We start from the raw sequence: 144,179 nt of genomic DNA, 5'->3' as shown, positions 1-144,179 counted from the left end.
GGAAACACACAATGCCTCTTCTTAAGGCCGAGGTTCAGAATTAGCACGTCACTTTTTCCCGTAGTCCATTGATTGTCAAAGGAAAATCACGTGGTCAAGTCCAACATCAATGGATTAGAGTAGTGTCCTCCCTCCATGTAAGTTAGAGGAGGACATGAATATTTGCTGAGCAATAATATAATCTACCACATCAAACAAAACTACTATCTCAGTGTGCCACCATATATACCAAAGGACACATTCAATTTGGCTCAAAAGAAAAAGAAAATTGGATAGGAGAGGTAGTCACAAAACAAAATTCATTTCAGACTGAAGGTAGATTAAATAGTGCTACAACTATTCATTCTTGGATGTGTAGTAAAGAGTCTTACCTGATTTTTGATATTTGACCGCTATCAGTTTTTAAACCACACCTTCTCCTCTTCCCCTTCTGCCCCACATCTGAGCAAGCTGATCAGAAAGCCCAGGCACTCCATGCTTTGGTGCCAGTGAAAAGTTAAGACCCTTACTCCAGTCCTTCTGCTTCACCACCACAAAAACCCTCGGCCAGTTCCCTTTCCCTGCTCTCTGAAGCCATTTGTTTTGTTTTGTTTTGTTTTGTGAGGAAGATCTCTGAGCTAACATCCATGCTAATCCTCCTCTTTTTGCTGAAGAAGACCGGCTCTGAGCTAACTTCTATTGCCAATCCTCCTCCTTTTTTTCCCCAAAATCCCAATAGATAGTTGTATGTCATAGGTGCACATCCTTCTAGTTGCTGTATGTGGGATGCAGCCTCAGCGGCCTCAGCATGGCCAGAGAAGCAGGGCATCGGTGTGCGCCCGGGATCCGAACCCCAGCTGCCAGCAGCGGAGCGCGCGCACTTAACTGTCTGAAGCCATTTTTGAATCAGCTTGGGAAACCTGTCCTGCTTTCCCCAGAAAGCCTCATTACGGTATTCTTATATCCTCTTGGTGCATCTGTGGCATCATTAGTCTTAACACCCAAACCAAATTTTAGATGGGAGTCTATCCTGTCTCAATGGGTTTTAACAGCTGGTTTCTCGAAGTATAGCTCAAGAACCATTTAGAGATTTCATAAAAATTCATATTATTGAACCCCACTTCCAAACCCAGTGAAAGTACTCTGAACTCTGGATTATAAAAAAAGCACCATGAATAATTTTAATACAAAATAAAGTTAGAAAAATATTGTTGAAATACTACCTTAGTATATACCTTATCTGTCTTCTGTTGTTCATTTTCCACATCTTTTCCCTCATTCAGAGTAGGGTATAGTCAATGTCCTTGTGTTGATGAGTGATACAAATCTCCTTCAAGTTTCAGCACATAGTTTACTTCCTGAGGGTGGCTAAGCCTGGCTATCAAGGTATGCCATCATACTACCCTACCTTACTTCTCTGTATTGTAGTATTACCTTCTCATATTTTTCTTGCATACTTATTTGTTTGCTTTCCATCTCATCCCATGAATACGTGTTTTAAGAGAGCAGAGGCTTCCATCTAATTTATTTCTCTATCCCAGCTCCCAGACAATGCCTAGAACATGGTAAGCCCTCAGTTAATATTGACATTGAATGAATGAATAAATAACGAAAAAACCCAAATTTTTATTTTATTATTTCAGAGTAGATTCTTGAAACCCGTACAAAGAAACATAAGCTTGAAGGGAATTTATAAAGGCTAAATTATTTGAACAAGTGCTTTAGAGTTCCAAATAGGCTAAGAAACTAAATGAACTCAAAACATGAAGTTAATTATAAAGCCCAAGTTGATGAAAATGCACAATAAACTAAGTTTTTTAATTCTATAATAAAATAAAATTCAATCAGTCGGAAAGAGGAGAAAACTATCAAGTGGAACATGACCAGATAATAGATCGTTAGAGCCCTGCATCTTAGGGCTGACTCTGGAGGGACCAGCATCAGTATCAGAGACCAAGCAGTCTTCAACAAAAAGAATAGTATCAATAGTTGAATGGGAGCAGAATTAGCACCTACAGAAAATCCAGTCCTCATTCAAAGGGACACCATATTCAAACCTAGGCATCTACAGCAGCCAATACCTCATTCATATAAAGATCATCCAGTGTATTTATCTGCAGCAGTGACACCTATCTGTGCCCCAAAATATTGTTTAGCTCCATCCAAAATTTCCATTTCAACCTCCGCTCTTTCATTGACCGAGACAAACATACATTCCTGGATACTGAAGTTGGAATTTAGATATCTACTTAGCGTGGGGGGTCTTTGTGTTATGAATAGGGACTTAATGAAACTACTTTAAGATCTTCACCAAAGCTTTGAAAACAGTGAAACGCTACTTCTACCCATCATGCATGTGTATCATAATTAGAGAAATAACATCGAAATAGATCCAATCTATTATATTAAAGAGTTTTACACTCTACTTCTAGATGCTTAATATTTGAGCACATGTGAGTCCAAAGAATCAAGTCTTGGATTGTGGCTTTGTTGGTAAAAACTAGTGGAGCAAATGCATATAAACTTGCCGAGACGTAATGACTTACTTGAAATTCAGTATAATAAACAGCACCTAAGGGAAGAATGTGTGACTTGAGGAATCGATGATGGAAACAGGAAAGGAATAAGTAGCAAACAAACAAAAAAACAGAAGAATTCAGAACTTCACAGGCACGTCTAATGTTTACTCATGTAAAGGAATAAACATACCATAATGTTGATCTTGCTAAGAGCAGTGTCATATAACTCAGATTGTTATAGTTATGGATTTGAAAATACTTTTATGGCAATAAGGGACTATTTTATTGCAAACTTGCTTATCCTATACCATTAATTATACTGTCATCTAATATGAAGAAGTTTTTTTGTGTTAGTGATGATAGGAGTGAATTTAAAAAAAAAAAAGGAGTAAATCTTAAGTAGTACAGCTTCACTCAAAAACAATATTGGTGGTAAGCAATTGATTATCCTACCTCTACCCTGAACTTATAAGTATGTTGATGGGTCTATCCTGTCACATTAAACCAATCAATATGTAGGCCTTAAGCAAAATTGTGCTATACTTTTGACATTCTTGGGTTAAAAACTTTATCAGCAAAAGACAATTTAATCTTAACAAAGCCAAGCAATTCTTTTAGAAATATTAGCATGTTTTTCAAATATTAAATTTTATAAATGGAATTAAATCTAGATGGATGCATTCCTATTTATTCTGATATAAATCCAAAACTGGATATTTGGGAACATCTCAGATATATTGTTATAAGCTTTCCTGGTATATGGAGGTCACAATGAATTATTTTAAAGAATCACTAATCTTATCACTTAGAATTGCTGACGACTACCTCTGTGATCCAACTTATGGTCCACAGAAAACTCAAATGCAAGAAATATAAGAAAATATTGAGCATCCTTTGTTTAAATTACTCAGCAAATCTGATTAAGCAATTCTCAATTTCCACAAGGTTAGAGAATTTAACTGCACCCATAGAAAGTTTTAATCTCAGCACAGATCAAGTAGTTCATTGTAGGCACATGTTGGTTTCCCTGTAGCGATAAGAGGCAACAATTCAAGCCTAAGGCTCAGGTTTACTTTCTCTCAGTTGCCTCTACCTCTATTCAGCAACAACGGCACATATCTCTACCCCATTTAATTCCCATTTTTATTGCCAATACTTAGGTTCGTATTTAACTTTTTTATTTAATTACTTCCTGTCTTATTCCAATAACAAGACTTGAAAAATATTTACAACAGCAGTGACTTACGTTTCAAATATATTGGAACACAAATTATTATGTTTCTCAAAATGCATACAGAAATCAATCTGCATATAATGGAATATTGCATAAGGGAATTCATGATTAGAAAATGATTTCTGTGTTTAAGAAGAATTTCTAGGACAGTGCATAAGCAGAGACTTACAATAAGAGGTCTGAAACTAGAACGCAGCATCCCACATCAATCCACCATATTATAAATAAATATATGTGATAGTGAAGAGGATTCTTAGAACCTGGGGAAAAGGAAATAAATACTCAGCCAGATAACAGATTATCTTTTTAGCTATCCTAAGTGTTTATACAAATTACTTAGATATGAAGATTGAGTGATTCACATAAAAACCCTAATATAGTCCTTATAGTTGCTAAATGTATTTATACTAAACTGCATAGGAAAATATTATATCTGTACAGTTGGTTCAGTCATTTTCAACTAATTTTTATTGGTAGGATATGTCAAGTTCCAACATAAAATATATAGTTTTCTCCCATTATTATAGATGCATTTATGGACTAAAAAGATCTTACCTGATTAATGCAATCGAGTGTACAATACCCAGGATAACGAAACTTGGATAATAAGTTTCCAATAAGTTTATTATCCTATTAAACTAGGATAATAAACTGCTCCCTATGAATGATGATGTTTTAATAAGGTCCATATAAGTCCATGTAAGTGTGCTAATGTTCAAAAGCATTTTCTAAAGTATAAATAGACTACTTAAAAGCTACAATAACCTATCTACAAGGTTTTTTTTCCCCAGGAGATGGTGAGCCATTTTATGCAAAGATTGATCTGAGTTGATGTGTTTATGTCCTTGACACCTACAATAGTACCTACTATGTGATTATGCTCCCTATATTTTTGATGAAGGAATGAATAAATGAATAAAAATGTATAGTTCCTCAACTGCCAAGCAGCTTTAACATTAAAGACAGTCAGAACCAAACAAGACAAATTTTGATGCTCAGTAAAATAAGATTTCTGTTAGCTTTTGATTTGCTTGAGTAGCACATAAATTGATTGACATTTAAAGGGAAAAACAATAGTTTCAAATTGTGAGTCTCTAGAGAAACTGATTTACAGAATTCTAGCCAGGTAGAGTTCTGAAGTAATGAGTTGAAATATCTCAATTGTAGAAATACAGTTAAAAACTGGTATCATACCTTTTGTGTTTAACATACCTTAGGGAACTCTGAGCAATAAGAACATCAAGGATAAATAAGACTTAACATCCATCCATATTAGAGACTATAATCAATGTTCTAAAAAGAAAAGAAAAAGTATTAGCCTCTGATAATTTATACAAATAATTTATACAACTTATTTTATATTTCAGATTATAAAAATATGAAAAACAAATGAAAAAAGTTCTGTGCAATATTTGTATCTTATTGTAAATAAATAGATCCCTGGTGCTTGAATACTCACCTTTTATATTGGGTGAATTACTTCAGCATCAGCATGGCAAATATATTGTATTTTCAAATCCAGAAAGCTATTGATTGACGAAAGACTTTAGGAGGCCTCGTTTACATTTTTAATGACATTTTGTTTAACAGCTGATTCAGAATGTGACAGAATCTATGGAATTAATTCAGGGTCAGAAATGTCTAATAGATATGGTGATCAGAGTGACTACCAGATCATGCCTGATCTCAATTCTCTGTCAAATTTATTCTGAATTAAAAGTGTGTTTAGAATGACACTTGAGATTAATAGTTTTTGTTATGTTAAATCCATTATTACATTAGATATCCATTTTGAGTTCTGTGCAGACCAAATTACATTTTAATTGCAAAAAGAAAGTTTTTTAAAATAATATGCTCTTAAAGTTCAACAACAAGCCCACAAACAAGCCAATAAAAATGGACGAAAGATTTGAATAGTCACCTCACACAACATGATACACAAATGACTAATAAGCATGTGAAAGGATGCTCAATATTATTAGTTTTCAGGGAAACATAAATAAAAACCACAATGAAGTACTGTTAGAAACCTATTAGAATGGCTAATACTAAAACAACTAACAATATTATGTGTTGGCAACTTGCAAAACAACTGGAACTCTCATATATTGCTGCTATAAATTTAAAATAGCATTACCATTTTGAAAAGTAGTGTGGTAGTGTTTTATAAAAGTAAAGATAATCTTACAACTTAGCAATACCAGTTTTCAGTATTTTCCCCAGGAGAAATAAAAACATATGTTCACACAATGATATGTACTATACTAGTGTGGATAGCAGCTTTACTTCCAATAACAAAAACTGGAAACAACTGAAATTTCCATCAACAGTTGAATAGATTTTTAAAAACCATGGTATATTCATACAATAGAATACTATTCAGCAACACAAAGGAATGTACTACTGCTACATGTGGTTTCAAACACCTTATGCTGAGAGACAACAGCTAGTCACAACAGAAGGTATAATGTATGAGTCCCATAGGAAAGCAAAGATTAATCTCTTATGGCAGCAAATCAGAGGTTTCCTGGAGCTGGATGGGTGATAGGGAAGGGAATTTCTTGGTATGACGGAAATGTTCTACAATGTGTAATTGTAGTGGCAGTTCCACTGGTACATACATTTCTCAAAACTCAGGAAAATGTACACTTAAAAATGAATGTAGGGACTGGCCCGATGGTGTAGTGAAGTTCGTGGGCACCACTTCAGTAGCCTGGGGTTCACAGGTTTGGATCTTGGGTGTCAATCAACGCACCACTCACCAAGCCATGTGTGGCAGGCATCCCACATATAAAATAGAGGAAGATGGGCACGATGTTAGCTCAGAGCTAATCTTTCTCAGCAAAAAGAGGAAGATTGGCAACAGATATTAGCTCAGGGCCAATCTTCCTCACACACACAAAAGAATGAATGTATTTTATTGTACATAAATTATGGCTCAATAAAATTGATTAAAAATTATGCCAATCTTTGATAAAATAATAGGTGTAACTGTAATAGTATACTTTGCCCAAGAATGTAGATGAAAATATACATTTAGGTAAAAATGATAATTTGAAATCAAAATGATAATTATACTAAGAACATTTTTGAAAACGTACAATGAAAAGTATAGTAACAACATTTTGGAGTGCTTATTATACAAAATACTTTACATGTATTAGCACTTTTAACTTTGACCTGATAAGAAACCTGAAAAACGAAAAGTTTATAACTGAGGAATGAGAATTTTATTAATCTTCTCATGTTCACAGAAATATTCAATAGTGCATCAGGATATAAAATCCAGACCTCTTTGAATTCAAATACCAAAAAACATAAAACCTGAAACTAAACATCCTAGAAGAAAACATACAGGAAAATCTCCTTGACATGGGTCTCTGCAATGATTTTTTGGATATGACACCAAAAGCACGAGAAACAAAAGAAAAACTAACAAATAGGACTACATCAAACTAAAATGCTTCTGCACAGCAAAAGAAACAATCAACAAAATGAAAAGGCAACCTACAGAATAGGAAAAAATATTTGCAAACCATATAACTAATAAGGGGTTAATATTCAAAATACATAAGGAACTCTTACAACTCAAGAGCAAAAAACCCCAAAAATGCAGTTAAAAAATGGGCAAAGTGGGGGGCCAGCCCCATGGCCTACTGGTTAAGGTCAGCATGCTCTGCTTCAGTGGCCTGGGTTTGGTTCCCCGACACAGCCACTTGTCAGTGGCCAGGCTGTGGCAGCGACCCACATACAAAATAGGGGAAGATTGGCACACACGTTAGCTGAGGGACAATCTTCCTCAGCAGACAAACAAACAAACAAAAAAAAAATGGGTAAAGGACTTGAATAGACCTTTTTCCAAAGAAAAACGTACAAATGCTCAACAGATTTATGAAAAGATGTTCAACATTATTAATTATTAGGGAAATGCAAATCAAAACCACAATGAAATAACCTGACTGGTTAGAATGGCTACTATCAAAAAGATAAGAGATAACGAGTGCTGACAAGGATATAGAGAAAAGGGAACACTTGTACACTGCTGGTGGGGATGTAAATTGGTACAGCCATTATGGAAAACAGTATGGTGGTTCCTTAAAAGTTAAAAATAGAGCTATCATGGGGCCAGCCCAGTGGCATAGCGGTTAAGTGCACATGACCCCTTCAGTGGCCTGGGGTTCACAAGTTTGGATCCTGGGTGCACACCGATGCACCACTTGTCAAGCCATGCTGTGGCGGCGTCCCATATAAAGTAGAAGATGGGCACAGATGTTAGCCTAGGGTCAATCTTCCTCAGCTAAAAGAGGAGGATTGGCATCAGATGTTAGCTCAGAGCTAATCTTCCTCACACACACACACAAAAAATAGAGCTATGGTATGATCCAGCAACCCCACTTCCGGGAATACATCCAAAGTTAATAAAATCACTATCGAAGAGGTATCTGCACTCCCATGTTCATTGCAGTATTTATTCACAATAACCAAGGCATGGAAACAAAGTGTCCATCAACAAATGAATGGATAAAGAAAATGTGATATATACACATATGTATATATAGTGGCATATTGTTCATCCATACAAAGGAAAGAAATTCTGCCATTTGTGAAAACATAGATGAACCCGGAGGGTACAATGCTAAGTGAAAGAAGCCTGACAGAGAAAGATAAATATGTACTGTATGGTATCACTTATATGTGGAACCTAAAAAAAAATTTTTTAAAGTTGAACTCACAGAAACAGAGAGTAGAATGGTAGTTGCCATGGGCTGAGGGAGTGGAGACAATGAGGAGAAACTGGTCAAAGGGCACAAATTTTCAGTTATAAGATGAATAAGTTTTGAGGATCTGATATACAGTATGGTGACTATAGTTAATAATATCATATTGTATACTTGAAATTGCTAAGAAAGTAGACCTTAAATGTTCTCACCAGAAAAATTTAAAAAAGAACTATGTGACATAATGAATGTGTTAATTAATTTGATTTTGAAAATCATTTCAGAATGTTTACATATATCAAATCATCTCGTCCTCCCTAAGGGGATGTGACACTTGAGTTTCTGCCAATTATAAGGTTCCATCTTGCATATTGTAAAATAGACTTGGTTTTTTTTTTTTTTTTAAGTCATTCCCTTTTTACCTTGATTTTTAAAGATATGCTTTCCAAAAAAATTCATTCTGTTTTAGCTGTACTAAAGAAAACAAAATACAAGGATCCAATTTTTGATTAATTCACCTGCCATATGGTACAAGCTAGAAATTTAGGGGGTGAGTAGAGTATCACAGGATTTAGAGAGTTGGGGAGCACTGGAAATCATTATGAGAGCACTTTAGGGAGGAGACTGATGAAAAATCCTTGCTGCCGTGCAGTTTTCCCTTTTTATAGGCAACACATTTTCTGTGGCATTTCTCTACTTAAATTTAAACCTGGTATTTTGTTTCAGTAAAGGTCAGGAATCCGTTACAAGGGATGTCATGAGCATCAATTTATGAACATTTACACAGATCTGGATGATGTTTTGACTTCAGAGCAAAGATGAGTTTTCCAAAGCTGGGCATGAAGGCAGTGATTAAGACATTTTTTTTTTTTGGATGCTATTGTAAATGGGTGACAGGCAACTTTTAAAGATGGAAAGAGGCATAAAATGTTGAAATAATTTGTACAGGGGCACAAAAAATGGTAAGTGGTGGAGAGTTTCCATCTGATTTTAGAATCTGTGCTTGTAACCAGTATAAAGCACCACCTGGCAACTTAATTTTGAACATTATACTTTATATGTCACAAATATAGTAATGTTTAGAGTCATTTGTATTTACTAAATGATTTGGATTGCTTTGCATCATGTCCTTGGGTTAAATTGCTCTTGTTATGTGTGTATGTTTCTCCCCTTATATGCCATCATTAGGCCAGAAATCAGTCTTATATGTTTGTTGCAACATTTAACCCATTTTAATTTGCTTCTTTGTATCTATTCGAACAAAAAAAAATTTTAGACAGCAAAAATTATCCACCTTAACAGAAACTAATAATGGACAAATGAAAACAAGTTCTAACAGGTTTTATCCTTCATTTGTATATAGATATACATATTTTTTTAGAGAAATCATTCAGCAAAGGTTTACAAGAGAGCAGTCCAGTAGTGGGCTCTCTTTCTTTCTTCTCCAGCTTCATTGAAATATAATTGACATATAACATTGTGTAAGTTTAAGGAGTACAACATAGTGATTTCACACACATATATATCGTGACATGATTACCACATAATGTTGGTTAACACATCTATCATCTCACATAGTTACCTTCTGTGTGTGTGTAGTGAGAATTTTTAAGATGTGCTCTCTTAGCAGCTTTCAGATATTCAATAGAATATTGCTAACAACAGTTAACAAGTTGTACAGTTCATCCCCAGATCATATTCTTATTACTGGAAGTCTGTACACTTTGATCACCAACACCCATTTCCTCCAAGGAGGGACGTCTTTTTCAGCCATCTTGCTGACATCACTCTATCTTTCCTGTGTTTATTCAATTAAACATTTGACATCTTTCAGCAAATTTGAGAATTATGTCTAGGAAAGAACATTAAATATCGTTAATGTGACGTGAAACAGATTTGAAACTAATAATAATAAGAAGAAGAATTTTATTAAGTTTTTGAGAATTTTATTATCAAAAAAACCATGAGCCAAAACAAAGTTGTTACTAATCTTCACTTGAAATAATCTTTGGGTCACTGAGTTTACATGAGCAGTAAAATGGCTTTTAAGCTAAGATCCCCCAAGAAGGGCATAATTTCTAACACTCACTTTAGAAGGGTCATGGAGGACAATGAACAAAGAACTATTCCCCAGAAGACAGTAAGGGAACACAGAGAACAAGAGAAAAATGAATTCCTCCCAGAGATAATGACTGCTCTACAGGAGTCCAGGATCACTACGGACCAGTGATTTGGGGTGTCTTCCATTCTTCCCATTTACAAATGAAGTTCTTATTTCAGTTTCCTCCTCCCATTACACTGTTGTGAATTCAGTGCTGGGTGGGAGAATTGCAAAAACTTGGAAACTTAACTTATTAGAAATAGGATACCTTCCCTAACAATATCTATAAGAGAAACCTCTTTGGAAATTATTTTTTCAAATAGGAATATGATGTGCTGATTTTTCCTGATAAAATACTCAATAATTCAGCAAATAAAATATATTGAGAATCCACATGGTGGTCAATCACTGTATTATGCATCAACATTTTCAGTCTTAGGTTCTTATGTTTTCCTTTAATGTTCTTCAATTTAATTCCTTGACCTCACAATGCCTGGCACCTCTGGATTCTCTGCTACTCTTGGGCAGTCAGACTTATCGATGACTCAATCCAGATCTATTTCATTTGATTCTCTTATCAAAGCCAATACTAAGATCAACTGAAACCTCAAATGAGACTTTACCAAAACTATAAGAAAAAAGAAAACTTACATGAAATCGTATGATATATTGGCTAGTTTACTTGAAAGAACTAAAACATCTCAGCTCTGGGGACGCATTATCCTTATTTGCTGTCTACACCTAATATTGGATATTTTCTATTGGTTAACATCCTGGTATTAAGTGCCTAGTATTATGTCACCACATGAATCACTTAGAATTGATGCGAGTATTCTTTAAACTAGCTCCCGAGAGCCATCTGCAACAAGAAGGGAGTGTTATAGCCACCGGCCCAGTACTTGTAGCAATTGGAGGTATTATTGTGTGTCACTGAAATTATATCAGTCAATAGAGTCAATATCCTGAGGCATTAGAAAGAGGAAATTTACTCATTGTCTGCAGTGTAAGCGGACAGTGCAAAGACAAAATGAGCAATAAAGCAAGTGAGTGCAGTGGGCTAAACAATAGTATTAACTCAAACAACCAAACAAAAATAGACATATGTAAGGAAACATCAATTTTCATGGATTATGATCTTCCGTTCCTAAAAAGCAAAGTAAAGTAACATTAAAATATTGTAGGAATTTTAAGAATACATATAGAAAACTTTTAAAATGTGCATATTCTATGGTCATTCCTGGAATATAGCCAAAGAACATAATCAGAAAAATGCATCAAGGTTTTTGTACATAGAAGCTCATTGCAGATAAGTTTTCCTGGCTTAAAAACTGGAGCACACACAAAGAGGTGATTGTTTAAAGAAAATCACCCGTAACTTAGGGTAGTGTACAAGTATTATCATTTTATAAAAGTAAATTTAATATTTATTATTGATGACATGTAACATTCTTAAAAGCTTTGAAACAATATTTCTGTATGAAATCAGATTTAATTGCTTTCTGTTTTCCCTTCTTTGAGTTAATCTAAAACCATGGTCTAATACTACACTGTGGAACTGCATAAATTAAATAACAGTGCTTGTTAAGCACTCTTACTTGTTGGCGACAGAATAGAAACCAGTTACGGATAAATGAAAACACTAGCAAAATTGGTTTTATCCTTTCTGTGTATTTTCAATAAAACAGATGTTGTCCTGAGATAACAATGTCATCTGGCCTTTGTTACTAAATCTTTCTTTTCGCAGATCTAGCATCCAATAGTTTTCTGTTGCATGTGGAACACTGAGAATCTTTTAAGGAAGCAGGCATAAGCTTAGAAAAACACTTTTTATTATCTACCTAAATTTTCAGTGTTGTTTCATATATTCAGCCTATGAACTGTGACATTATCACATAAAAGATTCATTAGAGAACTTTCAACATTGTTCTTAGAATAAAGATGCAATTATAAATTCACTTGTGTCTATGATGTTCTTTAAAGTAAAACTTAGCAAAAATTATAGTCTGGTACCAGGTAAGAAGAAGTTATCCAATAAAGATAAAGAATATGTACACTTTCACTGAGTCTTCTAGGAGTCCATCATCATAAATATTATTTGAAATAATGAAGAATATTTAGCCTAAGCAAATAGAGCAACAAGACAGAAAACCAAGTGCACTCTAATTCAGAGTGTTAGTGGTACAGAAATAATAGTTATTATTGAAACTTCTGCAGATGAGTCAAAGGGCACTGACAAGAAGAGGTAATAATAAGCTAATTTTCTACTCAATGATCATTCTCTGCTTTAGGATTTCATGTACAAATTCTTTTTACAGAAATGCAGCTTTTGAGCTCTGCTTAGGAAGTCACGAAGCCGTGAATTTTAAACTCAACCTTCCTCAGAGAAGAGAGAGATGAAAACAAGTATGCTGGCACTGGAATTCTTTTCCATGAAAAGCGTCAGAGCCAACATGGTTACAGATGCCCCATCGGTAATACATCCCATCCCACGTAGATCTGCACCTGGTCACACTGCTTGATAATCATAGCATAAGCACGTATTGTAAGAAAAGTTTGACACAATTTAAAATAAGAAGCAAGGAGGCATAGAAGACATTTTAGAAATATTGCTATCAAAATGGAATTCTTTAAGGCCTGAAATGTAAAGAGTTAAACATAACTAACCGGTATGTCAAGTTGTTTTTGATGTTTGTTAGCACAAGATTGATTGAATGTTTTATAATGGGTCTCTTATATTTCATATTCTGAATCTGAATACTTTGGTTTACAGGTTGAATATATAAAGGAAGATTGAAAGTTGAGGCAAAAGATAAATTAATTTTCCAACATTATGTCTGCTTCTTAAAATTGTCTTGGGGTTTCGTATACAACAATATGGAGGAGAGAAAAGGCAAAGAGATTTGGAGAATCTAACAAAATCTCTGGAATGTAAGAAATTGTAGCTTTTAATAATATCAATTTGGGAAAGTCTAATAATCAGAATTAGTTATTCTTCAGATATTGCAGGTTGATAAGGTTTAATGCCTATAATTATGATAAATCTGCCTTTTTAAAAACATACTATACATCTTATGTAGCAACATATTTGCAGCTGTATTGTTTCTCTGAACAAATGTCCGTTTTTGTCATTGGTGGTCAGAACACAGAGAGTAGAAAACAAAACAGCAAATTGTATGTTTGTCTATATCTTAGAGCAAAATTTTAAAGGTCAGATATTCATTTTCGTTATGTCATAAACTGCTGACCTAAGACTAAAGCAATGATTACTTGTATCAGATAGGATTGAGTTGCAGAAACCATGCTAGATGGTTTTCCCCGAAAGAATTTACAATACTTCACATATCTGACAGCACTGATATAAGACACATCATTATTTCGTGTCCTACTAAGAAAGATAAACACACTGCCAGTTAAAAGTGGGAAAATCTATTTAGCATTGATAGACTACAGATCCCAATATAACACATTGCTTACAAATGGGCTGCAAGCGCCATAGGAGCGCCAGGAAACCATTAAGCCCTCAAAGCATCCTGTCCCTGCCCAGGAAAACTATAGTTACCAAATCAGAAAATTGGTAAACATAGCACCGCACTGCCACTGCCATAATTCGGTAAATGCCGCCCTGACTGTAGAAAGCGGCCAAATCATGGAAGTGGTGAATGCAGACCTATGAATTCCTCTGCCACATCATGCACCAGAAAAATGTCCTTTCTTTCCCTATTTCCCTCATTTTGGAATTCAAGTCTCCCTGCAGTGCATCTGATTTTCAGACTTAAATCACATCTGGAAAACTAGCTGCAAATGAACTTGGGATATACAGTTCTAGCTGCCCAGCTTCTATAAAACAAAAGGAAACACATAGAAGGTTGGAGATTAGAATGCACATTGGGTGAGCCATATTCCACACCTCCATTCCATTTTTACTATCAAGTATGTAGCTGACTTTGGAATAGAATATATGAAGTGTGGTAAGTAGAATAATACCCCCCTGTCCTCCAGAGAGGCTCACATGCTAATCCCTGGAATGGGTGAATATGTTACATGGTAAAGTTAAATTAAGGTTGCAGAGGAAATTAAAGTTGCTAATCAGAGGACCTTAAAATAGGGAGATTATCCCAGATACTCAGGGGCGCCCAAAGTAACTACGAGAGTCCTTAAAAGTAGAACAGGGAAGCAGAAGAAGAAACTAGAAGGAGATGAGTATAAACACTGGCCTAAGATGCATATGACTTTGAAGATAGAGGAAGGGGCCATGAGCCAAGGAATATGAGTGGCCTCTAGAAGATGGAAAAAGCAAAGACATGGATTCTTCCCTAGATCCTCCAGAAAGAATGCAGCCCTGTTGACCTCTTGATTTTAGCCCAGTGAGATCCACATTTGACTTCTGACCTACAGAACTTAAGATAATAAATTTGCATTGTTCTAAATCACTAAGTAGTGGTAATTTGTTACAGTTGCATAGAAAACTGACAGGAAATAAACAGTATGAGCCTCTGCTTAGTCAGCCTGTATTTGTCAAATGGTTACTCTGTACCAAGTGGCATTCTAGTTCCTTTGGGAAAACATGGCTGAGTTGGAAAATAGTCTGTGTTCTCAAGGACCTCAGCCTAATGAAGAATAGGGACAAGTAAAAAGAACATTACAATATACTGTGATTAATGTCATAATAGGAAAAGTATAGACATGGATGGTCAAGGAAGTTTATGAAAAAGTCATATCTCGGGCCAGTGTGGTGGCTTAGTGGTTAAGTTCACGCACTCTGCTTCGACGGCCTGGAGTTCACGGGTTCGGATCTCAGGTGTGAACCTACGCACTTCTCACCAAGCCATGTTGGAGTGGCGACCCATGTACAAAATAGAGGAAGATGGGCACATATGTCAGCTTAGGGCTAATCTTCCTCAGCAAAGAGGAAGATTGGCAACAGATGTTAGCTTAGGGCCAATCTTCCTCACTGAAAAAAAACAAAAAAAGAAAAAGTCATATCTCTATGCATAGGATATATTGCTGGTACTTTCTGAGTTCTTGTGGAGGTAAGGGTAAGAGATAGGGTTGAGTTCTACTATGAGAAGCTGAAAAAAAATGTCAGTTTCATATCTGTAATAAGCTTTCAGATATTGAGTTAAATGACCTGAGAGTAATAATATCTTATACATGTTACGGGCTTTATAACTTCTATTGCATTCATGCTCTAGCAAATCAGGGAACATTTCCTCAGGTTTTTTAAAAGTGCTGAATGATTTGCTACATCATTTAAAAGACAGTGATAGACACTCTTACATAATTAGAAGCGCCTGTGATGTGCCTAAACTTGTCCTTCTGGGCCAATGCTTTATAAGGGACAATATTTTAGTCAGTGTTAATACTTTAGGATTCTTTCCTAGTACAAACCATTTCAAAAAATTTTAGAGTCTGTAATTGCTACGTTACAGTACTGTCATTAAAGCCCCCACAAAGAGGCCTCCCACCTCAATTTTCATCAGTGGGAGAATCTGCATGAGAAGGGAGATGTAGAATCAAATAGGGAGAGGAAATCCACTGTGAAGATAAAGCTACCAGCAAAGAAGTTCTCCAACGGAATCTTTTTTAACTTCTTTTGTTCCTGCCTCTTGCTGAAAACTCAAATGAATCTTCTGAATTTGATAAGAGGTTATTATTCTTGCTGGATTTTCATATGGCTTCTCATGAGTATATTTGTTTATAATAGTTTCATAAAATGTGCCAGAAACCATAATTATTTACCATAAACTCATAAAATGTAGATTAATGGCACTTTTTTTGTATCTGTTTTTAGCAATGGTCTCCCAAGTCTTACGAGCAAAGACAGTCAAAACTGGAAAGTTGGCCCCTCATAGTTGTTAAGAACGCGGGCTGCGGGCCCAGGCTGGATCTGAATCCTGGCCCAGCCCCTTTGTCCCTGAGTGACCTTGGGCAAACTTGCACTTGCTTCAATTTCTTTGTGTTTTGGGAGTTAATAACAGTGCTTTCCCCAAAGAGATGTTTGAGGATAAAATAAGCAAATGCTGAATTTTACTTAGAATTGTGCCTGATACATAATAAGTGCTAACTATTTATTTGTTAAATAAATAAAATAGAAGATGAATTCAAATCACCTTGATTTCATATAAGGTGTTAAAATTCCACAGCATTTATATTCTACCGTTCTATGTTTAAACACATTTGGGATATTTTCTTACATGTCTTCAGTCATTCATTTAATGTGATGAGCTAGATAAATAGCAGCACATAAAATTGATGCAAAAAAGTCCAAACCTCATAGAACTTACAGCTTAGTGGCAGATACAGATTTTACACACAGGATTACAAGAGTAATGAGTGCTGTGAACAGGAAAGCACAAAGGGCATGGTTGGCAGGTACAAGATATGGTTGAATGAAATATATTTTAAGGTAAAAGGTAAAAAATTCAGCCAGTCTTCCAGAACTTTATCAAAATTCAAACATTGGATATTCTCTGAGGACTAAATCATGCTGTGTGCACGACATGACATTAAGGTAGGGACCATGCCAAAACAGCCTTTCTGCCAAGAAGTCCTCGTTATATTTAAACCCAAATGTCTCTTCCATTGCATTGAGTTCATTTTCTCTAGTATAGATTTGAGATGCAGAATAGGATGTTAGCACTGTCAAAATAAAAGGAAACCACGATTCAACTTTATTTCCCAAGGACTGTGATAATCCATCCTTTTTAAAGCAATTTGGGGGGTTTTATGAAACCAAACTTTTAAAGTAGTATCTAGGGGAAAAAAAAAAGAAAATTAATTTGCCTACAGGAAAAATAACCATGGGCAAATGGGCAATTTAACCTATACATTTTAATTATGAAAAAGGTCGTTAAATTTGGAAATTCCTGGTGACTCTATAACTGGCAATAACACAAGCTCTATGGGTCATCAGTGAGATTTTCAATTTTTTAATAGGGATTTAAGTTTAAGAACAAACTATCCTCTTCCCTTTCGCCAAGTAGATTTGAGAACAAATGCCCTTTAGGTATAAATATAATTAGATCCACACTGTAAGGAGTCATTTTCAAACCTCTCACATTGAAAGAAAAAAGGTGTCAGTAAGGAATAGAATTGTTCCATTCATATCCAAAGGGTCTGAGAGGTTTAAGAAAGCAACTAAAATTATTGTTCTGTACAGTAGTGTGACTCTTCCTCCCCAGAAATGGAGAAGATCAGGAAAGATAAAGAAGTACTACCAAGCCAGAGGAGATGGTTTACAGAATCACCAGGAGTGCTGAAAAAACAGAATCATGACTGTGCTTCTCAGGAAAGACTTCCAAAGCCACCACAGAGAATGAGCCACCAAAGGAACCACCTCTTCTATGATCAGGAAGCCACCTGTTGAATTGAGAAGCTATCCTTGGAGCTGTTTTCTGTCAATCCACACACCACGCCTGTAATTAGAAAACCCCTTTCATGACTGAGAAGCTGCTACTGCTGCTATCAGCTTCAGAACCATGCCATGATGGTCAGGATCAAAACAGATGTCTCACTCAGTCCTCTTGATGCCTGTGATGCTACTGACTGGACACTGGTACCTCTGGTAATTGTCCTGCAAAATAAATAAATACATTATTAAATAAGAAAATAAATAAGTCTCCACAATACTGCTTACCAGCAAAATCCTCAAAAGCAGCAAATATCCAGCTTCAGCCTTACTTTCTACTTTCCAAAATGCACCCAAATATTTCCAAATCAGTCTGGAATCTTAACCTGCAAAGGAATCTAAGAACTGTGGTTTTCAGTTTTCTAGCCTCTGCAATTCAGGAAATTTCACTAGAAAGAAGTAGGAAAGGACATAAACCAATTCACAACATCTTTCCACGTTATGAATTTTGATGGAAATATCTTTAATAATTAATATTTATTCTCTGATGCTTCTGAGGAGGCTGACGTGTTCAGTCCATTAGATCTAATCTCTAGGCAAACTGATCCATTTACAGTTCATGCTTGTGAGAAACTATGAAGGAGAGAACTAGCCCTATCTCAAAAATTTTATCCAAATCTATTCATTTTCTCAATACAGATAGTGAGGATTTAGATAAGGGAGAAATGCCTAGAGATACTTGATTGGCAATATAGCTTGTTACAAACCACGAGAGATTATTTTTTCTTTCTCAATTTCTGGGAAGAATACTGTGGTAAGCAGAATTCTAAGATGATGCCCAGATTCCCATCCCCTGCAGTATGCACACTGTTTAATCCCCTCCTCTTGAGTGTGGGTGAGATATGGATATTATAGATTTCACTCCCATTATTAGAGTACATTATATGGCAAAGGTGAAGGCATTCTGCAGATGGAATTAAGATCCTAAATTTGTTGACTTTGAGTTAATAAAAATGAACATTATCCTGGGTAAGTATGAGTTAATCTGAGAAAGCTTTTAAAGAGAGACTGAACCATTTGCGGAAAGAGCTTCTCCTGCTGGCCTTCAAGAAGTAAGCTGCCATGTTTTGAGAGACCACATGTCAAGGACCAGAGGATGGCCTCTAGGAGCTGAAACTGGTCCTGGTCTACAGCTAACAAGAAAACAGGAATCTCAGTCATATAACGGCAAGGAACTTTATGTTTCCAACAACTAGTGAGGTTGGAAAAAGACTTCAGATGAGCCTCAGATAAGTTTTCAGCCGCAGTCAACCCTTTGATTTCAGCTTTGTGAGATCCTGAGCAGAGAACCCAGCTAGACTAGGCCCAAATTCCTGACCCACAGAAACTGTGAGGTAATAGATGGCTATGTTTTAAGCCACTAACGTTGTGGTAATTTGTTATGCAACAATAGAAAACTAATACATACACGAAAAAGATTTTACAAAGACATGTATTTGTAAATACATACATAAAATATGTATTATTTACATGTTTTTCTTAACTTGGAGGCACTTTATTAAAGTCAATAAGAAGGAATTAGGAAAACTAAAGTATTTATTAATTTTAATACACCTCTACCAGTGTCATATTTTAATGAAAGATTTTTAATCTCTTTATGCACTTTAAATATATTAATATAAAAGCTATGGAGCTACAAATTTAGATTATTCAATTTGCAGAAAATGTAAAATACATAACCTAATTGGCAAACTCAAGTCTCATTGTCCAGTAAATTAACCTAATCAGACTTACTCTCCATCAAAAAAAAAAAAAAAAAAAAGTCCAATATCGTTTTTCAATTGAAGTGTAGATCTTAAAATATGACCCCTTGGCGATTAACTCTTTTATGAATTCCAGTTCTTAGATAAACATGTAGCTAGCTAGAGCAAGGAGTCTTGCCATGAGTTTGTTTTATGGATGAATTAATGGACATGGTTTGCAACAATTTCTTTCTGATGCTCCTTCTGCTTTCCTTTAATGAGCCTTTCCCTCAGAAAAAATTAAATTATTTGACAGTGTGAGAAGATGGAAGGGAACATGCCATTAAATAAAAATTATCATCACTTGCATTGCCTAACTCTATAATATACCTGATTTAAGAACATCCTCATATGGTTTTAAACACAGTGTTTTCCTATGAAGTTCTTTACCTTTAAAAGAAATACATAAAAAGAAGCATTGACTAAAAGAAGGTACCTGAATCAATTTATGGAATTGTGTACTTGTTTGATACCTCCATAAATTTTTACATCCCAATAATGTACCATAGTAAGATACAGAACGGGAGAGAGCTATGCCTTTCTTCTGTAAAGGGAAATAACAGTTTTAAGAGCATGCCTATGACCTGTTCTCAGATTAATTTTATATATGGGTTTAATAAATTTTGAAGATACGGAATTTTATTCCTGTTAAACTATTTATATCTAGACACCCAAGTTTGATGTCTATTGGAAAGAAAAAGTGAAGCAGTCCAATACACTAATATGGGTTTAATATATACATTGTAATGGTAACCATTTTACGCCATATATATTCTGCCTCAATGTTCTATGGAAATAAAGTTCACATTGTGGCAATAATCTTTGTATCATTTTTTCTTCTATATGATTCATAATCCATAATAATATCCTGAAAGAATTTCAAACAAATTTACCTTGTACGATTGGTTATTTTAGTCAATGTATCACCGTTGACCCATACTTTTGGGTATACAAATCTGAAATCCCATCCCTCTTCCATCATTTATATTTTTCCCTAGTTCAGAGATAACAGCCATTCACCTAATTTGTCTTATTCTCAGTTTAGTTCATGTAAATGTGTACCCACCAACATTCCCACTGCAGCTAATTACTGTAAGAATACTGTCAAAATCCAAAGAATTTTTCTCTCACATGTGCATGCTATTATACATACACAGGAGTAAAATGCTACTAGGCGCTTTCAGAGGATGCTGTTTGTCTTTCCACGTCTTCATCTTCATAATACCATAGTGAGATTATTTCCAGGAATAATGAGATGGTGAAATTCTTAACTGTCTTGTTTTCTTTGTTTTAGTTTTATTTTTTTTATAACCGACCTGCTAATGTTATTTTTTTCACTCAGATAATTTTCAGTTACGCTTCCCAGTCTATTACATTCTTGTTTCATAAGTTTCTCTGCAAAACTGCAGTGAGTAATCTTAGCTCAGTATTTAGTTATTTCAATATATGGCTTTATTTTTCACACTTTTTCTCATTTAATTAGCAGAAATTAAACTATATGTCAAATCTCAGTATATGTGACTCCATATGTAAACTTGGGCAACCTAGTTTGATATCAACCTATTTAGGCCTTTCTTTTTCCTTCTATAAAATAAAGTAATAGGATGATCTCAAAACCCCTTAGAGCTCTGATATTTCTAACTTAATACATAATATTCTCTAATACATCAATTTCAAAAACCTTTCCTGGAACTTATTGTGCAGACAAGTAGACTTCCATTTATATTATGCACAAGTATCAAAATCCTACATTTTTTAATGCAGAAAATAGAGCATAGGGCATGAAGCTTGGGAGATATTCATATTTTTGTTTCTTTTTCTCTGAAATTCCCTTGTGCCCGGACTTCCCTAGTTAAGAGTTCGTAACACTGAGATCTGAAATTTGATTTCATTGCAGAATCAGAACATCTTCAATCTGCAGTGTTTGTTTACCCTTCTCTAACCCAATCTTTCCTCTGCAGTAGATAAGAACTTCCTATGGAGAAAAATCCGCTGCTCCAGGAGGGAGCCCAAATGATTTCAGACTTGCAACTTCGAGTGTGCTGCATGTGAATATTGTTTCTGTCTCGCTCTCTCCCCATGGCCATAGCTTGTTTGGGGTGCCCTTGCCGACTCGGTTTCCATGAATAAACCATAAAGTTTTGCTCATTCTACCAGTACTTTCTACATTTCCCAAAGCATGTGAAGAAATTTCCAATATAATTTCAAAAAAGGCTGAACGGTGCATGGTCAATTAAAAAAAATAATCTAGAACTAGAATGAATGTAAAAGTGTAGAGAGTAAGATTGGCACAAAGATAAAGGCTACTTAGGGAAAGACTTCAAAGAAAAGAGTCAAATATCTTCAGGGTTGATTCTTACTTGTCCCACGTCAAGAACCAGTTCTTCCCACTAGGCTGCATAAAAAAAGGTTTGCTGCCAGCTTGGTGCTTAATGACCTCAGAGCTGGGAGCTCAGCAGGAGAGCAGCAGAGCAGTTACTGTACCATAACAAAAAAATCCTTTCCCTTTTGAAAGGCAGCCTTGTTACAGAATGTATATTCATGATATATTTTTAAGTAATAGAGATATTTTTGGTATATAACAGTCATGTCCATTTAAGGCTGTGATGAAAACATTCTGCTTTCTGAATTAAAAAAAGGAATTATCCACTCTTTCCCAAAAAATATAATCTTATACCCCAAACTGTTTCTGGACTTCCAACATTAGTAAAAGACGCATTATCTTTTTATCTTTACCCCATGCAGGCAGTGAAATCGTAATTTTAATTCTGACAGGAAAAGATTTGCGAAGATCCGCATATGGGCCTACATGTTGAAATACAATTTTATAAAATCATTTGAGAATTCTTAAATTATATTTAGAAACAGCTCCCAAAAAGAGTATTTTATAGGACTACGAATAAAAATATGGACAAAGAGAAAAGAAGTGGTGGTGGGGGGGTTGTTATCTAGTCTACCTCTCTCATCTTACAGACAGGAGAAAGCCAGAGAGGTGAAGTGATTTGTTCAAAGTAACACAGCAATATGAGAGAGAGAGCAGACAATTCTCTTATATTACAGCTCTTTCTCAACTGCAGGTGTGAGTAAATTGTAGAGTCTGCAATGATACATTGCATGGTAAGTGGATATGTTGTGATGGCAAATTCATCTAGCGAAAAAACCTTCTTTCCTGGAATTCACAATATCTTCTCTCCACATTCCTCTAGTATTCAACTCATCTGTCCTCTCTCTAGCTGACTGCCATTATTATATGTTAAATATGTTCCCAGGTTGTGCGATCTCCACAGTTACCAAGTTGAGAGCTGAGAGTCTTTAGGTATTAGGGAAACTGGTAGAATTTCAAACATAAAGTTGGTGGTAAACAAGAACAGCAACATATATTTGAGCACAGAGTGCAATATATAATTTTTGAAAATCTGGGAATTCTGTGCAATCAATTTGGAGAACAATCTTTATTTCCCCCCTCTTTACATCTCCCCTCATTGGATGTCGAGATGTTGAGGTACAATGTTCATGCTTTTGCATGTGGCAGCAACTGCTAGCAGCTCATTACCCCTATTTCATCATTTTTCTGGGCAAACGGCTAGACGATATCCCCAGCCTCCTTTGCATTTGAGGATGGGGATGGGGTAGGTATGAGCTCGAGTTCAAGCCAATAGAATATGAATAGTAATAATGAGCTTTACTTACAGGTCTTGCCCATAAAAATACCACCCCATGTAAGTTTCTGTGCTTCCCCTCCCCCACCACCTTTTTTTTCCCTGGCTTGATGTAAATGAATGCAATGGTCCACAAGATAATGGTAGAACCACAAGATAAAAGGAGGCTGAACATCTGGAACATCACCTGGAGGAAAACCACCTGTCATATGGAACACCCATTTGAGACTTTGAGTGAGTTCTAATTTTTGAGACATTATACCCTTTGGAGTGTTTGTTACAGTTGCTAGCATTATATTAACTAATATGCTTTCTAACTATTGAGAATTATTTTTTAACTCCCCCTTCCCACCTTGCGTTGCCAGATAAAGTCCATAAAAAATAAACAACTCCTCCCTAAAATTTAATTGTAGTTTATATGAACGATACAGGTTAAGTGGAATGATTCCCCACCTGGGACATCTGCCTCTCTGGGATAGGGGCCGCTCTCCTTTGCCTCAGCCTACACTTGAGAATTACTGCTTTAAATGACCAATGGCCCAGATGACACTGTGTTATGCTGTGAAAAACATCCAGCAATGGTAAGAAATACCAACTAATGTCTCATATCTTTCATGATATTGTTAGCATTTATCAGATCTTTTCAACATCTTAATCCAAAGGAATTTTTTTCTTTTAAATGTGGGGATTCCAGTCACTATGTCAGGCAGTGGTAATGGGACGAAAAGAAGGAATGCCATCTTTTCTAGTAGGAAGATTGGTAGTGAAGGGGGAGTGTCAGCCTTTAAAGCCTTTCTCAATGGGTGGATACTGACACCAATTCTACATCAAGTCAGTGCAATCTGGGACAGTACAAATATGCCATTAATTTTTTTTTCCTACTGTTTAAAAATGCCCCCAGGTATATCTTATTGAACTCTGCATTATATTTTGGGATTTTTTTTCCACTTAATATAGGTTTTCATACTATCAATTGTCTATTACCTGAATATCCGCCCTTTGAACCCTTGGAATTTGAGGTCTGTCAAAGTGATTATTAAATGATACACCATATACTTAGTTAAAGGCAAAATTTAACAGCTGGACAATCAATCAATCAATAATTAAGACTCACTGAGTCTTAATAATTAAGTCTCAAAACTACTTAATTTACTCATATTTCTACCCACAGCATAGACATTCTACTGGGGCTGAGAGCGGAGTTGGCAAGCATTTCAAGCCTTTCCCTGGGACATAATTCTCATGACCTACCCTGATTCTGTCTAGTGAACCTCTAAATCAATTAAACAACATCCGAAGTCTGGGTAAGCCAAAAATAGTTTCACCTTAGGAAAGAGTCTGTGTTCGCAGATTTAGAGAAAATCTGTGAAAATTTTATGTGCATACTAGTATTTTTTAAAAAAAAATTTGAATTGATAGAATTTTTTCAATTTTTATTTTGATACTTTGATGCTAATCTCTTGCTTTTAACATTTTTTATTTTTAGGGATATCTTTATAGTAATGCTTCTCCACTTGAAATTAAATGTGTTGTAAGGAGTGAAATAAGAATTACCATCTACTATTATGTGTTTTAGTAATTATAAAGGAATAAAAATTTTCATCCTAATTGAGAAATGTTCTGGAACTATCTAAATCAGGACAAATAACTTGAGGAGACTATAGGATGTAATTAAATGGACATTGTTTTCAGAAATAATTAAATGCATATTGGAATCTTGACACTTGTTGTGAGGAATGAGGTGGTAAATCAACTTGTCAGTGTGAATACTAATGGAAATAAAACATGGTTAAAAGGCTCCCTTTAAAAATTAGATAATCAGATCAATAACATCAATTTCTGAGTTCAAATGCCTCTGCAAAAGGGTTTATCTGAATCATTAAACTACCATGTTCACCAACTATGAGGAAAATCTGCTGTGTGGCCAGGTTAATACTGAAAATAGTATAAACAAAATGTGATATAGGTAGTGGGTATGTGTAATTTATTATTTCTAATATGAGAGGGCATTTCAAAGTAATTTCCTTGGAGCATATGTACAACATACAGCAACTGGATTTGGCCATGGAGGTTTTGATATTATCAAAGAGACCTGGGTCTCTATCTTATAGTGATAACTTTGTTATTTAGCAGAGGTGTTCTGAAAAAAAATGAAAAGACTACAAATCAGTGAAAACAAAACAGATAATCTGATTTGGTGGGCCTTGGACAGAGATTAGTGTTTACAGTTTCAGAGCAAAGACTTCATCACGTTTCTCTGAATTGTGGTTCTGGTGAACATTCTGTGCACTGACATACAGCACAATCTGAGGGCTTCAGAGCAGCAGAGGCAGAATAAACCAACCTACAAGCTCTATCATATTTTCCTCAAATCTAGTGTTCTTCAAACACTTATGAGAATGTTTTCTCTGAGCCTCATTGAGAGTAATTCTGTGTGGATTGCTAAACATTTCTCCAGGCAATTGGGGTAATGTGTGTCTGGGGATGATGCAGAAGGACTCTATTAGGTCTCTTAAAAGAAGCTAATTATACTCTTATGAGATGATAATTACTGACAATCTCTAAGATTTGATGGTATTTTGAGCATTCAAGGAGTCTATATCCTTTCTGATTCATGAATCTCTTCAGGTACAGGGAAATTAGTACTACTTAGGAGAGTGTAACATGCCTAGAGACAGTTGTGAAGTAAGAACATCATTCCTTATATTGTGCTTATAATCATTTCTCTTTAGTCTTGGAGCATAAACTGCCTGGTACATGGTTCCTAAACCAGACTCAACACATTAGTCCTTAATGGAAGCAGCAATAATCTTAAGTAAATTTCTTTGCTGAACCCAAACTTGTCTTTTAAACAATTATTTGTCATTCCTTTTGTATAGACTTAAATGCAAATAATAAGTTTGTCTGTTGAAAACGGCAGATGATTCCAACAGATAGCAATCACCTTATATCATATCTCTGCAAACCCCACAACAACTATTGATGAGCACTTAAGGAATTTTCAAGAACAATTTTTTAGTTAAATGATTTTGAACTTACAGGACAACCATTTAACATAACTTTTCGTGAAGTTAGATTTAACTCTATAACTCTAAATGTCATCTGACATGTGCAGAGAAGAACAGAAATGCAAATCCCTTTCTAAACTTTACATTGTGTCTGCATCAGTCACAGTTCTCCAGAGAAACAGAACCAATAGGAGATATATATAGATTCATATACGCAAATATAATTAATATTTATATGTAATAGTATATAATCACATATATATGACTTCTAGAATGAGATCTAAAATGAGATTTTTAGACTTATTATAAGGAATTGGCTCATGCAATTATGGATGCCAAAAGTCCCATGATCTACCTTTGCCGTCTGCAAGATGGAGACCCAGGAAAGAAAGTGATGTAAATTCCAATCCAAGTCCAAAGTCCTGAGAACCAGGAGTGCTGACGGTGTAAGTCCCACTTCAAGGGCAGGAGGAGACCAATGTCTCAGCTCAAGAGAGAGGTCTCAGTCAGAGAGAGAGAATTCAATCTTCCTCTGCTTTTTTTTTCTATTTAGGCCTTCCAGGGATTGGACAATTGGACAATGCTCACCTGCATGAGGAAGGCAATCTGCTTTATTCAGTTCACCAATTCAAATACTAATCACTTCCACAAACACCCTTACAAACACACCCAGAAATAATGTTTAACCAAATATCTGGACATTTTGTTCCCCAGTCAAGTTGATACATAAAATTAACCATCAGAGTATCCCTAGTTCAAATTAACTTGTTGGTTACCACAACAATCACTGACTCATACATATCCCACTATTGATAAAAACTCATCCTTTTTTTTTAATATGTGCAGCCACTAAGTAACATTTTATAAAGAAACTCAGGATTTTATATGTTCCCCATTCCACTCGATTTTATCATGCTACATTGGGTCACTACTCCAATCTGAGTTAATATTTTAAGGTTGTAATAGTCTTACAAAATATTTACTGTTCTCCTATTGTATCATCCATACATTTGATATGTACCACATTCTGTGTCTTTGTCTATAGTAATGAGATAAAAAAGGGAAAGAAAGAGGGCTATGGGAAGAATCTAACATCACACAATAAACATAAAATCAAGTTGACCTTGATTTACTATTAAACACATTCAATTACAATTATTCAATTTGAGAGTGATGCATCTTATTGCTGCTGCCTGCAATCCATATGTCTCCACTTGATACATGAAACTAATCTGAGAGTGCTTGGAAAATACCTCAGATACACTGCTGAAAGAAAGATCCTGTTTTTATAGGATAATTGAAACAAAGAAGTAAATGAGTTACTGTGAAAGGCCATGTTATAAGTAAATGTGTGTTGGCCCCCCATGATCACTACTTTCTTATCAATGCCCAAATAATCTCTTCTAATAATTCCCAGTAAAACTTAGCTTGTGATGCCATTAAGGTAATCTATATTTTATGAAATACTCATGTACCCATTTTTTAAAACAGAATGTCTTTTGCCCACCTTACTTTTGGTTATTATTTCAACTACTCATTGTTGTCTAACAAACAATCATAAAACTTGGTTGCTTCAAACAAAAGTTCACAATTTGGAATTTGGGCTGTGCTCTGTAGGATGAGTCTTGCCTAAGATTGCTCATATGGCTGACTAGGCCTATCTGTCCAAAGGGACATCACTCACATGTCTGGCAGTTCATTGGTGCTATCATCTGAAAAGCCCTGGTTCCTCTCCACTTGGCTTCTCTAGTAGGATAAATCAGGTTTCTTTCACAGCAGTGGTGTCGTTTCAATTTGGCAAGCCCTAATTCACTATCTCTTGCCATGTTTCTAGAAAGTCAATGTGGGAGAGGACTATACAAGGGTGTGGATATGAGGAGGCTTAGTTTATTGGAGGCCTTTGATGTAATAGTCTACCCAGTTACATTTCCTGTTCTCCACATTTCTTCAGAAATAACTGGCAACCATTTTACAATGCCATTTGTAGAATAACCAGATTCCTAAGGTATAATTAAACTCAGCAAAAGTCTTGAGTACTAAAAATATCATGATCTCTTTACCCACCAAGGGTTTTAAAGTTGATTTGAGAAGAATGGCAAGGATGGAAATCTAAATTTAAGAGTAAAGCCAAGAATGCCAGAGATAGGGCTCTGATCCAAAAGAAAATCAGGCAATGGCTATCTCCTGCAAAGGCCAGTGAGCAGACCCAGGGGACAGATTACGGTTGCCCCAAATGAAGACTACTTTTGGACTTAGGCATAAATGTATATGTTTAGTTTCAGAGAATTGTTATAGAAGCAAAGGAAGAAGCCAAATGGAATATAATTGAACCAGGAAGATCAACTGCAATAGATGGCTGCACCTACGAGAGGCATATTTCTAGAATGGGTAATAGTTTTACTAAGGTGGGAATTGGCATAGTCAAAGAGATGAGGAATAAAGCAGCAAGACAGAGATACATTTTTCCCAAGGCCAGGCTGGATATTCCCTAACAAGGAAATTCCTACAGTGATTATTTTAATCTGATTCACTCTCCCTTTAGGGTGCTCCATAGTTACTTCCTAAAGAAATTCCACTTTCCCTTAGTAAGGTTTTCTTTTTCAAGTCCAAATATTAGTCTTTTTGGCAGAGAAAGCAGAAACGATTAGCAATTGAGCAATTCTTCAAGGAATTGTGTAGAAAAGCTTCCAAATCATGAATGTATAGTTCTATTTTGTTCACGAGATTTTTAACTCACACAATTCATTTGTATAAAAATGATCTTTACTTAGATATTTAACAAATCTCTTTATACAGATGACAAGAGAGCTACAAAAAGTATACACACACACACATAGTTTACCATCATTTTCTAGATTACCCAGAGGTCATTATTAATTAAAACATAGTAGATCATTTTTTCTAAGACCAAAAAAAAAAAATGCCTAGACTCTCCCTCTTCCACTGTCATAGCAATGGGGAAGAATAAGAAAAGAGAAGTGAGGGAAGTTGGTGCTCAGAAATATTAACCACCATTTACATGGAATGTCCAAGGGAATATTTGTGAGAGAATCTTAAGGCCATATGAGGCTAAAATACCAGTTATTCAGCTACATTTTCTAAAACAGGAAGAAGAAAACAAACTGAGAGCCCAAAGGCAAAGTCTGATGCAGATGAACATGTTAAATGAAGACATTAAAGCAAAAACTGGGCGAAAATGAAGGGGAGTTAGAAAATGAGAGTAGGCAGTTGCATGCAGAGTGGGCTGAGGTGGAATTACACCTGATGCAGATAATGGCTGATGGAGAAAAACTCAAACAATTGTGTCTATATAATTATGTCCATGGGATATATCTGAATTTCATCAAGGTAAATGAATAACCTACCTCATTCCAGCCAATTGCATAGAGGATTATTCATAAAACTTTATAACTTTGTGAGGCATTATAGGACACCAAAGGTAATGACTTGGCATTTCAAATGCCTCAATTTGTCTGAGAGACTATCTTTCACTCTTCACCCTCTCTGAATAGGCAATAAGATGGCCAAGAAGTCTTGTATATCTAGTCAGGTAGGACAATAACATTGTCCATGACTCATCATTGCCTTGAGTCCATCCTCAGGCAAATCTGGAGATTTTCTCATTCTTCCTCTTTATGAAAATGGAGAAAACTCATAAGAGATGATAATGGACAGATGACTTTGCCCAATCACAGGTTGTGGGGTATTAATTCCCAAATCACCAGACCTTTAGTTCTGAAAGTACAAAAATGTTTTAGGATCTTCATAGATGACTGAGAAACTCATGGTTTCAAAAAAGGTGATAGTAGTTGGAAAGTAACTAACATACCCAATCTGACTTATAGGACCAAAACATTTAATTTTTAGTAATGTCAAAATGCTTAAAATTCTTCTCTCTCATTTTCTGGAGAGAGGTGCGTGTACAAACCTATACCTACCCCTTGGATTTCTGGAAAAGGGAAAGGGCTACTTAACACAAGTAATATTTTGACTTCTGAAAAGTTGTGTCAGTATACAGTGCCTGAAACATTGTTCTACACAAAGAAGGTGAATAATTTCCTTGAAGTTTGTTTTCAACTATAGTGGCCAAAAATGTCCCATACTTAGCAGAAAATCTTATACAGTTTTATATAAGATATGCTGTCTAATGTTATGGAAGAGAATTATTCATCCTTAATATTGCATCTTCAATGAACCTTAGAGAACTTTAGCCTGTGGCATGATTTAATCTAAATAAATTTAAAATACCTTGGATTACAGAGAGGTGGTCTTGCTTATCGAGAATACCACACATAGTTGAAGTACTGGCATCCCTTCATAGACATGCGTTTTATAAACAGAAAACGTCTTTTGCTTTCTGGACAAAAGTGCATGAAGTGTCATGTACTATTAAGCTGAAATCGTGAGTTACAAAACAAGTCAAAATCAAAGGAGCTCTGGAAATTTTGCGAGGACAGCCAATCCCTCAGATTCAGAAAAGAAGAAAACATTCCTTCATTACATAGTCTGTTTTCAAGTTCTTGTCTCCTCACTGAATTTGACTATAAACTGTCATTTCTGTTGAACTTTCTGTTCTTTCAGGTAGTGTTGACTAATATAAATTATTCTTTTAATTTACGAAACAGGTTATTTTTCCTTTCTCCATTAAGTTTTTTTTCTTTTCAGTAGCAACTTAAAAACAAACAAGACCGTCAAGGGTCAAGAGAACTTCTCAACTCTATGCTCCATAACTGTGAAAATACATTCTCTTCTTCTTTATAAAAGCACTGCTGCAAACGACTACAAAAATTCTTTCTCCTAGAGTACATAATTGGTGGTCTAGTGGTTAAGATTTGGCGTTCTCACCACTGTGGGTTCATTTCCCGGTCAGGGAACCACACCACCCATCTGTCGGCTGTCATACTGTGGCAGCTGCATGTTCCTGTGATGCTAAAAGCTGTGTCACAGGTATTTCAAATACCAGCAGGGTCACACATGGTGGACAGGTTTCAGCAGAGCTTCCAGACTAATACAGACTAGGAAGAAGGACCCGGCCACCCACTTTTGAAAAAAATTTGCCATGAAAACTCTGTGAATAGCAGAGAAGCATTGTCTGATACAGCGCCTAAAGGTGAGAGAATGGTGCAGAAAGACTGGGCAGGGTCCTGCTCTGCTGTACACTGGGGCACTAGGAGTCAGAATTGACTGGATGGCACTAACAACAAACAGTACATCATATATTCATATTCATGCAGAATGGGAATAGGTTAACAGGTATTATTAATGCCTAAAATTTTTAAGTCAGTGTAACATAGTGTTATGAATCAGGGTCGTGGATGAGACTTTTACCTGGCTTTAGCAATTGTGAGCAAGTTATTGATTCTTAGGTTCCTTATATTTAAAATTGAGAAAAGAAAATGAATAGAGTGGCTTTCACAGAAAGAGACAAAATTTTGCAACATATTTTTCAGTAATTTCAAAAGAAGTAGTGTCACATATGTGAAATGGGTTGATGGCTTAAGACCAAGTAAAATGCCTGAATTAACCACTTTTTTAAATTGATGACATTGGCCTAAGAGTATCACTCAAGATGAATTATAAAAAACAGCTATACTTAAAGACAGAGACATATATGCAAATATTATAGGACAGACAAGTGGATATATCTTTCTATGTCTCCTTATGTATTCAAAAACATGAAAACTAAATGGATGACAATGCGTATGTATTTAGACTCCAAACAATTTTCATTTTATAACCTTCAGTGTTGGAGCTACTTTGTATGAATAATTTTCCTTAATTTTCACACTATGCATATCAAACAGGTATTATTATTATTATTACCATTGAACAGATGAGAAAACAGAATCTCAGAGAGATTTTATCACTCACTCCAGTTATATAGAAAAGAAAGGAGAAAGATCACGGTATGAACCCAAACAAATCTAAACTGAATAGAATGTTTCCGCTGTACCTCAACTCATTATCTAATATTCATTTAAGATCAATTGAAGAAAGAGACTTGCAAATATAATACTTTAACTATATCCAATCTCCTACTTGAAATCTCCTGGATATCTAACAGAAATCTAAACTTAGTATGTCTAAAATCAAGCCGCCTGCCAAACACACCCTCACTGAAATGATAAAGCAAAACAAAAGTCCCTGAATAGTTTTTCTCTTCTCAATAAACGGCACCACCATGTGCTTGTGCAACTCGTGCCTCAAACCTAGAAGTCAACCCAGATTTCTTCCCATCACGCTCTGCATCCCAAAATCTTCATTTCCCTCTTTTTCTACTGTTAACTCTAGTCAAAGCCACCCCATCTCTCCTTTAGAATATGACATGTTTCAACTCTGCCTCTCTGCTCCCCTACATGTCAACTCTTTCCTCAGTGATTTATTTTCATGATAGTCAGAGTGATGGTGTGAAAAAAGCACACAAGATCTTAACTCTTCACTCCCCACATAGTGCTTTGATTCCTTGATTGGCTTTCCATTGCAGAAAAAACAGAAAAAGCCAACTCCTTTATGATGACGTAGATCCAGGCTTGATATTTTCCAGTCTACCTCTCCAACCACACTTCATATCATTCCTTTCTTTACTTATTGTCTTAGACAGTTTAGATTGCTATAACAAATTACCCTAAATTGAGTGGCTTAAAAAACAGAAATTTATTTTTCATAGTTCCAGAGGCTGGGAAGTCTGGAATCAGAATGCCAGCATGGTTGTGCGCTGGTGAGAACCCCCTTCCTCATTTGCAGATGGTCGTCTTCTCATTGTGTCCTCACATGGTGGAGAGAGCAGAGAGAAAGCAACCTCTCTTGTGTTTTTTCTTATAAGGACACTAATCTCATTCATGAGGGCTCCACCTTCATGACCTAATTACCTCTCAAAGTCCCCATCTCCTAATACCATCACATTGGGGGTTAGGATTTCAACATATGAATTTTGGGGGGACAAAAAGACTTAGTCCATAATACTTCAAACTTTCTCAATGACTTCCCCAATCTTTGGATATGCCAACCCCTTTTCTGCTTCTAGGATTGTATGCTTGTTGTTCTCTCTTTCTAGAATGATCTTTCTCTGGTCCTTTGTATATTTATATTGTTCTTTCTTTGAAATCTCAGCTGAAAAGTTTCCTGACACACCTTAATTAATGAAAATTGCTTCCCTGGTTACCAGTTATTTCCACACTTTGTTTATTTCCCTCATAATGTTCAATTTTATTTTCTATTTGTTTGTTTTCTTGTTTATTTTATCTCCCTCAGGTCAAGATCATATTCAAATCTGTATCTTCAGCTCTTATCAAAATGCTAGGTGACTACATACCTATTATAGCAGCTAAAATAAAAAATAGTGACAACACTAAATGCTGGCAGGAATGCAGAAACTGCATCATTCATACATTGCTGATGAAAATATAAAATGGTACAAGACTGGAAAATAGTTTGGCAGTTTCTTAAAAAACTAAATGTATACTACCATATGACCCAACAATTGCACTTCTGGGATCTCAGAGAAGTGAAAATCTATACACAATCTTTCATAGCAGCTTTATTTTTAAACACTGAAAATTGGAAACAACCAAAATGTTGGATATGTGAATGGTTAAACAAACTGTAGTACATCTATATGATAGAATACTACCCAGCAATATAATGGAATAAACTATTCCCCCCTGCAATAAGTTGAATGGATCTCAAAGTAGTATGCTGAGAGAAAAAAAAAAAATCTCAAAAGGTCATATAGTATATGATTTTATGTATGTAACTTTCTGAAAATGACATAGAGATGGAAAACAGATTAGTGATTTCCCCGGGTTAGGGATGGTTGCTGACTGTAAATCATGAGGGAGAGCTCTGTGGTGATGGACTAGTTCTGTATCTTGTTTGCAGTGGAGGTTACATCCACTTAACGCATATGAATAAATGTGCCAATGTCAAATTCCTGGGATTTATATTGTACTGTAGGTATTTAAGGTGAAACTACTGGAGGAAACTGGGTGAAGAGTACATGAGTCCTCTCTGTACTATATTTGAAATTTCCTGTGAATCCACAATTATTCCCAAATAAAAATATAAAAAATTCTAGGTGTTCAATAAATAAAAATAGGAATAGCTAAATTTATACACTGCTTACTATATGCAAATGCTTTATATACATTAACTCATGTAATTTAATCAATAACAGGATCATATATTTTTTCTTTTAATATCCTTTTTTTCCAGTGTTATTGAAAATAATTGGTATATATCACTGTATAATTTTAAGGTCTACAGCATGAGGGTTTGATTTACATAATTGTGAAATTATTACAATAGGTTTAGTTAACATCCAACATCTCATATAGATACAATAAAAAGAAAAAAAATTTCTCCTTGTGATGAAAACGCTTAGGATCTACTCTCTTAACTTTATTATACATCATACAGCAATGTTAGCTATAGTCATCATGTTGTACATTACATCCCTAGTACTTATTTATCTTATAACTGGAAGTTTGTACCTTTTTGACTACCTTTCTCCAATCCCACTCCCCTACCTTTCATCTCTGGTAACCACAAATCTGATCTCTTTTTCTATGAGTTTGGTGTTTTGTTTTGTTTTGTTTTAGACTCCACACATAACTGAGATCATACAGCATTTGTATTTCTCCCTCTGACTTATTTCACTTGGCATAACACCTTCAAGGTCCATCCATTTGGTCACAGATGGTAGGATTTCCTCATTTTTTATGGCTGAATAATATTCCATTGTGTATGTATACTACCACATCTCTATCCATTCATCCATCAATGGACGCTTAGTTGTTTCCATGTCTTGGCTATTATAAATAATTCTGTTATAAACATAGGGATGCAGATATTTTTTTGAGTTTTTGTTTCCTTTAGATATATTCCTAGAAGTGGAATTGCTGCAAACATGATAATATTGATACTATTATTATCCCTAATTTATAGCCTAGTGGCTTGCCCATGATCACACAGCTAGTGTGGGAGGGGCCTTGATTTCAATCCAAGCAGTCTGGCTCCACAGGGTGTGCTCCTAATCATCATACTGCAATGCTTCTCAAAAATAATTCTTGAATAAATGAATGGATGAATATGATACAAAACTACGTGTGTTTACTCAAGGGAGAAGATATCATACACCCTTTTGGACAATCACAGGTTGACGTTTCACCTCTTGTCTCCATTCAGGTTGAGTCTTATTCAGGTTGACAAAGGAGAAAAGCCAAGCTAAGGAAATTAATGCTATATCTATTCTGCTGTTAAATTCTGAGTTCTCTGAGTAAACATTTCTAGAGACAGAAATTTTGCACACTTTTGGAAAGCTTATTTTAGTTGCAATGTTTCTTGGGATATAATCACCATAATGAGAGTAAGTAGTCATGTACCACTTGACAGACATCAGCACAGATGACAGGAAGAACATGGTAAAGGCAAAGGGGCTGATTCTGTTATGTCCACCATCCAATCACCCCAGCTCTATCGTCTTTAACCACCACATTACGTAGCCTAACCAAATTTTGTGTATTTCCTAGAACTCTCCACATTAATCAGATTGATTTATTCACATTTTTTTCCCCTCAAAATGCTAGGTACATTCCTTCCTGAATCACCTAGTCGATTACTGTCTGTATTCCCCAGGGATGAACTATGTTCATCAGTTACCACTCTCAGGAGGAACTTCATGGAGCAATTTCAGTTTCACCAATTGTTACATGCTGGGCATTACCTGAAAATGTACAATTTTGGCATTTAGCAGGTTCTGCTTTTATACTCAGGCAATTATGTGTAAAATAATTGCACAAAGATTCCAAATCTCCAGATGTTTTAAACACTTATAGTATGCTTATACCCCTTATCCTTCTCTCCAGCTTTCTAAATAATATCCATAATTTAAAGACAAGTTAAATGTTATAGTGATATTCACAGCATAGATTCTCTGAAAATATTGGTTAAATTAATGAAGAGAATACTTAGCCAATGTCTTCAAGACCTCAAATTCTAGTGGAAAGGACAAAAACAAAAAGGGAATGTCAATACAACATGATGAAGATTTTTGATTATTCTTTCTTTTTTTTCAGCTGTATGGGAAAAAATTGAGATATAATTGACATAACATTGTGTAAGTTTAAGGTGTACAATGTGAATTTGATACACATATACATTGTGAAATTATTACCACATATGGTTAGTCAACACATCCATCACCTCACATGATTACAGTATTTTTTTGTGGTGAGACATTTAAGATCTACTCTCTTAGCACATTCAAGTACATAATACAGTATTGCTAACTGTAGTCACCATGCTGAATATTAGCTACCCAGAGCTTATTCATCTTATACCTGGAAGTCTGTACCCTTTAACTAACTTATCCTCATTTCCTGCAACACCCAGCCCCTAGCAACCAGCATTCATTTCTGTTCCTATGAGTTTGGCTTTTTCTCAGATTCCTCCTATAAGTGAGATCCCACAGTGATGCCTTTCTCTGTGTGACTTATTTCACTTGACATGATGCACACAAGATCCAACCATATTTTCACCAATGGCAGGATTTCCTTCTTTTGATGGCTAATATTCCATTGTGTCCATTGTGTGTGTATGTGTATATATATACACACACATATATACATATGTATATATACATACATATACATATATACACACACATACACATACCACATTCACATTTTCTTTATCCATTCATCCATCCATGGACACTTAGGCTGTTTCCATGTCTTGACTATTGTGAATAATTCTGCAATGAACATGGGAGTGCAAATATCTCTTTGAGACAGTGATTTCATTTCCTTCAGGTATATTGCCAGAAGTGGGGTTGCTGGATCATATGACAGCTCTATTTTTAATTTTTTAAGGAACCATCATACTGTTTTCCATAATAGCTGTACCAATTTACATTCCCACTAACAGTGCACAAGGGTTCCCTTTTCTCTACATCCTTACCAGTACTTGATATCTATTGTCTTTTTGATAACAGTCATTCTAACAAGTGTGAGGTGATATCTCATTGTGGTTTGACTTGCATTTCCCTGATGATTAATCATGTTGAGCATCTTTTCACATACCTGTTGGTCATTTGTACGTCTTCTTTGCAAAGAGAAATTTCTATTTATGCCCTACCCATTTTCTTTGGCAGGGAAAGAATCTCCCTGAGCTAACATCTGCTGCCAATCTTCCTTTTTTTTTTTTCCTTCCCAAAGCCCCAGTGCATAGTTGTATATCCTAGTTCTTCTATGTGAGCCACTTCCACAGCATGGCAACTGACAGACAGGTGGTGTGGTTCAAAAGACTGGGAAACGCACCCAGGCCACTGAAGTGGTGAGAACACCGAACATTAACCACTAGACCACCAGAGCTGGCTTTCCTCTGCTCCTTTTTTAATCAGATTATTTGGGATTTTTGTTATTTCGTATGAGTTCCTTTTACATTTTGGATATTAATCTCTTATTTGTTGTATGGTTTGCAAATATTTTCTCCCATTGAAATATTGCCTTTTCGTTCTGTTGATGGTTTTCTTTGCTGTGCAGAAGCTTTTCAGTTTGATGTAGCCCCAAATGTTTATTTTTCCTTTTGTTGCTTGTGCTTTTGGTGTCATATCCAAAAGAATCATTGTTAAGACCAATGTCAAGGAGCTTTCCCTATGTTTTCTTCTAAGAGTTTTATGGTTTCAGGTCTTACATTTCAAGTCTTTAATATATTTCAAGTTAATTTTTGTGAGTGTTATAAAATAGGTGTGTAGTTTCATTATCTTGCATGTTAATAGCCAGTTCTCCAAACACCATTTCTTGAAGAGACTATCCTTTCCCTATTAAGTTTTCTTTGCCCTCTTGTCAAATATTACTTGGACGTATGTGGAAGTTTATTTCTGGGCCCTTTATTCTCTTCCATTGGTCTATGTGTCTGTTTTTATGCCAGTACCATACCGGTTTGATTACAATAGTTTAGTAGTATAGTTTGAAATCAAGAACTGTGATGCCTCCAGCTTTGTTCTTCTTGCTTAGGATTGCTTTGGCTATTTGGGATCTTTTGCAGTTCCATACAAATTTTAGGATTTTTTTCTATTTCAGTGAAAAATGCCATTGGAATTTTGATAGGGATTAGATTGAATCTGTAGATTGCTCTGGGTAGTATGGACAAATTAACAATAGTAATTCTTCCAATCCATGAACACAGGATATCTTTCCATTTATTTGTGTCTTCTTCAATTTCTTTCATCACTGTCTTATAGTTTCTAGTGTACAACCTTTTATCTCTGGTTAAATTTATCCCTAGTATTTTTCTGTTTTTGATGCCAGGGCGAATGGGATTAGTTTCTTTATTTCTTTTTCAGAAGTTTTGTTATTAATCTATACAAATGTAACTACAGAAATGTAACAACATATATTTTCTGTATGTTGATTGTGTATTCTGCAACTTTACTGAATTCATCTGTTGGTTCTAAGAGGTTTTTGATGGAGTCTTTTAGGGTTTTCTATATATAAGATCATGTTGTCTGCAAACAGATTATTTTGCTCCTTCCTTTCCAATTTGGATGCCTTTCATTTCTTTTTATTGCCTAATTGCTCTAGCTAGGAATTCCAGTTCAATATTGAATAGAAGTAAGAGTGGACGCCCTTGTCTTATTCCTGACCTTAAAAGAAAAGCTTTCAGCTTTTTACTGTTGAGTATAATATTAGCTGTGTGTTAGTCATACATGGTCTTTAGTACGTTAAGTTTTGTTCCTTCTGTATCCAATTCATTGAAAGCTTTTTTCATGAAAGGGTGTAGAATTTTGTAAAATTCTTTTTCTGCACCTATTGTGAAGATCATATATTGTATCTTTCATTCTATCAATGTGGTGTATCACATTTATTGATTTGTGTGTGTTGAACCGTCCTTGCATCCCAGGGATAAATCCCACTTGATCATGGTGTATGATCCTTTGAATGTGCTATTGAATTTGATTTGCTAGAATTTTATTGAGAATTTTTGTACCTATATTCATCAGGGTTATTGGCCTGTAGTTTTCTCTTCTTGTAGTATCCTTATCTGGCTTTGGTATCAGAGTGATGCTGCCCTCATAAAATGAGTTTGAAAGTATTCCTTCTTCAATTTTGGGGGGAGTTGGAGAAGGATTGGCATTAATTCTTCTCTAAATGTCTGGTAGAATTCACCAGTGAAAACATCTGGTCCTGAGTTTTTCTTTTTTGGGAGGTTTTCAATTTCTGCTTCAATCTCCTTATTCATTATTTGTCTTTTCAGATTTTTTATTTCTTCATGATCCAGTCTTCACATGTTGTATTTCTAGGAATGTATCCATTTCTTCTAGGTTATCCAATTTGTTGGCATATAATTATTTATAGTAGTCTCCTATGATTCTTTGTATTTCTGTGGTGTCAGTTGTAATGTGCCCTTTTTCATTTTTAATTTTGTCAATTTCAGTCCTCTTTCTTTTCTTGGTTATTCTAGCTGAAGATTTGTCAATTTTGTTTATTCTTTCAAAAAACCAACTCTTAGTTTCATTGATTTTTTTCTAGTGTCTTTCTAGTCTCTATTTCATTTATCCCTGATATAATATTATTTCCTTCTGCTAATTTTGGCTCAGTTTGTTCTTTTTCTAGTTCCTTTAGGTGTGAAGTTAGGTTGTTTATTTGAGATCTTTCTATTTTCTTGATGTATGCATTTATAGCTATAAACTTCTTAGAACTGCTTTTGCTACATCCCTTACTTTTTAGTATGTTGTGTTTTGTTTTGTCTCAAGATACTTTACCCTTTTGATTTCTTCTTTGACCCTTTGGTTGTTCAAGAGTGTGTTGTTTAATTTCCATGTATTTGTGCATTTTTCAGTTTTCTTCTTATTACTGATTTCTAGTTTTTCATACCATTTTGGTTGGAAAGATACTAGGTATGATTTCAATATTCTTAAGTTTGTTAAGTCTGCTTTGCAGCCCAACATATGCTCTATCATGGAGAATCTTCTGCATGCATTTGAGAAGATGTATTCTAGTGCAGTTGGATAAATGTTCTGTGTATGTCTGTTATATTCATTTGGTCTATAGTTTATTCATGTCTACTATTTCTTTATTCATTGTCTCTCTGGATAATCTATCCACTGTTGAAAGTGGGTTATTGAAGTCCTCTACTATTATTGTATTGTTGTCTGTATGTCCCTTCAGTTATGTTAATATTTGCTTTAAATATATAGGTCCTCCAATATTGGGATGCACATGTATTTTGAATTGTCGTATCTTCTTAATAAGTTGGCCCTTCAATTATTATTTCTGTCTTTCATGAATTTCCATTACTGCTTGAACATTCAGGAGAATTATACTCTTTCCCCAACAAATGTATAAATAAACTTAAGAATGAATAGAGGTTTCATTCCCCCTCCAAATTTAACATATCACTATATGTATTGTTTATGTAAAATGTAAGAGGGTTGAATAAAAATTAATTTTCATAATTGCTTTCAATATAGAAAATGGTTAAAGTAGGTGAAAATGCAGCCAAATGGAAATGGATATCATTAAAAATTACCTTCTTAATTAAATCAGTAAGAAAAGTAAAATTATTATGCTGTATCAGCTACATTATTTTCAAATTATTCATATTGAAATATATTCTACCTGTCAGTTAAGTTCAAGAAAAAGAGACAATAAAGGAATTGTACCATACACAAAGAAATATAACTCACATCTTTAGCCTAACAACAAAGAGTGATTACAGAACTTGTTATAGCTTATTCTGCATTACAAAACATCGTGAGGGGTTTTTTTTACCTTCAAATCAAAATTCAAATTAGAATAAGAAATGAACTGATGGTCTTATTTCAGCAATGAATACCTAAGTGAAATGACTTGATTTTTCTGAAGACTGTATTTTTTAATATTCATCCGGGTATAACACTTTAAGAATCATTTCAGTCTTTAAATAATATTCAATTTGTGAATGTATAACACACCTTTTTCAGCTCCACTTATTATTCTGCAGAAGGACACTTCCATATCAAGGATTAACACAATATGCACCATGGGTTCAAAAATTTCAATTTGCAGCTATCCTTAGCAAATAATGAGAACCATCTGGACTGACTGATGTGGAGATTGAAAGTAATTGATCCTGCAATTGAGAAGCTTTCATGAAACATGAAATTAAACAAGATGATATTAAGCATTCTAAAGTTAATCAGAATGACACATCAAATGTGTTACTAGCTGTTCATTTTCCTTCATATTTATATAAAGAAGCTTGACTGGCAGAATGCAACAGAAATAGAAGCTAAAAAATCTAGATATCAATGTATCAATCAAAGGTCCACAGCTGGTTTATTTGTTACAATAAACATTCTGTGTGGTACATGAAGTCTTTGCTTTCTTGCCAAATGTCATCTGTAGGTAAGAAATTAGGAATGGAATTATAATTATTAATATGCATAGATCACCCTTAAAAAGAGCAAACCATGTAGAAGGGAATTAGCAATAATTTTACCTTTGAACAAAAGTTTACATTATTTCAGATCATTTTCTTATTATCTCCCTCTTGGAAAAAGGAGTGCTGCACGAGGCCAGTTAAATGTTACCTGATTTTCACAGCAAACTTCATGGTAAGCAGACCCATTTTAAGGACAAAAAGCTAAATCTGCCATAGGTTATATCATTTGCTTAAGGCTGGGTAAGTGGTAGACTGAGCCAAGACCCCAAGTTTTTATTTGTTTTTAATTTATAGCCTAAAATATTTCCATTATACCATACTGCTTTTTGATAAGGAAATACAGACAACTAAAAGCATAAACATTGCTTTATTAAAAAGTTTTTTTCAATATTTCATATTACTTACAACTCTTTGCTCATTTCCCTGTACCAAAAGACATTGATTCATGAGAAATCTTCCACACGTGCATGGCATTCGACTATATCACTAACTCAGGCACTATTCACACGTCTCTGGCATCAAAAAGACATTTGACAACAGTAGTCAATGTGACTCCCAATTGAATCAGAAGGCAGGCATTTTGTAAGAAAGACACTTGGGAATTTATGAATGTCCAGAATGCAGTATAAAAGAAAAACAAAGTCCTGAGCCTAGTAAAAAGCAGTACTACTCTTTCCAGAAATGCTTCAGGCTACAACAAGAATCTTCTCAAAGTCTGGGCATAAGGCCCAGCAATAGCATCCTCTAATATAATCTTAGACATATTTCTCAGTAAGGAGCATCATAAAATGTGTCAAATTTTAAAATGTGACCAACTAAGAAGCTAATAACTCTGTTATCTATCTCAATGCTGAAAGTAAAACAATCTAGCCTGACACAGAGAAATATCATTACTTGTATTCAGAAAAATGAACAAATATTTATATTTAAAACAAATCATGGAATATATAGTTGTGGAATTATGCCTATTGACATAAGAAAGTAATATATTCCTTTTGTTTCTATAAAGCTGCTGGAGAGATTTCATGAAGAAAATGAGATTTCATAAATAACTTTAGGAAAAAAGACATCTTGAGAAAGTGTAGAGAAAAGGGCATATTTCAGAAATAAAACATAGCTCAGGGGCAAGAAGTAATGCATCGATGGTGGGTGTAAATGAACCATTTAGACCGTTAAGATTGTCCACCCAAGCAGTGAGTCTACCCTATCCTGTTTTATCTTTCTAGACAAGTGATACCAAAACCTGTGTGGGGCCACATGACATTGGATGTTTCCCTAATGTGGGCATCTCTACAGGAGCTGGGGTTAAGTAAACTGACTAAAGATGCTCATCAACCAAAAAGCAAATTAGAATAAACTGTCATACATTCTTATCCTCATCTCTTTGCTGAATTAACTGAGCAAATCTGTCTCTCAAACTATGTAGGAAAAAATTTTAGTACTTGAGTAAAGCGGTGAAATTAATAACCTACTTGAAACTGTCTGAGAAAAGGAAACTGTAAGTTCCTCTTTCTTCAAAGACATGCACATTGCATTCCTCCTTATAGGGTAGATTTACCCTTGGTCATAAGAGTTAGAAACAAACAAACAGAAACTCAAGAAAATTCTAACCTCCACTTCTTCCCCCCAAAAATCTTGTTTTTTATTTTTTTAGCTTTCTTAGAAGATATCTCTAATTTTATCAAAATTAAGTAAATGTTATAACTGCTATCATATATTGGTTGTATCATATATGCCCAATATATTCTAAATGCTTTTGATATTTTTTATACATTATTAACATTCACGTTGTTGTGGTTACAATTGTCAAGACATATCAGCTGCATATCAGTTTTGGAGGTAGATGCTATTATTAATTTCAATATTACATGTGAGGAAATTCAGAAACAGAGAAGTTGAGAAACTTTCCAAGATTTTCAAGCCATTGAGTGGCAGACCAGTCTTCGACACAACTTATCTTCACAGACTCATCTATTAACCTCCCCATTATATTTGCTATTAGACTTTCAGTTCCTTATACATCAGAAAGAAGGTATGAGAAGCATTTGACAATGTACTAGCCGATAAGCAAACTACTATAACAAATAAACTCCAAAACGTATAATAATTCTCACATAATGTGAACATTGTTCTATAATAGTCCAAGGTTGGTTTTCTAATCAGCAGGTTTCCTTTCTTCAGGAAATGATTCAGGGCACCAAGATCCTGGACCCCCATTTTATGGCGCTGCTGTCCTTTTCTAGGACCTTGCTACCATCTTCATCCAGTCCGTGGAATGAGGAGAAAAGAGTGGAAAGGTGGCATATCTGCATCACAAAAGCTTTGGCCTAGAAGTGGTACATATCATTTCCATATACACACCATTGACAAGAACTTGTCACATAGTCACACCTAATTGGGAAATGTACTCTAACTGTGTGCAGAGAGAGAAAAGCAAAGTGATTTTGAGGAGAATTAACAGCCTCTGCCATAAATTATCTACGAAAAGATCCAATAATTGGTCCAATCGGTTAAAAAAGTTTAGTGAAGCTGATAAACAATACCATTATAGCCACCTACGGAAAATCTATAGTAAATATTTAATATTAACAATTATTTTAAATCACCATGCATGTGCTTTAAGCTTTCTGTATTAAAATTATTAATTATGTCTTGGGGAAATGCTAGTGGATATTTAATATTGCGGGGCTCCACTGAGGATAAGTTGAGCCTGTTGACGTACCCTGATGAGCTCTGATTTCCTCTGAATTTGATTAGGTGAGTTTGATTTTGTTTGGAATTCTCAGTTAAATGTGAAATTGAAACAATTTCTTCTCATACATAGAGACTTAATTAAATAAAGGTTGTGAGTAAATCTTTAAAATACATGGTATAAAGCATACTTTTCCACCTAGAGGCATTCAGATGTAAAAGCAAAAAAAATCAGCTCTATAACTCCATAGGTTGGCTTACAAAACATTGTTTGATTTCTTTCTGAGAAGCACTAGAACAGGCAACAGAGTGAGCATTTTCAATGTGACACTGAAATATTATTGTTATGGGTCAGTGTGAGAAGCACAGGTGTGACCTCTAAACCTCAGCTTAGTGGATCCCAGACATGTGGCCTTGGTCAAGTTTCTTTCTCAATTCTTTGATTCTCATTTTAATTATTAATAAAAATAAAACAAAATACCTGCTTTACAAGTTTGTTGTGAGGACTGAGAGATCTTATAAGAAGATATCAGTCCTTGACTGAGTGGTCCATCAGTAACGTTAGTTTTCTTGCCAAACTTTCATCCCCTTGTTCTTCCCCACACCTCATTCCCAATTCTCCCCACACTGCCTGTCTATTTACTCAGAGTGAATATTCTCTCCCTCACTTCACTTTTACTGGCAGAAGAAATCTGAGTTTTAAAAATACAACTAGAGAGTAAATAAGGGATTTCATTCTTGGTTTTTAATTATGTCAATGTAATACATTTATCTGATGTTGAATAGCTTACACACACAGTACAATTGTTCATCTTGATTTATTTAATCCACACACAAGCTGATATATGTCCTATTATCACTAGTATTAATTACTTCCAGTGCTGATAGTAATTAGTATTGTATACATTAAGATTAGCGGAAACAAAGCATGATTTTACTTGTGACTAATAACTGAAAGAGCTTCCAATGGCCAAAACTGGGAAAATTTGAGCAACAAAATAAGTAAACTCAGATTATAACCCAAAATATAAAATTAGTATCTATGAATCCATACTGATAACAAATGATTGAACAAATTAATACATAAAGAAGAGACAAGTCTCTCATGCAGAAGAATTCCAAATAATTTATGTAGATATTTTCCCTCAAGGAGGGAAAGCATAAACCCCGACTCCAAAAATGTGGGCTGCTTATAGTGACTCTTCCAAAGAGTACAATGTGGAAAGGTGGGGCAAAGAGTAACTTTACAGGGGAGAAATCTGACAAACACTGCCTCAGCCAGGCTTATCATCAACAGTCAGGAGTCACGCTGCTAGTATATACCTTTCATATGATGTGGTGAAAATAGCACTTTATGTCTGTAATCTTCCTCCCCAAAACCTCTAACCCAAATCTAAGCATGAGAAGAACATCTGAAAAATTCCAATAGAGGAGAATCCTACAAAATACCTCACCAGTACTTTTATAACTATCAAAATGACCAGAAACAAGGAAAGTCTGAGAAGCTGTCATGGCCTATAGGAGCCTAAAAACACATGACAATTAAATGCAATATAGTATACTGGATGGGATTCTGGAACAGAAAGAGGCCATTAGGTAAAAACTTAGCAAATCTGAACAAATTATGGATTTTAGTTAATAATAATGTATCAATATTGGTTCATTAATTACAGTAAATGTACCATGTTAATATAAGATGTTAATAATAGGGGATACTGGGTGTTGGGTATATGGGAATGCTCTTTATTATCTTCTCGATTTTTCTGTAAGTCTAACACTGTTCTAAAAAATAAAGTCTATTAAAAATGCATTATAATAATTGGAAGCATTTTCTCTAAGACCTTGGTTAGTCATTCCAGATGATAGCAAATTACATGAAAAGAGCTTTAATATTAGATTGATGCAGTTTAATTCCACCTTTGCTACTTTGTAGATGCATAAATCAGCACAATTTCTTACATCTTAAGAAATGTTCTCTTTTATGTGTACAATGAGGATAAAAATAACAACCTCAGGAAGTAGCAATGAGGAATAAATGAAATCAAATATATGGACGCTCAAAACAATACTGGTCACAGAAAGCTTAAATGCACTGCCCAAGGATATAAAATTGGCATAGAGAGCGTCGGGATTTGGATCTGGGTTTGTCAGATCCCACTGTCCACAATCTTGCCATTATGCTACACTGGTTGTAATTTAAAAATCAGAATTCATTCATTAGAGCAGACCAGTTTGGCACAGTTATTTGCTTGTATAGCCCCTCAGCTGGGCTATATATCTTTTAGCAGTGACAATGTTAGCTTGGAGCCCCAGTATAATATTCATTGTGAGTCCCTCCCCTGTGATCTGGCACAAATGCTGACAGTAGGTGATTGCATAAAGACTGTTGGAAGTAACGAAGACATGGAGATGAGGAACAATAGCAAAAAGGGATATAAAACACGGGAAGGGAGGCAGAGGATTAAAAACTATGTCTACCTTGTCTCCAGCTGAATTGTCTGTATTCCTGGCTTTCTGAAACTAGGTTGCTAAATTCGATTAAATTCAACACTGATTAGGTATCCATCATTGCACATTTCAGGGTGAGTGTGACACATGTTCTGGCATGTAAATTTTATTCAACATCATATAATTTAAAGCAATCCTCTTTTTTTTCATTCAAGTAAGCAGCTTATGCATTTATGGTAAGGAATCCAAGCCCAAATGAATTTCCAAAACAAAAGACTTCACAGGAGCATTGTGGTAGTAGCAGATCTCTACGAACTACATCTTTAGCTCCCCCTGGCCACACATTCAGTCTTCTCTGCCATGAGGTTTCAGAGAGTACGTGTCCAGCATTACAAAAGGCACTGAGGGCAACACAAGACTGAATATGGCATGACTGCTCTCTTCTAGGTGTTCAAACAAAGACAGACAGACAAGGCAAACACACAAATGGGTAATTATAGGCCAACACATTTTCTGTATGGAGAGTCTGAAAGTATAGAGATGAGAGTCATTAGTTGAGCTCTTTCTAAACCCCCAGCCAGTTGATTAAATCTGCACATATCATCAGATCAATCTAATACCTCAAGTTCATAGCTATTGCTCTACGTTAGCAACTACTGATACAGCAAGCAAAATCTAGTGATTAACAACTACTGATAACAGTAAGCCTTCTGGAAAACAAAGACAAATTCACAGTTGCATTTTTTTAAATATTTGCTTTTAAATCAAAAGATGTCATCCTAGTTAAAAGGGGAGACAAAAGCTAAAGAACAAGGTTATATAAGGAAAAATTTAGGATATTTTAAAGATGAGTTCCCAAAAGTATTAGAAACTGTTGTGTGTGTGAGTGCAAAAAATTACAAAGATAGATCTTGAGTTATGAGCTATAAATATATAAGCCATAGTCATATATATGAAGTTTGAAATACATAATTTTTCGGCAAGGTTACTCCTAAAAATGTTACTAGGACTTGTAGCACTTTATGAAGATATGTGTGTCAGAACTCATTAGGAATTTAGTATAATTTCCTCCCACTGTGAATTATGGAGTTACTCTCACTGTTTTTTTTCTGCCTCTGAACTGCATCAACTGTTTCTGAGAAACAGAGGTTGAAAAGCACTAGGGAAGAATCTCACGTACAGAACAATCTATTTTTAGACTTGAGCTCATTCTGACGTGAATGCAAGATCCACTGCAGCTACAATACCTGGGAATTTCCTGTACTTAGTAAACAAGGTCAATATACAGCAATCACTGTATCTGGAGCTGTAAAATTCACCACATATTTGACATAGGATTTAATGTAGGATTGAAAAAGGCTTGAAAATTTCTCAAATTGCCAAATCGGGTCATTGTAACGAACAAAGAGAAGCTTAAGTGGAAAATGCTTTAAGTATTCAACAAAGCAAGCAAGGAAAAGAGGAAAGGATGAGGAGAGGGAGAAGGAAGGTGTCTTAGTCTGCAACCTTCTATGTTGGAAGGGGCAAGGGAGCTGTCTAGGGTCTCTTTACAAGAGCACTAATCCCATTCATGAGGGCCCCATACTCATGACCTCCTAAAGGCCCCATCTCCTAATACCAGCACACTGGGCATTAAGTTTCAACATATAGATTTTGAGTGGACACAAACTTTCAGAATATAGCAGAGAAGAAGACAGGGAGGAGCTGAAACTGACAGCCTGCCATGTGCAATGTCTGCACTATTTTCATATGCATCATCTCCTTTCATTTTCATATACGTTTCTGTCACTTAGAACTTCTTGGAGCCTCAGTTCCCTCATTACTTAAAACTTGAAAAATCACTGTAAAGATTAACAATATATATTCCTAACCTAGTGCCTGGTATTTAGGAGATACTCAATAAATTGCTGGTATCAGTGTGAACTGCCATCACCTATACAGTTTTTCCCAGAAAAGCCTTCTGGGAACACTTTCTCCCCTTCACAATAGGGAAAAAAAACAAAAAAACAGTTTTGTTATTACCCTCCTTCAGAAAAGGGAGATTCAGGGTCATCAGGCATCACCTGGCCTCTGAGTGAACTATTACCAGGAAGTAAAAACTAGAGAGGATGAGCACTTTCAGACCATTAGGATAGTCACCACTCACAGGACTGCTGCACACAGCATGTCTGTCAAGCAAGAAATAACGCCCCTCAAAGACTCAAACATGGTTGAGAATAGCAGGAGATAGCCAAGCCCCAGGACACAAGGCTACAACATATCAAGGCCACTGCAGAGTTTACCCCCAGGGTCATCTCTGTACTGGTATTTCCACATTGCTTTTGCAAATTCAGAGAAACATATTCACAATTCACACACTGCAAACTCAGTAAATACAGTAAGAATTAATAACATGCTCCACACCCTTTAAAACTACCTATAATTCTACAACAGAATTCCCTCTTTAATTTCTAGATTTTACCACTAAATTTGTTTACTCCTCTGCTCATGTTTCAGGGATTCATTTTCCCTTTACTAACTGAAGTCATTTTTGTGGTGTCAATAAATGTCATAGATACGTCCTAAATTGTTCAAGGGATTAGACCTTGTACTGCTTGAGAAATGAAGCCAATTTTAGAGATGAGAATATAAATGCTCTTTCTAAAGAAGATTTTTAGCATAGCATTTGTTTTACTTACATGTGTATCCGACTCCTCGCTACTAGATTTTATAGAATTTTTTTAAACTTAAAATTATAGCTCCAGAATCAGGCTCTTTTTTCCCATCTCTCAGTTCTGCCATACTCTCTATTAGCTTTATTCTTATATTCTATATTCTTATTTCTTCATATGTGAGCAAAGATAGATGCCCAAAGAGCATCAGGATTATGTGGTTTGTAAGGTTCAGGATCACAGAAAGAGAAGAACCCCATCTTCCATGGTGTCTATATCAATTCTTGATAAGGAACATTTTTTGCCCTTGCTACATTCATGAGCCCACATGTAGATTAATCATTGTTTTTAGGTGACACAGATCTTAAGATTGCTTGTCCTTGAGGTGAGGAAGGAAGGGCCGAGTATTTAACAATACTAAGTGGTACAAGAGGGGGTGAGGTGCAGCCCTCAAAAACACAGGTACTAAGGAAACAAACATAAAACTATACATATCCACTTTACTTAATTTCAATCTTACCATTTGTAAAATGTGGATAATAGCACAATCTCACTGATCCGCTGGGAAGATTGAATGCGAGAACACATGTGAACCTCCTGGCACATGGGATGCACCCAATAAACATTAATTCCTCTCTTCCCAACTGTAACTGCGGAAACTGGTGATTGGATCTAAGAATATATGATCAGTTATAATCATCTTTGATATGTTTATAAATAGTATGCCAGCAGTAGTAAAGACATGTAAGTAAACACAAGTCCCTTTCCAAATTTTAGTTCAAGAGTTAGAGGAAAATTGTAAGTTGTTAAATGACTGGAAATTGCAAATTTGTGCAGCAATTTGTTTGTACCTGACTAACCTATTACACTTCAAGGTCCCTCATTATTCCAAAACAATCTCATCGCTAATGAAAATGAAATTCCAATGCAACATAGCCTCACGAAGTTACTAGATGATTTCCCAATTTTTACACTCCGTAGGTTAATCATGAATTTTGTTCTCATTTCAGATATTCTCTAATGCCAATCTTACTATTCATGTTACAGTGAGCATTAACATGCAGAACTTTCATTTAGAGATACACAACTAATGACACTCTAGTCTTGACAAAATGCTATTTGATGTCCCAAATAAACTGACAACTATTAAAAGAACTGTCTCAATCTTTCAGATTGAATGTTCATAAAATAATTAGCAATAAAAATTTCCACATTCTTTCCAATTGAAAGGCCAGTGTCTGTATATTTTATTGTGTCCTATTCCTTACACATCTTCTCTCTCAATTCAGCATTTTCACATCCTGAGCATCCATAAAAGCTTAAATGCGATATCTCCACATCTATGAAGTCTCCTTAAATTCTCTCTCATCCCCAGTTGAATCATGGAAGTGATCCTCTACTCCAGCAGAAATAAATGCTATCGAGGTACTTTGTTAATATTTCTCCTAGAAAACAATTTAAATATTATTCCTTACAGTATAGACATTCTAATCTAGGACCTTCCTGTTAACACTATTGTACTCCAGAGAGTTTCTAGAAAAAGAAGGACAAAGACAACAGATCCAGTCCATAGTAATTTGGAACACATCACTTTCCTAGCGAATAGAGTCAAAAGAAGTCTTTCAGAAAACAATAGATCTGTAGCTCATCTCAAAGCAGTATATTTTAATCCAAGAATATATAGATCAAAATATGTAGTAGATAGAAAAATGTGACTTCTATCTTTTCCAAAATTATATTTTTTATGGAATTCAAGGAAAATAACTTCACTGAAAGAAAATTTCCAACCAACTCAGACTTTCTGCAGCAGAAAACGAGACTTTGTTTTTGAAAAGCCCTAGACATCTAACTTTTACAAAGAAAAATATAGTTCCCTCTAAGGAACATAAAGGATTTTGGCAAGATGGTTATGGAACACTAGCAAGAACAGTGTAGAAAAAAGTCAGTCAGTCAAAAAGAAAACCCGAAAGAGATAACATATGCAGAGTTTGGGTATTCAAAAGATTTTTACCTAAAGTAACTGTAAAAACTCCTGACAGGGGCTGATGGATGAAACAAAATTGTAACGTGTGTTCGGGATTTGCTTCATTTTTTTAAATATTGAGCTTTTAAATTTTGATAATTTAACAATTATCTTTAAACTTCAATCCCTGGTATTACATTGGAAGTTGCAAAAGAGCTTAAATGTGTCTTATTTTAATCTTCTACAGCAATTAACACAGTTGTAGGGGAACAAACATTAGTTAAATAAATTAAAGTATATATTTTACATGTTAGTTGGTGATAACCCTTCATGCTAAATATTATAAAATTATAATGCAATACTTTGAGATAAACTTAACACTATGTATCATTAGAACATGTACTATTATCTATCAAAGATAAAATTTAAACTAATTTTGTCTAAACAAAAAGACAAAAAAATACCTCTATAAATCATAATCCTTAGGGGTGAAAGTCTAATACTGTAAGGAGAAATTCTGTGCCCTGAAAATTTAAGATTGACCAGAATTTTTGCTTATATTCTGGAGGTTGTAAGGAATTGTTGATGCTGACTTAAGGACACAGCAAGGCCAAACATGCAATTTTGATTCCCAGATCAATGCCTTCCTTGTGAATGTAAACTGCCTCAACCATCATAAAAGAATAAGCATATCTGAATTTGCAATGCAGTGTAGACAGCCGTCATTATACAGAAAAAATCATCTGTTTAACGGATATTCTTTTCTTAGAAACAGAAGGACCAACCTGAAAAACATGTAGTTACTGGAATAATTATTGAAGACCATTTTCTATGGCCATAGATGATTAAATCAGAGATTCCTAGTGGGGAGCATGAGAATTAATCACATAAGGAAAATAAATTTGAAATCATGGTTCATTGTAAGCACAGTATTTTATAATTACTATTTTAGTGTCCTTTTTTTTTTTTTTTTTTATATTTCCTGAGGGCTATAGATGATTTTAAAATCTGTGGTGCATCTGAACAAGAACTCAGACATTACTGTTTCTAAGAAATTGAAAATGGAATAGGTGGCAAGAATGTCACCCAACATAAGATGGAGATAATGGTCTCCTGTGTAGTATAGCACACTTCAAGCATAAATCACCACTGTTAGTGACGTGCAAGAATTGACAAAAGTGAAATCTCCACTGTATCTATAAAAATATAGGCTGCATCCATATAAAATTACTAGGCTTATTGCTTTGACAGAAATAGTTTAACCATTCAAACATTCGCTCAGGTTTTGACTATCAATTTTGCTGACTTTTCTCTAAACTGAAATGTTTTTGACTGAAGTAATTGAACTAGCCAATTGCTTTGGTTTCCTGTAGTTACATCTATGAAGATGATGGCCAAATAAATAGAGTCTCTGAACTGAAATGCTCTTTTATATAATATTTGCATAACATAGAATTTTCAAAATCAAATATTTACAGAAACCAGCCAAGTAAGGTAAAAATTAGTGAATTATCCTTTTGTAACCAACTGGAGAGTTCATGAGACATCTAGAAAGGACAACTGAACAAGTACTAGAAACACATTAGCCACTCTTGTCTACCACTGATGCCATGCCGGCATATAGAAATACTATAATGTTTAGGTTCAGAAATAGGATTACCAGATCTTCTGGTTTTTCCAGAAAATCAAAAATCCAGATTTTTATGTGAAATCTTGCTATTTTTGAATGCTGGAAGCCAATTCAAATACTTTAAAAAGTGGAGGTTGGGGCTGGCCCTGTGGCCTGCTGGTTAAGTTTGGCATGCTACACTTCAAGGGCCTGGGTTTGGTTCCCAGACACGGACCTACACCACTCGTCAGTGGCCATGCTGTGGCAGTGACCCACATACAGAATAGAGGAAGACTGGCACAGACGTTAGCTCAGGGTGACTCTTCCTCAGCAAAAAAAAAAAAAAAAAAAAAAAAATTGGAGGTCAAGGTTGACTTCCTCTCTTTATATATAGACGTGTTTGTATATGTGAGTATGTATGTATATACATTACATATATATACACATATGTATATACTATATCTGTATAAATATATAAATATGCATGCATCATATATATATATATATACCTGCTGGGCCACATCTATCCTAGACTTTGTTGCCTTGACCTTCAGTGTAATGCAATATTTACTTCTCTATCCTTTTTGCAAGGAAGATGTGAAAGGTAATTTTTATCTCTTTTAGTACATTTATAGACATGTAATATATATTAGTTAAATGAAATAAATATACAGTAGACATGTGTTGATAAATGTGACCTGGTCAAGATCACACTGTAGTCACATAGGAAGATAATCGGTATAGTTCTCTTATACTCCCAATTAATGTCCCAGTTACCTTTGTAATGTAGTATCTAAGAGCCCATGACAGAATCCATTTCCTAAAACACGTTGACTTCAGAAGGAGAAAATAAATGTCACATAATCTCTCTCCTCTAAATCCAAATCTTACTTCTGAGGAGAGAGAAATCACCTCTGTCAGCTTCAGAGAAAATGGAGCCAGTGTTCTTATTGTTCATGAGTTCAGGCACACTTTAAGTGCTCTGGAGAAAATGAATGACCATGATCTTCCATAGAGAGGACCATGGTGAGGGAAAATGCCATAAATAGGTCATCCTTTGCTTATATGGTGGTGTGGTAAATGATTTAAATATAAGTTTTTGAATTAAAATAAGCATTAGGGAAATGATTAGAATAAAATATGAAAGCATCATGTGACAGAATTGGTATGCGGCCATTACAAAATGCGTCTTTTTTGAATACTTAATGGTATGGGAAATGTTTTAACATAATAAGTCAAATAGGTTACAAATCTATAGCCTACAAACACCTACGAAAGTATCAACAAAATATTTATAAAAATCTACAGGTTACAAATCTATTTTAGAAATTTATCTTCATTTAGTCTGGATCTCTATTTCTATATATATTGATATCTGTATTTTTGCAATATTGCTATTAAAAATTCTGATTCTGCAATAAGCAAGTTTGTACATAAATATTCTCTGTATTGACTTTTATCAGAAGTCCTCTTCCTCTGCCTCCTTTCTCTATACTACATACATAGTATATATATACAAAATCGATATCTATACCCGTATATTTATACATTCCCAAGGGAAATATCTGGAAGTTATCTTCAACTTCTCCTTTCTTGGCCCTCATATCCAATCAGTCACTAATTCCTATAAGTCTACCTCCTTTACAGCTTTCTAATCTCTCTCCTTTTTTCCATTCCTCCTCTCATTGCTCTTGTATCAGTCCCTCAAAATTTCTCATCTGGATAACTGAAACTATAATCTAATAATCTATTTTTATTTCTGCATTCCATCTTTCCACCTCAACATTGCCTGGTTATTACAATTCATCTTTTAAAACTTCACTGCTACAGAGAAATCTTCCCCCAAGTTCCTAACACCCCAGTTCTAAGATAGGATAACCTTCTCTCTGAGACTGCGTTGTTTGTGCCTCTGTCATAATACATATTTCTATAGTATTATGCGTATCTGTTTATGTCTTGCATCAGGACAAAAGAGCATGTTTTTTGGTCTTGTATCTCAATTCTTGTCGCAAAGTGCCTAACTTATAAAAGGAACTCAATAAATGGTTGCTTAATAACTTTAATTTTAGAGTAAGATAAGACAATCATAGATTGGAGTAACAATCACAGAGCAATCTTTCTCCATCTACTATATGAAGACAAATAAATTTTAAAAAAGAGTTAGCTCAAAGCCATTACAGACAATAAATTTTCAGAGTAAAGCTCGTTGACCTCTGTCCCTCATCTTGAGCATCCCTACCAAGTAAAAGCTTTCAAAGATTTTCAAACTGACTTGTAGATGCTTTGCAGCACTGCTCTCTCTACCTGAAGACAGATACAGAACTCCAGGATAAAGAAGCCTTTAAGAAGTCTAATGCTAATATTTGTTTCACTATAACTTTGGGAGATTATTATGTGTGGCCATTCAAAGAATTGGGTTTGACAGATTAAAGAATCCCCGATAAACTTAGATTCTCCTTCTCCCTTGTTTGAGTGATGGCCACAATTATGCACTCCTCCCAGTATCCATATCTCATTATGGATGTGACTTTGAATCACCTCCTATTAAGTATGGGGTTTAACGCGTCAGCCCTTGAATCTCGGCTGGCTCTGTGACTGGCTTTAACTGACAGAATGTGGTGGAATTGGAGTTGTGCCACTTCCAAATTTAGGCTTTGCTCTCGTTCACTCTACCGAGCTGGCATGTGAACAAGCCTAGGATGGCCTGCTGGATGGTGAGAGACACATGACCCAGTCACCATTGTCACCCCAGCCAACTTCTACTCAATGCCAGAAGCAGAGCCCCCTAAAATAGCTATATTTGATCTGATACACATCTAACCACAGAAACATAATGGTGCCCAGCCATGACAGAAGAACTGCCAATTGAGCCCAGACCAATTTGCCGACCCACAGACCCATGAACTAAATAAATGGTTTTTTTATAAGGTACTAAGTATTGAGGTAATCTGTTATACAACAGAAACTAATTGATATAACCTCTTTGTGCTTTAGTTTCCTCATCTCTAAAATGGGGATAACAATATTACCTATCTCACATGGGTAATCTGAGCACCAAATGAGCAAAGATATTAAAGTGATTTGAAAGGTGCCCGACACACTGTAAGAACTAATAATGTTAACTGTTATTTCCATTTAACACATCTCTGCTTGAAACATGTTACTCAAAGACTCTCACTTCTGACTTCTCGTACTTCAAATGCGATTTACAAGTATACTGTCTAGAAAACAAAGTGAGAAAAACATGATTACGTGAAAAATGTAATATCCCCATCATACTTTAGAGATAGCATGACCCTAACAGTAGTGTTTACCCAAGAATTGCTAACTTCAACTTACATCCTTGCAAATACTGATTGCATTGGTGGGTAAACTACCTTTCTGTGAAAGGGTAGAGGGGCACTCTGGATGTGCGTTAAATAAGAGTTTGTAGAATATCCAGGTGTTTTGGTAAAAGTATATGAAGGCACTGCATCAATATTTTAACCAGCACTTAATGAGTACTTACTGTGTGCTAGGCACTGTGCAAAGCACTCTATTATTAAATCATTTTAGAGTATTAAATCATAATATCTTCACAATAACCTATGAAGTAGGTTCCAAATGAATAATTAAAGGCTGTATGTGTCTAGGAAGGAGATGAAAACACTGCGTCTCAAAGAAAAGGTCAGGATTGTGAATTCAGACACAGATAAAATTTTGAAATCATAGGCATAAAGGTATGGATAACAACATTCAGTGAGAGAGCAATACATGCTTATGCTCATAGCTCTTAAATGAGGGTGGTGATTGATATCTAAATGATGAGGAGAATTTTCACATTATGCCCCTCTGCTTTTACTCCTTCCTGTTCTGTTATTCCTCTCTCAATGGAGTTGATATATATAACTGTGCATGCTATTCCGTGCCCTTTTCCCAAACTTGCCAGGATGGAAAGGGAAATATACTATTTAGGAATGTATAATTTGGAATAATTCTAAAGGATATTAATAATGTCCTTCTCTTACTCTTCACCACATTGATTAAACAGGCCTACATAAAACTGATACAAAGTTTTAATCTAGAAATTCAAAAATGCATTTCTTATGGGTTTTTTTGACAACACAAAGAACTAAATTTCCAAAGATATCAACAAATTAGCATTGATGTTTAGGTTAACATTAGGTTGGAGAGAAAGTGACAAAGAAAAGCTAAAGTAATTGTTGGGTAGAGAAAAATCCACCTGCCCTTTTCTAAATTCTCCTATGTGATTTAGGAATTAAATTGACATGAGACAGAGTAACAGGAGAAAATCAGATTTAATTATGTACATATGGGAACCCCAAAGACATGAAGTTCCCAGACATTCAGGCAACTGAGGCTTATATGCAGTCCTGAGTTAAGGAGAAGGGAGGTAGGGGTCTGGGACTTCAAAGAGGGGGAAGACAATTTACAGGAATATGGGAAAAGCAAATGTTTGGTAAACAAATGTTTGCCATGACATGCAGACACAATGGGACACAGAGAGGACTTTGATCAAACAGGCCTTGCTAGGTTCTCCCCAGTCTACCACACCTAGTTCACATTCTTTGCAGATCTCGCTGGTGATAGCTCTTCTTCCTGGAATAGGCCCTTTATCTAAATCCTTTTAGGCAGTTAAGGGGGAGGGAAAAGCTCTTCCTGAGTCTTTTGTTTCTCAAAAATAATCAGTCTAAAATAATCCTCATGCCAAAGAGACACATTTTGGGGTGGCAAATTCTGCTCCCCTACTTAGTAATAAGTTAGGCAACTATAGAATTGCCTCATTAAAACTAAGGACTCAATGACAGTGTCAGCTGATAGCACCTATATGCTCTAAAATCAGTAACCAGTATATGGTGCTCTTTCTTCCTTAGTCAGGAATCTTGAAGCTGGGAATCAAAAGTTAGAAGTGGGATTGGGCCTCTGCTAGTATCCTTAGTGACTGACTAGAAACATAGTTTTTCTCTTTACAACTTTGCTGGTTTTAGAGATTCAAGTTCTCAAAAGAAACATTTTTCTACTAGGGGGTTAAAGAAGAGTTCCTTTGAACTGGGAGCTGAAATTTCCACTAGGCCACTTTGGACTCCTCATGCCACCGAATCTACAGGCAAATAAAGAGTCACTGTTCTGTGTGGGTTACTGTACCTGGTCATCAAGAAGAAATAACCTAGGTATATATGCAGCCAAGGATATTATTGAAAGCACCACTTAGCACTTCTGTGTTCAGTGGTAAAAAGTAATGAAAAGCTGTGGCAATGCAATATATTCAGAATAATAAATGCCACAAACATTTCAATAGATAAGGTTTGGATACTGCCTGGTAAAGAACCATGACCTGCTGAGGTAATAGCTGATAGCAAAGAAAACAATAGTCAAAGAAAGAAGTCATAAATGTGAACTACAGCTGTGTGACTGTAGAACAATAGCAGCTATGTATATTTTAATTTTGGCCACGACATGTTCATATTTGTATATATTAACTGATTTGGTATTTTTCTTTTTACCTTTCCTTTCTATTGAATATTTGGTGTATTAATAAGAGCTAATCTTGTAATTCAGTACTTAAGTAATAATATCACCAAATGGAAAGTGAGTTAAAAAAGCAATGACCATAATCTCGAGGTGGATAAGTGACATACAGGACTTTGCATAGGCCTGTTTGTGTAAGAGGAGTTGCTTTATGGTAGGCAGAATGTGGTGGTTATTGTCGTTATTTGGGGGTTAAATATAGGTTAAATGCCACTTATGGATGCTGAATTGAACAAAGAGGTGGGCTGTGTCGGATGGTCTGTTGACAAATCACTATCACCACAGCCTCATTCTAAGGTTACGCTTCAAGACAAAAGTCAGGAATTGCCTTTCCCCAAATTCTTTTTCCAATGGTTCACGGTTAGAGTTTTCCAGCGAGAGGCACTCACTTGAGATTTGGAGACGGAAGAAAGGAAAGATCATAGTCTCTGGAGGCAATTATAGCAGACACGTTGTCAGGTGTGTGACTCACAGCCGCTTCCCAGTGAGCTCTACGAACAACTTTGCTGCTGCTGACAGAGATAATTGGTGGGAGCTTTCCAGAGAGTCTTCATAATTTTAGCATCTCTCCAGCAAACTCTTTAGAACCAATCAATTTCTTACTTCAAGCTAAGAAAATCACTGGTAATTTCCCTGACTTTTCCTTCCCCTTCTCTTCCTATTATTGGGTAAGCTCCTAATTCTCTATATTAATTTATTCAAAGCCTGGAAGAAATAGAATGGCTTCTGTTTACCAACTAATACATTTCCACTAAGAACACTTGCAAGAAGTTGCTCACATCACTTTGGCCAGAACTTAGTGCGATGAAAGATGAGAAATATTGTCCTTTTCAGGATGGTCATGAGCCAACTTAAAATTAATGGTTTTCTTACTAAAAGAGTGGATATCAATGGCAACTAACACTCTGCCTCAAATACTATAATCTATTTTTTTGTTATTATTGTTGTTCTCTCTTCCTCGTTCTAAGAATCTACTTTAAGCTATTTTTCATAGCACTATATTAGGAGGGCAGAAGTCTCAAGCTGAAAAAAATAAACACCAGACATTTTTATGAGAGAAATTTCTTGAATACTATGCTCTTGATCCCAAACGGATTTTTTCAGGTTGATTCCCCCTATTGTTTTATTCAAGATGCTATTTTGGACCTCATCAAATTACACATGCACAAACATTACCTTACACCTCCCTGAGCCTCAGTTTTCTTCAATTATTAAATAGAAATAATAACACTTTTGCCCTGCTTACTTCTCAAGGATATTTTAGTAGTAAAATGAAATGATGAATGTAAAAATATTTTGTGACCGACAGAGCCCTATGCAAATATAAAGGATTAAATTTAGTCTTCCTTTTGTGGCTGTACCAAAGTGTTCTATTGATTCTTTTCACAAAAATTATTGTCTCAGGAGGAGAGAAGATCTATATATGGCTCTGGCAGTACCATGAAATGGATAAAGTTGTCTTTTTTTTGCAATTTCTTCTGGCATCTTTAAGAAACCAGAGCCAAGAGGTCAGCTGAGTCATATTTCCCACAACACGATGACCCCAGCAAGTGTGTTTTTGCCACTGGCAATGCTGCTTGTGCATCTTAACATTCATGGTCAGTGCTTATGGGTTGACAGCTGGGATTTAAAATACTTGTAGCTAAATTATAAGAGCAGCTGAAAGCACAGGCCATCTGCTGCAGGTGTGCACTAAAATACCCTCAAATTCATCGAATCCACGGTACACCCATCAACAAAACAGTTAGCAGTGCAAGTAGTCTGGTTTGGGGTTAGCTCCAGAACGTATGACTAAGCTGTGTCTTATTCACAGGAAACAGTCACTGCCCCTAGCCAAGCATATTCTGACAGAGTGCTGTTCACATGGTGACATCAATCAGTCCCTGTAGAAGCTGGTGACCTGGCACATCTTGGCTTTGCACCTCATCTGTCTGGACTGGACATTTATTGAATAGGTGCTTGCACTGCAGACAGAATTTTATCTATCTCATTACAATCCATTGCATTGACTTCATCAGCCACAAAAATAGCCAGAATGCACAATAAGCCCTGGGCTCAAATTTCCAGGAAGCTGAAGTTTACATTTGCAGTTTATTTTTGCTCTATGTAAGTGCACATATCTGCCTCGTGTGTCACGCTATTTTGACTGTCATATGTCTCATGTGCTCATGATGCTCACGGACCATCCATGTCCCCACCGTGTTCTATACTGGCTTAACCTTTCATGAATGCTCCAGGTATACCATAAAAACACGCAGCTAGAAATTTCAATTATTTTTTATTAGTAAATAATTGGAATAATCTATTTTGTAATAAGTCCTAAATGATCTTCCATAAGTTCTTATATTTTAATAGAAGATGCTTTATAATTAAGAAGTGGTCTGCAGAGCCTCTATAGCCTAATATGCATCCTTCTCCAATGGATTATGTTCAAATGTAGGTTTATCTGCTTCCTACTACTCTCTCTTCCTCCATTTTGACAAAATATTAACAACAATAATGTACAAATCTATATACTTATGGCTTAGGAAGCCCTGAAAAATCCTCCCAAAATGGATTTCCTAGTAAAAGTTTTGTGGAAAATATAGGTAAAGCCAGGAGACCTAAGTCTAGAGCTCTGCTGTAGCCACTTGTTATCTGTGGTTATTTAGCACTCCCAATGTGGCTACTGCAACTCAAGATCTAAATTTTTAATTTAATTTGTTTGAATTTGCATTTAGAAACTGAAATGGTATACAGTACTTTTCCATTAAAGGTAATTCTAAACACACTTTAACCATTAAAATTTATTGTCCAAATTGAGATGTGCTATTAGTTAAAGTAAACACCAGATTTGAAGACTTATGATGAAAAAGAGAATGTAAAATATTAACATAAAAAAAGATTGTAAAATAATTTCTCATTAATAATTTTAATATTAATTACATGTTGAAATGATAATGTTTTGGATATAGTGGGTTAAATAAAATGAATTATTAAAATTAATATCACCTGCTTTTTACTTTTCCTTAATGTTGCCACTATCAAATTTAAATGGACATACTACTTGCATTATATTTTTATTGGACAGTGTTGTAAAAATGACAAAGTCAACAATTTTTCTCTCTTGATGTCTGCCTTTACTTTCAGTAAAGTTTACACTCCCATCTCTTGCCCCATCCAAGATTCCTAATCCTTCCATCTCTACATTTTCCTGACTATGTTCAGGCATCTGCTCCAGATAATAGTAATAATCAAAATTGTGTTTCAGCAGGGAGAGATCCTGATATCACTGAAAAAAAAAAAAAAAGCAAAGTGAATGCAGGGAAATATGACCCTCTCCCATAGCAATGAATTCGTGTGTGGAGATGGTGAGGGGTTAAGGAAGATAGGACATGGTTTCTGGACATCCTGAATTTTATTTGAGACCATTTCCCAACAAAATATCTTTACAAAAAGGTTATGATGTTGAGTCTTTTTAGTATCAAATCACATATTTCACATACATCATAGCCTCTCTATCAATTGTCTAAGGGACTCAACCCTTAATATTGTTTAAATGGGACCATACATTCTGAGTGCTAATGAGCCAATTACTAACAATATTCTAGCATGATTAATAAAAACAATCTGTATTTCAATAAGTAACAATCCTGGGAGCAATTTTGAAAATTTTTTATCTCTGAATTAAGGTTAGATTTGGATTTTTTTTGTTAATATTTAGGGGAGGAAGACATTTTCTTATACCCTTCTAGGTTCTTCTGGCTAGTCTAACATGAGACATGAGACAGATTAACAGGAGAAAAACAAACAGAAGTTAATAACATGTATACATGGGAGAGTCCCAGGAAAACTGAGTAACTCACCAAAATGGCTGAAACCCTCACATAAACACCATCTTTAGCTAAAGACAAAGGAGGATGTTGCGGATAGTGGTTTGGGACTTTAAAGGGGAGGAAGGCAATTCACATGGAGATGGAAAAGTAAATGTGGGGTAAACAAATGTTTGCCATGCCATGCAGAGACAGTGGGACATGGAGAGGACTCTGGTCTCTAGGCCGTGCCATCTTCCCCACCACGTTTAGCCCATATTATTTATATATATCTCTGATGATAGCTCTGTTCCTGTTACAGGCCATTTTTCTAAATTTAGGTTGTTAAAGGGGAAGTAAAAGAAAAACTTTCTGAATCTCCTGTTTCTTAAAAATAATCAACCTAAAATAATCAATATCCCAAAGAAGCATTTGTCAAAGTGGCAAACTCTGTTCCCCTTCAATATCAAAATTACAATTAAGGAAAGACCTTAAACATTTGGAATTAAATAGTAGCTATCTGAGACAATATCATATCATTGCATAATACAAAATAACCAAAGTCATGATTTTCAAATTTTGCTCCATATAAACCTTTGGGTTCTCCCCAGGATGACAAAAATGCCTCTTGTGAGAAAAGATCACAGAGGGCATGCATCTTCTGACTCTCAGTTATAGCTTAATCTAGAGGAGCTCCTCTGTTATTGGAGAGGAACTCAGACAGTGGTTGAAAGCGCAGGCTTTTAAATCAAATGAATTGAGTCTATATCCAGCTTTGCCACTTAGTGGATGGATGTGGGATCTAAGGCAATTTCCTCACAGGAAAAACATGGATGAGAACATTTACCTCACAGCGGTTTCTGAAAGTTATTTCAGACAACAAATGTAATGTGTGTAAAGCACTTGCCCAGCACCAGGCAAAGATTATCCACTCAGCCAAAAATAACTATTACAATTTATCTGTTTTATAAATTTGGGTCTTTGATAAGATTTCATTTGATTTTAAGAATTCTAAGATGAAATCTGTTATAACCTCTAATTTGGACTTTCTCTATCCTTGTTTTAGAGACTATGCTTGAGAAAAATTGCATGCTTAGATAAAGTAGAAGGCCTAAACAAGGCATTCTTTCAACAGCGTGGATGAGTGTGATAAGAACTGATCAGTCTACAAGCCATGTAGTATTGGTATTGGTTCACATTTATTGTGAGACCACAACCTATCTCAACACCCCTAACCAATACTACTAGCCAAGCTATGAGCTGAACATAGACAATCAACCCAGTGAAAGTGCTCTTGTTCCTTTCTTTCTACCTCACCTGTGGTTTGGGTCTCAAAATAGAGAACAGAAAAAAATTATAAACAATATCACAAATTTTAATCTAAGTATTTACCAGCCTTTCTTCTTGTGGATTTCTGCTGAAATTCATCTGAGATTTTTAAAGGCAACTTGGAAACCTGAAGTTTCCTTCATTTATTCTTTCCCTGCAAAAATCGGTTTCTTTTTGCTCCCAGACCATTATCCCATCACTTAACCATTATGCCTGCCCCACTCTTTGAAAATGCTGTGATTCTCACCTGAATACCCACTTTTAATTATCTTCCGTTTATTAAAACTCCTTATTCTTCAAGACTTCTTCAAGTTCTTCAAGACAACTGAAACCTTCAGTCATCTATAAAGGCCTCTTTGATGGCTGTAGCTAATTGTCTCTCCTCTTTCCATGAATTGTTCTCACAATTTGAGTCAATGATACAAATTCAGCCCTTAATTTTTTTCTCCTTGTCTTGTGCATATTCATTTTGCTTCCCAACTGGGTTGCAGATTCCTTAAGAGCACCATTATAAACATATGCTAAATATAGGATAAATGCTTGTCAATTGATTTCTCAGCAAAGGCTTCAAGCCAACCATTAATTTAAGGAGCAAATTTGACACCAATAAAAGGCTCTTGTACTAATAGGCTGTAGACATAAAACCAGTATGGTTTAAACCAGTGTGCTGCAAAGCCTATTTAAAAATCTTAGTATACTCAAATGTAATCACAACAAAAAGCTTGCCATTTGCTATTATAATCTCCAGTATCATATATCCATCTTAAATTTTACCCTAGTGAGTTGGACTCAACCTAAAGGTATATTGGGAAGGCGTGTCATCATAAAATATAAAATAGGGGTATATTTTCCCCAAAACCTTTCTGTTCTTTGGACTACGTTTTAATCTCAATACTTTTACCAGTGTCTGATGCCAATCAATGTAACAGCAGAAACAGTGCTAATAGCTGGCTTGGCCACCCTCATTCTTCCTTCCTGGCAATTGGTGAAATAATTGTATCACCTGCTTATATAGACTTACTGGCAAGGGATCTTCTGGAGTTCTGAGTTGCCAATTCTAAGGAAAAAATAAAAATAAAAACTTCTCCCCAATTCCCACTCAAAATTTTTGAAAGTTAAGGAGTATAGTTCCACTTGTCACCTGGACATCAGGACACAATCCTTCTATTCTGCTTTTGGCCATACCCCAGGGTGCCATGCTGGACTTGTTGTGTCGCAATGGTCAAGGAGTAGAGAACTCCATAAATCCCTGTATTCTACTGAGATCACAAGTTGGGACCCTATTTTTTGTGATGTACGGTCATGTGTCACTTAACGACAGGGATATACTCTGAGAAATGCATCATTAGGCGATTTCACCATGAGAACATCAGAGAGTGCACAGAAGGGGAACAAAATTTGTCACCCTAAAATGTATCTCTTTAACATGAGGATTATTTTGGGCTGATTATTTTTAAGAAACAAAAGACTCAGAAAGTTTTTGTTACCACCTCCTTAACTACCTAAAAGAATTCAGATAAAAAAACCTGCCTCAGGAAGTGAGCTATCATTTTAGCATAACATGAACTAGGTGGTAGACAGAGAGGAATCTAGTAAAGCCTGTTTGTTGGGCTCCCCTCCGTGTTCTTCTGTTTCTGTGTGGCCAAACACTTGTTTTCCAAATGTTTACTCCTTTTCACCTACCTGTGAATTGTCTTCTTTTCCTTTGAAGTCCCTGACTCTCCCCAGCCCCAACATCTTCTTTTGTCTTTAGCTGAGGATGGTATCAGGTGAATTCTTTGGCAATTTTGATGAGTTACTCGGTTTTCCTGGATTTCTCCCATGTATGCATGTTATTAAACTTCTGTTTGTTTTTCTCCTGCTAATCTGTCTTGTGTCAATTTAATTCTTAGACCAGCCAGAAGAACCTATAGGATAGAGGAAAATTTCTTCATCCCCTACAGTACTTACACAAACCTAGATGGTATAGCCTATGCTACACCTAGGCTATATGGTACTAATCTTATGAGAGTGCTGTCATATATGTGGTCTGTCATTGACCAAAACATTGTCAATTGCCATGTGATTGTGTGTGACATTCCTGTCGAAATAACTGGGCTTGTAGTAAAATTAAGTGAATCTCTTCATGTTTAAATTATAGTCATAAAGTGTGTTTTTTTTGTTTGTTTGTTTTGAATAAATCCATAAGGAGGAAAAGTTATTTCACAGGGTTTAGAAGGGGAGGAATAAGTGAAATAATAGTTGGACCCAAGCTGGGTAGAAGAAAAGAAAGGAAATCTTTGCTATTTATCAGAGCCCAGTCTAGGGACTACCAACCAACAGAAGGAGTAAGAAACTGCACTTGTAATTACATGTTTGGTGAAATTTATAAATGAGGCTGGGGTGAGGGAGACGATATTTCTTTACCCTGGACTGATTCTGTTTTACATACAGTGCATTGTGTATTCTCCCAAGACCTTTATTAGATTATACATTTCTTTAACAAAGAACTCTTTTTCCTTCATTACATTTGTGGAGTTCCAGTATGTGCCAGGAATCATTCCAATTAAATCATATCACCTATATTAATTTACACATTTTAGGCTCTCAGTAATATTTTATATTTAAAATGTTGCAATGCTATAGGATTATCCTCTCGAATATCACTTCTTATTTTACAGTACTAGTAAAGAACTGATAAGAAATCAGATGATTTCTGCAGGGCTAATAAAATAGACCCTACAAATTATTTGATATCAACTTTTTTTTTTTTAATTTTTTGTTTATTGCAGTAACGTTGGTTTATAACATTGTAAAAATTTCAGGTGTACATCATTGTACTTCTATTTCTGCATAGATTACATCATGTTCACCACCAAAATACTAATTACAACCCATCACCACACATATGTACCGAATTATCCCTTTCACCCTCCTCCCTCCCCCCTTCCCCTCTGGTAACCACCAATCCAATCTCTGTCCCTATGTGCTTGTTTATTGTTGTTATTATCTACTACTTAATGAAGGAAATCATACAGTATTTGACCTTCTCCCTCTGACTTATTTCACTTTGCATTATACCCTCAATGTCCATCCACGTTGTCACAAATGGCTGGATTTCATCGTTTCTTATGGCTGAGTAGTATTCCATTGTGTATATATACCACATCTTCTTTATCCATTCATCCCTTGATGGGCACTTAGGTTGCTTCCAAGTCTTGGCTATTGTGAATAATGCTGCAATGAACACAGGGGTGCATGTACCTTTGCAAATTGGTGTTTTCAAGTTCTTTGGATAAATACCCAACAGTGGAATAGCTGGATCATATGGTAGTTCTATCCTTGCTTTTTTGAGGAATCTCCATACTGTTTTCCATAGTGGCTGCACCAGTTTGCACTCCCACCAGCAGTGTATGAGAGTTCCCTTCTCTCCACATCCTCTCCAACACAAGTTGTTTCCTGTCTTGTTAATTATAGCCATTCTGACGGGCGTGAGTAATATCTGATATCAACTTTTTTTTTTTTTTTTTTTTTTTTTAAAGATTTTATTTATTTATTTTTCCCCCAAAGCCCCAGTACATAGTTGTCTGTCATAGCTGCACATCCTTCTAGTTGCTGTATGTGGGACGCGGCCTCAGCATGGCTGGAGGAGTGGTGCCTCGGTGCGCACCCGGGATCTGAACCCGGGCCGCCGGCAGCGGAGTGCACGCACTTAACCGCTAAGCCACGGGGCCGGCCCTGATATCAACTTTTTAATGTCATCTATCCCTCTTTCATAAAAGTAGAGGGCAGGGCTGGCCCCGTGGCTTAGCAGTTAAGTGTGCCTGCTCTGCTACTGGCGGCCCAGTTCGGATCCCGGGCGCCCACCGACGCACTTGTCTGGCCATGCTGAGGCCGTGTCCCACATACAGAAACCAGAAGGATGTGCAACTATGATGTATAACTATGTACTGGGGCTTTGGGGAGAAAAAGGGGAAAAAAAGGAGGAGGATTGTCAATAGATGTTAGCTCAGGGCTGGTCTTCCTCAGCAAAAAGAGGAAGATTGGCATGGATTTTAGCTCAGGGCTGATCTTCCTCACAAAAAAAAAAAAAATCAGAGGGCAAAAGTTGCACATATATTTGCCATTTCACATTATTTGGATTCTGGATGAGAAAATGAACATTTTATAAATATAAAACAATATAATAAAATAATATAATACCTTCCTTTACTCGTAGAAAATATTTCCACTTCTAGTGCCATTTATGTGTTTTCCAGTGTACTACTTATAAAACATAGCTATTCACCTAGATATAATATTATTCTTTGATATCCATAGACCTTCTGCTTTTATAATCAGAACTGATCCTTGTCTGAAAGAGAGAATAAGTAATACCTTGCTTAAATAAAAGATGAGTAACAAACAACTTGTCTAAAGCAGTAGGTTCAGAGATACTGCTTAAGGAGCATGTTATAATAAAATGTTAATAACTGTGAGGGGTTTTCCAGGAATCAGTGTGCAAGTCTTGCTACTGAGCATGATTCATCTTGTGTGTCCTAGGACATCTCAGGTAGAGGCAAGAAGTATCAAACATCACAAATGGCAACTTCAACTAAGATAAGACTCCACATAAGATGTGTTTATGATCATCTGGAGTTCTAACAGTATTTTTATGGGCAAGGAACAAGTTTGGGTTTGAATATATACCCTCCTTCCTACCCCTAAATATCAAACATAACATAAAATATCTCCTCCTATGTTTTGCTAAGCTTTTATTTTACCACTCAAACTTCCACCAGAAACTCTGTTTAATGTTTAGCTGAAGTATCAGATATAATCCTTTTTGCCTTCCTATTAGGATAGTTTCCAGAGAGTTCTTTCTGTGAAGGAGAGTTATGACATTTCTAGTCATTCATAAGACAATGTAAATTATGTTAATCATCTTCGTTTTCTCCTATACCGTATAATTTTTTCATACAAACTAGGAAAAAATTTAGAGTGACAAAAGGAGTTAACAGCTATTCTAGAACAATAGGTGTAACTGGGACTGTTCAAGGAAAACTAGGAGGTATAATTACTTTACCCGTAGTTCTGGCTGAGCAAAATTGAGTTAAGAAAAGTTTTTTATGGGTGAAATTAAAACCAGGGAACAGTGCAAACTTAAGTATTTGAGGAATCCACTAGCTCCTCCCTAAAATTAGAGGGATAAATCTGATATTTATGACTATGTGGCAGTCCTGGGAGTAAAAGTTTTTAAGAAACAAAGTGTGGGAAGAAGGTTAAAAAAAGAAAAAGGAAGATAGTAAAAAACTAAAACACAGGAACCAGAGTGAGATTATGATGGTACGAGGTGGCAATAAGGTCAAGGAGAAAAAGGATTATGGGACTTGCATCAAACCATAGAACCCCAACCCATGAAGTTCCCAAAAGATTTTTGTGTGTGTGTGTGTGAGGAGATCAGCCCTGTGCTAACATCCGCCAATCCTCCTCTTTTTTTGCTGAGGAAGATGGCCCTGGGCTAACATCCGTGCCCATCTTCCTCCACTCCATATGGGACGCCGCCACAGCATGGCTTGCCAAGCAGTGCGTCGGTGCGCGCCCGGATCCGAACCAGCGAACCCTGGGCCGCCACAGCGGAGCGCGCTCACCCAACCGCTTGCGCCACCGGGCCGGCCCCCCAAAAGATATTTTGCCAAAGAAAATGTAGTAGCATTTTACCGTTATCTGAATGTGCCTTTGAAAACCAAATGCAGACCTTCCAGGCAATCTGGACTGAATCATAGGGCAGAGTTCTTTTCTAAATTTCTTCCCAAACAGGTTCATGAAAAAGATAACTATAATCCTCTCCACCAAAACACGCATAAGCAGAGATACAGACAGCAAAGGAGCGGTCCTTTACCTGCCAACACATACCAGTGGTGTGTAGGAGAGCAGACCCATCTAGCACACAGCTAGAACGGTGACTACACTTTTAGCTACCCTATGAGAGAAGAAAAAGCAAGGAGATGATGGCCAAGCCTGCCTTGGGTTCACTTACAATTAAGCAGATGAAAGAAAAAAGCTAGAGGAACAAGCACCGGATAAGAGTCATTTCCATGTTCGTGACATTTTAACATACAGTGTCTTCACTGTGGCATACACATGGACTTATTCATTTACTTAAGTAAAGCATAAATTGGCAATTCCTACTTCACTCTCTTTGTTCAGTTAGTCAATATTATAATCATCCATAATGAAAGTGGCATCAAAATAAGTTATACAAATTATGATTTCTCCATAACTCAACATTTCTGTCTTCTGCACCTAATAAGCTAGTAGTATATGCACATTACAAATAATACACATTTAAAAGACATCCTAACTACAATCTGCTCACATCATATATACCTCCATTTAAATAGGTAGTTTTAAACTTTTCCCACTCTACTAGAGTTGGTTTGACCTTGTCAATACCAATGGAATTGTATTGCTTAGAGTGAAGCAAGAATCACTGTTCTATTTTATAAACTAGAAAACAGAGGTTTATAATCATAATTTTCCAAAGTCAAGGAGGCAATAGATGGTGACATTGGAACTCAAGACACATCATTTGATTATTATAATAGCATATACTTCCCACATTTCCAAAATGCCATTCTAGATATAACTTATTATAAGAATAGCTAGAGCTCAAGATACTTTAGGTGAAGAATAAAATTATTTTGAAACCAGAAGCAAGGCATTCTATTTTGGAATTATAGGATAGCTAATTTAAGCACATGAAGCTTGCACTCTCTGATTTGTCACTCTGTGTCTATTTTTGTTTCTTTTCATGTATGGCTAACTCTTTGTGTGTGTGTGTGTGTATGTGTGTGTGTGTGTAAAGGTAGTCGTTACCAAGTAGGTAATTGATCCTTTTATTTAAAACACGATATGTTTCCATTTTTCTATATCCTTTCTCTTTTAAAAAAATGTATTCTTCCTTTAATTTGCCAAATATATTTTAACTTTTCTTAAATGAGTTGTGGTTATAACATATCCCTCAAGTATGCTGTAATTTACTTCCTTGAAACTTCACTATTTCCTCCTAATATTCATAAAGTTTTTTCAACTTGAATCATTTGAAAATCTAATCTCTATTACTGGTTGGATTTTGCATTGTAAACACAATAAAAGAAATGCCATAACAGAATTAGTCTTGAAGGAAGAGAAGTTAACTTAGTAGTCTAGTTCAAGCTCTTCATTTTTCCAGCGAAGTAACTGATAGAGATGATTTTCCCAAGTAAAAGTGCTTTATCCATTAAAAAGACTACTATTAAATGATTGTGGTTACTGCTACCCCAAGTACATTTCATGACAATATCAAACTATGAGGTTTATTTTGTTCTAGACAAAAGAACAAATGGAATTTTCTTGAAGAGGGAAAAAAAGACAGATCTAGAGAAGACAGAGATTTAGATATATATCATGACCATCATTTTCTATTATTTAAAATTCTTATGTTATTCATTCTCTTTATATTAATCTAAATTTGGCCAATTCACATAATTCTGAGTTTTTTAATAAAATTTTTAAATGAAAATCACTATAACTTGAACTTCATAGATCTAGAAAACATGATTTGTGTTCCTTTTAAAAGAGAGATAAAAAGACTTTTATTAGGTTAGTCAGGATCAAAAGTCATTTTTCTTCACCATTGTCTCTAAAGCTGGCCTGCCATTACTTTGTTCAGGAAGGATCAGCAAGCACAAGATTCTTTCCATGGAGTATACTGTTGCCTCCTGCCGCACCAATCTTTGAGCTCCAATGACCGTGTGCCACAGCCACTGTTGCCTTCGCCCATAGCTCTCATTTTATATTACATTATGATTTTAACTACAAAAGTAAAATAATGTCACAGCAAGTTTAGAAAACAGAGAGGGGAAAGATCCATTTTTCCACCTAAACACTTTTCTTCCATTTTCTCACCCAGCCTTGTTTCATCAACCTATTTTGTATAGTTGTAATAATATAGCATGTATTAGTTATGACCTATATTCTAGCATCTGAGAATTGCAAGAAGTAACTGATATGGTATGTGCCAGGAGTTATTTTTGAACACCTCAATTTCCCCTAATAATTGCCTGACCTTTCGTAAATGTATAATCTATTTGTATGTCCAAGAGACATAACAACCTATCCTCATTCTATGAGAAAAAGACCAGTTATTATTCTTTCTTTCCCTCTCTGCCTCATCACCACTATAAAAACTTTAATTTCCTCTGCAAGCTTTTAAAAGAACCTTGTCTAATCTTCAGGACTGAGACCTAGTATCTAGAACATGAACGAGATAATATTTTACTGGGTACAAATATATTTAAACACAAACAAGAGTGGGCTTTCTGAAAGCTGCAACATTTAGTACAGATTGTTCTGCCATGCTTGCCCAGAAAAATAATGTTGACCCTTCTAAATAGGAGATTACAGTGGAAATGTCAAACAAGTCTATTGTTCTCTTTTTTCCATTTGAACATTTTTGTTATTTTACTGACATCAATTGAGTCATACAGAAAAACTCCAGTTCTAAAAAGCCAACAGAAAATAACGTGTAACAAAAGAATGGTGCATTTAGGCAAAAGCAATATCCAGACTGGTATTTATCACATTTAATGGAAAAAAATTTGGTCTGTATTTATCTTACATAAGAACATATCTTCTCACAAATAAGTCTATGAGTAGGCTATAAACAGAATACAATGTTCTAGCTTTTATTTTTGATCCATAATTACCCACATTCTATCATCTTCCTATTGCATAAAATTGTTATTCTATTTTTCAATTTGCATCCTTTGCATCCCTACATTTTATTAGTAATTCAGTCAACAAATATTAATTGAATGCCTTCTGTGTGCCACGCACTGTTCTACTGGGTTGGAGTGCAATGGTGAACATAGATCCCTCTATTTGAAAAGCTCTCTTTTGAGTGAGGAAAGGCAGACAGTAAGCAATAAACCCAATAAATATAGATGCTAGAAGGAGATGAATGCTATGGAAAAACAAGTAGTGCAGAGTAAGGGGGATCAGGAATGCTGTGGGGAGGATGGTTTGTAGTATTAAATAGGGTGATTTGGGTAGCTTCTAAGCAGAAAGAGCAGTCAGAACAAAGGTTCTAAAGTGCTAGTGTCTGACCGGTTAGGAAACAATAAGCAGAGTGAAGGAGAGCGCAGTAAGAGCCAAAGTCAGACAGTCAGAGAAGCCTCCCATGTAGGATCTTGTTGACCAGAGCAAGGAGTTTGCTTTCATTCTCAGAAAATGGGAACCCATTTGCCAGATTTGGCAAATAAATAGACAGACATCCATTTAAATATCAGTTTCAGATATAATGAATAAATTTTAGTATAAGTATGTCCTCTGCAATATTTGAGATGTACTTATACTAAAAAATTATCTGAACAATTTTAGTATAAGTATACTATATATGATATTTGGGACATACTTATTTTTAAAATATTATCTTGTTTATATGAAATTCAAAATTAACTAGGTGTTCCATATTTTGTCTGGCAACTCTAAACCACGGGGGAGTTTTAAGCAGAGGAATTATATGACCTGACTTACTTAAAATGATCACTCTGCCTAGAAAATTATTTTAAATGACCTATTTAAATAATGACTTCTTTAAAATGATCACTGCTTCCTAAAGAATGGACTGTAATGGGGCAAGGACAAAAAACAGGGAAATATTCAGGGTGGATTTTGCAGTGGCCCACATGAGAGATCATGGTGTCTGAAACTATGATAGATAGCGGTAGATAGAAAGTGATGAGAAAGGTAGAGTTAGAAAAGAAAAAAGCAAGACATTTTACTTATTTATTGCTATATGTATAAACAGATAAGTTGATATGTATAAGTTTATTTAATTTCAACTAATTGGTTATACAATCACTTCTTTTGAAAATGAAAAAGCAAAAAAGAAAAAAGAGAGAAGGGCTTCATTGCAGACCTGAATAAAAAGGTAGAAATGCAAAGGAGGACTCTGGATTAGAAATCAAAACACCTGAGTTCTTTGTCACTTGTAAGTGACTTAAGATAAATTACAACCTTTCAGAGCTGTAGTTTTCTCTTTTGTAAGTTTGGAGATAAATTTCTACCTTCTTTACCTCACCAGATTATTGTGAAGATCGGTTGAGCCTAGATAACTTACGCTTGTCTGTAATATGTCGTATAAGTACTAGTTGCTATAAGTACTGAGGTTACAGATAAATTATATGGATAAAATTATGCAAGTGGGAAAACAAAGGATTTGGTAGCTGAAGAAATGTTATATTTCTTATTTCATGGCAATAGAACTAAAAAACATTTTTCTTCCGGTAACAAATCAAAAATACCAAGAATCCATAATGGTCTTTGGAAAATCCTGTGCATGTCTCAGTGATACCTTTCTTCTCTCCACTTCATCTTTCTTCTTTCTCAGAAGTAAGCAGACAGCATATCATTAGCACACATTCTTTTCAGTGTAATGGGCTTTTCCACGGAAAGAAGAAAAGTAAACTTCATGAACACTCAGTTGTTCTTTAACTCAGAAAATTATTTATGAATCACAGTGAAATACAGTCAAGGTGATTAGTGAGAACAGAATCAAAGATTCTACTGTAGCCCCAAGAAGAATAGATTTGCCAGTGTTGGCATCAGCGTGTGAAATGAAGTGAAGAACTGGAAAAGAAATATGGCCAGTCTCCATCTATTGACCTACCAATCCATTTATTTAATAATTACTTCTTGAGCACTCATGAATAAAAGTCTATGGGACACTCAAAATTAAGTAAAATAGAACCACTACTCTCAAAACAAATATACATCAATAACCACAATATTAGGTAGAATGTGATAAGTACTACAGGAGAAACATAGATAACATGATATCGTGGTACAGAGGGAAAAACAGGCATAGCAAGAGTTGGTCGGAAAAGGCTACGGATACAGCAGCAATCGTCCGATGGTGGCCTACCCGACAGAATAAAGGCATAATCCACTGTGGTTACAATGTAGGGCAAATGGAAGGAATGGAGAAAGCTAAGATATGCAAGGTAGCTTAATCCAACATTATGGAAAATATTAAGTGTCAGATGAAGGCAGATGGTTTTATTATGTCGGCAAAAGTGAGCTATTGAAGGCTTTTGACCTGACAGCGCTACCAGAACCAAGATTAAGAAAAATCAATGTGGTAGCATGTATAGGAAGAACTGGATGCAGGGAGACAAACTAGAAAACTATTACAATTGTCCAGTGAAAAGATGGCAATGTAATGAAGAAGATTTATTTGTGAAGTGTGTATCAGTTAGGATTGGAATTAAGTGAGTGTAACAGGTAATCTAAAATAAGACTGGCTCATGCATGATAGAAGGTCATCTGTCTCTCACTTAAAAGAAGACCATTAGTAACACTAAAGAACAATATAGTGACTTCATGGAGTCTTCAGAGGACCCTAACTTTCTATACTATTATTCTTTTATGGCTCCCATCCTCTTGTTCCTCAAGATGGTAGCTGGATCTCCATCATTCCATCCGCATTGCAGGCCTGGATAAGAGAGTAGGAGAACAAAAAAGGACCTCCTCCCTTCTGAGTTAGCTCGCTTTAAGCAGCCTTTTGGAAGTCATCCAAAACTTCTGGTGACTTCTCTTCAGGTGTGAACTTAGTCATGTGGCCACCCTTAGCTGCAGGGAAAGCTGAGAATTATAGTCCTGTGAATGCAGGCAGAAACTAAAATTGGGGGTTTTAATGTGTATCAGGTTATGTGATTAGTAATTTCTGCCACAAACTGAGACATATATGATTTGATAGCCAGTTTAATAGGGAAGATGGGTTAAGTAAAGGCAAGAAAATTAGACATGTCATCAAAGTTGTAAGACAGTGTTTGAGATAATGTCTGTGACTGTAAGAAATACTAAAATCATTAGAAAGCTAAGTTTGAAGAAGAGAGGAAGAAAATTGGATCAGGCTGAGATATCCACAAGCACAAAATAATGTTCTCATTACAGATATTTTAAAATACTGGAATTTATCGTATTTTCACTATAACTTAAAAAAAATCTGGCATAAGTAATGCCAAACTGATTGATTGATTGATTTGATTATTTATTTATTTATTGGAAAGATGTTACCTGTCCAGTGGATTGTTTTGAGGGGGTTGGCTTTGCTAGCCCTATTGTACAATTCAGAGGTGCTGTGCTACTGTGAAATCATTTTACCATCATTGCTTTCCTATCACTATCCTGTTTGAAAACTCTTGGAAAACTGACGGACTTTACTTGAACCTGAATGCACAGTATTGTAATTACAATCAAAGGACAATGGAGATATTAAATTCTTTTATCCATTCATTCAACAAATATTTATGAGCACCTATCATATGCTAGGCACTGTTCTAAGTACTGAAGATAAGGCAGTAAGTAAAATAGACAAGGTATTTGCCCTTAGAAGCTTACATTCTAGAGGGAGTGTGGTAGGGATTGGGGAGGTCGGATAATTAACAAATCTATATATATATGGAGAAAGCAGAAAATGGAGCTGAGAAATAGAGTAGAGAAAGCAGGATAGTGAGACAGAGAACAATCAGGGACAGAAGGGAGATAAGCCATGTGTACAGCTGGGCAAAAAGCCCTGAAAGTAGAGACAAGAGCAGATGCAAGGTAAAAAGACAGAAGGAATGAGAAATGGTAGCAGGAGTGACATCATACAGTTACTTGTAACACATGGAAAGGATCTTATTTTAAAATATATTTTTATGAATCAAGTGAATGAATGGAAGGATGCATTTAAGAAAGGAAGAAAGATCAGATGGACTACAGAATCACATGAAATATTTCAAACTGGTTGGAAGAGATTATAGGTTTGTAGATAATGACTTTGCCTTAGGAGAGAAATCAACCCTCTTTTCAAATTTACTTACTTGAAATAATTCTGTAACTGTTCAATTTGTCTTGCTTTTGTTTTGTACTAATTTTAAATAGAGTTGACCTAAAGCACTAAATATCAGAAGTCAATCTAAAGTGTGTGAATCTGCAATACCTTGAGTGTGCATTGTCTAACACTTCCCTCCCTACAGGCTGAACTGTGACTTCTGTGATCTTCCCAGAGCTATTTTCTTCTGATATGGAGCACACAAGTGAAAGTCCTAAACCCATGGTAGGTCTCCATGGTTACAAGAGGACAAGCTGCCCAGAAGAGCTGGAATTATTTTCTCTTGAAAATGAATGGCATCCAGGCTGCATTTTCAGAATGATATCAATAGTGAGTGACATGTTTTTATTCCAATGTAAACAGAATGCATTTAAATCACATTAGGAGATGAAGAGCATTAATGTAGACACTTATTATTCTAGTCCACACTGACTCATGTTCAAGAACACGAACCCAAGAGGTTAACTGTGCAATTATGAATTCACTGAACACTACACTCAGAGTGGAAATCTCTTCCTAGAATTAGAGAAGGAAGTAAGCTGAAATCAACCAATAATTGATGGGATGCAATATCTATTTTGCTGAAATAATATAAATTATATATATATAAATGAAATTTGTGCATTTTCCACATTTAGATTCTATTTCTTAAATATACCTATGAATTCTCCAAGTTAGATAAGAAATTCTACATGTATCCACTTTATTTATTTATTTTTTTTCACACTGAACATAAACATATCTCTTTACTTTTTTGGCTTAACATTGTTTTTACAATTTATCCTTGTTGATATAAGTAGTTCTAACTTTTTCATTTTAACTGCTACTTAGTATTTGGTTAAATGAATATAACAATATCTATTTACCTAGTCTTCTGATGATGAGCATTTATTTTTATATTTATTTATTTTTTTGTGGCAAAATAAGCCCCAAATGTTTATTATCTAGCTTTTTACAGAAAAAAAGTTTGACAACCCTTGAATTAAAGCATTGTTATTCGATCATCAGAATACTGAAAAGAAAATAGCTTCATTTAAAGTGGATACAGAAAAATGAATCTATTTTCTTTTCAGTATTCTGATGATCGAATAACAATGCTTTAATTCAGAAGTTTCTTTTCCATTATATGAAAAGATTACACTAAAATGATTTTGTCAATTTCGAATGTAGCTACAATTTTTGAAACCCTTCACATTCTATGTGGTTTGAAATGGAGCTATTTCATAGATGCTCAGCCTAAGGATAGGCGTCTGCATCTATTTGCAGACTGTGACCTACTGGAGCAAGTCAGGGCATAGTGCTTTGCCTGACCAACAGGTATTTCCACATGTAAGGAAAGGGAAACAAAATAAAAAAACAGGACAGTGCAGTGAACAATAGATGAATCACAGAAGTATGAGATTACAGAAAAAGGACAAAAACAAAATACAAGGGACAATAGGATTTGACTTTCATTTTATAGTTTTAAAAAAGGCACTGTGGTCGTGGATGTATGATAGTTATCAGCCAGACTGAAAATAGAACAGATACTTAAAAAGTAAACATTTCTAACAATGTACAAAAAGAATTATACTCCACAACCAAGTGGGATTTATCCCAGGTAAGAAAGGTTGGTTCAGCATTTGAAAATCAATGTAATCTATCACATCAACAGACTAAAAAAAGAATAATGACATGATCATATGAATGAATGCAGAAAAACCATTTGACAGAATCTAACACTCATTCGAGATAAAACCTCTCAGGAAATAAGAATAGAGGGGACCTTCCTCAACTTGTTAAAGACTACCTACAAAAAATCGATAGCTAACATACTTAATGATGAGAAACTAGCAGCTTTCCCACTAAGATCAGGTTCAATGCAAGGATATCCCCTTTCACCACTCCTTTTCAACATATTATTGGAAATCCTTGCTGATGCAATAAATCAAGGAAATGAAATAAAAGGTCTACGAATTGGGAAGGAAGACATAAAATGGTCTTTGTTTGAAAATGACATGATTGTCTACGTAGAATATTCAAAAGAATGGACAAAAATAACCTCCTAGAACTATTAAGAAATTACAGCAAGCAGGATACAAGGTTAATATACACAAGTCAATCGCTTTGTTATATACCAACAATGAACAAGTAGAATTTGAAATTAAAAACACAATATCATTTATATTAGCATTCTCCCAAAAATGAAATACTTAGGTATAAATCTAGCAGAATATGTACAAGACCTAAATGTACAAAGCTCTGAAGAACAAAATCAAAAAAGGAATAAATAAATGGAGAAATATTTCATGCCCATGGATAGAAAGACTCAATATTGTCAAGATGTAGTTCTTCCCAACTTGATCCATCTGGGATCAACACAATCCCAATCAAAATCCGAGTATTGTTATTTTATGAATATCTACAAACTGATTCTAAATTTTATATGGAGAGGCAAAAGACGCAGAATAGGCAAGACAATATCGAAGCAAGAGATCAAAGTTGGAGGACTGACACCACCCAACTTTAAGATTTACTATAAAGCTACCATTATCAAGACAGTGTGGTATTGGTGAATGAAGAGACACATGGAATAATGGAACAGGATAGAGAGCCTGGAAGTAAATACAGTCAACTAATCTTTGACAAAGGAGCAAAGCCAATACAATGAAGCAAAGATAGCCTCTTCAACAATGGTGCTGGAACAACTAAACATCCACACGCAAAAAGTGAATCTAGACACAGACATTACACCCTTCACAAATAGTAACTGAAAATGAATCATAGGCCTAAATGGAAACTGTAAAACTCCTAGAAGATAATAGGAGAAAACCTAGATGAACTTGACTATGATGATGCCTTTTAAGATACAACACCAAAGACATGATCCATAAAGAAATAATTGATAAACTGGACTTCATTAAAATTAAAAACTTCTACTCTGTGAAAGACAATATCAAGAGGTTAGAAGACAAGCCATAGACTAGAAGAAAATATTTGTAAAAGACATATCTGATAAAGGACTGCTATCCAAAATATACAAAGAACTATCAAAACTCAACAATAAGAAAACAAACAATTCAATTAAAAAATGGGCTTTAGTAGACACCTCTCCAAAGAAGGTATACAGATGGTAAATAGCATATAAAAAGATGCTCCACCTCATAAATAACCATGGAAATGCAAATTAAAACAACAATGAGGTACCACTACACACCTATTAGAATGGCCAAAATCTGGAACACTGACAACACCAAATGTTGGTGAGTGTGTGGAACAAGAGACACTCTTATACATTGTTGATGAGAATGCAAAATTGTACAACTACTTTGGAAGACAGTTTGGCTTTTTTTTTTTTTTTTGAGGAAGATCGGCCTTGAGCTAACATCTGCCAATCCTCCTCTAGCATGGCTTGGCAAGCGGTGCGTCGGTGCGCACCCAGGATCCGAACCGGTGAACCCCGGGCTGCCGCAGCGGAGTGCGCGCACTTAACTGCTTGCACCACCGGGCCAGCCCCCAGTTTGGCTTTTGTTTAAATAAAATTAAACATACTCTTGCCATATGATTTAGAAATTGTGTTCCTTGATATTTACCCAAAGGAGCTGAAAACTTATATCCACACAAAAACTACATACACATCTATAGCCACTTTATTCATAATTGCCAAACTTGGAAGCAACCAACATGTCCCTCAGTAGGTGAAAGGATAAATAAACTGTGGTACACCCAGACAATGGAATATTATTAAGAAGATTACTAAAAATAAATGAGCTATCAATCCATGGGTTAGAGGAATTTTAAATGCATATTACTAAATGAAAGAAAGCAATCTATAATGGCTACATATTGTATGATTCCAAATATATGACATTCCGGAAAGGGCAAAACTATAGAGACAATAGAAAGATCAGTGGTAGCCAGAGGTGGGAGGGAGGAGAGAGATGAACAGATAGAGTACAGAGGATTTTTAGGTACAGAAAATATGTTATTTTAATGATGAATGTATATCATTATACTTTTGTCCAAACCCACAGAATGTACACCATGAGTGAAGCTTTAGGTAAACTATGAATTTCGGGTGACTATGATGTGTCAGTATAGGTCCATCCTTGGTAAGAATGTACCATTCTGGTGAGTGATGTTAGTAATAGAGGAGGCTATGCATATGGGGGGTAGCATTATATGGCAAATCTCTATAGCTTCCTCTCAATTTTGTTGTAAACCTAAAATTGCTCTAAAAAAATAAAGTCTTTAAAACAAATATAGTTAAACAGCAGATGTGAAACATACCTTAGCAATAATTATATAATACACAAATGGATTAAACACTAGAATTAAAAGGCAGAGACAGGCCAAATGAACTAAAAAAAAAAACTACTTAACTATACATTATTTACAGTACATATTTTAAATTTGAAATACAAATAGTTTGAAAGTAAAACAATGAAAAATCATACCCATGCAAACAGTAATCAAAAGAGAGCTGGAGTACCTATACTGATATCAGACAAATAGACTTTAACCAAAATTGTTATTAGAGAACAGGAAAGATATTTTATATGATGAAAGGATCAATCCATCAAGAAGACATAAGAATTATATACATATATATACACCTATGAATAAAGGTCCAAAATTTATAAAGCTAAAACTGACAGAACTGAAGAGAGAAGTGAATCATTCAAAGTAGTTGGAGCTTCAAAATACTATTTTCAATAAGAATAGAACAACTAGGCAGAAGAAGATCAGCAAGGAAACAGAAGACTTAAACAACATGAAATCCAACTAAACCTGACAGACATCTATAGAACACTCCACTCAACAACAGCAAAATACACATTCTTCTCAAGTGCACACAGAACAGTCTCCAGGATAGACCCTATGTCAGGCCATAAAACAAGTCTCAATAAATGTAAAAGGATGTAAATCATATAAAGTATATTATCTGGCCAAGTTAGAAATAATGAGGGAAATTTGGTAAATTGACAAATATGTAGAAAGCAAACACTTTCCTCAATAAATCGGTCGAATAAGAAATCACAGAGGAAATTAGAGAATATTTTGAGATGAAAACAAAAAAAAAACATGCCAAAATGTATGGGTTGCAGCTAAAACAGTGCTTAGGAGAAATTTTATAGCCAAAAATGCCTATATTCTAAAAAGTATAAAAATATCACAACAATGTGCTAACCTACCCCCTTAAGAAAGTAGAAGAAAACTCAACACAAAGAAAGGAAATGTAAAGAAATAATGGATACTACAGTGAATACAAATGAGATAGAAAATAAAACAATAAAGAAAATCACTGAAACTGAAAGTTGGTTTATGAAAAAGCTAAACAAAATTTACTAACCTTTAGCTAGTCTGACGAAGAAAAAACAAAAGATTCAAACTGCTAAAATCAGGAATAAAGGATGGAATAGTACTACCAATCTTACAGAAATAAAAAGGATTAGAAGTCTGTACCATGAAAGATCATGCCAATAAATTAGATAACCTACATGAAATAGACATATTCTTAGAAATACACAAACTAATATACCTTGATTCAAGAAGAGTAGAAAATATTAACAGCTCTATAAAAGTAGAGAAACTGAGCTAATCATCAAAAAAATACCCATAAAGAAATGCCCAAGAACAGATGGCTTGTCTGTTGAATTCCATCAAATATTTAAGGAGCTAGTACCAATCCTTCATAAAAACTCTTCCAAAGAAAAAAAAAACTGAAAAGGAGTAAACACTTAGCCAAACCTATGAGACCAGTATTACCCAACTCTATGAGACTAACATTCTATGAGACCAGTGTGACCAAAATGAGGCAAAGACATGACAACTAGTAAAAACTTCAGACCAATATCCATTATGAATAGAGATTCCAAAATTCTCAACAAAATACTAGCAAACTATGGTTGACAAAATACTAGCACCCTAAAGATGTCCATGTTCTAACTCCTGGAACCTGTAGGTGTGACAAAGAGGAATTAAGGTAGCACTGGAATATGGTTGTTAATCACGTGAAGTTAAAATAGGAAAATTATCCTGGATGATCTGAGCGGGTCCAACATAATCACAAGTGTCCTTATAAGTGGAACAGGAAGAGAAAGGCAGGGGAGAGAGAGAGAGATTTGAAGAGGCTATGCTGCTGCTGGCTCTGAAGATGAAGGAGGATCCCATGGGCCAAGGATGCAAGCAGCCTCTTAAGGCTGAAAAAGGCAAGGATACAGGTTCCTTCCCTTCCATCCCCTGCAGCCTCTAGAAAGAAGGCAGCCCTGCCAATATATTGATTTTAGCACAATAAGACCCATTTGGACTTCAGACTTCCACAACTGAAAGACAATGATTTCGTGTTGTTTTAAGCCACTATTTGTGGTAATTTCTCATAGCAGTAGTAGGAAACTATTATATCAACCTAATCTAGCATCATATAAAAAGGATATATACCATGACCAAATGGAATTTATACTAGGAAAGCAAGGTTGGTTCAACACGCAAAATTCAATCAAAGAAATATACCATATTAAGAGAATAAAGGACAAAAATAAATGATCATCTCAACAAGCAAAAAAAATGTATTTGACAACCTCCAACACATTTTCATGATAAAAATACTAAAACTTTGGAATAAAAAGGAACTTCCTCAATATGATAGAGGGCAAATATAAAAAACCCACAGATAACATTATAATTAATGGTGAAAAATTGAAGCCTTTCCCCTAAAATCAGGAAAAATACAAGGATGTCCTTTTTCACCACTTCTATTCAATATTATATTAAAGGCTCTGCCAAGTGCAATTATATAAGAAATATAAATAAAAGACACCCAGATTGGAGATAAGAAATAAAACTATTTCTATTTGTAGATCATATGATCTTCTATAGACAGAAAATCCTAAAGAATCCATAATAAAATTGGTAGGGTTAAAAAGTGAGTTTAGAAAGTTTGCAGGATGCAAGACTAATACACAAAAATCGATTATATTTCTATATCCTAACAATGAACAATCTGAAAATAAAATTAAGAAATAAAGTCTATTTTAAAAGATCACCAAAAAGAATAAAATATTTCAGAATAAATTTAGTGAAAAATTGCAAAACTTGTACACTAAAAATATCATTGCAATAAATTAAAGAAGACTAAATAAATGAAAAAACATCCAGTATTCATGGATTGGAAGATTTAATACTAATAAGATATTTATCCCCAAATCTATCTACAGATGAAATGCAATTCCTATCAAAATCCCAGCTGTCTTTTTTATTGCAAAAATTGACAAGATGATCCTATAATTCATACGAAAATTCAAGGAGTTTAGAATAGCTAAAATAATCTTGAAAAAGAACAAAGTTCATGAAATCACACTTATATTTCAAAATAATAGAAAGCTACAGTAATCAACTGTGTGGTACATAAGGATAGACCTATAGATCAATGGAGTAGAATCATAGTCCATGAATAAACTTAGATAGTTATCAATAATTAATTTTTGACGGGTAGCAAGACAGTTCGACAGAAAAAGTAGTCTTTTCAAGAAATGGTTCTGTGACAACTGGATTACCACGTGCAAATGACCCCTACCTCACAACATATACTAAAATTAACTCAAAATAAATAAAAAAGTACATGCTATACTATAAAACTCTTAGAAGAAAAATAGGTGTACATCTTTAAGCCCTTGAGCAATGGTTTCTCAGATATGACAACTAATATAAGCAACCAAAGAAAACATTAATAAATTGAACTTCATCAAAATTTTTAAAAATTATGTTTTAAAAGATACTATAAGAAGTAAAAAGACAACTCACAGAATGGGAAAGTACTTGCAAATCATATATTTTATAAGGGTCTAATATTCAGAATATATAAAGAACCATTACAACTTAACAATAAAAAGACAACCCAATTAAAAAGAGAACAAGAGGTTGAATAGACATTTCTCCAAAGAAGATATACAAATGGTCAATAAGCACATGAAAAGATGCTCAACATTATTAGTCACTAGAGAAATGCAAATCAAAACCACAATGAGATACCACTTTAAACCCACTAGTATGGCTATGATAAAAATAGATATATGAAAATCAATACATGTTGATGAGGATGTGGAGAAATTGGAACCCTCATCAATACATGTTGATGAGGATGTGGAGAAATTGGAACCCTCATATATTGTTGATCAGAATGCAACATGGTACAGCTGCTTTAAAAAGCAGGATAGCAGTTCTTCAAAAAATTACACGTGGAGTTACTATGTTACCCAGGAATTCCATTCCTAGATATATGACCAAGTGAATTGAAAGCATATGCTCACAGAAAAACTTGTACATGAATATTCATATCAACATTATTCATAATAGCCAAAAAATAGGAAAAAAACAAATGTCCATACTGATGAATGGATAGACAAAAGTAGTATATCTATACAATGAAATATTATTCAGCCATAAAAAGGAATAAAGTATTGATTGATGCTACCACATGGATGAACCTTAAAAACATTTGCTAAGTGAAGGAAACCAGACACGAAAAGCCACATACTGTATGATTCTATTTACATGAAATGTCCAGAATAGGCAAATCCATAGAGATAGAGAGTAGAATAGTGGTTGCCAGGGTCTGTGGGGAGGGGAAAATGTGGAGTGACTGCCAACGGGTATGGGGTTTCTTTTGGGGGTTATGAAATTTTCTGGAATTAGATAGTGGAGATGATTAGACAACTTCGTGAACATACTGAAAAGCACTGAATTTTACATTTTAGAAACATAAATATTATATATGAATTACCTCTCACTGAAAAAAAATTCAGTGGGAGCAGTAGGTGTATAATTACTATTGACATACTACCTCACATAATCAGAACATTTCTTTAGCAAGATTGTGCTGGCTAGTACAAAATTTTCTTTGATTCATGACACATTTTAAACCAAAAGAGACTTATTGCCTAGTTCTAATGTTTTTATCATAGATTTTGCTTTTCTCTTCCTACAGAAAAAAACAGAAATATTCTGCAATGGAAAATCCCTCTATCTGAACCAAAATCTTCCCTATCTTTTCTAAACCAGTTTCCAAGTTCAGATAACCTTGAATAGAATTTTAAGAACTGTTCTATTCTTTAAGTTCACATTTTTTTTTAAATTGAAGCTTAAATGAATAAGGATGTATAATGTAATTTGTAAAACACAATACAAATGCTGTTTCTTACTAAATATCCCCAAATACTGTAGGCTTACATACAACTGCAATAACAAGATATACCCTACTTTTCTATTAATACTATTCAAATATATTAACAAAAAAGTGCTAGTAAAAAATGTGAAATATAAGATAAAATATTAAAGATCAAATTTTAATTTCTTACCCGTTATAATGGACAAAAATACTAGAGCTAATTAGTTGGTATTATTGAAAAGTATTCATACACATTTACATACTTATATTTAAATTGATATGAATCTTGGTAATCTGTACAGAGCATCTGTAAATATTTTTTTTAATATAAATTTTTAAAAAACCTCTGTGGTTATACATCATCTACCTACGATTTATTCTTTCAAATAAATTTCTCTAAAATGACCAGATTTTTGCTATAACTATTAAGAAGTCAGGGCTTATTGTTTAATTTGTAACCTACTGACTAATAGTACCTTCATGGCTGTCTCTGAGATATGACAAGGTCAAAACATACAAGCATTTAACTTTCAAAACGCAAAAATATGTTTCCTTGGCATGGGGTCCACATGAATTGAATTATTCTTCAGCTTGTCATTATAACCACTGAGAATCTAATGCCAACAGGAAATAGATGCAATCAAATAAAAGGAACTTATGATCAACATTAAATCAGAGCTCCTTAAAAAGATAGCTAATTTATGACTAGAGCAGAAATTATACAAGATGAGCCCGGAGCATCTTGTAGTGCCAGAATGTAAGGAAGTGCTCAAACGCACACACACAATGATGGGGATATGTTAAAGATGACAAAGGGACACAAGAACCAACTGAAAGAGCTCCCAATGGCCAAAGCTAGAACAATTTGAGCAACAAAATATATAAAATGAATTTGATTATAACCCAAAGTACAAAAAAAATCCATAGGCCAACTAATATAAATAAATGTCTGAATAAATATATAAATGGGAGAGAATAGACAAATCTCCCATGCAGAAGAATTCCAAATAATTTGTGTAGATACTCTGACTCAAGAAAGTAGAGCATAATTTTCCACTCCTTAAGTGTGGGCTCCATAATTGAATAAAGTATGAACTTCAGTTATAATGATGTATCAATGTTGGTTTTTAATTGTGACAAATGTACCATATTAATGCCAAGTGTTAATGGTGTTCGGCATATAGGAACTTTGTAGTGTCTTTACAACTTTTCTACATATCTAAAAGTAATCTAAAATAAAGAATTTATATTTTAAAAATAGAGTCTGTGCAGGTTGATGTAAACTCAAGGAGACGAGAATAGAAGACTTGAACATTTTTCTCCCACCACACACAGGGAAGTGAATGACATCTTTCAAGCCACCTAGAAGTGTGTGTGTGTGGAGGGGGTGTCCTTAAATAGCAAAGAGAGAAAAAATGAGGAAATTATTCAAACAAGAATCAGAAGAAAACAAATATATAGGATGAGGATGAAGGCAATAGAAAGGATAACGCAATGAGTTGTTCCAAACAAGAAATATTTTCATATCAAACACTGTGTATTGTGATACAGTTTTCCATATCTATTAATATTACAGGCTAGTACATTAAAAACTGTATATACTGTACTTCTTAGGAAATTAAAGGGATTTTTCAAAGGCATTTTTTTTTTTAATTTTCTCCTAGTTCACTGATATTGAACTTTTCTCCTACTTAATTCTTTCCTCACAAGATTTAGGCCAATGACTCAAAATTTAGCATTCGTGCAATTTTCTAGAAACAGGAATTATATGGGAAGGATGCAGCTTGTTTAAAATTCAGATTGCAGGGCCAGCCTGGTGGTGCAAGCAGTTAAGTGCACGCACTCTGCTGTGGTGGCCTGGGGTTCACCGGTTCGGATCCCAGGCGTGCACTGACACACCGTTTGTCAAGCCATGCTGTGGCGGCGTCCCATATAAAGTGGAGGAAGATGGGCATGGATGTTAGCCCAGGGCCAGTCTGCCTCATCAAAAAGAGCAGGATTGGCAGATGTTAGCTCAGGGCCAATCTTCCTCACAAAAAAATAAATAAATAAAATAAAATAAAATTCAGATTGCAGTCTACTCTCACCACTGATTCTAACTGGGTTGATCTCTGGTACAATTGTGCTGGAAGAAGTTCATGCTGATTATCTTCAGAGTTCAACTTTGGAAATAGGAATTTATTAAAATCACCATGAAAACCTTATTTGTTTTATCTCATAAAAATCTAGTTTTATGCACATACAGTTCTGCTTTTCAGGAAATGAAGAAATGGAGAATAATGGACAGATTTTAATCCCTTAAAGCACAGTATTTGTATTTTTAATTGGACCTTCTAGGAATCCCATATTTTTATTTAATTTGATAACACATTGAAGTTAATGAGAGAGATATTTGAAAGAAAGAATAAGTTTTCAATTTTAAATATGTTACCAAGGGTCTGAAAATATACCTGTAGAGTTCTAGAAGTCTAAAAAAAGATCAGTTATGCAAGATGAGTAAGTTCTAGAGATCTGTTGTACAACATCATGCCTACAGTTACCAATACTGTATTGCGCACGTAGAGGAGGAAGAACTATTCCTCTACCCTCTAGGTTCTTCTGGCTGGCCTAAGAATTAAATTGACATGAGACAAAATAACAGGAGAAAATCAAACAAAGTTTAGTAACATATATGCATGGGAGAAACCCAGGAAAACTGAGTAACTTGTCAAAATGGCTGAAGCCACCACCTTAAATATCATCTTTAGCTAAAGACAATGGAGGAGGTTGCCAGTAATGGTTTGGGACTTCAAAGAGGAGGAAGGCAATTCATAAGGAAATGGAAAAGAAAATGTTTAGTAAACAAATGTTTGCTGGGCCATCTAGAGACAATGTGACCCAAGAGAGAACTCTGAAAAAAATGGGCCTAGCAAGGTTCCTCCCGGTCTACCACACCTAGAGTTATCTAGTGTGATAGCTCCTTCCTAGGACAGACCTTTTCTCTTCAATTCTTTTAGGCAGTTAGGAGGAAGGTCGAAGTTTCTTTCCGAGTCTTTTGTTATTAAAAATAATCATGCCAGAGAGACATATTTTGGGTTGCAAATTCTTTTCCCCCACATGCACTTAAAAATTTGTAAAGAGAGTAGATCTCATTAAGTACTAAAATAAAATAAAAAATAAAATAAATCCTAAATAAGTCTTAAAAAACAATAGCCACCAAAAATAATCCTTGTTATTTGGGCCTCAAGTAGAAATCTAGTAAGGGAGAGTCTATAGAACTGGAAGTTATATAAATCTAGATATTATTTGTTGTACAATATTGGGTAAGCTACTTAAACCCTTTGCACTTTAGTTTTCTTATATTTAATATGGAATAGTATTTAAAGCATAGAATTCTTAGACTTATTCATTGAGATATTATATGGAAAGCATCTGGTCAATCCTCCGGCACATACCTGGCACTGGTAGCCAGCAATATAGTAGATCCATTCACTCATTGTATTAAATTTAGGAATAGTAGCCCTCACAAGTTAAAATTTGTTAAAATGTTAAATGCCATGAACAGGGCATTTAAAAATTGACCATAGGGGCCAGCCCGGTGGCACAGCGGTTGAGTGCACATGCTCCGCTTTGGTGGCCCAGGGTTCTCAGGTTGGGATCCCAGGCGCAGACCAATGCACTGCTTGTCAAGCCATGCTGTGGCAGCTTCCCATATAAAGTAGAGGAAGATGGGCACGGATGTTAGCCCAGGGTCAGTCTTCCTCAGCAAAAAGAGGAGGCTTGGCATGGATGTTAGCTCAGGGCTGATCTTCCTCACATACACACACAAAAATTGACCATAGGCCACTACATTTCACAGACGGAGATATCGAATTTTAAATAAATTAAATAATGTGCCCTAAGACAGATTCCGTTAGCACTGAGTTCAGGCCCACAACCAGAAACCTAGACAGCCAGGCCAGTGACATGTACCCTACAGTATACCACCCAGGAATAATGTTTCCTACTATTGTTACAATGACCAAAGGTGACTCAAATTGGAAAAATCACATTTCTAGTCAGTATAGCTATGTACATGAACTTTTCAGGAAAATGAATACAGAAGGCCAGAAAGGTACCTAAATACGTCCATTTTTTGAAAGGCAGATTTCTTTCTAGTTAACTGTAGTATGACAAGGGTATTGTTTTTTTTCATTTTAGAATCTTTTGGTAATGCAAAATGGCAAATTGTCATTTAAATTCAAGCTTAAGTTCTACCCAAAACAGTAGGAGGTATAGTTAATCCTTACTTAAGCTGGTGAATTTTCATTTTCCCTATCCAGGATATTATAGTGGATTCAACTTGCTGAAATCTCCTTAGGATATGGTCATGATTATATTATTCAGCTGATTCAATAAACAGGAAGAATGAGTACTAACCCCTCCAGGGAACTGGTTGAAAAAATTATCCCCAGGATGGCACTAGCAATTATTTACTTTGCTTGAAATTTTTTCCATTTTTGGATAGAATATATTTAATATAATAAATATAAAAAGATCTGAAGACTTGGGCATTATCTACAAAGACAGTTAAATATAACTCAACAATTGTGAGGGATGAGATTTCTAACACAACTTGATTCAAATGTGTCAACAGAAACTTCCCTTTTCTACCATACGAGTTTCTTTTTTCCCATGACAATTGAGCAAAGATCATAAGAGATGCAGATATTTAATAAAAGAGAGTGGGACAAAGGATTTCAGACGAATACATTATTCCGGAGCATGTAGCTGATATTGGAATGCCATGCCCAGTGCCCTCTTCTCTTGACTATTTAAACCCTCTTGGATATCTACATCTCTGCCTTTAGGATCTCATTCAATCACATGGCTAAATATCAACACAAGCTGATGATTCTCCAGTTTATATCTCCTACACTAACTTCTTCCCTGAGTTCCAGACTTACACATCAAACTGACAATCCAATCTCCATTTGAATATTTAATTGATATTTCAAAATGAACCTGAAAAAAAAGAGAGAGAGAGAAAACTCTAGGTTTTCTGGAAAAAAAAAAAAAGGAAAAAAAACAATAAGAAAAACCCCTATCCATAATTTACTATTATGGAAGGATCTCAGTAAACAGCTCCACGAATTACTCAATTATTTAAGCAAAAAACCTAGAGTATATTTTTGACTCTTCTCTGTCTTCCGTACCCTGTATCCAATCCATTAGCGAATCTGTTCTACTTTTAAAATATATCCATAATCCATCGCTTCTTATCTTCTCTACTCATAGTGCCCTAGTCCAAGCCATTAACACTGCTCACCCAGATTCCTACAACAGCCTCTATGCTCATTGCCCTCTCTTAAATCCATTTGCCACATAGCAAATTGATCCTTAGATTTGGCATTTTCATTTTTATGAGCTTCCCATAGCTTCATATTGTAAGCAGAACAAAATCCAATTCTTACTTTAACTTAAAAGGCCAATGAGATGGGCCCTGCCTGTCTCTACTCTCTTAACTCTATCCACACTGGCCTTCTTCTAAGGAACCTTTGCACTTTCTGCTTCATCTCCCCAGATAGATCTACCCCTGGCTCATAATCCAAGCTGCTTTGCATCATTTATGTCTTGGCTTAAATAACCTTTCGAGAGAATGATTTATAGAATTAATGTCTAACTCTAAATAGAAGCTGAGGAAGCAAAGACTAGTGTATAGGAGGGAAAATGCAGGTGAGTTCAGTGGAAACTTCTCCCCCCTACTGATAGGTAGAGGAAAATGGGTGTAGTAAATTCTTTTGGATGGAGAAGTGTGTCTTCTCTATTCTTCAATTTTTCTTCAGCAGAAGCTCCTGTAACCCACCTGGTTTCATTTCTAGTTGCTTCACCAAAATTGTCCCCAAAGAACAAGGAGCAACTTAATCTGATAAACTGGGCATGTGTATCCCTGCCCCTCTCTCTCCCCACAAGAAGCCCTGCTCTGCTGGATCCTCGTTGCTACACATTTTATACAGATTGCATCTGCCTTCTAACTGAGTAGGTAAATCTGCCTACATCTCACTGAGCTGCAGATATAAGCCATATCTTAATATCTACTTCATCTGTAAAACAAATTCTATCTTGGTCCATATTTGCCTTACACCATTTTATACGTATTTTTAACTGCTCCCATACTCCAACAGAGAAGACGAATGGCATCTGTCAGAACCTCTCAAACTCCAAATGGAGCAAGGGCTCTTCCACCACGGACAACTAAAATGAACTACAGCTGGCTGCAAGCCATGTCTGAAACGAAGCCTTGGTGTGAGCTGGAACTAAGCACTTCTAGAAAGTTCTTCTTCCGGGTTAGAAGAAAAATTAATAATGGAACCTTAATTTAAAGAGCTTTATATGACTCTAGCTCACAGCATATAGGAGGGCTCAATAATTATTGTTGAAGTGTCACCGGCACCAGTCAGATGGGTGTGGTGAGGTCCCAGGTTCTTGGTCCAAAAATACAAAAGAATTTGAGAGTGGACACACAGCAGAAGTTTTAACAGAGGAGGATTTATGAGCAAAGTGAAAGTACACCCCCAAGGGGAGGGGTGGGCAGGCTCTAGGTAAGTAACTGCCCCGAAGTTGTGGTGGTAATCAGCTTTGGAAGGTTGGGTCCCTGGGACAGGTGAGGGTCTTGGAAGGTGGACCAACCGGGGCATTGTCTCCACCCCCACGTCGGGATGGGGAGATTTTTTCCTTACGTAGGCATCTCTGGAACTGTCATGGCGGTGATCACCCAAAAGGGGGGTCAAAACTGCAATGCAAATGAGGATATAATGAGGCTTGGGGCTACTCTCCGTCAGGATCGGGGGGAGTGCTGCACGTCCAAAGAGCCGCTGCCCAGTAATTAGGATGCTGCACCTGGTGGAGTGACCTTGCTCCCAGCCTTTATCTAGCTTCCTGTCTATCTCGGAAGCAATGAGCAAATGAATGGTGATGTTTCCCTCAGGTGGCGCTAGATGCACATAATTCAACACTAGAGGGACACAGTCTATTTGTCCCCAGAGATACAAAAACAGCAGTAAAGCATCCATATCCACATGGAGGAAGAGCCAAGTTGAAGAGGATGAAAGACTAATAACAACTGTTCCAGCAGACAAAATTTCTAGACAATGATGACAGATGGATTCTTTCAGAAACCAGCAGCAGTATATATACCGGGGTAATTTAGAGGATGCACACAGCAAGCCAGCAGTGAAGAGGTATATGAGAACATGAGAAAAATGGCAATTTGAGAGAAATCAACAGAAAATAGATTTATTTTTAGTACATCCTCCAAACCTGGAGAAATACTTCTCCCAACAGCTTCCTTTTAAGTTACTGCACCTGTTGAATTATATTTTACTAATTGCCTTCTTTTCTCCTGGCCTCCCTGAGGTTGGAATTAAAAATTACCCAGTAGTCTAGGAAATGTTTTCTTGAACTTTTATTTAACCTCCAGAAAATAGTGAGTCTAACAAAAAATAAAATGAAAAATAAAAGAACTGAAAATGGATTATTCACATTTTTATTCAATTATTTAGCTAGCTTCTTAGATTAAACAATGATTCCATAAAAGTATGAAACTCTTACTTTGTTAATTTCCACGAGGCGTTTAAAAATTCCGGTGACTCTTTCCTGAGCAAAAACTAGCCTCTTGGGAAGAGCTCCCAATTCACAGCTGCTTAGCTTCACATTATCATGTATTGCTATCATAGTAGCCTGAATTGTCTCTTTGAAGATCAATTTCCTAGTGAGCAATCAGATGAAGAGTAGTCAATTTAATTTAGTCACTTTAATGATCCCGATAACTGGAATAGTGCTGGTAATTTTGGTGATTAAAATGACAAATACAATTCAATTATGCAAAATTGACATAGCTCAGTGCTTGGCTGTGATGTTAACACACATACACAAACAAAAATGCCTTTGAGCCTGACCAAAGCACTTTGTGGATACAGTCCATAACCGCCCCTCTCTTGCCATTGCATTGCATGCCAAGGGTCTATCATTTTTGACTGCTCCATCATAATAATGTATTTTCCACATTCCTGACACAGCATTATTTTAGTGAAAAAATAAATCAAATTGCACCCTACCACAATCATATAGAATTTAGAGGTAGAGTTCTGACAATATGATTAAAGTAATTATAATCACTTATCACTCTGGTGGAAAAAGGTTCCTTTATTTTCAAAACAAACATAATGCCATATAATTTGCAATTTTGAAGAACATTTTAGAAAAAGGAAATCTGGAACACCTGTTGTTGTCAAGGCTCAGGAAAACTGCCAGTAGCATTTTAAATGGTGTCTTTACCTGTTTCACACAACAGCTGAGTCTCACCATCTGGGCCAGGCTGAAATTTCCATGAGTTCAGCCAAATTGTCAGAATGGCTTCCTTTTGCTGGTCCTTCAAGCAATGGGCTGCTTGGGAAAACTAAAAATACATTTGCCATCAGACAGCCATCTCTGAAGGCATGAAGCCCAAGTGCCATAAAACGATGGAAAGAGTATTGGGCTTACACACCGTATAATCATTTCTAGTGTAGCACCGTATTAGAATCGGGGATTAAGCCAACAGAGCATGTTTGTTTAGAATTGTGATAATTGCTGGGTGCAAAGCAGTATAAAATCATTTATCAAAATGGAACATTGCGTTTTCCTAATGGGCAACTAAATAAATAAGCTTGTCATGAATGTTTGAACAAGTCAAACAACAGAACACTTTAGCGCAAAAACAACATATACTTTCAGATCATAATCTTTTCCTGTGTGGCACTTTAGACAATACCAATGAAATTCAACTGCACTGAAACTATTTTATCCTCAGAGACTATGGAGATTTTAACTTCAGAATTATTGATTAAGATGAAAACAAAAATCAGAAAATTATTGACCTGTAGAATGGGCCACATTTTATTAATGAGGTGTAATTTACAAACAGATCTTAAGCACAGATCTTAAGTGTAACATCTCGATATGTTTTACAAGTGCCTGCATCCATGTACCTGTAGGGGAACAGAATTTGCTACCCCGAAATGTGTCTCTTTGGTTAATTGTTTTTTTGTTTTTTTTTTATGAGGAAGATCAGCCCTGGGCTAACATCTGCCAATCCTCCTCTTTTTTTTTCTGAGGAAGACTGGCCCTGGGCTAACATCCATGCCCATCTTCCTCCACTTTATATGGGACGCTGCCACAGCATGGCTTGACAAGCGGTGCATGGGTGCATGCCCAGGATCTGAACCGGCGAACCCTGGGCCACTGCAGCAGAGCACGTGCACTTAACCGCTTGTGCCACCAGACCAGCCCTTAATTATTTTTAAGAACAAAAAACTCGGGAAAAACTTGACCTTCTCCCTAACTGCCTAAAAGAATTTTAGAAGGCCTATTTCAGGAAGGAGCTATCACACCATAGATAACTATAGTATAATATGAACCAGGTGTGGTAGACAGGGAGGAACCTAGCAAGGCCCATTTGATCAAAATCCTCTCCATGTCCCATTGTCTCTGCAAGGCATGGTAAACATTTGCTTACCAAACATTTGCGTTTCCATCTCCATGTAAATTGCCTTCCTCCCTTTTGAAGTCCCAAACCACTATACCCACAACATCTTCTTTTGTCTTTAGCTGAAGATGGTATTTAAGGTGGTGGTGTCAGCTATTTTGGTGAATTATGCAGTTTTCCTACATTCGTCCCGTGTATATATGTTATTAAACTTGTTTGATTTTCTCCTATTACTCTGTCTCATGTCAATTTAGTTCTTAGACCAGCCAGAAGAACCTAGAAGGGTAGAGAAAAATTTCTTCCACCTGTACATACCACACATAGACACCAAGATAAAAAATATTTCCATCAACCCATGAATTTCCCTCTTCATGCTGTTCCCAGTGAATCTCCACTCCACCTGCACAAACTACTACTGTTCTAATTCCTTACACCAGATTTACCTGTTATAAAATTTCATATAAATGGAATCACACAGTTTTTACTTTTTTGTGTCTAGCTTATCGGTTTTGGTTGTATCTGTCATTGTCTGTTTAAGTACTATTTCATTATATAAATATACATTTGATTTATATATTTTTCTGGTTGAAAGGCATTTAGGTTGTATCCAGTTTCTGTCTATTTTCAATAAAACTGCTATGAACATTACTGATAAGTCTTTTGTGGATATATGTTTGGGATTTTCTTGGGTAAATATAGCAGAGATGTATGTTTATAAGAAATTGCCAAACCTTTCCCCAAAATGGCTGCACCATTTTACACTCCCACCAGCAGTGTATGAAATTCCTGTTTGTTTTATGTCCTCATCAATCTTTAATACTGTCAGTCTTTTTAATTTTAACCACCTATATAATATCTTATGTGTCTTTAATTTGCTTTACCTAAATAACTATTAGTGGTTAGTTATTAATATAATAACTACTTATTCATATACTTATTTGCCCTATGTGCATCTTCTTTCCTGAAATGTCTTTTTACGTCTCTGGCCCTTTTTTATATGAGGTTGTCTTTCTTAGTATTAATTTGTAGGAGTAGTTTATATATTCTGAATACAAATCTTTTGTCAGATTTTTGCATTGCAAATATTTTCTTTTAGTCAGTTGTTTACCTATTTATTTTTAATGGCATCTTTGTAAGATATTTTGATGAAATCTAATTTATAATTTATTGTTTGTTAGTTTTTGATTCCTAAAAACTATTTGCCTACCCCAAGGTCGGAAAGATATTTTCCCACTTTTTTCCTAGAGCTTTATAATTAGAGCTTTTATGCTTAGTTGTATGATTTATTTTGAAATAATTTTTGGTATGTTATAATGTAGAATTTGAGGTTTTTCTGTCTTTTCTTCCTAAAATGTTTAATAGAATTCACCTGGAAATCCATCTGGGTCTGAAGGTTTCTCTTGGAGATTTTTTTAATCATGAATACCAATACTTTTACAAACAGAAAGGTATTCTAATTTTTTATTTCTTCTTGTGTCAATTTTGTGTTTGTTCATTTCATCTGAATTGTCAATTTTATTGGCATAAATTTTTCATAATAGTCCTTATTAAGTAGTTTATAACTTTAGGATCTCAGTTTCGCTCCCTTTTTCATTTCTGACGTTTATCTTTTGTATATTTTTTTCACTTTAGTCAGGAGTTTATCAATTTTATTGATGTTTTCAGAGAAATTACTTCAGATTTCATTGGTTTTCTCTATTTCTTTGTTTTCTCGTTCATTGATATCTACATTTATCTTTATTATTTTCTTCATTTTACTAACAATTTTTAGTTTCTTCTTTCTCTAACTTCATAAAGTGGAAGCTTAGATCATTGATTTTAAAACTTTGTTTATAATACAACATTTAGGATACAAATTTCCTTATAAGCACTTTTTTATCCATTTTCCACAAATTTTTACATGCTTTTATTATCATTTAGTCCAAAATATTATTACTTTGACTCGTGATATCACCTTTGCCCCACTGGTTATTTAGCAGTATATCTTTTTTATTTACAAATATTAAGATTTTCTAGATATCTTTTTGTTATGGATTTTTAATTTAATTCAACTGTGATCATAGGGTATACTCTTTAAGATTACAATCTTTTGAAATTTAGGGAGGCATTTTATGACCCAGCAGAGGGTCCATCATGGTGAATGTTCCATGTACATGAGAGAAAAAAAATGAATTCTGCAGTTCTAGGGTGTATCGTTTTATAAATGTCGATTGAGTTGGTTGATAGTATTGTTCAGATCTTCTATATCCTTATTGATTTTTTTGGCTATATTTTTTCTTTCAAATACTAAAAGAAGAATTTTAAAATCTCCAAAAATGATTCTCACTTTGTCTTTTACTCTTTTAAATTCTGTCATTTTTTGTTTCATTACTTTGAAGCCGCATTATTAAAAGCATACGTATTTAAGATTGTCTGTTTGATGCATTGATTCTTTTACCATAATGTAATGTCCCTCTCTATCGCTGATAATATAGTTTCTCTTAAAGTCTACTTCGATATTATTTATACGGCCACTCCAGCTTTCTTATGGTTAATGTTTTTCTAGCTTTTTTATTCCTTCCACTTTTAACCCTTTGGTAACACTTTATCAAAATGCATCTCTTATAAGCAGTTTGTAATTCTTTTTTACTTTTAGTCAAATGCAACATTCTATATCTTTGAATCAAAGATTTAATCTATTTGTATTCACTGTAATTATTGATTTGATGCATTTAGTTCTACTATCTTGTTGTTTGCTTTTAATTTTTCCAATATGTTCTTTTTTCTTCCTTCCCTGTCTTCTTTGCATTAATCAAATATTCAAATATTTTTTACCATAGCAATTTATTGCCACTATTTTTCATCACTCTCCATTCACTCCATTACAGAAGGGATCTCTTGACATAAATAGTACAAGATGGCCAAACACATAATACCCAATACTGGACATATAAGACAGGCAAGAATTTTTTAGTCACATATACTCACAGCCTTAGGGGAGGCGAACACTGTAAGCCATGCAGGGCTACATGGGATTGCACTCCCCATGTAAACCAGCATGGGCTGCAGGAGGCAGGCTTTGTAGTGACAAGAGTGTGGGTAATACTTGCCTCCTGCAAGAGGATGTGATTGGCTTGTTTGAGTAATTTTGTGAGTTGGCGGAGAAATGAAACATATTAGGTTGAACACCCCATAGGGTGCAAGTGGTCCAGCTGATGGGGAACTAACCAGGTGGGGAGCCTTTTCTGCTGAGTAGGAGGCATATTTAGTGAGAGCAGGGAAACTCAAGGCTAGGCCTTTAGGGCCTTGTGAGATTCAAAGATGTCAAGGATGTCTATCATGAATTAATATCATACCACTTTACATACAATTTAATAACCTTACAGAGGTATAAGATCTATTTACCAGTCTCTTATATTTTGTGCTAATTTAAGCATTCATTTTATGTCTACATATGTTATGAACTTCACAATAGAATATTATTAATTTAAATCATCAAATACCTTTTGTAAAAATTTTAGAAAACAAGAAAATATTTTATTTTACCATGTATTTATAATTTCTGATGCCCTATTTTCCTTTGTGTATACCTCAGTATTTATATACTGTCATCATTCCTTGGCTTGAAGAACCTCTTTTACTACTTCTGATATCATTAATCTGTTGGGGACAAATTCTTCCAGTTCTTATTTTTCTAGAATGTCATTATTTCACCATAATTTCTGAAGAATAGCTTAGCTGAATATAGAATTCGAGGTTGACAGTTTCTTTTTTTTTCTTTCTGCACTTAATAATGCATTTCCATTGCCCTCTGGATTACATTGTTCTTAACAAAAAATCAGCTTTTATTCTTATCTTTGTTCCTATCTATGTTATGTGTCTATTTTTTCTCTGCCTGCTTGTAAGATGTTTTCTTTCTCTTTGATTTTCAGGTGTTTGTATAATATGCCTATTTGATAATTTTTGTCATTGTTATCTTACTATAGCATCACGGAGCTTCTTGGATCAGGAGGATTGATAATTTTTCATCAAATTTGAAAAATTTCTGTCATTTTTTTCAACGAGTTTTCATGACATATTATCTCTTGCCTTTCCTTCTGGGTCTCTAATTACATATACATTTAATTGTTTGACATTTTTCCATAGGTCTCTGACTGTATGTTCAGCTTTTCAGCCTTGTATCTGCTGTGCTTTAGTTTGTGTGGTCTATACTCACTAATCTACAAGTTTACTAATCTTTTCTTCTGCAATGCGAGTTTTTAAATGATATGTAGTGATTATTTTTAGATATCTCATTTCTCAGTTCTAGAATTTCATTTGAGTCTTTCCTACAGTTTCCATTTCTCTAACATTCTCCATCTTTTTCCTTAATATTTTTACCTTTTTTATAAATCCTTAAAAAATTTATAATTACTAAATTAAAGAATTAATCTGCTAATTCTGTTATTTCCATATTCTTTAAATCTGTGTTATTGACTGATTTCCTATTAACAGGTCTCATTTTCCTGCTTCTTCAATTTTGACTGGATATTGAGCATTATGGATGCCACATTGATGATTGTGAATAGTGTTCCATTTTCTTTTGACAAGAAGCTAATTTAATGACAGGTCATCTTGTCCTTTTGAGGTGTTTTTAAAAGATTTTTTTTTTTTAGTGTGAATCTAAAGAAGCCCAAATTCTAAGGCTAGATTATTCTTGCTCCTCGGGCATGGCTTTTCTGCCATCTCAATTGAATGCTCTGGGACTTTGGTGAGATCTCTCCACTCTAATTATTTTGGAATTCCTACATCTCCTTGAAATTTGTGACCAGTGGAATTTCCATTTGGTTCAAAGTTTCCCAATTCTCTGCTGTTCTTTGCAAAGCTTCAGAGAGTCTTACTCTATGAATGCATAGCTTGAACATTTTGCCCTCCTCTCCAATGCCCTTTCTCACAAATTACAGCCACCTCTGCAGCCTCAACCTTTAATTGTCACCTCCTGAGCTCAGTGAGACTGCCACACACTGGACTCCACTTTCCTCATGCCGTTGTCCAGAAAGTCCTTCTGGGCAGAGAACCAGGAAGTTTCTGTGGTGCCTCATGTGTCTTTGTTCTCTCAGGGATTCTATCCTGCACTGACTTCAGTTCCAGAGCCAATAGTTAGTTTACATGCTTTGTCTGTAACAAGTTACTTCATGATTATAGCAAGCAAAAGTTGTGAGCAGCAATTTGAGTTCTTGTGAGTATTGAAATTACAGTCAGTAATTTCAGTTTTATAGTGCCTGAAACCTATACTATTTAGAGTGTTATCTCTTTAAGAAAAATCCAAGATTTTGAACACAAGAGTAGGCATGGATATGAATATTTATCTAGAAAAAAGAAATCACTGAAAATCCAAATTTTTAGAAATTGGCAAATAACACAAGTATCACAAAAAAAAAACCAGAAAATAACCTATTGATTTTATTAATTAACTGCCTATCTGCCAGTAATAATGTTTTATCTTAAATTTTTGGACACATTCTTTTTTATTACCTCTTTATAAATCAAGAATTTTATGTTGTAATTTGCTTTAGAAAGAATAGCATGGTTGGATGAAATTTGTTTTTTATTATTAATAGTTTAAAATAGTTTATTTTAGCTGTACAACTTATAATTGGTATTTTTGTTAAGAATTTTTGGTTGCAGTCACATTCGAGAAAAAAGTCATAAATGTTTTAATATATGAGGTATACTATTTCTCAGCATTTCAAGTTTTCTTATGCAGTGACTAATGCAATCAAAATAGCAAGAAATTTAATTTTTGTTTCATAAAGTTTCTCCTAATGTGTGTGATTCACTCCCTATGTTTAAATGCATAAACAAATAATAAAACAGCCTATTCATTACTGCTATGAAAGTTTATCTCTCCTCTTATTAAATGGCTGCCTTTGGTATTATATGAGAATTTGTGACAGTTTGTTTCTTATATCAGAATAATTTCTAACAATTACATCCTTTCATTTTATAATTTTTTTTAGATTTGACTCATTTTTACTTAATTTCCTTGAAATCTTCTACTGAATAAATGTAAATATAGAGGATACCTTTTATATACATCCAAATCAGAAGGCTATAATTGCTCATTTTTTCCAAAACATTCTAAAAATATCTTTGTAACTTGTAGTTTAAAATGAGCTTGATCAAAGTTTTGAATAAATTGTTTGCATTTTATTTATATACAGGCTTCTCTTCCATGTATTTGAAAATATATTTTAGAGTCTTTAACATATTGTTGTAGCAATGTTCCAGGACTTGCACTGTTTTACAATGGGCAGATCACCTCACTATACTTATCATCTTTAGAGGAGTTGGCATGTACGAACAATACTTCAAATGCAAAAGAAAACGTACCACTATTGTAAAATACCCAAAATCGGCAATAACCTCAGGGACTATGAATGCAGCTTTTTTCTCTGATGAGAATAAGGGAATAAGAGCACATTATACCTATGCTGCCTGCTTGTTAATGTTCATAAAGAGTGTGTGCAACCCTTTGTCATCACCTTTCAGTCGTACGACTGACCACAAATGTTACTAAATGACATTTTACAATCACCCCAAAGAGATTTCGTTTGTTGAAAAAAATCACTGATAGATAATTTTCAGTTGGCGAGAAAGTTAAAAATTGCTCAGAGGGTTTTGCATTATAATAGTAGTGCACAGTGATTATCAGCTAATTAGTGTTTGTCACTTCTAACATAGAAACTACAATAATAGAGTAGTGTTTAGTATCTGATTTATTTGTTAGATTTACTACTTCATTTTATCCATGCTTTCCAATTATTTTGTTTAATTCTTCATAAACTCTTGTGGATAAATAAACCCCTGCCCCCTTTTTCTTTTTTTTGGTGAGGAAGATCGGCCCTGAGCTAACATCCATTGCCAATCTTCCTGTTTTTGCTGAGGAAGATTAGCCCTAAGCTCACATCTGTGCCCATCTTCCTCTATTTTGTATATGGGATGCCACCACAGCATGGCTTGATGAGTAATGCATAGGTCTACACCCAGGATCCAAACCTGCGAACCCCGGGCTGCCAAAGTGGAGCGCGTGAACTTAACCACTATGCCACCAGGCCAGCCCTTAAACCCCTTTTTTTTTTACTTTGGAAATTTTTTCAAAAGTTCTTGTGTAAAATATTGATCAATTTCAACCATTTTCATATCATTTCCATTACTTGAAAAATGCTTCTTTGCATCTTCACCTCTGAAGAATAAACCACATTCACTTAACTTAATAAACACAACTACTCCTTTTAGCACTTCAAAATAGAACTGAATGTTCTGTCTTGTGCATGCAAGATACTGGTCTAGTGAATTTTCATTTGATTTTCAAAATCCAAGTAAATAACAGTTTTCTTTGACCACTGTCTTCATGACCTTTAAGGATTCTAAATGTATTCATCCAGTCTGAAGGTCAATTTAATGTTTATATTCTCTATCTTGTTTATAAAAAACTGATAAACAGAAATATAAGCAAGTTTTAGAGTTAGAATAGGCTAGCAAGGATTTTGTAAGAGTTTAAAATTTTCCATATTTTTACCAAATATCTGTTTGAGAATAATCTTTTTTTAATTATTTACTCTCTTTGATTCTCTATAAATATTCCTAGGACTATGATCATGAGCAAACAAGCTATTACTCATTAAACAGTGTTGAATAAAGTTATTTCTTATTACAGTACTTACTGAAGAACACTGTACTTATCAAAGTCAACAAATTTATGCAAGCAAAGCTACTGCTCTTCCTCATGCTCTGTTTTGACCATACAAATTGTGTTTTTCTTTATCATTACTGCCTTCTCCTTTCTGGGTTCCTCCCACTATCCCTGTTTGGGTGTATCCTCATTCTCATAATGTTCTCTTTTTTTTTCCCCAGCTTTATTGAGATATAATTGACCTATAACATCATGTAAGTTTAAGGTGTTAATGTGTTGATTTGATGCACTTATATATAGCAAAATTATTACCACTATAGTGTTAGCTAAGACCTGAATCACATAATTACCATACATGGTTACATAATTACCATTTCTTTCTTGTGGTGAGAACATTTAAGATCTACTCTCTTAGCAACTTTCAGGTATATAATACAGTATTAATAACTATATTCAGTATGCTGTACGTTAGGTCCCCGGAACTTATTCTTATAGCTGGAAGTTTGTACTCTTTGATGAACATTTCCCCTTTTCCCCCATCCCTCTGTCCCTGGCAACCACCACTCTAGTTTCTGTTTCTATGAGTTTGGCTTTTTAGATTCCACATATAAGTGAGATCATAAAGTATTTGTCTTTCTCTGTCTGACTTATTTCACCTAGCACAATGCCCTCAAGGTCTGTTCATATTGTCACAAACAGCAGATGTCCTTCCTCATGGCTTTCCATTGTATACATATATACCACATCTTCTTTATCTATTCATCCATTGATGGACACAGGTTGTTTCCAATTCTTGGCTATTGTGGCTAATGCTGCAGTGAACGTGGGAGTGCAGATATCCCCTCAAGATAGTGATATTTTTTCCTTTTGATGTATACCCAGAAGTGGGCTTGCTGGATCATACAGTAGCTCTAGTTTTTTGAGGAATCTCCATACTGTTTTCCATAGTGGCTGAGTCAATTTACATTCCCACCAAAATTGCAAATGGGTTGCCTTTTCTCCAGATCCTTGCCAACACTTGTCTCTTGTCTTTGATGATAGCCATTCTAACAGGTATCAGGTGATGCCTCATTGTGGTTTTGATTTGCATTTCCTTGATGATTAGTGATGTTGGGCATCTTTTCATGTACTGGTTGGTCATTTGCATGTCTTCTTTGGAAAAATTCCAAGTTTCCAAAAATTTTAAAAAATATTTCTTTGAAAATCTTCAGTTCCTCTGCGTGTTTTTCAATCGGATTTTTTTTTGCTATTGAGTTGTATGATTCTTTACATATTTTGGATATTAACTTCTTATCATATATATGATTTGCAAATATTTTCGTATCTCATAATTCTCTTTATCAATTCTGTTGTCATTTTAATAATCTGCATTTTCTTAGCAATTGTGATTCTTTCCCTTATTTTCATAATTTTTGACTGTCACGGGTTTTAGTTTCTGTGTTGAAATAATTAGAGAGTTTTTGACATTTTGAATTTCTGCACTCATTTTTGGGGGGGGGGGCAGAAGAGAGGTATATGTTTTTGGCTTTTACCAGGATAATTTTGGTATAAATAATCATTCTTAAAGTATATACAAAATTATTCTGAATTTAAGGCACACGCAAGAGCAATCTTGACAGAATTTAAAATTGCTGCCATTGTGTATTGAGCTACATAAATATGTAATCAAATTACTTGTACACTGCCTACATTGATTTATTGATTAATACGTAAAATTTCGTCACTGAAACATTTGTTTTTTCTGGCTGTTTCTTTGTGTCAATAGAAATTTTGGTGTTATTTTGCCTGCCATTACCCAAAAGATGTGTCAAGATGTACTCCAAAAGATGATCTAATACTGTGATCTGTGATGCATAAAATAGATAATGTCATGCATAAACATTGCTATGTGTTTCTGCCCTTTGCACCCAAGAATTCAGATCAATTTTATTTCTTTTGATTCTCACGAAGAAAGGAAAAAAGCATAATTCATCCGTAATTGTGCACTTTACATTTTATATTTATTTACATCCTCCAGACACAAAGAAACATCTTTCTTGCTTAGGTATCAATAAGAACCAATTCCCATGCTTATAATTTTGCACATCTAATGACTGGAAGAATTTTCGACAAAATAGTTTCTGACTTCAAAAATTTCAAATTTGTATCTTCCCACTGCACACATTCTTCTGGTGCCAGGTATAATAAAATATGTTTATATCACAATAGGACCTCTGTTCCTTCACCTTCAGTCAATGAACTAGGTAAGTTACAAGAATGAGCACATGCAGTATTCTTGGAAGCCATTCCTATGTCAGAACAGCTAGCAGTAAGTTCACCACACACAGAGGTGGCTGCAAACTATGTAGAAAACATCCCACTAGACCCAACAAAATGTATTCCCACCTCAATTTCCCTTAGTAGCACCCAAAAATGCCCATGACCAGAGCAATACCCCCAATAGAGGGGGAGGTATGACAGAGGAAAAGTTAAAGTGGAGACAATGATCGTAACCTATTATGGTTAAAATATATTATTTCAACATATTTTATAATAACAAATTACCACATAAATACATTGCTAGGATTCTTCCTAGGGCCCTCCCTAGGTCCTTGGGAGAAGCTTGGTAAAACTGAGGGGTCCGTGAAACTTAAGCTTCCTTAGCATTGCAGCAAATCCATTTCAACCAGGTATTTAGATTGATGTAGTTTAAATGAATTTATAACATGTACCCAAAATATGAGTGCCCCCCAATGACAGTAATACCTGTCTTAAGGTGCCTTCAATCCAACGCCCGTGGATGAAAGGATTCGTGACTAGCTGGAGGGAAACTTCATGACTGCTAGAGCAGGACTGGCTCCAGATACCTTCTGATTGCCCTTTCCAATAAAACTTTCCATCTGTATTCCAATAATTCATGGTCATTACCTGATTTTCAATAACCTGAAATGTAGCCAAGTGGATTTTAAAAAAATAGACCATTGAATAAAACCTAGACCATTGATGGTGAACATGATGCAGTCTATACAGACTGAAATATAATAATGTATGCCTGAAATTTACATAGTATTATAAGCCAATATGACTTCAATGAAAAAAAAATAAACCAAGAAATCTAGTTAATCAAGCCCTTACTAAACTTTCAATTAAATTATCTATCTTAGTCGGACTATTGCCAATGACATATCATAATAGACACATGGGCTGTTGCAAACATTTCTCCCCTTTTCTCAAACTTCTAACTAAACACATTCTGCCTCACTTTTATCAAATCACCTGACTCTTACTTTCCTTAGATTAACCCAGTATTGTTGCTTCCTTCTTCTTCCTTCCAAAACTAATTCCTTTTATGACCTTGATCCAATTGCTTCCCATTCTTCGTTGCCATCCAGAGTTTTTTCTCCTGTTAATTCATTTATGGCTTTTAGTGAATCTCTACTTTTATGTAGGCTTCTTCCCCTTTTATATAAAGACTTTCGTAACACTATACCAAACACAAGCTCTTAATTCTTATACCTATTAATTTACTTAACAAATATTTCTACGTGTTTACTCTGTGCCAGATACTTGATGAATAAGAATAAAATCCCTGTCTTACAGAACTTACAATCTTAAAGGGAAAACATAATAAAAAAGAAAAAACAAATATATATTATAACCACATGTAGAAATTAAGGGCACTTAAGAAAAAAATTAAACAGAGTAAGCAGATAGTGACAAGTAGACAAGATATATTAGAATAAACAAGGCTTTGCTGAGTGAGTGGATAGCTCAAATGGACACGACACAATATATAGAGTGGTTAGGAAAGGCGTTCCTTGTGAAGTGACTTCTGAGAGTAACTGAATGATGTGAACACCTATAGGACTAAAGGAAAAGGCACAGGAAACAGCAAATGCAAAGTCCCTGAAAGAGGAAAGAGCTTATTAAAGGAGCAGCAAGAAATGCAACTGGACCAAACCAGAGAGCATAAGGTGGGTGGGGAGCATGGTATAAGAGATGGGCAACAGCCAATAGGACGGCCGTGGATAAATGTGAGGGGAAATTACTGGAGGAATTTGACAGGGGAATAATATGTTCTGATCTGTTTTTTAAAAACGTAAGTCAGACGGTTGAGTGGATAATCAAGTGTGGTAGTACAAGAATGGAAGCAGAGAGGCTGACTGCAGTAGCTCAGGGATGAGGAGTGGTGGCATAGATTAATGAAGTAGAGGTGGAAATGGCGAGGAAAGGCAAGAGTTGAGCTAAACTATTAAGAAAGAGCTCAAAGAACTTGATGACAGTTTAACTGTGTGCTACGGACTGAATGTTTGTGTTCCCTTAAAATTCATATGTTGAAATCTAATCTCCAATGTGATCGTATTTGGAGGTGGAGACTTTGGGAGGTAATTAGATTATAAGGGTAGAGCTATCATGAATGGGATTAGTGACCGTAGAAGAAGCCAGCGACCTGGCTCACTCTCTTTTCTCCATGTGAGGGTACAGTGAGATGACCATCTGGAAACCAGGAAGAGGGCCCTCACCAGACATCAAATCTGCTGGGGTTTTAATCTTGGACTTCCCAGCCTCTAGAACTGTGAGAAATAAATGTTTGTTTTTTAAGCCACCTAGCCTGCATTATTCTGTTATAGCATCCTGAGCTGACTAAGACATTGTGGTTATAAGGGAAAGAAAGGAATGAAGGATAACTGATAACTCCTAGGTATTTACCCTGAGCAACTGTGGGGTTGGTGATAATGTCATTTATGAAATAGGAAGATGCAGCCATGAGTGGATTAAGAATTAGAGGAGGGTAGTGTTCTCCAAGTCAAGAATCAAGGTGCCTATTAAACATTCAAGACGACACGATGAGTAAGCAGTGGATATAGGAGTCTGGAGTTCAGACTTAATGGTCTAATGTTAGGTGTTTTTAACATAGAGATGGTATTTCAGTCCTTGTTGGCTCCTTTTTCCTAAACTTCTGCTCAAGTAAGGACATTTAGGCGGGAGACTTCTCCAGTAAATACCTGGATATGTTACTATTTCACATAGGTAGAACTATGCCTCCTTAGTTAGAAGAAACTCCTCAAAGGTTCTCACAAATAAATATCACTCCTGCTCTGCCTCTCCAATTCCCAGTTGCCTTCTCCCTTAGAATCTCTCAGTTAGTTCTTTGGGAAAGGGAGAGGGAAGAAAGTAATTGTTGTTGATATGTCTGTGTTTTCAATACCATTTTACCCAGAATTTACCAAAAAGAATATGCTAGACTTGAAAATGTAGTAATTGGGATTTAATTATGAGGAAGAATGAGAAATCATAAATAACATGAAGATTTTGTTTTGTTGAGTTTCATATAATGTTTGTAAAGTTAATTGGAATAGGAATTTTCCAAAATAAGATTAAGTGTGTGGATATCACTGCCAGACATATCTTATAATGCTATCATTATTAAAACAAGTTGAGACTGCTAAAAAAATGCAAGAAAACAAAAAACTCAGGTATAGTTCCTTTTATGTGGCATAATTTATCATCTTCCAATGATCCTTCTTCAGATTAGAGAAGGAAGAAAATTTTATTCAACAAATAGTATTTGTATATGAGGCTAACTAATTGGGAAAAATGGTTTGAGCTTTACATTACGACATACAATCAAATGTTCAATTAAAATGTTAATTGTAAAGAAATTAGCTTATGTCAGATGAAGATTTACTTATTTCACATTGGGAAGGACTTACTAATCAATAAAGCAAGAATAGCAATATTAGGAAAGGGTTAGATTTGATTACTCAAAAATGAAGATCATTTGATGTCAACAATATCTCAGACAAAATTTAAAGTGAAGTGAAAACTAGGAAGAAAGATTAGCAAATTCTATAACAAACAAGAAGTTAATATCTTTAACATGAATTTGATATTAAGAGTCAAGGAAAAAAAAGTACAGATTTTTTTAATGAGCAAGGGACACGATAAGAAAATTCATAGAAGAAATAAAAAAACTTTTTCGAATCAATAAAAACTCTTCTGACTTTTGTTGTTAGTCAGAGGAAAAATGCATTTAAGAGAAGCTACATTTTTTACATTTAAAATTAAATTATTCCACCTACTTATTTCTTAAATAAATATTTTTGGAATGTTTGCTATGTGCTGGACACTGTTATGTGCTGAAACATTTAAAAATACATAAAGTTTTCGTGATCTTTATGGTTGCAATGAAATGCTAACTCTCTTAGTCTCCTAGTGGGAGTTTAAATTGATATAACATTTCTGGAAGGCAATCTGGAAAGATCTTCAATATTTACATATGATTTAATTCAACAATTATGCTTGCAGAAAAAAACAATTGAAATATTGGGCAACTATATGTGCACATCAATGTTTTTCTTAATTCTGTGTATAATATTTAATGAATTGGTAATGATTAAGAATAGAGAATTGATTAAATTAATTATGATATATTCAAAAAATTGAAGCTAGGTTGCCGTTAATGTTTGTTGAATAAATGAATGAACAACTGAATTGTGAGGTTATAGGGATTTCCATCATCTTTTTAAAATTAAAGTAACATAAATACATGCTTTCTAATTTTTTATAAATACAGCAAAACATGGTACTAGTTACCTGAATGACACATGTAATAAAATGACATAGAACTAGAAACACATATTGTACCAATGTCAAATTGCTGGGTTTGATACTACGCGAGAAGTAGCATAAAATGTCAGTAACCATTGACAGAAACTGGGAAAGAGAATATGGGACCTCTCTGTACCGTCTTCACAACTTCCTGTTAATTTATGATTATTTCAAGATAAAAAGTTAAAACAATATAGCAAAATATAAGAAATCAAAGACGTTTTTGCCCACTATCACTTTAATTTCCAGCCTCTTCTTCCGCTCATCCCCGCTTCCCAGAGGTAACCACTGTGAGGATTTTGGTGTCCATCTTTTTTGTGTGTGTGCGTGAGGAAGACTGGCCCTGAGCTAACTTTCGTTGCCAATCTTCTTCTTTTTGCTTGAGGAAGATGGTCCCTGAGGTAAAATCTGTGCCAATCCTCCTCCACTTTGTATATGGGATGCCACCACAGCATGGCTTGATGAGCGGGGTGTAGGTTTGTGCCCAGAGTCCGAACCTGCAAACCCCAGGCTGAGAAGCAGAGTGCACGAACTTAACCACTATGCCACCAGGCTGGCACCTGGTGTCCATCTTTTTAAATCTCTTAAAATATTCAAAAATAAATGTGAGGTAGGCCAAATGACAAAGCTGATCCAGATATTACTATAGACTGAATGTTGTCCCCTCAAAATTCATATGTTGAAACTTAATTCTTAAGTATTTGAAGGTGGGGCCTTTGGGAGGTGATTAGGTCATGAGGGTGAAGCTCTTGTGAATGACATTAGTGCCCTTCTAAAAGAGAACTAAGAGAGCTCCCTTGTCCCTTCCACCGTGTGACAACACAGTGAGAAAATGACAATCTATGAACATGAAGCCAGCTCTCACCAGACACCATAACTCCTGGTGCCTTGATCTTGGACTTCCCAGCCTCCGGAACTGTGAGAAATAAATTCTTGTTGTTTATAAGCTACCCAGTATATGATATTTTGTTATATCAGCCCAATTTACCAGTCTGATAAAAGAAGACTGACTAACAATTGGAAAAGTTGACACTAGGTTGAGATTACTTTTACTTCAATTTGCTATAAATCAGAAAACAAATACACAAAGACACATGCAAATCAAGGATACAAGGGAGCAGGTAAATATAGTTCTCTGACACACTCCAAGATCCATCTGCTGGAAGTACTCCTGGAGAAGCAGAATTGTCCGAAAAGTTTGAAATTTGGTTTTCAATGTAAACTCTTGGAAGTGATGATTCACTGATTGGAGGAGCACAGAAAATGGATATTTGCTGCATTCAATAGAGTAAGCTAGAAGTAGCCATGCCAGTTTGTGTGGCTTTTCACTAGTTCTAACATCTAAGGAAATTCCCCTCGGACCACAATCACATAGGTCATTGTTCTCTTTTGTGTTTCATCATTGGACCTTTAACATGTCTTGGCTTACCAAACCACAGTAAATATAAAGTGTGCTTTGTATGCTCATTTTTTACTTAAATTATATGATCTTAGAATTAGTATTTACAAGTTGTTTTTGTTTGTTGTTGTTTTTTTTTAACTCAAAATATATGTTAAAGAAATAGCGACATTAATGCCTATAGATCTAGTCCTTTTCTTTTAAATGTTTTGTAGAATTTCAGTGTGGGAGTATAGGTATCATTTAGCCATTTCCTACAAAAGGACTTTTAGGTCATATCCAATATTCTAGTACTGCAATTAATGTTGCAATAAACATGTCTCTATGTAGCTTCTTTTTTCCTCCTCTCCTTTGTTTGTCAAGGATATACATTTAGAAGGGAAATTACCTGCTAGAGGTCAATCCAATTTTTGTTTCAAATAATACTGGCAAAGTGCCTTCTAAAATGCCTGATTCAGTTTACATCCCTCTATACGTGTTAATAGCCCTTTTCCCACAAGTCCACAAACAATTGCTTTTATTAGTTGTTTAAATTTCTATAAGATTAAGGTATTTCTCTTTTAATTTGTATTTCCCTAATTAACTTCTACGGCTTGCTTCCTTATGTTTAAGCTTTAGATTTATTTAGAATTTAGTTTTATGTGTTATGAGGTAAGAATCTAATTTTACATTATAATGATATTTTTATGTTATAATGATAAACTTCTTGACATTTACTGAATTTTTTTTGTTTTTTTTCATTGGTTTTTATTTATGTATATATATATTACCTACTTGAAGTCAAGGAATAAATTATGAAAAAATATTAAAAAAATGAAATATATACACACACACATATACATATACACATATAACTATATGTGGACTTTCTATTCTACTAAGCTACTTGTTCACTCATGCACCAATATTCCACACTATTAATTTCCGCAGCGTTATGGTATACTGCTATCTGGTAGAAAAAAGCCGCTCTTATTTGTCCATTTTAAAATATTTCATTGCCAGTCTTACACTTCAATATGAATGTTTTTAAACTATTTGCTGAATCTCATGACAATCTTAACTGAGACTACAACATAGATGAACTTAGGGAGAATCAGCATCTTGATCTTGACAATGTTGAGTTTTCCCTTTTATAAACATGGTAAAGATTTCCATTTATTCAGGTCTTTTTGTGTGCCCTTTACTAACATTTGAAAACTTTCTCCATGATGACACACTAAAATTGCTAGGATTTTTAGGCTGTATGTTTGCTGAGTACTTGAGAGTCTGTTAACTAATGTGAAAGAAATCCTTAAGTATTACTCTTATTATTATTACTTTTTCTAATTTCCTTGTTGCTGTTAATGAAAAAAGTTATTGATTTTTGTTTTTGATCTTATATCTGGCCACTTAAGTTGATCAATGAACTTAGTTTTGTTAAAAATCAATTTCCATTTATAAATCAGTCAGTAAAAACGTTTAATATGTCTTCCATTTTATAATCAAGGAAAGGGAAATCTGAGGAGATTATACCTTGCTAACTTCATATAACTAACTAGAGGAAATTCAGGCCTAGAATTTAGTTCTTTGAGGGCTGCAACACTGTATCTTTGGGACTTGTAGCAATCATTGCAGAGTAGGACATCAAGAAACATTAGCTTGACAAATGAAATCCCACACAGAGAAATATGTTTTGGCTATGAACAGGATTAGTTGAGAATAAAATGAGAAAATCTGAGTTAACACATGTAGAAAAGTCTTGAAGCATGATGTAAATGTGGGATATTCTTAATCTTGTTCTGTGAGAGACAATATCGTGTCACGCTTATGGGACAAATTGCCTATGTTAAGTTCTGGCTCCACCACCATGGCTGAGGGATTTGGGAAGATCACTTAAATTTTCTACATTTCAGTTCCTTAATAGGTAAAATAGAGGTAATGATAACTATACATATGGTTAAGGCTTATGGTAAGTATTACATGAGTTAACGGGTAAAGAACTTAAAACAGCATCTGTCACACTGAAAGTATTAATGGTTCTTAACTGGTATTCTATTTGGAGCATCTAGAACAGAGTCTTCATAGTAGAAACTGAACAATATTTAATTGAAATTCAATCGGAGTGGCACACTAGTGCCCAGTTTAGCTTCAAGGGAATCAATAATATTCCCATATTGCCTTTCTTATTGCAGATACATGCATTTTTTCCATAACAAGAGCTGCTACTGTAATGGCGAATATAAACTTATTCTGACAACTGGTTTGTCCAACATCTCCAGCACGCAATTCAATAAATAAAGAGATGTGTGTGACGCTGCCTCAATCCACAATCTTTCCCTTCAATCAAATCAATTTACAAGTACTTTTTGCTTCATCTCCAAAATACATGCAGAAGACGTCTATTTCACTCTAAGCTACTGTGCTTTCTCACCTGGTGAATAAAATGGGCTCCTGGCTCATTTCCCTCTTTTTGTTGGATCCGTTCAATCTACTCTCCACATAGCAGGCCAAATGATCTCTGAAAAATAAAAAGCAGCTCAAATCACCCTTTGTCTTAAAACTCTTCCGTGACATTCCCTTGAATTTTTAAAATAAGACTCCTCATCATATCTTAAAAGACTCTTCATGCCAGAGCCCTGTCTACTCTCCAATCTCAAGTTATTAACGGACAGACGAAAGAAGTGTGAAAGCTCTGGGGCAGAACAGCGTTTGCCCAGCCTCACTCTCTTTCTATTCAACACCTTCTTCCCTACATCTTTAAATGGGGAGCTCCTTATCTCATTAGAACCCAGCTAACAAAAGTCTCAGAGACGTCATTCTTGAACACTCTACTGAAAGCAATTTCCCGCTATCCACACCCAATCAGTCTCATTCATTTATTCTACTCTATTTTAATCATAACACTCGTGGTTACCTGAAATGACTGCATTTATTTGTTGATTGTCTCCATCCTACGTATCCTACATTCCAAAATTAGAATCACATTAAAATCACAGCAGAGGGCTTGTTTTTCTTGTTCACAACCATACCTCCAGCATCAGGAAAATTACCTGCCACATAGTATATACCCCATAAATATTTGTTGAGTGAATAATTAATATATGAATATAGTGGTGATACTAAATATGAAGTTGCTACCTCCCTCTCCTCCTTCAACAGATGTAACTTCAACAGGTGTAACTTCAGCCTCTGGAATTTACTGGTTTTGTTAGTTTTTACTTTAGAACAGATTTCTCAAAAAATGAGAAGATACTTTCTCATGACATATTTTTTTTTAATTTTTTGTTTATTGCAGTAACATTGGTTTATAGCATTGTATAAATTTCAGGTGTACATCATTATACTTCTATTTCTGCATAGATTACATCATGTTCACCACCAAAATACTAATTACAACCCACCACCACACACATGTGCCGAATTATCCCTTTCGCCCTCCTCCCTCCCGCCTTCCCTCATTACATATTTATAGGCTCTGTCCGTCTTGTAAGGCTTCACTTCCAGTGGTGAAACCTGATTTAAGGTTCTAGATGTGCTGTTGTTGTTAACTAAGTCACTTCCCAACTTTTCTAGACTTACTTTACTTAGGAAGTCTTTCCATGCTTGTATTGCCTAAAATATTAAATATGATTATCCTGAATTTATTTTCTCACCTGAGTCAAGAAAAGACTTCTATCCAAAAGGAGTTAAAAAAAAATTAAATGCCACCTTTGATCAATTGTATCTCTTTATATTACTACATAATTATAAAGTTTTTAAAGTTAGGTTCTGACCAGAAAAAAAGAATTCTGACAGAATGAATGGATGAGGAAATGATTAAGCTAAATTTGCAGGTAGGAGTCTCTGTGAAAGTTGATAAGCTGAGCAAATGTGATTCAAGAAATGTTTCACTTGGGGTGTTCTGCTATGAAACGGAGAGTTAAAAAAAATTTGAAATCAAGGTCACAAGGTGGTAAATCATTCTGAGACAATTAATGAGCATTTTTGCTATGGGGCCTACATTAATAAAAAGGACTGGTCAGGTAATTAATGCTTGTATCTATTTATTTGCTTTTATTTATTTGTTTCCTTTACTTTGTCTCCCCACTTATGCTATTCAGCATGCACACATTCACTTAGGCAACAGAATTTACTGCAGATCTGCCATAACCCAAATTCTGGGCTAGATGTTGAGGATACAAAGGTGTGTAAAATCAACCAGGTTCCCTACAGCTGTGGTTCTTGGGGTTCAGCACACACTGGACAATTTCTGACTTCCTGCCTCTCTCCCCCTTTTGTTTGGAGATAGGTAGAATTTCAAAATGTGAACGATCTTATTTTAAATAGTAAACTATCTATAATCACTATTAAAAGAAACTGTATACGATCCGGACTAACAGGAAAAAAAAATTTTTTCAGTTTCCCAATTGTAGAGGTTTCCCTCCTCCCACTATTGGCCTCTGCTCCATGAGGTTCTGATAAAATCCTTTGAAACTATGAAATTCCTAGCCCCTCAAATACTAGTATTACATCTACTTAAATATTTGTGCTACATCATCCATCATCCAACCTTCCAGAGTAGGTCCTTTGGTAGTCATTGACAGACTAAATTACATCACTATGGGCTATTTTTCCCTTCTCTTCATATTTTTTCATTCAACTGCTCTGTCATCCTTTTTTGACTATGGCTACTAGAGTTGAGATGATCTACCCAGCTGCAACTACATTATGGGTGTGGAATTTGGACAAGACATAAGACTTTCACAGCAAATAATCTTTTTTCTCCACTGGAAGGAGAAATCTTGATCAAAGAGGAAAAACTATATGAACATTTTATTTGGGAATTTATCTTTTTTCTTATTTCCATAATCCTGATCCATTAGCTTTTCTTTTCCATTTTATATACTAATAAACATCCCAGACAATATTTTATTCATTATAATATCAAGAAGCTAAAATAGACAAGTTCCTGCATGTGAAAGATACATTAAGCCAAATTCTTATATTTTAAAAGGCAGTAATTTTGTTAAATTTAGATTTTTAGAGTCCTTAGAGAAAATTACGCTGTACACATATTATAAGACAATCCTGTCCCAGAAAGCAATATCTGATTAATTAAAGCTGTATGAATTTTTAACCTTTTATATAGTTTCAAAGATACACAAAATAAGAGAAAGTAGTATAATGGACCACCATATACTCCACAGCCAGCATCAACATTTGTCAGTTCAGAGCTAATCTTACTTCATCTATACTGGTGCCAATCTCCACCCTCCTGAGATTATTTTGAAACAGATCTCAGATACATCATTTCATCTCTAAGTATTCAGCATGTATCTCTAAGATCTACAACATCACCATAATACCATTATGACCCTAAAATCATTAAATTACACCTAAAGAAACTAAAAATAATTCCTTAGTATCATCAAATACAGTCCACAATTGTCTTTTGTAATAGTTTGTTTTAATTGGGGTCTAAAATAAGGTCCATACATTAGAACTGTTAAAATGTCTCTTAATTTTCTTCTAATCTATATCTCCATCTTATTTTTTCCTTATGTTTTTATCTTTATGGTTGAAGAATTCAGGTCATTTGTCCTGTGGGGTTTCCCCAAATGTGGATTTTTCTGACTGTATTCTTGAATATTGTTTAACAAGTCCCTCTTTCCTCTGATTCTTCAGTAATTTAATAGTTAGATCTGGAGGTTAAATGAGAGTCTAGTCTATTCAAGGATTTTTTTCTCATCACTCTATAAGTAATAGAAAAAAATGGGAAATAATTCAAACATCCATCATAGGGGACTAGTTGAGTAAACTATGGTATATCTACACAATGCAGTATTCTGTAGCTGAAGAAGAAATGAGGAATTCCTCCAAATGGTACTATGTAGTGATCTAGAGGATATATTGTTAAATAAAAAAGCAAAATGCAGATGTATACAATTTGCTACTATTTATCTCAGAAAGAGAGCATAAGAATATATGCACCCAATTGCTAATGTTAAAAAATACAGAAGGATAAGCAATAAAATTTTTTTTTAAGTATTTATACATAAAGAGAGAAAAAGAATGGGGTAGAGGGAATGGGAAGACAGAAACTAGATTTCTTTGAACAAACATTGTTTTATAAATTTTATGTAAGTACTAATATGAATATTTCACTTAAATATAAAACAAAATAAAATTTTAAGAAGCAGTTCCTGAAAACTGAAAGCAATATGAAACAAGTGAACCTATATAAATAGTTGGTGGCATAAAGTACACAGAGAAAAACTATTCCAGTGGATTTTAAGACATGGTAATTTGATTGTATATTCTCAGTGGGATACACTTTAGCAGGAACTAAAAGAACTGGAAAAATAAAATATTTTAAGTAATTATCTATTTGATAGTGGTATCAGTATTGTACTCTGAGACCATTGTTGGTGTAGGGTGGGATAAAGCTAATGAGAAATTATGTTGGTCACGTTGAAAACAGTTTTTTTGTCTTGGAGAAAGGAGATACAGTTTTAAGATGTATCAAGTTAAATAAAAATCCTACACTGTCCTAAATCTGAATTAGAAATATGGTATAATTTCATGATGTATTTATATATATAGAGAGAGATTTTTTATATATAGATAAATATATATATTCATAAATAGAGACAGAGAGATCATATATATATAATATATGTGTGTATGTTTATTGAAAATGTCTAGAAGCAATGACCACTCAGTAGCAACGAGCATATCTAGTATCCAGATTTTTATCCCTAAGTACAATTTTTCACTAAGAGAAACCAGATTTCCTTGGAGAAATGGCAGATTCTTGATCTGGATCAAGATATGTACAAAATTAGTCTGGCATATCTTGTCATACAGAAATTAAGGAAGCCATCAAAAAATACTGGGGTCTGGTAAAGGACCCATTTAACAGGCTTCCACTGGGCCAGATAGAACCATTTGAGTACCAATAAGATAATAAATGCAATGAATCAAAAAACATTAAATATATTTAATTTCATCAGCTCACTGATATAATTAGAAAAAACCCAAAAACTCAGGGGTCAACTTTAAAAGATGCTAAGGAACCAAATCATTACTGTGAAAACTGGAAAATAAAGGGGACAAAAGAAGGCGTTTACCCTGCCTTTCCCTTAGAAAGTGCACCTAAGGGTGATCAAAATTTGATGAGGACAAGTTTCTGTTTATAAAAGTATTCCAACTAATAAATGAAGACAGAACAATGTAATTAGAATACTATGATTTTGCAGTGTCTGATGAATTAATGAATCAAGGTAATGATCATCTGTGGCTGCTAACATCACTAAAAGAGAACAATCTGTCATTATGTGCCCCCTGATGGAAGTTCACAATGCCATCTATGAAGCAGTCTTGCCAAACAAACAAAAAACAGAAAGAAAAAAGAAAATAATAAAGGAAGAAAAGAAAACCTTAACCATTTGAAAACTTTTAATGGTAATATTCAAAGCAGCTCAAACTTGATTAAACACCTACAGGATCTCAAATATATATCAGGGAAATGACAATATGTGTCATCTTGTTGGACCTCAAAATTTGAGTGACTAAGTGAACAAATGTATATAAGATTCTCACTTTGGATTTGGAAAGCTGCTGAAAATGCACTCTCAAAACTCTCAGTAGAAAATATTACTAGAAAATGAATATTGAACACATATGATAATTAACTAAGAGGAGAAAGACAAAAATAAAGCCAATATGATTTAAGCGTATAGTCTTTTTCTGGGACAAAGCATATTTCACATACAGTAACTGTGACTCACTATTAAATTCAGCTTCCAAGTTTCTCTCAAAAATAATCATAATGAAGGGTTTTTCCGAAGAGATTTTTTTGTAAGTTAAGGTTTGAAAGTCAGCATGGGCCACACAAGCCCATGCAGAGGAGAATGAATGTGCTGAGGAGGTGACAAGCCTTTTGTTCATAGGGTAAGAAAAAGACTGTGTCATCTATATTCTTGTAAAAGCCACCCTGCTGGGCAGTGGCTTTGCAATGATAACACTCTCTGTCTACCCTCTTGTATTCACATGGCTCTGATGCACATAATACTATTTCCTACATAGTATGTAACATTGATTATTTTGTGATGTTACAAACTATCTCGCAGGCATTTTCTAAGAGGTTATCCAGGGTACACAGTCACACACACAAACACACACTCACTCACTCCCATTTCATATGTAAGAAGCCATTGTCTAAACCAGTTTTGTTGAGTTTAAAACCAAAGCAAAAATGTGATTCTACTTGTACAAAAGAGGCATATTTTAAAAAGGAACGATTGTGCTAAGTGGAACAATGTATTGCTTTTAAGTAAAATTTATTAATGAAGTTTTAATTACCCAATAATGTTTAATTGTCTAATGATATCTAATCATTTGTGTGGTATAATTACCTTATCATTGACTCAAAGGACAAAAAACATGCTACCAACTAACTTTGCATCCTTGGGAAAATCATTTAAACCCTCTAAAACTCTATTTCTTTGTCTGGGGAATCCAGGAAAATTGAAATAAATCATCTCCAAGATACTTTCAATTCTAGAATGTTCTGAGTTTATGATAACCTTTTAACATGCTATCCTCAACCTGTGCTATGTGTCTAATTTTGGCTTTATTATGTGTACATTTAAGATGATTACTAACATGTTTTTAACACATTTTTCTGGAGAGTTAAAAGTCTACTATTATTTGTGGTTTAAAAAAAAAAAGAATCAACATAGATCCTGCCCTGAAAGGCTCACAGAAGGATGGTGAGCCAGATTAAAGTAGACAATTTTCAATGCTCAGATGCAGTGATTGCTACCACATTGGTAAAGACAAAACACCCTCTCAGAATCAGGGAAACATTCATGTGGGTGGTGATCTTTGAACTAAATCTTTAAAGATGGAATGGTCTGGTAGAATGTCTCCTAAATGTCTCCAAATACATTTCACATTTCCCTAAGAGTCAGTACTGTGTCTCATTAGTTTTTATTTTTCAATGTTGTTACTTATTGGGAGCCAAAAATATATTTTCATTCAATTGAGAATGGAGAAATTCTAAATCATAGAATAGCACCTGAAAGAGACATAAAAAATAACACAGAACAATCTCCAGATGTTAAGAATAAAATTTTTAAAACCCTGAAAAAATATTATAGCTTGAAAAAATTTCTCAAAATTTCAAGAAACCCTTCAACTTAAGCTGAAAATATCCTTGCTGGCCAATTCCAGTAATAAATCATCTTGATAATCAGTATACTTTTGGTTATTAATTATGGCCTAATGAATTTCTTTTAATGATGATGAAGTCCATTTCATATCTGATTCTTTACGGAGATGGAAAAAAGCTGTTGATGATAATCCTTTATACAAATAGAATAACAATAAGTTTAAAAATGAATATATTGGGTATGGATGTCAGATACAACCTGAAGAATACCAGAATTATACAAAATTTGTTTTTCCTAGAACATATCTTAATTTCTGAATTGAGCTCCTTTCCTCCAGATGTCTTATATAGAACCTGAAATTGCCATTTTGTAGTTAGAACACATGGAATTTTTTGAACTAATAAAAACTTAATCAGTCTAGGGTTTTCTCGATCAATTTGATCTTTTCTCCACTCTTCTCCTTTCTCTTCCAAGGTTGTCTTACCAAAAAAGGAAAAAAGACTAAAAATAGAAAACTTGTCACAGCTCAATAGCCAGAGAGAATAGTTGCTTTAAAAAGTATTCCAAAACACTTAAAGAGCAGAGGTCCCCAGACTGACAACGAAAACTCTGCAAATTTTGGAAGTGTTTGAGTCATTTTTCCCAATTACTACTACCATATGATACTAGGTTATTCACAGTGTGAGGTAAGATTGAAAGGTTTGGATTATTCCAGGGGGCCGTGGAGAGATCATATGGCACAGGAGGCCGTAATTGAGCAGGAGCAGTGGAAGCCAGACCCCCTCAAGGAGATTCTTAGCAGACAACGTAAGCATGACTGCAAGCTGGAAGCACAGGGCAGGGGGAGCCGGCACTGGTCATCAGTCCCACCTTTGTAGCCTACTGGCAGGGTGACCCTGCTCTTCCTCTCTTGTAAGGTTCTTAAACGCATTTAAATTTGACAATTTACTTTCAATTCTTCTCCTGCCTCAGTCTTTCTTTAGTGGAAAAAAAATTTTCTTTTAAACTATGAGCTTCAAAGTACTAAATGACCTTTCGAGGGAGTGACTGTAACTCTCTAAGTATCACATATGCAATCAGAGGGCAACAAACCCCAGGAAGAATCAGTCAGTAATACCTACCAATTTTCCAGAACCTTTATGAGAGAGTTGGTGATTAGATTAAATGACTCTGAAGGGTGAAATTCAATGGAAGGGCTCATTATTTCTATTATTGATAGAGCTGCTAAGGGTCATGTTCATTATGCAGGTGCAGAAGAGAAAGGTAAAAAAGTCCCATTAGGCTTAGATTTTAGTTCATGGTTATAATTTCGGCCATATTTTCTTATTTAATATCAAAACTAACTGAATGTTTAAACCATTTGCTTCTTTCTGTTTTTCATAGATGTTTTCAAATATGTATTTTTAAACAAAAGACAGGGAAAAGTTCCCTAATCGTTATATTTATTTCTTTATGTGTTAGATCATTTCTTAGTATATTTGAGACTTGTTCAAGTTTATCCTCAGATGCTACATACACCTTGGAATAGATTGACAATAACAACTTCATCTAAGGAAATCTCTTTTAATATTCAATAACAGAATCTATTAACGGAACCTAAGACACACCTGCTTCTCAATGAGCTCTCTTTAGAAAATCAGGAAATATTAAGTTTCATAGGATGTATACATCCATGCCTATGCTATTTCTTTGATTGTTTAACCAACTATAATAGTGGTTCTCTAACTGTAGCATGCATCAGAATCACCTGGAGGGCTTGTAAAAACACAGATTCCGGGCCTTACCTCAGATAAAGTAGGTCTGTGGTAAGACCATTTAATCTGCATTTCTAATAAAACCAGGTGATACTCATGCTATTGATCCAGGGACCATACTTTTGAGATGCACTGAATTAGAAGATAGGAACTATGTTGATTTAAATCTGTATATAGAAATAATTAAATGTAGAGAATCTTGATAATTGCCATAGGGTGACATATAGAATCTTATTTGAACAGAGTGTAGTCTCAGAGGGAGCTAATGTTAACAAAAATTTTTGAATTGAATAAATTGATCTCATGACTGAATTGATTGTAAGAGGTTTAGAAAATACAACTGATGTGTTGTTATCAATACGGTAATGTGGCATCAGCTCTGGAGGCCAATAAGTGAAAGATCATCAGAATAGGTACAGCATCAATGGACTGTGTCAGAGCAAACACAGTTGGAGGTTGACCACCAGTTTGCTGGTGTAAAATGAGTAAATCTCACTACTTTGCCCTGATGCAGCAAGCGCTCTATAGATGACACTCTGCAAATGTTGAATTTAAATGCATTCTCCAGTTTTCATATAGATTATATGAGATCGTAGAAGCTATACATACTAAGAAATTTAAATGTATATTTTATAATGCAAGAATGCTACCTATTACCTTGATGATTACAGGTAGGTTGAATGGTGATAACACCATTTCGTCAGCCTTAGCAATACCCCAAAGTATAAATAGAAACAATTAGAAATAGCATGGCTTTAAATTTACTAAAAAAATCTCAAGTTGACAAATATCTAGTCATCTGTCATGCAAAGCTCATTCCTCAGAGGGGCAAATTTGAAACCTACTCTCTGGAATGGCCAGCCATTCCCCAAGCCTAGAAAAAATGTACAAGTAGGATTTCTGCTGTTTCAACCTGGCCTAATTAAATGGGGTCAGATAATGTCATTTTTTTCTTGGCAATGGACAAGAAAACTAGGACTGTAGCTATAGCTTTTTCATTGGAAATTGGGTGACCACTTCAATATAGGTGGGTTTTCTCCCTCCTTTGCTCATATTGGGGCTTGAGGGATTGATAAACATGCTTCTTTTCCCTGTCATAGTTTTGAACCAAGGGAGAGACTGACAAAGATCCAGGCAGATGAAAATCAAAACGACAGCTTCATTTTTCAAAAGAGCTATTGGGGATCTTTACAGTAACAATGGATTTCCTATTACTGTAGACAAACCTACCTTCCCAGCCACAGGTAGCGCGAGACATCTGCAGGTCCCCCCTACTCCAGCTGCTGTCCCCGTAGGGGGACAGGATTTTTCTTAAAATGTTAATGGAAAGAATTATTACATTACTACATCTGTAAATAATTCTTGATAGGGACATGCTTTCTGAGGTGAAAGTATCTTTCTAAAAACAAAACAGAAAATATATGTGATCAAAGTAAACTGTGGGTGATATTTCATACATGCAACATGACTCCTGCTTCTTTGTCAAGCCTGGTGAACAAATGGTCCACGTTTGAGTGACTGACTTTTGTCAGAAGTACTAAATAATGACAGTTCCACATTCTCAGGCTGGTATGATGTTTTTAAATATCACTCATACAAATCCAAGTGAAGTTATGCTTTCCACAATGGGGCATTAAATTCAAAGTTAGCAAAAAATAATGAATATGCCTGTTAGACTGATTGTCTATCTTGTAAGCTTTAAAGATATAAAAATTGGAGTTTAGAAGAAGAGCCCTGTCTTAATCAGCCTGGGCTGTCATGACAAAAATACCACCCTGGCTGGCTTAAACAACAGAAATGTGTTTTCTCTGGGGCCTAGAAGACCGAGATCAGGGTGACAGCATTGTCAGATTCTGGTGAGACCTCTCTTCCTATCTTGCAGATGGCCACCTTGTCACTGTGTGCTCACATGGTGGGAAGAAGGAATATAAAGGCACTAATCTTACCATGAGGACCCTGCTTTCATGATGTCATCTAAGCCTAATTATCTCCCCAAAGCCCCATCTCCAAATACCACCACATTGGGGGGATAGAGCTTGAACATACGAATTCTAGGGTAGACATGATTCAGTCTACAGCAAGCTGTAAGAAGGAAAAATCCATCTCCTGACTCTTCTTGGTAATTTTTTATAACCACTGTCAGAACTATCACAGGTCAGATATATGCTCCAATAAAATTTACAATGAATGACAATAAGGATCACATTTTAGAAGTACATAACCGTCCTTCCTGATGTTGATCTCAAAATGTAGGAACATCTTTTCCAAACATTGAGATTTCTCTTAATAATTCATGTCAGTTATATCTCCAGCTGCACCCTCTGCTGTGGTCTCCAGACACATACCAAGTTGCCTACTTACCATCTCTACTTGGAGGCATAATAGAAATCTCAAACTTATATCCAAAACAGAGCTTTGAATCTCCCTCCACTATTCTCCCCACTTTTCCTCCCACCATCTTCCCCATCTCAGTTAACACACTCCATCCTTCTAGTTAAACCCCTAAACCTTGGTTTCTTCTTTAACTCCCCTCATTCTTTTACAGTTCACACTGTATTAACAAATCTTGTTGATACCAGCTTCAAAATAGATTTGGAATATGTCCATGTCTCACCACCATCATTGCCACCCTGATTCAAACCACTGTCATCTCCACTATCCAGTTAGGTTTACTGCTATAGCCTTCTAACTGGTCTCCCTGCTTCTGTGCTGTCCCCCTTCTTCAGTCTATTCTCAATTCTGCAGCCAGAATGATTCTTTTAAAATATGCCAGATCAAGTCACTCTTCTTCTTAAAAACTCTCCAATGACTTAATTCTCCACCTCACTGCATGTATTAGTTTCCTAAGGCTGCTGTAACAAATTACCAGAAACAAGGTGGCTTAAAACAACAGAAACTTACTCTGTCATAGTTCTAGAGGCTAGACGTCTGAAATCAAGATATCAGCAGGGCATACTCTTTCTGAAGGCTATAGGGGAGGATGATTCCTTGTCTATTCCTAGTTTCTAGTGGTTGCTGGCAATCCTTAGTGTTCCTTGCTTGTAGATGTGCCACTCTAATCCCTGCCTCCATCTTCACATGGTCTTCTCTGCTTCTGTCTCTTTGTCCAAATTCCCCTAGTCATTGGATTAATGTCTCACTTCAATCTAGTAGACCTTAGCTTAACTTGATTTTATTTGCAATGATCCTATTTCCAAATAAGGTCATATTCACAGACACTGGGAGTTAGCACTCAAACATATCTTTTTTGGGGGCATGGGGGTCACAATTCAACCTACAACACTCAAAGTAAATCCAAAGTCCTTACAATGGCACACAAGCCCCAATCTTTTGCTATTCAAAGTGTGATCTACAGACCAGTAGCACCAACATCGCCTGAGAGCTTTAAGAAATGTAAACTCTCTAAGGTTACAACAGACACCTCAGAAATGCAAAAGATTATAAGAGAATACTATGAAAAGCTATATGTCAGCCAATTCGACAATCTGGAAGAAATGGATAAATTCTTAGAATCATACAACCTTCCAAAACTGGATCAAGAAGAAGTAGAGAATTTGAATAGACCAATCACCAGTAAGGAGATCAAAACAGTAATCACAAACCTCCCCAAAAATAAAAGTCCAGGACCGGACGGCTTCCCTGGTGAATTCTACCAAACATTCAAAGAAGATTTAATACCTATACTTCTCAAACTCTTCCAAAAAATGGAGGAGGGGGGGAGCTCCCTAACTCATTCTGTGAAGCTGACATTACCCTGATACCAAAACCAGACAAGGACATCACAAAAAAGAAAATTACAGGCCAATATCACTGATGAACATCGATGCAAAAATCCTCAATAAAATACTAGCAAATCGCATACAACAATACGTTAAAAAGATTATACACCATGATCAAGTGGGATTTATTCCAGGGATGCAGGGATGGTTTAACATTCGCAAATCAATCAACGTAATACACCACATTAATAAAATGAAGAATAAAAATCACATGATCATCTCAATAGATGCAGAGAAAGCATTTGACAAGATACAGCATCCATTTATGATAAAAACTCTGAATAAAATGGGTATAGAAGGAAAGTACCTCAACATAATAAAGACCATATATGAGAAACCCACAGCTAATATCATCCTCAATGGTGAAAAACTGAAAGCTATCCCTCTAAGAACAGGAACCAGACAAGGATGTCCACTGTCACCACTCCTGTTTAACATAGTACTGGAAGTCCTAGCCAGAGCAATCAGGCAAGAGAAAGAAATAAAAGGGATCCAAATTGGAAAGGCAGAAGCGAAACTGTCACTATTTGCAGATGACATGATTTTATATATAGAAAACCCTAAAGAATCCACCAGAAAACTTTTAGAAGTAATAAACGAGGGGAGGAGTCAAGATGGCAGCGTAAGCAGACTCGGAACTCACCTCCTCCCATGGACACAGCCAATTTACAACTACTCGTGGAAAAATTACCCCTGAGACAGAGCTGAAAACGGGATGAGAGGCACTCCTGCAACAACGGACAATCCTAACTGAGGTGGAAGAGGCAGAGACTCACTTCTGGAGAGGAGAAACGCCGCCTTCACAAGCCGCCAGCTTCACGGCCGCCGGGAGCAGCTCACAGGTACGCAGCCTCCCTGGAGGCGCGGGGTCCGGAGCCGGGAGCGTCCCCGCTGTGGGCATTTTGTGGACCCAACACAATTGAGACCAGCGGCATAATATCCGACTTTGCCTGCTACTAAAACATTGGGGAGTACCCCCAGAAAACCCGGTTCACAAAGAAACTAAAACTGGCTCTTAAAGGGCCCATGCGCAAACTCACCCATTTCAGAAAGCATCCTAAAATCACCAGAAAGAAAGGTGCACAGTGCTGTGGTGAAAAGAGACTAGCCTAATAGGCCCTGAGTGCATCTCAGTGAGGGGTGAGACCTCTCCAGGGACTGGGACATTGGCGACGGCCATTGTTGTGGCCCGGTGTGGGTGAGCTGACACAGACACCATTGGAGTTCTCCCTGAGGCCTGCTAGCCCAGGGTCTGCCCCACCCGCTAGAGTACCGATTTAATCCAACTCAGCCGGGGCAGGCAGCCCACCCTAGAGACTGGCCCCACCCAACAACAAGCCCTCAGGCAACTTGTGGGCCTGCATAGATTGGTGACTGGATTCTCTGCAGCCTGGCAACTGAGCCGACTTGAGCGGGGCAGGGTGTGCACAAGGAGCAGGTGGAGAGTGTGGGGTGGTGGCAGAGTGTGTGGGGCTCCCGCTGTGGAGAGACTGGGTCTGCTTGGGGAGGTCGGGGCACTCACACAGGGCAGGACTGTGTTGACTGTGTGTGTGCGGACCTGTGGGCGGCAGGGCTTCTCAGCCACAGAAGACTTGTACTTCTCAAAGACCCACATAGGAGGTTTGCTCCACCTTCCAAAACCTGAAACAATTGGGTGCTCCTGTGCCTGAGGCCAGCCCCACCCAGCTGCAATCCTCAGAGAGCTGACAAGAGACCTAATAGGCTAGAGGCTTACAGCAATTGTAAGGCCCTGAGCCTAACAACCTGCCACGCTGGGGGCCTACTCACTTAAAAGAAATACTGCAACACAAATGTGGTATTAGAACTTGCAGCCAACTCTGCTGGGGCTCCCCACACCTGATAAAGAGACTGAAGGGCCCAAAACAACTACAAGCAGCTGAGCATTACAACAGCTGGCCAGGAGCATAACTCAGCCTCCCTGGGCGCCTACAGGGAGAGCAAACAGGCCACAGCAGAAGGATACATGTAGCCCACATAGGGGTCACCCCTGGAACATTGAGAACTGAGGGAAGCACACTGGAAGCCTCCTAAGCCATCACTTACATAAGGTCACCTATCCAAGAGCAGGAGACGTAGCTGACCTACCTAATACGTAGACACAAGCACAGGGAAAGAGGCAAAATGAGGAGGCAAAAGAATACATTCCAAGTAAGGGAACAGGACAAAAACCCCAGAAAGGGAACTAAGTGAAACAGAAATGAGCAACCTACCTGACAGAGAGTTCAAAATAAGAGTGTTAAGGATGCTCACTGATCTGGAGAGAAGAATAGATGAACTCAGTGAGAATGTCAACAAAGAAATGGAAGATGGTGAACATGATGTAATCTATGCAGAAATAGAAGTACAATGATGTACACCTGAAATTTTTACAATGTTATAAACCAATGTTACTGCAATAAACAAAAAATTAAAAAAAAAAAAAAGAACCAATCAGAAATGAAGAATACAATACTGGAAATGAAAAATTCATTAGAGGGACTCAAAAGCAGAGTAGAGGATACAGAAGAACGGATCTGTGAGCTGGACGAAAGACTAGAAGAAATTACCCGAGGTGAACAGGTAAAAGAGAAAAGAATTAAAAAGACTGAGGACAGTCTAAGGGACCTCTGGGACAACATCAAGCACACTAACATCCGTGTTATAGGTGTCCCGGAAGGAGAAGAGTGAGACAAGGGGGCAGAGAATCTATTTCAAGAAATAATAGATGAAAACTTCCCTAACCTAAGGAAGGAAACAGACATCCAGGTACAGGAAGCACAGAGAGCCCCAAACAAGATAAACCCAAAGAGGCCCACACCAAGACACGTCATAATCAAAATGTCCAGAATTAAAGATAAAGAGAGAATCCTAAAAGCTGCAAGAGAATGTCAAGTTACGTACAAAGGAATCCCCATAAGGCTATCAGCTGACTTCTCTGCAGAAACCTTACAGGCTAGAAGAGAATGGCACGATATATTTAAAGTGCTAAAAGGAAAAAACTTATAGCCAAGAATACTCTACCCAGCAAGGTTATCATTCAAAATGGAAGGAGAGATCAAAATTTTCCCAGATAAGCAAAAATTAAAGGAGTTTGTCACCAAGAAACCAGTGCTACAAGAAATGTTAAAGGGACTGATTTAAGGAGAAAAGAAAAGACCACAAATAGGAAAAATTATCTGTTTCCATGATTAGAACGTAATGGATACAAATGCACAACAAAGAGGTTAGATATGATATCAAAAACATGAAGGAGGAGGGGAGTTAAAGAGTACAGCTTTCAGACAGAGGTAAAACTAAAGTGACCATCAATTCTGTATAGAAGAAGAAAGGAACAGATAAGGACTACTAAAACACTGAGAAAAAAACAAAAGTTAAAAAATGGCAGTAAGTACATACTTATCAATAGCTACTTTAAACGTCGATGGACTAAATGCTCCAATTAAAAGGCATAGGGTGGCTGACTGGATAAAAAAACAAGACCCATATATATGCTGCATACAAGAGACACACTTCAGACCTAAAGACACTCACAAACTGAAAGTGAAGGGATGGAAAAAGATACTCCACGCAAATGGCAATGAAAAGAAAGCTGGGGTAGCAGTACTCATATCAGACAAAATAGACTTTAAAACAAAAACTGTAAAAAGAGACAAAGAAGGGCATTACATAATGATCAAGGGAACAATCCAACAAGAGGATATAACACTTGTAAATATCTACGCACCCAATGTAGGTGCACCTAAATATATAAAGCAATTATTAACAGACATAAAAACAGAAGTAGACAGAAACACAATAATAGTAGGGGACATTAACACTCCACTTACACCAACAGATAGATCATCCAAACAGAAGATCAATAAGGAAAGATTGGCCTTAAACGACACACTAGAACAGATGGACCTAGTAGATATATACAGAGCATTCCATCCAAAAACCGAAGAATACACGTTCTTTTCAAAGGCACATGGAACATTCTCCAGGATTGATCACATATTAGGCCACACAACAAGTCTCCATAAATTTAAGAAGATTGAAATAATACCAAGCATCTTTTCTGACCACAATGGTATGAAACTAGAAATCAACTATAGGAAGAAAATCGGAAAAGCCACAAATACGTGGAGATTAAACAAAATGCTACAAAACAACAACTGGGTTAACGAAGAAATCAAATAAGAAATCAAAAAATACCTGGAGACAAATGAAAATGAAAATACGACATGCCAGAATTTATGGGATACAGCAAAAGCAGTTCTAAGAGGGAAGTTTATAGCGATACAGGCCTATCTCAACAAACAAGAAAAATCTCAAATGAACAATCTAACAATGCACCTGAAGGAACTGGAAAAAGAAGAACAAACAAAGCCCAAAATCAGTAGAAGAAGGGAAATAATAAAAATCAGAGCAGAAACAAATGAAATAGAGACCAAAAAAATAGAAAAATTAATAAAACCAAGAGCTGGTTCTTTGAAAAGATCAACAAAATTGACAAACCTTTAGCTACACTCACCAAGAAAAAAAGAGAGAAGGCACAAATAAGTAAAATCAGAAATGAAAGAGGAGAGGTTACAACAGACACCTCAGAAATACAAAAGATTATAAGAGAATACTATGAAAAACTATATGCCAACCAATTCGACAATCTGGAAGAAGTGGATAAATTCTTAGAATCATACAACCTTCCAAAACTGGATCAAGAAGAAGTAGAGAATTTGAATACACCAATCACCAGTAAGGAGATCGAAACAGTAATCACAAACGTCCCCAAAAATAAAAGTCCAGGACCAGACGGCTTCCCTGGTGAATTCTACCAAACATTCAAAGAAGACTTAATACCTATCCTTCTCAAACTCTTCCAAAAAATGGAGGAGGGGGGGAAGCTCCCTAACTGATTCTATGAAGCTGACATTACCCTGATACCAAAACCAGACAAGGACAACACAAAAAAAGAAAATTACAGGCCAATATCACTGATGAACATCGATGCAAAAATCCTCAATAAAATACTAGCAAATCGCATACAACAATACGTTAAAAAGATTATACACCATGATCAGGTGGGATTTATTCCAGGGATGCAGGGATGGTTTAACATTGGCAAATCAATCAACGTAATACACCACATTAATAAAATGAAGAATAAAAATCACATGATCATCTCAATAGATGCAGAGAAAGCATTTGACAAGATACAGTATCCATTTATGATAAAACTCTGAATAAAATGGGTATAGAAGGAAAGTACCTCAACATAATAAAGACCATATATGAGAAACCCACAGCTAATATCATCCTCAATGGTGAAAAACTGAAAGCCATCCCTCTAAGAACAGGAACCAGACAAGGATGTCCACTGTCACCACTCCTATTTAACATAGTACTGGAAGTCCTAGCCAGTGCAATCAGGCAAGAGAAAGAAATAAAAGGGATCCAAATTGGAAAGGAAGAAGTGAAACTGTCACTATTTGCAGATGACATGATTTTATATATAGAAAACCCTAAAGAATCCACCAGAAAACTTTTAGAAGTAATAAATGAATATGGTAAAGTTGCAGGATACAAAATCAACATACAAAAATCAGTTGCATTTCTGTACACTAACAACGAAGTAGCAGAAAGAGAAATTAAGAATACCATCCCATTTACAATTGCAACAAAAAGAATAAAATACCTAGGAATAAACTTAACCAAAGAGGTGAAAGATCTGTACACCGAAAACTATAAAACATTTCTGAAAGAAATTGAAGAAGACACAAAGAAATGGAAAGATATTCCGTGCTCTTGGATTGGAAGAATTAACATACTTGAGATGTCCATACTTCCTAAAGCCATCTATAGATTCAATGCAATCCCTATCAAAGTTCCAACAACATTTTTCACAGAAATAGAACAAAGAATCCTAAAATTTAAATGGAACAACAAAAGACCCCGAATAGCTAAAGGAATCCTGAGAAAAAAGAACAAAGCTGGAGGTATCACACTCCCTGATTTCAAAATATACTACAAAGCTGTAGTAACCAAAACAGCATGGTAGTGGCACAAAAACAGATACACAGATCAATGGAATAGAATCGAAAGCCCAGAAATAAACCCACACATCTATGGACAGCTAATCTTTGACAAAGGAGACAAGAACATACAATGGGGAAAAGAAAGTCTCTTCAACAAATGGTGTTGGGAAAACTGGATAGCCATATGCAAAAAAATGAAAGTAGACCCTTACCTTACACCATACACAAAAATTAACTCCAAATGGATTAAAGACTTGAATGTAAGACCTGAAACTGTGAAACTTCTAGAAGAAAACATAGGCAGTACGCTCTTCGACATCAGTCTTAGCAACATCTTCTCAAACACCACGTCTGACCGGGCAAGAGAAACAATAGAAAAAATAAACAAATGGGACTACATCAAACTAAAAAGCTTCTGCACAGCAAAGGAAACCATCAACAAAACGAAAAGACAACCTAACAATTGGGAGAAGATATTTGCAAACCATACATCTGATAAGGGCTTAATCTCCAAAATATATAAAGAACTCATGCATCTCAACAACAAAAAAACTACCAAGCCAATTAAAAAATGAGCAAAAGAACTGAACAGACATTTCTCCAAAGAAGATATACAGATGGCCAACAGACACATGAAAAGTTGTTCAAAATCACTATTAGGGAAATGCAAATCAAAACTACAATGAGATATCACCTCACGCCCGTCAGAATGGCTATAATTAACAAGACAGGAAACAACATGTGTTGGAGAAGATGTGGAGAGAAGGGAACTCTCATACACTGCTGGTGGGAGTGCAAACTGGTGCAGCCACTATGGAAAACAGTACGGAGATTCCTCGAAAAATCAAGGATAGAACTACCATGTGATCCAGCTATTCCACTGTTGGGTATTTATCCAAAGAACTTGAAAACACCAATTTGTAAAGGTACATGCACCCATGTGTTCATTGCAGCGTTATTCACAATAGCCAAGACTTGGAAGCAACCTAAGTGCCCATCAAGGGACGAATGGATAAAGAGGATGTGGTATATATACACAATGGAATACTACTCAGCCATAAGAAACAATGAAATCCAGCCATTTGTGACAACATGGATGGACATTGAGGGTATTATGCAAAGTGAAATAAGTCAGAGGGAGAAGGTCAAATACCGTATGATTTCCTTCATTAGGTAGTAGATAACAACAACAATAAACAAACACACAGGGACAAAGATTGGATTGGTGGTTACCAGAGGGGAAGGGGGGAGGGAGGAGGGTGAAAGGGATAATTCGGTACAAGTGTGTGGTGATGGGTTGTAATTAGTATTTTGGTGGTGAACATGATGTAATCTATGCAGAAATAGAAGTATAATGATGTACACCTGAAATTTATACAATGTTATAAACCAATGTTACTGCAATAAACAAAAAATTAAAAAAAAAACACAAACAAATTGAGCCATTCTCCTGGTGTATATGGCTACTTCAATGTGGTTTAAATACACATTTCTCCAATAATAAAGGATGCTGAGCACAATTTAAAAAAAAAAAAAATGAACCGCCTCCTTTTCTGCTCTCTTCATCTGCTGCTCACAACAATCTCTCTCCATTTATCTGCTTCAGTCATATTGGCCTTTTTGTTTTTTCTGAAATGTGTGCAAAACCCCTCCCCCAGATGTTTGCATAGATTATTCCTTCACCTGCTTCAGATCTTTGTGCAAGTATCACTTCAGTGCAACTTTTCGTGGATACTCTGTTTTAAATGAACATCCCCATTAACCTTATCCCTCTTCCTTTATTTTTATTATTTATTTATTTTTTTTTGCTGAGGAAGATTAGCCCTGAGCTAACATCTTGTTGCCCATCTTCCTCTTTTTGCTAAGGAAGATTGGCCCTGAGCTAACGCCTGTGCCAATATTCCTCCATTTTATATGTGGCACGCCTGCCACTGCACGGCCTGATGAGTGGTGTGTAGGTCTGTGCCCGGGATCCGAAACTGTGAACCTCAGGCCACCAAAGCAGAGCACACGAACTTAACCGCTACATCACCAGGCTGGCCCCCCTCTTCCTTTATTTTTTACCACAAAACTTCCCATCATCTAATACGCTAAATGTTTTATGGATTAGCTTTGTTTATTATTTTCTCTACTAACTAGAATATAAGCTTCTTCAGCACAAGGATTTGAGTTTGTTATGTTCATCGCTGAATTTTAGGCTCTTGGAATGGTATCATTCCAAGGTATCAGTATCAATAGAGGCCACTCAATAAATATGCATCAAATAAATAAGTTCATTAATTTATTTGCCCGTATACATTTAACTCTTTTTATTTGAAATTAACTGAATTATGTGCTTCATGTAATAATGGTTTTTAAAAAGATATATAAGCCTTATATAGGTCTATGATTTAGGAGGTAAAAAATTACAATTTACCAAAATATTTGTGAATCAATTTGTGCTTATGCTTCACCAGCTCTCATGGTAAAGCATACCTTAGTCCTAGTACACACTGTATGACTAGAGAAATGCTTTTATGCATCCTAAGTTTATCCCTTTTGAGCTTCACAGGTTGTTCCCTTGTTCTATGACACAGAAATATGGTCACAAAGTACATGTGTCCATATCATGCCTTTCTTGTACATTGTCCATCTTCATTATATTTTCTTTCCATTTTCATCTTTTCAAAATGAAGATTCCTAATCTCCTCAGTTGGCCCTAATACAATGGGCTTTCTGGGAACTTACTTCTTCTTTCCATAACCATGTTCGTTTTACTAGAATCTCAGATAAAGTTATCGAAGCATAGCAAAGAGGGAAGAATGCTGACACTTTCCGCTCTCCACTTGCCGTTGAATCCAACTGGGTCCAACTCTATTAGCTTTTTGTTATTTTTGCTTTTTTCTCTGGAAAAGAAAATACAGTCTCGACCTTCAAGAAACATACACTCTAGTTAGAGAGATAGGACTTCCGAGTAGGGGATTTCTTAGTTTTGATTTTGATTACCCTACCTTCAGCTTATTTGAAGAGGCCAAAATGCCGAGTACTCATGGACTGCAAGCAATATGATTGGAAAACAAAAGTAATAAATGTACATTAGTTAACAGCTCCTTGCTGAAGAAATGTTTAAATCAGTATTACTAAATGTATAAATAAGAAAAAGCAACTGAGCCAATAAAGTTTAGGCCCCAGCGTCTAATGATTAGAAATGAGTAAAAAACTCAATGAGAATTAATTCCCTATTGTTAATGTAGCAATTTGTAAAGTTCTTTGTTTGTAAGGACCCAAGAAGAAGCTAAACAATTTAAGAGGACTGAGACATTTTCAAAGCAGAGAGAACATCCTCCTTGTGATGATGCTCTGAGATACAGCCATCAATTTTGTCTCTCTCCTTTTGAACAAGCTTTCACTTAAGACCTTAAAAAGCAAAAGCCACAGAAAAAAGCAGGGAACTCAATGTTTTAGCATCAACTTTATGTTATACACAGTATTGGGCACTTACACACATTCAATGATTTAATCATAACAATACTATGAGACATGAATCATACTATTCTCCCAATTTTACAGATGAGGAAACTGAGGACTATATAAGATGTTGAATAATAATATGCCCAAATTTATACAACTAATAATGAGGAAAGCAACAATTTGATTTCATGACCTTTTTTTAATACTTTTTATTTTGAAATAATTTGACTCATAAGTTGCAAAAATAGTAAAAAGAATTACCGTGTTATCTTCACCCAGCTTCCCTCACTAATCATTTCTTACTTATATACCCATAATGCATTGTCAAAACCAGGAAATTGACGTTGGTACCATACCATTAACTCAGGTTCAGATCCTACTGAAATTTCAAAGGTTTTTACATGCAGTCTTATATGTGAGTGTGTGTGTGTCCTGTAGTTCTATGAAGTGTAGATTTATGTAACCATCACCACAATCACAATACAAAACTTCTCTAGCACCACAAAGTACCGCATGTTCTCATATTATCCCTTAATAGTCAACCCTAGTCCTTTGCAACCACTGATCTGTCCTCCATCACTACAATGCTGTTCTGTAATTCAGGCCTTTTTGAAACCAAAGTCCATGAGATTGTTAAATGAATGGTATTTTTCCTCAAATATTATTTGCATTCTTCATAAATGCTATACTGTGGCACATATCCACATGTGCATATACATGTATAGGTGACCTAAAGATTAAACATGGATTTAAATACACAAAAGAGAAAAACATTATACACTTTCATCACTATATCCCTATTTATGATTCTATTCCACAAACTAGTAGTGGTGGTTTTTATTTTATTTAAAATATCTATCTGAATTATTGTCATCACTAAACAAAACTATGTTTAAAACTTTATACACATGCCTGAATTTCACATTTTGTTTCACAATTTTAAATGGTGTTAAAAAGGTATTTTGACATTTAAACACATCTAACCGAAGGAAAAGGTACAAATAATCTCATAAATAAAATATAATCCTGGGGTGGCCGGTCCCATGGCTTAGCGGTTAAGTGCATGTGCTCCGCTGCTGGCGGCACAGGTTCAGATCCCGGCGTGCACCCACGCACCGCTTCTCAGGCCATGCTGAGGCCGCATCCCACACACAGCAACTAAAAGGATGTGCAGCTACGACATACAACTATCTACTGGGGCTTTGGGTGAAAAAATAAATAAATAAATAAAATTATAAAAAATATATATATATATATATATAATCCTGGGGACTGATATTTTTCCATTTTGAACACCACCCACCATTAGTCTTTAATAATTATGTAGATTCCATGTAGAATAATGATTTCTCAAGAGGCAATAGATGGTAGAGAACACACTCATTCTAAGAAAAATTTTAATAAGTCAAAGTAATTTTTGTCATCCTCTTTTGTTGTCCCAATTTCAGGTGTCACTCTGTGATCCACTTCTCTGTGACACAACATCCCAGCCATGCACAGAGTCAGGGTTTCCTCTAGCTGCTCCTGCCTAGAGATATCAATAGATCTTGTCCCTGCTAGACTTTCTCAGTGCCTGGCTTCAAAATTTGCAAGTCTTCTTAGGTCCTTGAAGGGTAATGCATAACACATTCCATGCTAATTATCTGACGAGATTAATATTTTATCATATCAGGTAAAATATTCTTAGATCTAATAGTACAAAAATTTCCAATTATGTTACTCTTTGGATTAAATTCTGAGGCTAATTTGAGGACTGTCTCACAGCAATGGAAATGCTAGGGACAGAAAATGGTATTTGTTCCCAATTTTGATTGGACTGTCCCTAAGACCACAGTGCCACTCATCATTACAGAGTGCTTTTCAGGTAACAAAATAAAGACATTATTAAAATGGAACTTTGCTATAACCCTATGGGACAGGCAGGACCAACATTATTATTTGTGGTTTACAGATGAAGCAGTTAGGTTTAGTAGTATTAGAAGATTTACCCCAGGTCATTGGTTTATTAAATGACAGACTAAGATCAGAACCAAGTTTTATACTCGTATAAGACTGTAAAGAAGTGGCTGAACCAAATGAATTATAAAATTTTCTTACAGCCCCAATAACTATAATTGACCATCCAGTGATTTCTTTAATAACAATCTGATATGACAAGATGGATGTGACAAAACCAACACGATCTATTGATTAGATTCGGGTAATATTTGGGGGTTTTTTGTTTATGTTTTGGGATTTTTTTTTTTTTACCACTTTGCTACTTTAAATTATGTTTCATCACAGTAGAAGACACACTGATTCATGTATTTTTTTCTTTATATGCTTCCTAAATATTTACAGCAACTTCTTCCATCTTATTAACTAGAACATCATTTATTAGTTAATTTATTAATATATAAATATCTCTAGGGTATGCACCTTTTGCAAAGATTTCTAAGCACTGGGATTATAAGAGTAAGCAAAACAAAGTCCCTTTTCTCATGGGGTTTATATTATAGTGGAAGGAGGCAATGTGTAAATACACAAATAATTTAAGAGAATATCTGTATAATACATCTGTCAGCAATAAGTTCTAGGAAAAGAAATAAATCCAAGTAGAGGATAGAGAGCGATAGGAGATTGCCCATTTTAGGTAAGGTGGTCAATGAAGGCCTCTCTGAGGTGGTGACATTTGAACAGGGACCAGAATGACAAGAGAGAGTGAACATGTAAATATCTGGAAGAAGATTTTCCAGGCTGAAATAACAGCATGTAAAAAAATTTCTAAGATAGAAACTAATTTGGTGTGTTCAAGTAAGAGCAAGAAGGCCAACAAAGCAGGATCAGACTGAGTGGAAGAGAGATAGAAAATGAGGTGAGAAAAATAACCCAGTCTCATGGTGTACTTACTTGTGGTATTGTGGGCCTTAGGATTTTGCTCTAAGTGTGATGGGAATCCATTAGAAGACTTTGAGATGTGTGTGTTTTGGGGGGTGTGGAGGGGGAAAATGTAGGTTATGATATGACTTAGACATTTTAAAGTTTTAAAGGCTTGCCCTGTTACTTGAGTAGAGAATTTTACTAGTTTGATAGGGCTGCTGAAATAAAGTACTACAGACTGAGTAGCTTCAAAAACCAAAAATTTATATTTTCACAGGTCTGGAGGCTAGAATTCCAAGATCAAGGCGTCTGCAGGGTTGGTTTCTTCTGAGGTCTCTCTCCTTGTCTTGTAAATGGCTGTCTTTTCCTTGTGTCTTCACATCGTGTTACCTCTGTACCCGTCATATCTAAGGTATATGTCTCTTTTTATAAGGACACCAGTCAGGTTGGATTAGGATCCACCCAAATGACCTCATTTTAACTTAATTATCTCTTTAAAGATCCTATCTCCAAATACAGTCATATTCTGAGGTACTAGAGGTTAGGACTTCAACATATGAATTTTTAAAGAATATTATTCAGCCCATAATTGGAATAAAATACAATGGGGCAAGGGTCAAAGCAGGAAGGTCACTTAGAAGGCTATTGCATTATCTAAAGGAAAAATGATGCTACTTAGACTACAACAGAGACCGGGAGAATTGGTCATTATATAAGTCACAGAAATAGTGGAATTAAGCTTCTCACCAAGTTTCTCATGAAACCAACCCCCTGACAACATTTTAGGTCTGCTACTGTTTTCCCCTTGTTGATTGTAACTCATGCATAAGGTCACAGAGTTAGAAATTCAGGAGCTAGAATTCAAATGTAGATGTGTCTGATTCTAAAGATTACATTCTACCCTCTTTAGCATGCTTCCCGAAGATTGAGTTTTATCGTCTTAGAGGTATGTCTATAAAACTATGTTATTTGGGAGATCTCTGAGCATAGAATTAAAGGAGTAAGATATATATGCTTTCCTAAAGAGATAGTGTATATTTACCTCACCTTTGTACAGAACGCATCTCAGTTGTAACCAGCCTTAAATGGAGGCTTTTTGTTCAACAGTCATTTATTTAATCTCTATTACTTATTGGGTTCCATAAGAAATTCTGTGAGGAGTCAGGAGAAATGGCTATCTTTGCTTTGAAGGAATTTCCCATCATGTTGAGAAGAAAGGTGATATACACACAAAAATACGATGTCTGCTGGGTACCAAATGAGTTAGCTGACAAATAGTGCTAGAGAGGTTCAAAAGAGGAAAATCACGCCAGGCTTCGGAAGAGTAAAAATGGATGAGGCTTAACTTCCAAGAATCTGTACAAATCCAGTTAAAAAATAAGACAATGCCTGATAAGTTCAAGTTTACAAAGTAGACAATCTTATTTTCTTTTTCTTCCAGGTAGGCAAACGTCTTCTCTTTTGAAGTCTTGTGTGAAAATTAACCCTAGAATTTAGGCTTCCAAAGACAGCTATTATGTATTCAGAAAGCATCCGGTCATTTGCCTTCCTAGCAGCACTCAGATTTCTATTTTTTCGACTGTTTGTTTAACACCTGCATCCTTGGTTATTGGCAAGCATCATGAAAGCAAGGAGAGATCATATTTGTTCTAATTCCCTTTTTACCCCCCAGCATGTATAAAATATTGTGGGCAAGAAGTCCGTAGATTAGGTTCAAAGATATAAAAAGTGGCAAGAATAGTAATCAGGTAAGACAATGGTGCAAGATGAAACTATTTGGGGGTAATTTTTTCACGTCTTTTTCCTTATGAAAATATGGGGTGGTGTGCATACTATTTCATAAACTTTTTGTTTAGTTTTATGGCTTAATCACAAATTATCAAGGACTTCCCATATTAATGAATAAATATCAACCAACACTGGTATTTATAACAGCATTATAATGGCTCTATAACACTTTTTTGTGCGATTATATCATAATTCATTAAAAGAATACTCTATTGTTGAACATTTAGGCTCTGATTATTTCCGTTTACAAAAAAATGCAACATTATACAGTCTTGTATGTATTTTTAAGATGTGCAATTGCTGGGTAAAAAGATGTGAATAAATTTAGGGTCTTTGGTAAATTCTTTCAGAATTCTCTCCAGAGAGGATATGGTGAAGCGTGTCTACAGTTCAGGTAACAAGAATAACTGCCACAGTCTTTTTGAGACTCCTGCACTTTTGGTTTGCAGGATTTTTTTGTTGTTGGGTTGGTTTGGGGATTTTTTTTTTCAGTAGATTGCAGTATTATTTAGTATTCAGTGGTCATGGATATTTGAAGAATAATTTCCCTCTTTGAGAGTATTCCTCCAACGTCTACAAACAAATACCAGTGTGTTCTTTCTCTAAAGGAAAATGTAAAGCAGAGAGAAATTAAATGCTGCTCAAATTCTGAAACTCTGATAATATAACAATGGAGAAAACAAATAGAAAGTTTTTAAGCTACCCAATGACTTTAGCAGCTGGTGGATCCTACCATGCCTATTTTTGCACAGAATAAAAAAGACACAGCAGGTTCCTTTGGAACATCAAACTGAGAAAATTGACTACAGCTTTAACAGCCTTAAAAGAATTTTTTGGCAGAATGAATAAGTATGCATAATTGAGAAAAATACCCCAATCTGCAGAAAAAAATAGTTATAAAAAGAGGTTAAACAAGAATGTAGCTGCCTGTTCTTTTCACAACAGTCTTACACCTGTCCCTGACTGCAGTATTTAGGGAAGCAAGCTTTAGAGCTATAAAAGAAGAGGAGGTTGGGGCGTTTAGGATGGAGGCAGTCAGGGCTGTGTAAATTGCAGAGGACTTAGAGCCGGAAGACTTGAGTGACATGCAATGCTGGGTGGGCTGTGAAGTCAAGAATCCTGGCCTTACTCCCAACTCGGCTCCTTACTAATCCTGTGATCCTGGGCAAATAATGTATTCTCTCTCTGGCTCAATTTCCACATTTTAAAGTGAATATGGCATTAGTGCCTACCTTTCTTAGCGCCTGGCTCGTATTACCTTTTTATTAAATATTAGCCAGTATTTAATTATATAACTAGAGTGTGAACTTAGGCGAGTCAGTTTATATTTTGTCTCAGTCTCTTCACTTATAAAATAAATTAGTTAGACAATGTGACCATGTGATGTCACGTCTGGATTTGAAGGTCTACGGTTCTATAAGAACAACAACAAAATGCACTGGATGCTGCCATCAGAGTCGGTTGCGAATAGCTTGAAGCCAGCAGAGAAGGCTTGAAGCAAAGGAGGGGAAAAAAAGAGGAAAAATTAGAAAAATGTTACCTTTATAAATAGGTTTTTTAACATCTGCATTTACCTTTTCATACTATAATTATATAAAAATTATGATACATTGCATAGGAAGTAAATCTACTACAAAATAATCGTTTGTTCAAGAATGGTGGGTTTTTTTTCCCAACTTCCTTTCTTCCAATGAAAAGAGTCCTCATAGATGTTATTTTCAAACATTTAACCATCCTCATGGTTCTTTCTTTCCCTTGAGTACAGAATACCATATTATATGCAATAATTTTGCCCATCCTAAATACAAGACTACCTATGATTTACTTGAAATTGAGAAATGGCTCCATGTTGCTGGCTTTTAGCCAGCTTATAATTTCAACCATAAATAAGGGCCTCTTAACCTCAAGTTTTAGCTTCAAGGAATCCTTAAAATGGACAATGTTATGTATTATACACGTAAGCATTTTCTTGGAGAGTGTTCATATCATTTAAAATATTCTCAAAGGCAAATTTGTTGCCAAAAATGTTAAGAATCATTGCCAAAATGAATTATCTCTTGCAAACATGACGATAATTATTTACTGAACCATCAGAGACTGTTCAGTGCCTATCAGTGTATGCTCAGAGTAAATATTATGGAATCAATTAATAAACTGAATAAATGACTAACATTACTTGGCAAGGAGGCCTTTCCTTGACCATTCTAGATAAAATTAATCCCCATATCCCCATATTTCCCTTATTTTTTTCCAAAGCACTCAGTCATCTGATATACCATATATGTTTGCTAAAGACCTTTCTCTTACGGTTAGAATGTAAGCTCCACGAGAGCAGGGACATTGTCTGTGTTGTGTTTTGTATGGTTCTCTCATTGCCAAATTCCCAGTGCGTGTAGTAAATTCTCAATAAATATTTGTTGTGTGGATATTTAAGCAAATTATTTACTTTGCCCTGATTTCTTCTCCAAACTATTCATGTCACTTCAAAGTTCAAATCTCTCTTTCGCACATCACTTTCCTTTTAACCTCCACTTTTAACATCTGTCAGCTGCAAACTTAATGAGTATACTCTCTGTTCAGGTCAATAATGACAATCTTGAAGCAGAACTAGGGTCAGGATCTATCATGCAATGTCTAGTTTGATCTTGATATGTGCAATAGGTTGATATCTAAAACTTATAATCTCTTATTTAAGCAGATTCAATTCAGGTTTTTGATAACCTCTTATAATGCAGATTCTGGACACTAGCTTAAGAACCACGGTGTGATAGAAAGCACTTGATATGTGGGGACTAAAGGGGGTAGGGATGGTTCATTTTACTACTTAATATGTGGTAGGCACTCTGCTTGGTGCGTCCCCATTCTGTAGGTTTATTCCCTATTTTAATGCTAACAATAATATTGTAAAGCAGATATTATATCCTTATTTTTCAGATAATCAGAAGTCTTGCATTTGAATTCTTGCTTTGCCAGTAACTGATTATAATTTTTGACAATCATTATAAGCTACTGTTTCTTTATAAATAAAATGCGGAACATAACACCCAACGTCTATCAAAAGATCAGTGATTAACATTGAATGAGATTATTTATATGAAATTATTTATGAACTCCAAATTAATTATTATTTTCTATCATGCTGTACATATTTGGACTTGAAAAATCAACATTTCATTTTTAAACTTGACTACAACAAAAACCTCAACACTTAAAATTTCAAATAGTTAATTTGTCAGTATTTAGATCATATTCTTTGCCTTCTCCAACGTAATTCATTACTAGCAATAGGGTCTATTAAAGAATTTAGAGGAATCTATAATATTCAGTTTACTTCAAGCCATATACTCAGATAACTTATTAGACACTTCATCAAATATGTATCAAGTGCTCCTCTGTAATGATGCTTTACTAGGTATTTTACATGCATAGTAGTTTATGTCTTAAAACAACTTCATGAAGTATATTTTAATACCCTAATTTTAGGGGTGGGAAAACTCAAACCAAGTAAATTAACTCACTCAAAGTTATGGTTACTAGTGAAGATGAGATTCAAACCAGTATCTGTCAGAAATCAAAGCCCATGTTTAACCATGAGGCTCTTCCATCCTCTAGGTTTTTTTGCTGCTTGTTTTGGGGGCTCTTGTTTCTTGAATTCCAGCACCTTCCATTCAGGCTTCCATTCATACTGTAGATTTGACTTGGGCTCCATTCCTAGGTTCGACCTTTCCCTCTAGATGCAAGTCTAAAGTTGGTCAACAGTCTGTCCAGGGAACTGGCACTGATTTTCCTACGTTAAAATAAATTTTCCACAACTTACTGATCTAGTAGGCTATTATCCAGCGATTCACGGATTGAGCAGCATCCGATCTAGCAGATAGAAAGGAGCTCTAAATTTCTGCACAAGCTGTACGAGCATTTAATACACATTTGATGAAGTGTCATAGACCAAAGAGCAGGAACAGGAAATTATACTGGGCATTTGCTGATTGGTTAAAGCTGGGTTACTTTCCTCACATGGAGGAAAGGGAAGTCTGGGAGCGGGGTTGGGGAACTTGTGGTGAGCAGGCAAGCACTGATTGGTTGATCTAGGCCTTCCTTTTCTGAGAGCTGAGCATAGAAACTTAAGTTTTGATTTACTGCCATAGGGCTTAGCATGAGCGACTTCATCTTGAGCCTAATCTGGTTACTTTAACACCTATGACCTGGCTTGCCTTCTGCATGACAATGACTCCTTTCAGGATATATCTCTGTTACTTTGGTATAGCATTGGATGGACCTTCCACAAATGGATACTGTATTAGTCAGCTAGGGCTGCCATTACAAAATACCACAGACTGGGTGGCTTAAACAACAAGTTTATTTGCTCACTGTTCTTGAGGCTAGAAGTCTGAAATCAGTGTGCTACTATGGTCAGGTTCTGGTAAGAGCTCTCTTCTTGGCTTGTAG

At 35.5% G+C, this 144,179-nt stretch overlaps 1 long non-coding RNA gene across 2 annotated transcripts; it reads right to left on the bottom strand.

The window, feature by feature from the left end:
- Positions 1-25,421: 25,421 nt before the first annotated feature.
- LOC147916435 (uncharacterized) lies at positions 25,422-126,810 on the bottom strand. Of its 2 annotated transcripts, XR_015552910.1 has the most exons (5): positions 126,732-126,810; positions 113,366-113,452; positions 94,123-94,243; positions 93,397-93,553; positions 92,528-92,578 (listed from the first exon to the last, which is right to left on the bottom strand). It is a non-coding gene; the product is annotated as an uncharacterized LOC147916435 (long non-coding RNA). The 2 variants fall into 2 exon arrangements; XR_015552909.1 differs by lacking the exons at positions 92,528-92,578; positions 93,397-93,553; positions 94,123-94,243 and adding exons at positions 25,422-25,500; positions 26,724-26,956.
- Positions 126,811-144,179: the final 17,369 nt, after the last annotated feature.

This window comes from Ceratotherium simum, chromosome 8 (assembly GCF_057802395.1).
Source record: "Ceratotherium simum simum isolate JZ-2026a chromosome 8, ASM5780239v1, whole genome shotgun sequence".
NCBI lineage: Eukaryota > Metazoa > Chordata > Mammalia > Perissodactyla > Rhinocerotidae > Ceratotherium > Ceratotherium simum.
Note: the sequence above shows the minus strand (reverse complement) of the source record. Positions and strands in the feature narration are given on the sequence as shown.